The sequence below is a fragment of the Peromyscus maniculatus genome, chromosome X (genome assembly GCF_049852395.1).
Source record: "Peromyscus maniculatus bairdii isolate BWxNUB_F1_BW_parent chromosome X, HU_Pman_BW_mat_3.1, whole genome shotgun sequence".
NCBI lineage: Eukaryota > Metazoa > Chordata > Mammalia > Rodentia > Cricetidae > Peromyscus > Peromyscus maniculatus.
Window position 1 is genome coordinate 35,453,001 of NC_134875.1, and position 141,494 is coordinate 35,594,494.

The 141,494-nt window shown below is 40.6% G+C and overlaps 2 protein-coding genes across 4 annotated transcripts; one reads left to right on the forward strand and one right to left on the reverse strand.

The window, feature by feature from the left end:
• The first annotated feature begins 32,066 nt into the window (after positions 1-32,066).
• Positions 32,067-82,107, forward strand: Lamp2 (lysosomal associated membrane protein 2). 3 transcript variants are annotated; one of them, XM_006981565.4, is made up of 9 exons: positions 32,067-32,328; positions 47,631-47,746; positions 49,318-49,531; positions 55,394-55,555; positions 57,312-57,511; positions 58,326-58,448; positions 63,691-63,754; positions 64,722-64,886; positions 79,696-82,107. In XM_006981565.4, exons 1-9 carry the CDS (start codon positions 32,268-32,270, stop codon positions 79,836-79,838), a joined length of 1,248 nt encoding a protein of 415 aa, XP_006981627.1. In that variant the 5' UTR covers positions 32,067-32,267; the 3' UTR covers positions 79,839-82,107. The 3 variants fall into 3 exon arrangements, with proteins under 3 accessions (XP_006981627.1, XP_006981628.1, XP_076417813.1); XM_006981566.4 differs by lacking the exon at positions 79,696-82,107 and adding an exon at positions 76,574-77,079; XM_076561698.1 differs by lacking the exon at positions 79,696-82,107 and adding an exon at positions 67,176-69,579 and having other exon boundaries at positions 64,722-64,880.
• Positions 82,108-111,007: 28,900 nt separating this feature from the next.
• On the reverse strand, positions 111,008-112,720 carry LOC121825803 (testis-expressed protein 13C-1-like). Its single transcript, XM_042269427.2, has 2 exons — positions 111,957-112,720; positions 111,008-111,371 (listed from the first exon to the last, which is right to left on the reverse strand). The coding sequence occupies exons 1-2, from the start codon at positions 112,564-112,566 to the stop codon at positions 111,322-111,324; spliced, it is 660 nt and encodes a 219-aa protein (XP_042125361.1). The 5' UTR covers positions 112,567-112,720; the 3' UTR covers positions 111,008-111,321.
• Positions 112,721-141,494: the final 28,774 nt, after the last annotated feature.

Genomic DNA, 141,494 nt, shown 5'->3' on the forward strand with positions numbered 1-141,494 from the left:
CGTTCTGTATGCTGTGAATATGTGTTGCTCTGATTGGTTGATAAATAAAGCACTGGCCTATGGCAGGGCAGGATAAGGTTAGGTGCTACATTCAGACTGAAGATGAGAGGAAGTAAGGTGGAGTCAGAGGAGACCCCAGCTCACTGCCCAAGGAGCAACAAGATGCCAGCAGACTGGTAACGCCATGGCCACGGGGAAACAGATTAATAGAAATTGGTTATAAGAGCTAGCTAACAAGAAGCCTGGCCCATAGGCCATACAGTTTGTAAATAATATAAGCCTTTGTGTGTTTACTTGGGACCAAGAGGCTGAGGGACCCAGGTGGGAGAGATTCGTCCCTACTGCGGGCTGGGCAGGACCAGAGAAGTTTCTCCTTCTGGCTACAATATATAAATGTTATTTATAAACAAAGGGTTTCATTTTTGAAAATAGGTTTTATATAACAATATGGGAAAATCCAACTTGGGTCCAAAATAAATATATCAAAAATTAAGGGCTGGTGAGGGATAAATCAAGAGGTGCTTTTGTTGCCAAGTATGGTGACCTGAGTTTGACCAGTCCCCAGGTCCGGACTTCTGCAGATTGCCCTCTGACCTTCACATGTGCACTGTGGCATACACCCCCACCACACACATACACACACTATAATTTCACAATCACATAGCTATCATCAGAGTTTCCACAGTATCTGAGTTAGAACAAGATTTTTTCACAATCACCCTAGCTATGGGCTTTGGTGGCACTCTACTACTTTCTAGCTCTGTGACTTTAGGTTAGCTATTCAGTTGCTCTTACACTCAGCTCGAGGATAACGAAAGAAAGTCTCAATGGGTTTTTTCAAAATGCAATTAAAGGTTGTATGAGGTGCTTGCCTCATTATCACAAGCACTCACTCAGTGTATGTTACTATTGCTGCTGTGTTAAAAAATTATGTTGATGGCTGGGGTGGCAGTGGCACATGCCTTTAATCCCAGTTCAAGGCCAGCCTGATCTACAGAGCGAGATCCAGGACAGCCACCAAAACTACACAGAGAAACCCTGTCTCGAAAAAACAAACAAACAAAAATAACAAAGCAAAATGAAACAATCCACAAAAATACCATAGAGTTCCTTTTGTGTGGGTAATGGCGCCTGCCCTGAAGTATGGTTGATAAACCCGGTGAGACTTCAGTAGAGAAAACCTATTTTCCCTTTGCCAGCGGCTATTAATTGCAGATAGTTTCTTTATTAAGGGTGGCAGCCTGTGTCCACTTCCTCATCCCAGTGCTGGGACCCCATCTTTCTTGAACCTGTGCAGATCATGTGCATTGCCACAATCTCTGTGCATTCAAATGTGTATCAGTCATTTTGTGTCTGGAAGACACTGTTTTCCTTAGAGTCATCCATTCCCTTTGGCTTTTCCACTCTTTCTGCTTCCTCTTCGACATAGCTCCCTGAGCCCTGGGGAGTCTGATGAAGATGTCCCATTTAGGACTGAGTGTTCCAAAGTCTCCCACTCTCTGCACATTGTACAGTGGTCTCTGTGTTAATTTCTATCTACAAGAGGAACTTTTTCTGGTGTGGGTTTATCTCTATCAGATAGATGTACAATTGGTAAAGTTCTTTTTGAATTCTGTAGAGTGCTGTTTTGCTCTAAGGATGGTGTCCTTTGCCATACAGAAGCTTTTCATTTTCATACCATCCCATTTATTGACTGTTAGTGTCTATGTTGTTGGTGTGCGGTTCAGAAGGTCTTCTGTGCCAATGAGTTGAAGCCTATTCCCCACTTCAATCAGATTCGGGGTATCTGGTCTTATGTTGAAGTCTTTTATCATTTGGACTTGGGTTTTGTGCAGTTTGGTAGGTATGGATCTATTTGCATTCTTCTACATGCTGACATCCAGTTTGACCAGCACCATTTGTTGAAGATTCTGACTTTTCTCCAGTGTATACTTCTGGCTTCTTTATAAAAATAAAACAGGTGTCCAAGCTGAATGCCTTTAATCCCAGCACTTGGGAGCAGAAGCAGGCTGATTTCTATGAGTTTGAGTCCAACCTGGTCTACAGAGCAAGTTCCAGGACAACCAGGGCTACCCAGAGAGACCCTGTCCCAAAACAAAACACAATAACAAAAATCAGGTGTCCAAGTTAGATGGAGTGGTACATGCCTTTAATTCCAGCACTTGGAGACAGGGGCAGTCATATCTCTGTGAGTTCGAGGCCAGCATGGTCTACATAGTGAGTTCCAGAACAGCCAGGGCCACATAAAGAGACCCTGCCTCAAAAACACCAAAAATAGGGGCTGGAGAGATGGCTTGGCGGTTAACAGCACTGACTGTTCTTCCAAAGGACCTGGGTTCAATTCCCAGCACCCATATGGCAGCTCACAACTCTCTGTAACTCCAGGTCCAGGGAACCAGGAGACCCTCACACAGACATACACACAGACAAAGCACAAATTCACATAAAATAAAAATAAATAAATAATTTAAAAAACCCACCAAAATATATATCAGGTATCCATAAGCATGTGGATTTATGTCTGGGTCTTCAATTTCATTCCATTAATCAATGTGCCCATTTTATACCAGTACCATGCTGTTTTGTTACTATTCAGCTCTCTATTATTTTGAGAAGCATACCTAATTGCCCAGGGTGGCCTTGAACTCACTCCATAGTCTAGGTAGGTCTTGAACTTATGCTCTTCCTGTCTCAGTCTCCTGTGTATCTGAACCTAGCTTGTTAAATTTTTTTGAGGTTATTTGTTCTTACTGGAGTGAAATGCAGCTTCTTCTTCTTCTTCTTCTTCTTATTATTATTATTATTATTAGATCTCTCTATGTAGCCCTGCTTGTCTTGAAACTCTGTGTGTAGGCCAGGCTGGCCTCAAACTCACAGAGATCCATTTGCCTTTGCCTCCAGAGTACCGGGAATTAAGGCATGTACTACCATGCCCATCTGAACTAATAGCATTCAAATACCGTCAGATGTTTCACCTTTAGCAAAAGGAAAATTCAAACATGGTGGCACACACCTTTAATCCCTGCACTAGGGAGGCAGTCTGATATCTCAGTGACTTGAGGGTCAGTCTGGTTTACACATCGAGTTCCAGGCCAGCCAGTACTAGATAGTGAGGCCCTGTCTCACACAAAGAAACAAACAAAACCAAGAAAAAAATATCAGCCTAGAGTTATCTTTAAATTAATTTTTAATATGTATGATATGTAATACCATAGCATTGTTTAGATTTATGGCTCATTGTATCATATTGGTACATACTATTACATCTATATCAGGCTAAGCACATCTGTCTCCTTCAATGTTTATCAATTTCTTCGTGATGAATATTTTCAGAATGCCTTTGTCTAGCTTTCTGACATGGATGGTGCATACAGTTACCTTGTTGAGCAACAGCAAACCCGAACCTCTTGCTCCTTCCTATTACTCATTTATCTGCATTTCTCATTCCAACCCACATACCTTGCTCTCATCAGGCTTTGGAGACTCTCAACCTTCTCGAGGTCAGCATTTAAAAAAAAAAAAAGATTTATTTATTTATTATGTATACAGTGGTCTACATGCATGCTTGCAGGCCCGAAGAGGGCACCAAATCTCATCACAGATGGTTGTGAGCCACCATGTGGTTGCTGGGGATTGAACTCAGGACCTTTGGAAGAGCAAGCAGCGCTCTTAACCTCTGAGCCATCTCTCCAGCCCAAGGTCAGCACTTAATTTATTAATTTTTAAAAAGTGTTTTGAAATATATATATATATATATATATTACTATTTTGCCTGCATGTATGTCTGTGTGCCATATGTGAGCCTGGTGCCTGAGGAGGCCAGAAAAAGGCATCAGGTCCCTTGGAACTGGAGTTGCAGGTGGTTGTGACCCAACATGTGGATGCTGAGAATCAAACGTGGGTCCTCTGGAAGAACAGCTGAGCTATGCTATGTCTCCAGCTCCAGGCAAGCTTTGTAGAGTCTTCATATGAGGGACATCAGACAGTGTTTGTCTTCCTGCCTCTGGCTTAGTCCCTTACTTCCTTAGTTCCTCCAGTTTCATCCATGTGGTCATGAATAAAAAGGTTGCTAAAAATTGAAATTGAGAAGTAGATGAAATGATTGAACCGTTGTCAGTTTAGTTTAACCTGAAGACATTAATGTGAGGATTTTGTTACACTGTTTTGGAACTAGCATTTTAACAATTACTCTTCCAAAATAAGAGCCCAAGGCCAACCTGAGCTACATAATGAGACTCTGTCAAAAAAGAAAGGAAGGAAGGAAAGAAAGAAAGAAAAGAGCATGGTGAGCTTGGAGCAATCATTTGATATGAGAGAATTCATGCATCTAAACCTGCAACCTGGAGCACATTCTTGAAATAGCCACTGATTTGTGACCTAAATCTTGATTGTGCTTTTTAGCAGATTGATATGTTCTGGGTTTTCTGTGATCATTTTTATCACTGTGGCCCCCTTGAATGGAAGACATCAATAGACATCTTATAAGTTACATACACATCATCAAATTCAGCCCAGTAAAAATGTACTTTCTTTTTGGGGTGATTCAAGACACAGTTTCTGTGTGTAGCCCTGGTGTCCAGAAACTTGCTCTGTAGATCAGACTGACCTTGAACTCACAGAGATCCGCCTGCCACTGCCTCCTGAGTGCTGGGATTAAAGGTATGTGCCACCACTGCCAGGCAAGAATGTACTTTCATTTATTTGAGATCACTACTATTAAGATGATTTATTACAATTTTTGTTTTGCTTTGTTTTTGGTTTTTTGAGACAGGGTTTCCCTGTGTAACTTTGCGCCTTTCCTGGAACTCACTTGGTAGCTCAGGCTGGCCTCGAACTCACAGAGATCCACCTGGCTCTGCCTCCCGAGTGCTGGGATTAAAGGCATGCACCACCACCGTCCGGCTATATATTTTTTTTAATGATTTATGTATTATGTATACAGTATTCTGCCTGCATGTATGCCTGCATACCAGAAGAGGGCACCAGATCTCATTACAGATAGTTGTAAGCCACCATGTGGTTGCTGGGAATTGAACTCAGGACCTCTGGAAGAGCAGTCAGTGCTCTTAACCTCTGAGCTATCTCTCCAGCCCTATATATTTTTTTTTAAAAAAAAGCATCAACTAGTAAAATAAGTAAGCGTACATTTGCACCACAAGTAGATTACACAACCACTGACTGTTTCAAGAACGTTCCAACCACTTCCTGTACATTCTGAGGCTTCTCACACTTATGCCATGTACAGCTGACCTGCAAATTTTCAAGTCTTCCATTGGTCTTACTAACCTGACTGCTTCTGAAACTCACATTTAGAACTAGCCAGTGATTCTCAAACCTTCCCAATGCTGCAACCCTTTAATACAGTTCCTCATGTTGTGGTGACCCCCAGCCATAAAATTGCTACTTCATAACTGTAATTTTGCTACTGTTGTGAACCACAATGCAAATATCTAATATGCAGGAGATCTGATATGTTCCTCCTGTGGTTGAGAACGACTAGGATCTAAGCCAAGGAACAACTGACCAGTACACCAAGCAGTGCCTGCCTTTAATCCTAGCACTAGGGAGGCTGAGGCTGGTGGAGCTATGCGAATTCAAGCACTTGTGTCTACTATATTCATGATTTAAGGAAGTCATGAACTTTGGTTGAAGATTAGTTTAGATCAGTGATTCTCAACCTGTGGGTCCCGATACCTATGGGGGTCGAACAACCGTTTCACAGAGGTCACATATCAGAAATCCTGCATATCAGATATTTACATTACAATTCATAACAGTAGCAGAATTACAGTTATGAAGAAGCAATAAAAATAATTTTATGGTTGGGGGTCACCACAGCATGAGGAACTGTATTAAAGGGTCACAGCATTTGGAAGGGTGAGAACCACTGGTTTAGATGATTGTGCTCTGTTTTTCCTGTCCCACTGTGTGCATCCCCTGAATTCCGTGTGCATCCACTGAATTCTATCTCTGGACCCTGAGAGAGGCCACATTATTTCTGTTACGCAGGGTTCCACTCAGATTGCCCTTTCTTTATTGTGTCTCCTCAGCACTTAATGGATGACTCATTCTAAGTGATGGTGACTGTCTGGTATGTTCAAGAACTGACTCGTGCACATATCTTGATGGCATGTGCTATCGGTTCCCTTCTTACTGAGCTTGCCATTTCTGTCATCTGAGTCTTACATGGGAGAGTGCTGACTGGCGCATTCCCTCCTCCAGCTTGCAACAGTGAGGGTGCTCCATCTTGACCTGGGGAGGGTAATCTATGTCCTTTGCTAATCTACCCTCGGTTGGGTTCTCAAATGGACCTTGCAGAAGAAGCAGTGGCGATGCTCGGGAAGCTTACTCAAACTCCAGAGATTCTGCTGAGTACGTGGAAGGGCGTGGCGGCTAACAAGCATTTTTAAACAGGCACCGTTCAGGAACCGTGGGCAACAGTGTGTCAGCTCACAGGAGCCACTCCAAATGGCAACACTCAGCTACACTCTCCTGGAGGTTTGGTCCACGCCTTGCTGAGCTGGTGTTGAAGTTCAGCTTTTTCTTTTGCGTCATCTGCCTTCCCACCTCTTCCTTTCACAGTGACTAATCTCTAAATGCACACACTTCACACCTCCAGTTCCACCTCAGTGTCTGCTTTTGCAAAGCCCAACTTGTGACAAGCCACATCCTGACCTTTTAGGAATGTCTTAGTTACTTTTCTACGTGCTAAAACACCGTGGCCAAGGTAGCTTCTAAAAGAAAGCAATTAATTTCGGGCTCACAGTTCTAGAAGGTTTATCCATGACCATGATTGGCATGGAGCATGGCAGCAGGCAGGCAGACATGGCACTGGAGCAGTAGCTGAGAGTTCACATCTAATCCGACAGCACAGGGAGAGAGAGAACAAACTGGAAATGGCATGGGTTTTTGAATCCCCAGAGCCCACCCCCATGGACACACCTCCTTCAACAAGGCCACACCTACTAATCCTTCCCAAACAGCTCCACCAACTGGGGACCAAATATTCATATGTGGTTCATTCTCATTCAAACCACCACAAGGAACTAGACTTAAACATCTAGAGTCCAGAATACCACCTCTAGGCAAGCTTAATGCTTCCCTGTAATTCAGTGCCAGGAAGTCAGGTCTCCCACACCTTGATCTATACTTGGTAGAGATTCCAAAACAACAACAAGAAAGTCTACATTTGTTGAGCTGGAGAACATGGAGCAGGGAAAGCTTCATGAAGTGGGCTGGATGAGGAGGGAGCACTCAGAAGAGGGATGAGAACTAATTCCAGCTCAGCCTTATATCTCAGGCACTCCGCCAGGAACTTTACCTTCTTCCTTTCATTTATACTGTCTGCTCACAATGATATTATGAGATAGATGGTTCTGCCACCAATGATGATGACAAAATAAAATAAGTACCACTGATTTCATAGTACTATGCATCAGCTACTGTTCAGACCTATTATCATCACTATTATCTTATTTGACTTTGAAAGTCCTCAAAGCTGGGGAAACTAACTCTGATGACACTCACCAAGAAACCCCCCACCCCCATCCCCACCCCCACCTTATCTATCAATCGAATTCACCTAAGATCCACTTTGATGATCCTTATTCTCTTAGCAATTCTACACACAAATATATTATGAGGCAGCAACCCGTATTTGAGACCCAAACTAAGAGTGAAGGCACCAACCAAAGAATCCATCCTTCACTGCCTCCTCTGCTGACACTGGCTCACTCAAGAACTCCCTAAGGAAGCAGAGGCTTGGATAGAATAAATCACTAATCTCATCACCCTCGGGGTTGGCAACGGTTAAGTGGTGTAGTTTGGATTCAGATCTGTGGAAGCCTGGAGCCTTGGCCAGGGATTCTTACTTCTACATTGTGTTACTGCCTACCTGTTCGTAATAGGTTTTTGTTTGGTTGTTTTGAGACTGGTTCTTAGGTAGCCCTGTCTTGCCTTGAACTTGCTATGTAGCTGAGGGTGGCTTTGAATTTCTCTTCCTCCCTCTACCTTCTGAGTGCTGAGATGATAGGTATGAGCCACTGTGCCTACTACTGTATGCAGTGCTGGAGGTCAATCCTGGGCTTCATGAATGCTAGGCAAGCATTCTGCCAACTGAGCTAATCTCCAGACTAATGGTTTAGTCTTTTTCCCCCTTTCCTTCTTGTCATTCTGGTTATTTTCTTTGGGGGCAGAAGGTTGTTAATGGTGATCACTAATGGCATCTCTAACCTGAGTTGGCCTTAACTTGGGATCCTCTTGCTTCTGCCTCCTGAGTGCTGGTAGTAACAAGCATGTGACACCACCTCAGTGTCTTTCTTTCTACTGAGGCATGTTGACAATGTGTTTTCTTTGATATCACATCTATCAACATAAAAACACAGCTCTCAGCTCAAAGGAAACAAGAGGCAGTTTATGCTGGAGACAAATAGGAACCAGCACAGCCCCAGCACACAGACTCAGGTTGCTCCAAATATCATTTTAACACACAGTAAGTTTTGTGAAGTTTTTATATTGGCAAATAAAACCATAAATCAAGATACTTTTCGAAGACAATGGTGGAAATACCAGCTAGGCGGAATACTGGTTCTCTTTGACGACATTTTCATGTTGGGGTTGGTGGAAGCTAGTGATCTAAGTTAATACACCCTCAAAGGCGTCATATGATAGTCAAGGATGTTGACATAGCTGGGCAATGAATAGCTATTAAAGAAACTCAAGAGAGTTTGGTTCTGGGTTTGCAAAATTTCATCTCTCCATAATCACGATGTTATAATTCCTCAACCTTGTAGCTGTACACAGATGTACCCCACCACACACACACACACACACACTTCAGTTTTCATAACAGTAACAAATAAAACATTAACGTAATATCCTAATGAAAAACTATGCAGGCTAGAGAGATGGCTCAGCCATTAAGAGCACTGCTCTTTCAAAGGACCTGGGGTCAATTCCCAGCACCTACATGACAGCTCACAACTGTCTGTAACTCCAGTTCTAGGGGATCTGACACCCTTACACACATACATCAGTGCAAATAAACAAATTAAAAAAAAAACACCTTAAAAATATATAGAAAATCAAAAACTCTGCAAGTAAAACCATGTTCCTCTATTTATAGAAACTCAAGGTTTTAAAGTAAACAAATTACTCAATGAAAAGAAAAATAGACCTGATTTTAAAAGAGAAAGAGAGACATAGTATGGCATCTTGTTAGTTACTTAGAAGCTAGGGTGATATTTATTATAGAATCCTGGGAGTGTGGTTTTTGAAGCTAGCTTTGTTGGCATGTAAATTACACATATTTCGAGTATATAGTTTGGTAAGTTTTGAAAGAAACTAGGTGCAGAAAACGATGGTGATGTCTCTGTGGATCCACCCAAGTCATGTGCCAAGCCAGAAGTTAAACTGGGCTTCCGGGCATGCTCATGCTTGCATACCGGATGCTGGTTGAGTAGGTACGCCGAAGACTTCAAAAACATCTTCTGCCAGTAAAGCCAGGAGCACCAACTTTAGACCTAAGGACAGCCCTTTTTTCGAAAAGGCCATAATTAACTGGTAGGGCTTGAATGTCGCTCTTGGCGCCAATGCCAAGAATAAAGCAACATCCCACTGTAAAAACAAACTGCATTTAAAGCCTAGGCCTGCAGGGGGAGAAAACTCCTGGAAGAATGCCTAAGAAGGCAGCGGAGCACAGGGAGACATTCGCTCTAAGTACAATAGTCCCTTCTGCTGAACTAAGTTGTTTTGACTGTTGGCAGGACCCACAGGGGCGGGTAATGATCTGGAACGCAAGAGACACCAGAAGCCAACGCTTTCCTCTGCAGCTTCTGCGCCCCACCGCTTGCAAACGCATTCCACATTCCTTTAAGGCGCGCCACCCTCAGCCTGGGTTCCGCCCACGGGACAAAGCAAAAGACACTCTGAACCCTACATCCCCGCCATTAATAGTAGCTAGAGGGAGTGGAGGCGGCGGGAGGCTGTGTCCGCTTAAGTTTCGTTTTTTAACCAACTATTCACGTGATTGTCCGGTTCCTGACTCAGCGACTTCTCCGAACCTCCGCCTTTAATTCCTTGGTTTGTCATCACCGCCTTCCCCTTTTTCTTTCACGGTCCTGTCTTCCGCTTTTGAACATTTAAAAAGGAACTTTCTTATTCGACACAAACTACAAATAATTCGGAAGTTTTAAAAAAAATAAAAGTCAAGACTTGAAAGCCAGGAGTGGTCGCTGCGTCTGCAGGTTTAGGATCCTGAGTTGGAGGCGAGCCTAGGAAACAGTGAGACCCTGTCTGGAAAAACAGGAATCAAGACTATTTTAAAACCAAACTAGCTAATTCTTTTAGCCTAACTTATTTCAGGCCCACAAAAAAAAAATAAGATTTTAAAAATAACTATGTGGCTGATTTCCCAGGGAAGCAACGGCTACACATTTTCTTACTTTTCTATCTTAATTCTGGATTATTATAGATTGCTCTTGCTTTCTTCTCTTTTTGTTAATGAATAAAAATATCTACTTATTAATATATAAATTGATCATTTTGGTTTATAATGTATAATATAGTTTGATATGTGGTTTTTAAAATATTTATTTTTATTATTTTAATTATGTGTATAAGTGTCTACAGGCATATGTGTACAGGTGCCTGACCGGGCAGATCCCCCTGGAGTTGGAGTTACAGATGGTTGTGGCAAAGGACATGGGTGCTGGGAACCTAACATGGGTCCTCTGGAAAAGTAATAAGTGCTTTTAGGCACAAGCCATCTCTCCAGCCCCAGTGGCTACTTTTTTTTTTTGAAATGGCAAAATCAAGCTAATGAACATATGCATGATCTATCATTCATATTTTCTGTGATGAGAACACAAAATCTACTTTCAACAATTGGGGGTCATAGAATACAGTTATCAAATCTTGTCATTATGATGTACATTATCTACAGACCCATTCCTAACCCAATTGAAGAATTACATAAAGATTTGATAAGAAATAAAGCTGAGTGTAGTTGTGGACACCTGTAATGCCTGGGAGGCATGGGCATTAAGCACCTCGAATTAATTCAAGGCTGGTTTGTGTTATATAGTCAGATTGCAACTGCCCTCCCTGCAGACATTTTAAGGGATTTGATAAACAATTATCTTGAGACTTTTTTCTCCTTCTCCTTACAGTTCTTTATAAATAGATTTTTTATAAATCAAACTTTGGCTTTCGCTTTTAAAAGTTTATTAAGGTACGTATATATGTGCTTCTGTGTGTAGATATGGGCACATGAATGCAAGTGTCCATGGAAGCCAGAAGAGGGTGTCAGATCCCCTGGAGCTGGAGTCATGGGCAGTTTTGTTTGTTTTCAGACAGGGTCTTTCTTTATAGCCTTGGCTGTCCTGGAACTTACTATGTAGACCAGGCTGGTCTCAAACTCACAAAGACCCTTCTGCCTCCTGAGAGCTGGGATTAAAGGCGTGCACCTCTACGTCCATTTTACAGGTAGTTATGAGACATCTGATAAAGGTGCTGAGAAGAGAACCTGGGTCCTCTGCAAGAGCAGCAAGTGCTCTTAACTGCTGAGTCCTCCCTCCAGCTCCTAAAAGTTTGTTTTCATCTTTACATGCTCATTATTGAAAATATGGACAATTGGGCAACTCAAAAGACAGAATGGAGAACATTTTTAATCTCTGTACTAGGAAATAATCTGTTAATGATGTGATGTTTTCCATTTTTTGTTACAGGCTTTTAAGAAATAATTGTCAGGGCTAGAGAGATGACTCAGTAATTAAGAACACTGACTGCTCTTCCAGATGACCCAGGTTCAATTCCCAGCACCAACATGGCAGCTCACAACTGTTTGTAACTCCAGTTCCAGGGGATCTAATACCCTTATATATACATACTTGGCAGGCAAAACAACAGTGTACATAAAATTAAAAATAAGCCGGGTGGTGGTGGTGCACACCTTTAATCCTAGCACTCGGAAGGCAGAGGCAGGCGGATCTCTGTGAGTTCGAGGCCAGCCTGGGCTACAAATCGAGTGCCAGGACAGCCAGAGCTACAATACAGAGAAACCCTGTCTCGAAAAACCAAACCAAAATTAAATTAAATTAAATTAATTCTATATAAAAAGAAATTGTCACTAAACAATTTTGTTTCTAAAATATTTCTCCTCATCACAATGCCAGCATTTTCCAACTTGACTGAAAACTTATTTTATTTTAGTGGTACTGAGAGAACTGAACCCAAAGTTTCTCTCACATGGTAGGCAAGTGCTCCACAACTGAGATACAGCTTATCCCCCCCATGTAACTTAATAGCCAGTTCACGGTCCATTTTAGGAGTTGAATATGGATCACATAAGCTCACATAAACCCAGTTTCTCCATTTTGGGGTCTCTCTCTCTCTCTCTCTCTCTCTCTCTCTCTCTCTCTCTCTCTCTTTCATTTGAACAAGCTGAGAAAACTAGCCCTTAGTGGATTCTTTCTATGAGGTGAGGCATCCTTTGAAATGCTAATAGCCACTCCCTAACCAATCTATGTTTATAAGTTTGCATTCGCATTTATTAGAGTCAAGTTCGTTTGAACACCTAAGCCTTACTTTTGAACACTGAGACTTTTTTGAAGTTTTCCTTCAAATATAGGTTAAAAAAACAAAAACCAAAAAAACAAAACACAACCAACCTGGGTTACATAGTGAGTCTCAGTCCAGCCTGGGCTACATAGTGAGTCTCAGTCCAGCCTGGGTTACATACAGAGTCTCAGTCCAGCCTGGGCTACATAGTGAGTCCCAGCCCAGCCAGGGCTACATAGAGAGACCCTGTCTCAAAACCCAAACAAACAACCCACAAAATTATTTTTCTAAATAATTTCTTTCGTATTTGTCCACAGGGTTTCAACAATGTACATATACGTTTGCTTCCTTAAGTACCCAGATTGTGTGAAAGAATGACGTAACACCCTTTGCACTGAGTAGTGAAGATGAACTTGGAAAGAACAGGTGTCCATTAGAATAGCAATTAGGGTAGGGACACAGGGAGGAAGGGCTGGGCATCTCAGAAGTTGAGCAAAAATTAAAGATAGGCAGTATACTTGCCTCCAAGTGTTTATAGCTCAGGTTAGCCAAAATGTAATCAGATATGTATGTAATATTTGGACAGGCATATTTTAAACCACACATTGTCTTGTTTCTTCTATAGCCCTACCCTAGGATCTAGTCTAATATAGGCAGAGGAGAAAGATTGATTCATTCAATATTTTCTGAGGACTAATTATTTAGCATGCATTATTCTTGGTTCTTTACATTAATATTAGTAAAAACAAAAGACATAAATCCCTTCACTTTGGGCATTATTTTTTCCGAGACAGGGTTTCTCTGTGTAGCTTTGGAGCCTTTCCTGGAACTCGCTCTGTAGACCAGGCTGTCCTTGAACTCACAGAGATCCGCCTGGCTCTGCCTCCAGAGTGCTGGGATTAAAGGCATGCGCCACCACTGCCCGGCTGGGCATTAATGTTTTAATGAGGGAAGATATACTAGATTTGAAACAGTGTTATTTTATGTTAGAAGGAGGTAAGTGCTATAAAAAATAGGACAGGAATGGGAATTTGAAAGTGTGTGTGTTTGTGTGTTATGGGCTCATCATTAAATAGAGGAGTCATTAAGAAAGTGACAGTTCAACCCCCAGCACCCACATGGTAGCTCATAACCATCCATAACTCCAGTTCCAGGGGATCCGATGCCCCCCATCTAGCCTCCCTGGGCATGGAGCACACACATGCATGCAGAAAAACATGTATACACTGAAAATAAATAAAATAAATAGATTTCAAAAAAAAAATAAGTGATGATTAAGCTAGTAGCTAGCCATCTAAATATCTGAAGGGAGAATGCCCCAGACCGACAAAAGAGCTCGCACCAAGGTCTTGAAGAAGAGCTACTGACAGAGGGGAGCCAAGCTGCTTGAATCAACAAATGGTAGAAACCAGTTGTGGCGGCACAAGCTGTTAGCCCAGAGCTCAGGAGGCTGAGGCAGGAGATAGACAAGGAAAGTCTGTCTTTAAATAAATAAACAAATGGATAAGTAATGGTAACAAGATTTTAGCTCCACCTCCACTGCTGACTGAACTTCAGGATACTGGCTGGAGTAGCTGCTGAGCCCGACAGAAGTTACTAGAAGACGCATCTAAGTCGGCTTTCTAGAACTTGAGTCACAGAAGGTACCACTGTGCTATAAATGGAGCCAGGGCCCCCAAATGCCCACAGAGTCACTGTCCAGACTTGCAGGCTCCAGGAGGGAGAGAAGTGTAAGTCCTGAGACGACTGAGAAGACCAGCATGTGCCCACACCCCGTGACTGGGTTTTATTTTCCTCACCTCACCTCTTCCCTCCACTCCCTGATTCCTCTACCTTTTGATTCCATCTCTCCTCCATTCTAGCTACCACCCCTACCCAATTCCCCTCACTTCCTCTTCTCTCTTCCCCCCTGCCCATGTCCCCCTATAGCTCTACAACCTTTTCACTTCCTCTCCTCTCCCTCTCTCCCCTCCCAGCATTTCCATTTTACATTACCATCCCCTGCACCCCCAACACTTCCTCCACCTTCCACCTCCACCCCCTCCTCCCCTCCCCTCTCTGGCCTTTCATCACCTTCTCTCTACCAGCCCCTCTTTACCTCTTCTGCCCCTTTTCCTCAGCTGTCCTCCTCCCATCCTCTCCCCGCTTCCCCTCCTGTCTCACCTCCCTATCTCTATGGCCCCCACTCTCTTTCCCTACCCTACCCTTTCCATACACCACCCACACCCTTCCTGCGACTCCTCCCTTCCTCCCCGGTTCCACACCCATCCTCCACCTTCCTGCCATCACTCCACAGCTCTTCTCCTACCTTCTTCCCCCACTAACTTCCATTTCCTCACCTCTTGCCCATTCCCTCTCCCTTCCACTCGCCTCACCTCTGCTTCTCCCTTCCCCATTCACTCCTGTCCCCCACTCTTCCTCCTTTCCCTCTGCTCCTGCCCTCTCCTTTGCCCTTCTCCCCTCTCCCCCATCCCTGGCCCTCTCAATCCCTTCTCCCCACTCCTCTCCCTCCCTCTCTTCCCCATGTTGATAGTTCCTTCACCTCCCCACCCCCAACACACACCTCTTCTCCTCCACCATCCCTTCTGGATTTTTTGTTAAGTAAAAGAAAAGAAAGAAGAGAGAAGACAAAAATATAAATAACTCTCTTTCCAGTTAACATGTTCTAAATGTTAATTTCCAAGGTAAAATAATCAACGACCCACTGCTTTCCCCATAAAAGGCACACATTTCTTTTTCTTTTGCTGATTCACCAAGTTAGCACGTATGGGATGGTTTAAAACAATACAAACAGGCTGGAGAGATGGCTTGGTGGTTAAGAGCACTGGCTACTCTTACAGAAGACCCAGGTTCGATTCCCAGAACCCACGTGGTGGCTCAAACCATCTGTAACTCCATTTCCAGAGGATCTGACCTCTGAGGGCCCCAGACAGGCACCTGTTGCACATACATACATGCAGACAAAACATTTGTGCACATAAAATAAATAAACCTAAAAAAAAATCTTAAAAAAAAAACAAACAAAAAACAATACAAACGTATTGTGGTACCATTCTGGAAGTCCACTGACCTAAAAAGGTGTCAGCATGCTGGCATTTCTTCTGGAAGTTCTTGGGGAGACTGTGCCATCTCCCTTTCTAGCTCATGAAGGGCCCTTGGTTCACAGGCCCCTCTTCCATCTTCCAAGGGAACCACAGCTGGTGCGATCCTGTTATGGAGAAGTTATCCATTTCCTCTGCTGCCCACCCCAACAGCAGTCTTGTGTCCAGAAGTACTAGGGAGCCAAGCAGCAGGAGTCTGCATCCTAGCTTCTCTGCTGTCTTCTCCCTGGGCCGCTTCCCCTAGGGCAGTCACTTCTAGGAAAGAGGCACTTTCCTCAGAATGCCACTTAAACCACAATTCATTCTTAGATGTGTGAATGCAAGAATATGTTTGGGGCTTATATTCCCTAAAGTTGTCAAGTCCGTTGGAAAGAACAACACTCTGTGCATGCTCCCTCGGAATGGGAGTCTTGAAGTTGCTTTAGTCTGACCTAGTGAGCATGGCCCACCATCTCACTTTGCACTTAGATCCGTTTTGGTGCCCTACACTGGTGCATCTGGAATTGACCAGCATCCTTCGCACCTTGTTTTAGGGCCTTGAGCTGTCCTGCCCACTGTTCTTTTATTTTATATGTATGGATATTTTGCCTGCACGTATGTCTGTGTACATGCCTGGTGCCTGAAGAAACCAGAAGAAAGCTTTGGATCCTTTGAAAGCATAGCTACAGACTTGTGAGCTGCCATGTATGCGCTGGGAACTGAACTCGGGTCCTAGCACCTGGTTCTCTTAACTCCCGAGTCATCTCTCCAATGGGAACTAGTGTTCCTTTTGTTTGCTTATTTTCCTTCTCTGTACTAGAGGTTGAACCCAGGGCATTGCACAGGCTATGCTTTTCATTAGTTGTTTTGTTTAAAGTATGTATTATTTGAGGGTGCCAGAGAGGTGGCTTAGGGGATAAGAGGTTCTTAGCACCCACTTGGTGGCTCTCAATCATTTGTAATTCCAGTTCCCAGGGTTCTGATGTCCTCTTCTGGCCTCCACCGGCACTGCATGCACATGGTACACTTAGAAACACAGAGGCAATGAACTCATACACATAAACACACACACACACACACACACACACACACACACACACACACACACTTTAATAAGAGTATTTTCTGCTCTTGTAGAAGACCTGAGTTCAGTTCTGAGTACACACATGGAGGTCCACAGTGTGTTGTAAGTCCAGTTCCAGGGAATCCAATCCTTTCATCTGACCTCAGCAGGCACTATGTGCACATGGTACACATACATGCAGACAAACACCCATATGTGTAAAATAAACATGTATCTTTAAAAATAGGTATATATAGTTATACACACACACACACACACACACACACACACACACACACACACACACACACACACACATCCCCTTTGGAGCTGAGGATTGAACCCAGGGCCTTGTGCTTGCTAGGCAAGCACTCTACCACTGAGCTAAATCCCCAACCCCCATATATAGGATTGCACACAGAGCTTTGTGCATGTTAGGCAAGTTTGCTCTAACACTGAACTGTGACCCCTGGCCCACCTCTGCTGGTTTTGTAAATTGAAAAAAGAGACAGTGTTTCTCTGTGTAGTTTTGGTGCCTATCCTGGATCTCGCTCTGTAGACCAGGCTGGCCTCAAACTCACAGAGATCCGCCTGCCTCTGCCTCCTGAGTGCTGGGATTAAAGGCCTGCGCCACCACCGCCCTGTGCAAAGTCTTTTTGAAGCATTTGTCTCTAGATCCTGCATCAAACACCGAGGCCCAAGAAACTTTCGAAATCTGTGGCATCCAAGTTGCCAGAGTCCTTAGAAGTCACCTCACCTAACTTTTCTTCTGATGGTAAATCTCATCAGTCTTTTGGTTTCTTTGTAGGAACAGGTGACTGTGAGTAGTCTTTTTTTTTTTTAGACAGGGTTCCTCTGTATAGCCCTGGCTGTCCTGGAACTCACTGTGTAGACTAGGCTGGTCTTGAACTCAGAGATCTGCCTGTCTCTGCCTCCTGAGTGCTGGGATTAAGGACATGTGCCGCCATGCACTACTTTTCAAGGTCTCTTTCGACTATTATTTCTACTCTCCTGTCTGGAACTGTATGAAATAACTTTTTTCTCACTTCTAGCCTCTGTAACTATTTATGCACTACTTAAAAAGAGATGTATTTTATTCGTAATTGTATGTATGAGCAAATATGGGTGCTAGGAGAGGCCAGTGGTGTTGGATCTCTGAAGAGGGAGTGAGAGGCTCTTAAAAGATGCCTGATGTGGGTGCTAGGAACTGAACCCAGGTCCTATGCAAGAGTACTAACCCTGTCATCACTGAGCCAACTCTCAACCCCATCTGTAGGTATTTGGAGATGGCTACCTTACAGAGACATCTGTTCTCCAGCCTGAAACTGGCCCTATGGGAAGATTTCCCAGCCCTCTCATTCTGGTTTCCTTTCCCAAGGCTCGTTGGCTTTGTCGATGTCCTTGGGCAACTGTGGAACCCACTCGAAGCACACAGCTCTGTCAGAGTCCAGTGGGACATTCCCTTCCTTCACTTGAACTTTCCATCTAAGCAGCCTTGGCTTGTACTTTGCACTTTTAAAAAGAGACAGTGTTGACTCTCAGTATGTCAATAATAAAATCCTGTAGACCTATTACATGATTTTTATGGGGAGAGGATTTGTTTTGTTTTTAAAAAATTATAGTTCTCTGGCCGGGCATTGGTGGCGCACGCCTTTAATCCCAGCACTCGGGAGGCAGAGCCAGGCGGATCTCTGTGAATTCGAGGCCAGCCTGGGCTACCAAGTGAGCTCCAGGAAAGGCGCAAAGCTACACAGAGAAACCCTGTCTCGAAAAACCAAAAAAAAAAAAAAATTATAGTTCTTTTCTACTTTGTATTTGTAAGATAGATTTAAAAATACTTATTTATTTTGTTTTGTTTTATGTATGTGTACATATACCACAAACATGCAGGTATCTGTGTTGGTTAGGAGAAACATGGGATCCCCTAGAACTGGGGTTACAGGTGGTTGTTAGCTGTCATGTGGGTACTGGAAACTGGACCTCAGTCTTCTGCAAGAACAAGTGTTTTTAACCACTGAGCTCTCTCTGGCTCCTATAATAATGATTTTCTTTTTTGAGACAGAGCCTCACTTTGTAGCCCAGGCTGGCTTGGAACTCATTATGTAGATGAGGTCGGCCTCAAACTTGTAAGAGAGATCTGCCTGCTCCTGCCTGCTGAGTACTGGAGCTAAAGGTGTGCACCACTACTCCCATTCTTAAGAGATTTAAAAAAAAATCAACCTAAGACCAAACTTCACCACTGAGCACAGCGGCACACACCTTTAATCCTAGCACTAGTGAGCAGAAACAGGAAGATGTCTAAGAGTTCCAGGCCATCCAGGGCTATATAGTGAGACCCTCTCTCAAAAACAAAACAAGCCAGGCATGGTGGCACACACCTTTAATCCCAGTACTCAGGACGCAGAAGCAGGTGGATAGCTCTGTATTTGAAGCCAGCCTGGTCTACATAGTGAGTTCTAGGCCAGCCATGGCTACATTATGAGACTCTGTCTCAAAGAGCAAAAACACAAACAGCAATAGCAAAACCAAAATGATAACCAAGCTCCTCACCGAACTTCATATTTAGTTATATTCAGTGTAATGTCACTGGCGTGAATCCACTATTCAAGTTGGTTAATACTAAGTTTTGAAGCATTTGAATTTGAATGGTCACATTAGCTTGCTTTCTTGAATTTGGATCACTTACAGTTTATGACGACTCAGAAAAATGTTCCTGCCATTGATGTTAGTTCCTAGTCAAGCACACCTGAAACCTTAGCACTAGGGAGGCTGAAGCAAAGGGTTGTCAGTTTGAAGGCATCTGTAGTACATGGTAGTTAGAAGCTAGCCTGGGCTGAATAGTGCTGTGTTACAAACAACAATGTGATTCCCCTTTTCATACTTCTTCTCACTCATAGAACAACACTTACATATTATCCATCCATTTGAACAGTTTAGCTCTCCCCTCCCGCAAGATTCCTGCTTTCCATCCTTTTCTTAAGAGCATGAAGCTCGGATTTTTTTTTTTTTTTACCCTATCTGATTATATCAGCCACATACTGAATTTCTGTCAAAAGAGAAAAAGCATTTTAGAGAGATCTTTGAGAAAGGGTTTTGCTGTATATCCTAGACTGGCCATAAAATCCTAGCAGTTCTTCTGCCTCAGCCTCCTGATGGCTGGGATTATAGGCACGCATGAGCCACCCACCATCCCTGGCCCAAAAGTTAAAAATGGTATTTTAAATAACTAAAAAAAAAAGACTACAGAAACTTCTCGATATAAGTTTATTTAGAAAAGAGTCTACAAACACCACAAACATCTCTATTATCTGGCTATTTCATTAACATGTAGATTCCTGGGCTCCTCTAAGACCTTTAGATTCTGTGGTAATGGGATTCAGAAATTGTTGATGCCATTGTTTTAAGTAAGGTTTTGCTGTGTAGCCCTAGGTTGGTCTCAAAAACTTACAGTATCTCAAAAAGGGGAGAAAGAGAGGGAGAGAAAAGGAGAGAAACACACACACACACACACACACACACACACACACACACACACACACACACACAGAGAGAGACAGACAGACAGACAGACAGAGACAGAGAAAAACAGACAGAAGGCAGGTAATAACTATATAAAAATAGACTGACTGTCCTTTTTTTTTTTTTGCTAAGGAGAGCAAGTGGTTCTTAGGTATGAGCATCTTTTTCTTTTTTTGAGACAGGGTTTCTCTGTGTAGTTTTGGTGCCTGTCCTGGATCTTGCTCTGTAGACCAGGCTGGCCTCGAACTCATAGAGATCCACTGCCTCTGCCTTCGGAGTGGGACTAGAGGCATGCACCACCACCACCCAGCTGTGTGTGTGTATGTGTGTGTGATAATTTTTATTAGCACATTAGTATGCAGTACCATGTTTAAGAACTAGCAGAATTCCATTGGTGATATATGTGAATGGTATTTCGAGATACTTAAGGTAGATCTGTTACATGAAAATACCTGCAATGTCTATTGATAGCAAATCACAAGTACTGAAAATATTGTTTTGGGTTGTTGTAATACTACTACAACACTAATATTATAAGAATAAATATTGATAACACTGCTACCAGGAGTAGTTGTATCTATTAGTTATTAAATACAAACTGGACACATTTAAGGTGCACATCATGACATTTCGGTGGCTTCTTTTTTACTAATTTTGATTACATTAACAGTGAAGAGGTTGGTTAGAGGGACTGTCTTTTTTAACGCCTATTGCAAGTCAACAAATATTTCCATAAGCACGCACCAGGAAAGCAAAACAATATCCGAAGACTGAAGTTGCTAGGAAACTTCTGCATTTCAATTGGTGCGAGTGCTAAGGTCACCATCTAATAAATTCTCTAGCAGAAGTGCACAGGGCTTTCAGTGTTTCCTGTGCCTTTCTCGTTCACATAAAACTTTAATGAAGAGAGCCTTTTAGAGCACAGAGCTAGAGCCAAATGAGAACAGAACAGCAGGCAAGAAATTCAGAGGTAAGAGTTCCGTTCTCAGCTCCGCTGCCAACTTGAGTAAGTAACTTGACCTTGGTGAACAAAATGGCAGGGTTGACACAGATAAGGGCCCTTTCTGATTTCAAAATATCTGCTATTCCCTATCAAGAAATGTGCAGCATGTGGCTGCCATCTTATGCCAAAGAGCTTGTTGCAGCCATTTCAGTTCCACTTTTTGATGAGGTGGTGGCAATCATCAATAGTGTTATACAGGGGGAGGTAAGACTTCCTGAATCTGATTTTCTCCTCTAAACTGCCACTACGAAGGAAGAGAGCAACATGACATTATTTCCCACAGTGTGTCATTTCAAACTTTGGTAGATTATAATGTATTAGCATCTATCTCTTCCATAGTCTATTGAGTAGAAAGACAAATATTAATGCCAGACATGGTAGCTTTTACCTGTAATTCCAGCACTTCTATCTTGGCCTATAAAGTAAGACAAAACTATGAAGATCACAAAGAAAAGCATGGTAGTACACGCTTGTAATCCTAATACTGGGGAGGAGTGTTCAAGGCCAGTCTAGGCAGCATGAGACATTAACTCAAAGGAAAAGAAAAAAAATTAGAGTCTGGAGCTAAGACTCAGTGCTTAAGAATTGCAGCTGGGCGGTGGTGGCGCACGCCTTTAATCCCAGCACTCGGGAGGCAGAGGCAGGCAGATCTCTGTGAGTTTGAGGCCAGCCTGGTCTACAGAGTGAGATCCACGAAAGGCTCCAAAGCTACCCAGAGAAACCCTGTCTCAAAAAAAAATGCTTATTGGTTTTCCAGAGGACCTAAGTTCCGTTACCAGAACCTAGGTCAGGCAGCTTACAACCACCTGTAACTCCAGTTACAGGACATCTCCATATATGCATACATATTCGAGAACACACATCTTTCAAAAAAATCACAGAGAGGAGAGATGACAAAGGCTATCTGTGTGTGTGTGTGTGTGTGTGTGTGTGTGTGTGTGCAAGAGAGGGAAAGACACAGAAATAGACAGAGAAACAAAGATTCAGAAAGGCAGAAACAGTATGATAGTTCTATGTATGTCGGACAAGGTGCTGCATTCTTTTAGCCTAAGCACTCAAGAGGCTGAGGTAGCTAATAAACTCAAGGCCAGCCCGGTGTAGTGTTTCCTGCCTTTAATCCCAGCACTCAGAATGCTGAGACAGGTGGACCTCTATGAGTTTGAGGCCAGCCTAGTCTGTATAGCAAAGTTCCAGGCCAGCCAAGACTACGCAGTGAAACCCCATCTCAAAACAAAAGAAAATCAAAACACAGCACAATTAAAAATCCAAGGCCAGCCTAGGCTACATGCCAAGACCCTATCATATACATATACATACCCTAACATATACACACCAAGACCCTAACATATAACACATATACAAGGAGAAAGTGGTCAAAGTAGGAGTCAGAAGTTTGGTAGTTACAGCTGGTTAGTCAATTGGGGAAAAAAACAAACAAACCAAATCCTGCCACTTTCCCTGATATGACTCAGATAGACAAAAAACAGGAAGTAGGCTGAGATAATTCCTCTAGCTCAGTGCTGACGTTATATGCTCTCTAATATTCCTAGATCCTCTGTTTACTTATTAATTCAAGAAACATTTACTGAACACCGATTATGAGAACAGATTGTTGAAAGATACGGCCACATTCTTTGCCCTGGAGAAGCTTTAGACTGCTAGAGCATCAGGGCCAGTGAAGACACAAGTGTTGGAGGAACACAGGCTCAATCTCTTTGTTCCTTTGATGGCTTAGGAGGTCACCTGGAGGAGAAATCATCCTGGTGAGGCACAGGTGCGAGAAAGAATACGCTGAGCAGAAGCTGTGGACTATGGGTTATTTCAATTTTTGTTTCTGTGTTTAGCAGTGGTTTTATAATGTTCTCCATTTAACCCATACACAATTTGCACAAACTAATTATAAAATATACACATCAACTTGGATACAATAAACTTATATGTGAAGAGGATGAGATGCACAAAGGGGGAAAGTGACGTTCTCCATCCTGCACGAAATTACAAAAGTAAGTCATCTTCCCAAACTTAAGTAATTTATAATTTTCTCTTTTTAATAGCTGCTATTTGTTTTTGAGGCAAGTCTCACTATGTAGCCCTGGTTGGCTTGGAACTAGCACATAGACCAGGATGACCTGGAACTAACAGAGCTCCACCTGCCTCTGTCTTCAAAGCTGGGGTTAAAGGTGTGTGTCAGCACTTCCAGGCTCCTTCATTTCCTTTGTAGTGCTACTTTGAACACTTCAGCACTACAGTGGGTCTCAACACCCTTGGTAAACCTCTGTCTCCAATAATATTTACAGTACAATTCATAACAGTAGCAAAATTACAGTTATGAAGTAGCAGCAAAAATAATTTCATAGTTGGTGGATACCACAACATGAGGAGCTGCATTAAAGGTTTGCAGCATCAGAAAGATTGAGAGCTACTGATATACTACATTGCAGCCATGGCCTGGTGGTACAAGCATAAAATTCCAGTCATTTGGGATGCCGTGGCAGAAATTCTAAATTTCAGGCCTGCCAGAGCTACAGAGGGAATTCAAGTGCAACCTGAGCAGCCTAGTAAGACTCAGTTTCAAAGTAAAAATACAAAAGGGGCTGGGGTGTTGCACAGTAATAAGGTGCTTGCCCAGCATGCACAGTACCCCACGCCCAACCCCATCACACAATAAATGGTCTCATATATACACACACAAGTGTATCCTGACACTGTCCATTCTGCTCCATGGATCAGACTGTCTTTGGAACACTACTGTTCTGAAGATATTTTTAAATGAAAGAACATACTCTCTTTTGATGATCTTTTGATGTGTCAGTAAGGCTAATTAATCAGCCTAAACCTAGCCTAGGTGTTACTGGGACGGCATTGTTCAAATGCTATTAAAGCCCGTTAATCTGTTGACTGTAAGGAATGGGAGTTATGCCAGATAAACTGTGCTCACAGTGCAGCTAATTCAAAGGGATTTAGAGCAGAACTGCAGCTCCCTGAAGAAGAAGAAAGGCAGTGGGTGGGCCCGATCCAATTCATTGAAGGTTTTGAGAACAGAAGCTTATGTGTGTGATAAGCTGATGGCAGAACGGGTACGAGAAGTCTAGTTTAGCATTGCAACAGCCAGAACCTGCCTTGATCCCATCTTATCAATAGTGCTTACCTTTCGACACATTTCCAAAAGTCCGAAACAGTAAACCAAATCTAAGGTGTTGATTAAAATTCCCTGTGAGATAAAATGGTGATAGAGCTGTAAAATGAGGCAGATATGGTGGCATGTTCTTGCAGTAGCAGCTAGTCAGGGCTCTCAGGCAGGAAGACTGCTTGAACCTACCTAATTTTGCAAAACCAGTCTGGATAATGCAGTCAGACTAGGCTTCAAATTAATAAAAGGTAAAATAAAACTGTGGTGGTGTGTGATACGATTTTTGGGGGGTTTTTCGAGACAGGGTTTCTCTGTGTAGCCCAGGCTGTCCTGGAATTTTTTCTGTAGACCAGGCTGCCCTCAACTCACAGAGATCTGCCTCCCGAGTGGGCCCCCTGAGTGCTAAGGTTAAAGGTGTGTGCCACCACTGCCCAGCTGTGATACAATTTGAAAAACAAAACAAAACAAAATTATTTATTAAGCTTCTTTCCTTTTGCAGGGTCTTGCTGTATAGCCCAGGCTGGCCTTGAATTTCTGATCTTCCTGCTTTGGACTCCTTCATGCTGGGATTACAAGCAAGTGCCACCGTGCCTGGTAAAAATGCTTATTTGTTTTTATTTGTTTATTTTGTTTTGGTTTTTTGGAGACAGGGTTTCTGTGTAGCTTTGGAGCCTGTCCTGGAACTTGCTTTGTAGACCAGGCTGGTTATTTATTTATTTTTAAATAAACTATTGTAAAGCCATGCAAATAAAGTTTCCAGAGCCATTTATAAACGGGGGTTTTCGGAGGTAGAGGCAGGAAGAACAGCAGCTCAAGGTCATCCTTAAAAGAAAAGAATGAGCCTGGTGGTGGTGGCGAACGCCTTTAATCCCAGCACTCAGGAGGCAGAGACAAGCGGATCTTTGTGAGTTCGAGGCCAGCCTGGTCTCCAAAGCGAGATCCATGAAAGGCGCAAAGCTACACAGAGAAACACTGTCTCGAAAAACAAAACAAAACAAAAAAAGAAAAAAAAGAAAAAAGAATGAGGTAAAACTATGTTACTGTTTGTTTGTTTGTGAGACAGGGCTGTCATGGAACTTGCTGGACTCAAATTCAGAGATCTGCCTACCTCTGCCTCACAAGTACTAAGACTAAAGGCCTGCACTACCACCACCCCAAAACTTTTTTACAAAACTGGACATGGTGGTGTACGCCTGTAATACCAGCACTCAGGAGGCAGAGGCACGTAGTTCAAGGTCAGTCTGGTCTACATAGTGAGAGAAATGATAAATTGGTAGGTGTGGTGGCACCTACTTTAATCCTGGCAGAGGCAGGTGGACTTCTGGGTGTTGGGGAGGGCTGCCTGATCTACAAAAATTCACCACTACAAGCAACAAAAGGAAAAGCCAAAAAAAGGAAGGAAGGACAAATTTTTAATGCCTAATATCAAGGGAATGATTTTTTAATTATCATGTAATGTCAGGAAAGTCACTTTCTCCCTTTGTTTATCTTATCATCCTCTCCACATAGAAATTATGTCACCCAATCTGACTTTCATATTTTACAAATAAGCTTCTAGATTTCCATATGGTGAGTTTTGGTTCCCTACTCACCCCCTCTATGCTCAGTGCCCCCTCTCCTTGACCATCTTCTGTTTCTGTACTAGGCTTTTTTTTTTTTTTTTTGTCCACCAAGCAGCTCCAAAATTATGCTTGGCCTACTTTAGGCTCATTTCTGGCTAGCTCTTCTAACTTAACCTGTTTTTCCTTATCTACCTTTTGCCTCAGGGTTTATTGCCTTTTTTATTTCTGTTTATCTTACTTTTATTGCTTCTTAATGTCTGGTTGGCTAGCCGCTGCCAGGCTTCTTGCCCCAGGCATGTCCCTCTGTCTCTCCTCCTTCCTCTCTCTCGTTCTTCTTCCTTTTCTCAAGCCCAGATTTCTCCTCTTATTCTCTCTGTCTGCCAGCCCCACCTATCCTTTCTCCTGCCCGGCAATTGGCTGTTCAGCTCTTTATTAGACCAATCAAGTGCCTTAGGCAAGCAAGGTGAAACAGATGCAACACATCTTTACACAATTAAACAAATGCAGCACAAACAAATGTACCACATCTTTTCCTGATTAAACAACAATTTTCCATGTGTTCTAATGACCCATATCCCTCTCTTTAATGGCCTCTTTCTATCTTTTTCTTTTGGAGTATACCAACTCTCAGTGTTAAGCAATACATATAGGGAAGAATATGTGGTGTTTAGCTTTTTGGGCCCGAATTACCTCACTCAGTATAGTGTTTTTGGGCCTGGATAACTTCACTCAGTATAATGTTTTATGGGCCTGGATTACCTCACTTAGTATAATGTTCTCTAGAGCCATTCATTTATCTGCAAATTTCACATTTTCATTCTTCTTTACCACTAAATTATATATATATATATATATGTATATATACTATATATATGCACGATATATACATCACATATATTTACATGACACACACATATATATATTTCCATTATCTATTCATTCATGGATGGACATCTGGGCTGGTTCTATTTCTCTGATACTGTAGAAATGTAGGCATTTCTGTTTTAGGGTGTGGGGTCCAGATGTGGTATAGCTGGGCCATATATCAGTTCTGTTTTGAGCTTTTTGAGGACCTTCAATTGGAGTTACAAGTGGTTATGAGCTGCCTTTAGTGTGTGCTGGGAATTGAAGTGGGGTCTTCCGCAAGAGCAGTGTACTCTTACCTCCTGGGCCATCTTTCCAGACCAGTTCAATGTTGTATTTTTAAATACTTATTTACTATTAAATTTGGGGTTGGGGATGGAGTCTAGGGCTTCACACATGCAAGGCAAGAGTTCTACCAAAGAGCTGTACTCCAAGCCCAAGTATCTTTAATTATTTTCATTAATTGATTTAAAAACATTACTATAAACCAACCAATTTTTTTTCTACAAATATGTTGAAGTTAATAGAAGTCTTTTCTCACCTAGTATTTTTTTTTTGGTTCTTTTCAAGATGATGTTTCTCTGTGTAGCCCTTGCTATCCTGGAATTCACTGTGTAGATCAGGCTGGCCTCGAACTCACAGAAATCCACCTGCCTCTGCCTCCGAAGTGCTGGGATTAAAGGCATGCGCCACCACTCCCTGGCCTCTCCTACTTCTTAATTCATTTCCACAGAGGAAAGAGAAAAACTGCTGGTATTCTTTGGTATGCATAACCTAGATTGTACACGTGTACACACACACACACACACACACACACACACACACACACACACACACACACGCTATATTTAGGAAAAGGAAGAGGATAGGTGGGAGACAGGAAGAGAGACAGGAGAGGGCGACAAGAAGTTAAGTACAGATAAAATTTCTGATTTCATAATGAAACTCATCACTTTATAAAATGAGCATGCACTAATAAAAATAAACAAGGCTCTTGCAGTGGTGCACAGTTTTAATCCCAGCACTGAGGCAGAGGCCAGCAGATTGCTGTGAGTTCAAGGCCAGCCTGAGCTACATAGGGAGCTTTAGGCCAACGAAAGCTACCTACATAGTGAGACCCTGGATCAAAAAAAAGTTTGTATGGCCGGCTGGAGAGATTGCTCAGTGTTTAAGAGCATTTACTGCTATTCCAGAGGACCTAAGTACAGTTTTTAGCACCCACACATTAGCTATCTTCCAGTGCCTGCATTGGGCAGCTCATAACTGCCTGTAACTCCAGCTCTGGGGAATCCAAAGCCCTTTTATGGCTTCTTTGGGCACCTGGACACACGTGGCATACATACATTTACATGTATAAATAAATAAATAAATAAATAAATAAATAAATAAATAAATGTATAAATGAAGATGCTGGCCCCAAAGAGTTTGAGATATCATTACTCAGAGTGTGGTCTCCAGTATGGCACCATCAGGACAACTAGAGAAGTTGCTAGAAAGGCAGATTTTCTCTCACTCTACCTTAGACCTGTGCAAAGTCCAGTGGGGTCCAGTAGTCTGTGTTGTGATAAGCCCTTTAGTTGGCCTGAGAACCATTGTATTTTAGCAGATTGAGTCAGATCCTTTTGCAAGGGGACCTGAGGAAAATACTGTAGGGGAAAATTTATAACTCAAAAGGACTCCAGCTCAAGGTTTGTCAGCTGTCTGAGCCCACAGTGACTTCTGTATGGGTTTCAGTGATGGCCATTTTGTCATGGATTGGAGGCATTATCCAGGAGAGACCCAAATTTGAGCAATGTATGGGGAGAGTGCGCATCATGAATTAGGATTCCAGCACCCCATGTAAAAGCCAGGCATAGTGCATCTGTAACCTCAAAACTGGGGCGCTGAGACAGGTAGATTTCAGGGGCCCACTGGCTGGCCAATCTAGCCAAAATAACAAGCTCCAGTTTGAATGGAAGCCTCTGTCTCAAAAATAAGGTAGAAGAGCAATAGAGCAAAACACCCAAAATCTACCTCTGGCTTCCTCACACACATGTAACATGTGAAATATGCACACACATGTGCACACAAAGGCATACATTACACAGGAACCAGAAAACCACGAAAATGTAAATACAAAATAGAGAAGTGATCATAAAGAAAAATGGGGGGTGCTATTTTCAGGAAAACAGATAAAACTGGAGATCATTATGTTAAGTGAAATAAACCAGACTCAACAAACCAAAATACCATATGAAGACTCAATATCTAAAAAGAAGACAAATGAAAATTAGGGGGGACTGTCTGGGAAGATGAAGGGGACCAGCAGGAGAGGTGGTATCACTGTTGTGATAGAGAGGGTGCGTATGAGCAAAGCACTGTATGTATGTACAGGTATGAAAATTTCATAACAAAACCCATTATTTTGAACAATTAATACATGGTAATAAAAAGATCACATGGTAACAAGCTCAGGGGTACTTGTTGATTTAAAGGTTTTTTTTAATTCTTTTTTTATACGTAATTTATTTTATGGACATTGGTGTTTTGCCTGCATGTATGTCTGTATGAAGGTGTCAGATCTCTGAAAATGGAGCTACAGACAGTTATGAGCTGCCAACCCGGGTCCTCTGGAAGAGCAGCCAGTTCTCTTAACCACTGAGCCATCTCTCCAGGCCCTGTTTTTAAATTCTTAATCTTTGTATCCATGCATTCAGTTCCTTCCTCTAATGCCTGTATTCCATCCTTTACCAAATCTAGGAGGGGTTCTTTCTTTCTTTTTTTTTTTTTGACAAAGTGTTATTGTGTCACCCTGACTGCTCTAGAACTTAGTGCATAGCCCAGGCTGACCTCAAACTCACAGAGATCCTCTTGCCTCTGCCTCCCGAGTGCTGGGATTAAAGTTGTTCACTACCACACCTGGCCATTATATCTTTTTTAAATTATAAATAACATTTGTGACTTGTATACACTAGTGGGTTTTACATTTTCATATGTGCATATGACAAACTTGGATCATATTCATAGGGTCCTTATTAAATCATTCATTGCCCTGATACTGGGGAAAGGGCTTATCAGTGATCTTCCAGCCAGGCCGCTTGTGCATGCCTTTAATTCCAGCATTGGAGGCAGAGGCAGGAGGATCTCTGTGAGTTCTAGGACAGCCTGGTCTATACAAGTTCCAGGCCAGCCAGGGCCACATAGTGATATCCTGTCTCAAAAAATAAAACAACAACCAGAAAGGGAGTTGAAGAAATGGGCAGAGTTCATAAATAAGGATTGGTGGGGCAACTTCTGAGGGCTTGATTCAGTAATGTGTTCTCTGCAGACCAAGGACGCAGCTCTAGCCAACTCTTTTTTTTTTTTTTTTTTTTTTTTTTTTTTTTTTTTTTTAAAAGAGAAAAGCCGAGAGGTCAGAGCTCAGAGATAAAATCTTACCTCCTGCCGTGCTCCTAGCTTCCCCGAGAGAGGGAGGTACTTCCTGTGTCCCTGTTTAAATAATCTTTCTGTTCTGCCTTCTCATTGGTTGTAAACCCAACCACATGACTGCCTCATCACTGCCTGTAAGTACCGCCCTCCAGGTCTTAAAGGCGTATGTCTCCAATACTGGCTGTATCCCTGAACACACAGAAATCTACCTATCTAGCCAACTCTTACGGGAGGGAGAAGGGTCAAATGACTTTTTGCTAAAGCTAATGACTAATGCTGTAATGTATATTAGTCCCATGTTCAGCAAGTCACTTGCTCATGACTTAGTTTCACCCATGATAGAGAACATTCATCAGCAAGTGTTCTTACTTTCAGGGATTAATCACATTAAAGGAAATGATAGTGAATGCAGATCTGTGGCTATTAATATTTGTATTAGAGTTGGGAGGGAGTTAGGTGGGCAGGCCCCAGTCCCATTAGAGAATTAACTAAATGTATAAAGTTCTACAGAAAAATCCTCATCAGTGTCTCATGTAATTTCTGGGAATTCACTTAGCTACCCCCCAATTTTTGCTCAAGCTTACTTATAGACAAAACCCTCAGACTTAAGATCTCCTGGATCACATGATTTTGAAGCTATATTTCAGTGCTTTTCAAAGTGTGGTCCATGGTCCATAGCATCAGAATTGCTCCAGGTGTTTGTTTAAGTAAGTAATAAGACAGGACTGGAGGTGAAAGCCTGCAATCCCAGCTACTTGGCATGCTGAGGCAGGGGAATCATGTGTTCAAGTTCTGCCTGAGCTATAGCTATCCTGTGAGTTTAAGGTTGAAGTAGGCAACTTAGTGAGCCTGTCTCAAAAAAATTTTCAAAAAGGGCCCAGTGCTTACTGAGAATGTGTGGGAGACCCTGGGTTCAACCTCCAGTACCGTCAAAAGGAAAACAAACAAAAAACCAAGTAACTTTGGAGGACAGACACAGGCCATTTATTTCAGAATCTCTGAGGCATCATGATAAACAACCACCACCACAAAAACAAAAACAAAAAAAAACAAAAAAAACCTTCCAAACCACCCAGAGAATTTTGTGTTTGTGTGTGTGTGTGTGTGTGTGTTTGTGTGTGTGTGTGTGTGTGTGTGTGTGTGTGTGTGTGTAGTGTAGTGTAGTGTAGTGTAGTGTAGTGTATTCTGGAAGCTAAATATTTGAGGGTTAATGTTTTATTCCAACTCTAGAGTTTTATGTTCGAATGTTTTCCTATGTTGGTTTAAGTTGTGTCTGTTTACTGTTCACTTGGCAAGTGTACAGAATACTGTTTAGTATGCACTCATTAGACAACCTTTGTTGTATATGCATAGAAAATATCGGGAAGTTTATGATTTTTGTAAACAGCATCTCTGGGTAGTAATGACAATGTTTTTTATTTTATTCTTGTTTTATTTCTCTCACCTTTTTCTTACTCTATTTAAAAATACGCTTCCTCTTTCTGGCTTCAATTTCCCCATCTGGGAAAGAGAGTGTTGTAACTTGGTGAGCTTGAATAGCAGGGTCTCTGATCTGGTGGTTATGACTTCATACTACCCCTTAGCTTCCCTGTCCACCAATAGGTAGCCTCCGTGCTTGGAGAATAATCGTGTTTTATTTTTGCATATATTTATCTTCAGATACCCAGCAACCGTTTTGATGCCAGAAGAAGGATTCGGCTTGTTCTCAAGGTTCAGGAACAGAAATAACCCACTATCTACAAACCTCAAAAGTTCCTCTTCTTCTGTTAGTCTTAAAAAACGCCCTCCGCGCCTATCTCTTCCTAGTGTTGTAATGGTTGTGAACCAAAAAGCCAGGGCGTGGCCACCCCGCCCTCCCGCCCGGATATCACCGCCCCTCGCACTGCTTGGGAGCGTGGTGATTGGCTGAAAGGAAGAAAGAGCCCCGCCCCCGGTCTTATGACTGGAGCTGAAGCGGCGACTCCAGGCTTTCGCGGTGCTCTCTGTGGTCGGTGGTGACCTGTGCTCTCGCTTTCCCAGGGTCCGCAAGGGTGTTCTCTGGCGTTGCCGGTCAGGTCGTCGCCTGCCCTGCGGGATCAGGATGCGCTTCCGCCTCACTCGGGTTTCGGGCGCGGGGCTCGTCCTGTTTTGTCTGCTCCTGGGTGAGTTTTCGGGCCCTCTCCCTCCGTGTCTTCAGCTGGGCCCGAGGGATGGGAGGGGGTGTTCAGAGGCCACAACCTGAAAGACTGGTCTTGGGGAGGGGTTGAGAGACTGAGCAGCTGACACTGGGCGGCGGCGGTGGCGGCCCCAGGCGTGGCGCGGGGCGGACGGGGGGGGGGGTGGCTGGGGGGGGGGGGAGAACTTGAGCAGTGACCTAGAGAAGGCCTGGCTAAGGGATGGCGGGCTAGGAGGGCCCTTGAGAGTAACAACCGGGCAAGTAAGGGGATGTGGAGGACAGCACCCGCTTAGACAAGACGACTGAGCAGTTCGAGCGAGACACCTGGGGTAGAGGGAGCAACTTGGAAGAGTGTGGGGGAGCAGGGGAGCAGACCCTGGGGAGTCTTGGTTACTTGGGTCAGGGAAGAATTTTGAAGATGGTGGAAAAACTATATAGAGTGAGGGAGGAAATTGGGAACGGAAGACGCTGTACCCCTGTGAAATGGGTGGGGGCCAGAGGACGGGGGTTAGATCGGACGGTAGGGCCTAAGGGGCAGAGACGGCGTTGGGGGCTTTGTAGGTGGGATTTGAGTCTAGGAGAAAAGGTGATGAGGAATGGAGCGGGGTTTGAGTGTGTTCTTGGAGTTTCGAAAACAAAGCGATCTAAGGTAACTGGACTAAGTTACTGGAAAGACCCAGCCTCTGGAGACTAAAGGGATGAGTGAGAACTTAGAAGGGGACCGAATATCTGACGTGGAGATGTTCAGAATCTCACGTTTGTTTGTTTGTTTGTTTGCTTTTGTTCTTGTTTTTTTTTTTTTTGTTTGTTTCTTTTCCCTGTAACTTTTTGCTACTTCCTCCCAGCCAGCTTCCGACAGAAAAATCCCAACTAGATGCTAAAGTGAGGGAGCTTCCAAGATGGTATTTGTGTATCTGACTTTTGGAAACTACTTCTTTTTCATCACAGTCTTTTGTTTGTTTTTTTTTTTTCTCCTTTCCCAGCATAGTCGGCTTATTCGTGATTTAAAAGTGGGAGGTAATAGCCTAAGGATTGGCTTGTGCCTAGGTGGAGTAAATGGGTTGAGGTTGGTTGGTTGTGATCCACCCCGATAGACTGTCTGTAACAGGCTAAACTTGAACTTTGAACACAGTGAGTCCTGCTGACCTGATTTATTCTGCTTGTTGTTACCTAGTGGCCCTTGCTGTTTGTACTTTAATAAAGGGATAGAAGGAAAAGACCCAGATTAGAATGGGGTGGAGATAGGTAGATTGGGGGATATTGGGAAGGCAAAGAATTGCATTTATAATTCACAATTCAGTGGAGTAGAACAGTGTGTTTTCTCTCACCCAGTGGGCATTTGGTAATATCTTGTAGAGGCATTTAAAAATTTTTCCATAATAGCTTTTGAGGGTTTTTTTTGACATTATATTGAGAGTACATTTTTCTCTTCCTTTACCCCCTCTAAATCCTCCCATATGTCCCCCCCTGCTCTCCTTCATATTCATGACCTCTTTTTTCACCTATATAGTATTTGTATATACATCTATATCCTAGAGGCATTTTTGCTGTCCCACTGGGTGGCTTCTAGTGAATAGAGGCCAGGGATCCTACTAATCTGCCTGCAAGAACAGGACAGCCACTCTCAAAGAGTTGTCTCCAGCCGGGCGTGGTGGCACAGGCCTTTAATCCCAGCACTTGGGAGAGAGAGGCAGGCCGATCTCTGAACTCGAGGCCAGCCTGGTCTACAGAGTGAGTTCCAGGATCAGTAGGACTGTTACACAGAGAAAACTAAAAAAAAAAGTTAGCTCCTTCAACACTAGCAGTGCCAGGTGTGAGGAGCCCAAGCTTCTGAGCATCGAGTTTGATGAGTTTATCCAGTAACTCGAAAGAACCTTGCTAGAGAGCCTGTGCATTCAAAACTTTCCCTAATAGTACTAAGATTGTTCTCCTTTTCACTCTCAGCCTTTTGCTTATATACAGTAGAATTTTCCAGAAGCTACATAATATGTGGTGATATCATCACCCTGATGACTCCAGTGTTCTTACTACTTATTTATTTCTCAACTTTCATTTCTAATACAGAAGTGCCAGCAAATATAATTCACTTAAGCAAACCAAAACTCTGTGAGGTCTTCTGTAGACATTCTGACTCTAAAACATTTGCAGGTCCTTGATCTGATCTAGCTGACCACATTGTGTAAGCAACTCCTCCTATAACACTTCTGAAATTGGGCCATGAGCATTGGCATGAACACTTAATTCTAACCCTTACCTGGGGAGCATTTGCTGAGGGCTGGCTGACCCCATGAGAGGCTTGTTTACAGTGGAAAACACCTTATCAGTGACAAGAACACATCTGACAGAGGCACCTATTAACCAGTAATTCCCTGCCAATTGAATCTGCACAAACACAACGCTGTTATTGTTCAGAGAAACTGAGAAGAATAGTTGACCTACATGTTGGCTTTTGTGCCGTTAATTTTTTTTTTGGAATCTTTTGTTTTTCGTTTACAAAAGCAGTGCTTACTAACTGTAGAAAGTAAACAGGCGAAACTTAATACATAGAAGAAATGCTCAAACCTAGTGAATCTGGAGTTACTAGATTCATCCTTTTGGATGGTTTCAAAAGCTGACTCCTTCCATTCACAAATTCAGAAAGGGATCTACAGGAGCAACATTTAACAGTTGCTGTTATATTCAGGGTTAATTTTTTTTATGTATGTATTTTTATTTTATGTAATGTGTTTTGTTTGTCTGCATGTCTGTATATGACATGTGTACCTGGTACCTGTGGTGATTTGAAGAGGGCAGCACTTTTGTACCCTAGAACTGCAGTTTTCATAGACAGTTGTAACTTGTGGCGTGTGTACTGGGAACCAAATCTGGGTTCTCTGGAAGAGTGACCACTGAGCCACCTCTCCAGCCCGGAATCCAGTTTTTAAGTGTAGCTGAGGTCAGGCGGTGGTGGCACAAGCTTTTAATCCCAGCGCTCAGGAGGCAGAGGCAGATGGATCTCTGGGTGAGGCCAGCTTGGTCTACAGAGTGAGTTCCAGGACAGCCAGAGCTGTTACACAAAGAAACTCTGTCTTGAAGTCCCCCAAACCCCCCAAAAAAGTCTTCACAGCTGTTCTTTCAGACATCTCTTGATTTTGCTGTGAGGCTCAAGATTCTGTGTGCCTTATACTCCTAAGAATTTAGCAAGCCACGGTCGGGTGGTTGGTGGTGCACGCCTTTAATCCCAGCACTCGGGAGGCAGAGGCAGGCCGATCTCTGTGAATTCGAGGCCAGCATGGTCTACAGAGTGAGTTCCAGGACGGCTTGGACTGTAACACAGAGAAACCCTGTCTCAGAAAACTAGAAGAAAAAAAATCTACAAGTCTGGGCCTATACCTTGATGGTAGAGCACTTGCACAACATGTATGAGGCCCTAGGCCAGCATCGTGGAAAAGGAAGACCAAAATCCTTGCTTTAAAGTAAGTATAGAAAATATTCTTAGACTTTACATTAGTGTTTTTCACAGAAATTTATTCATTTATTTGATTTGTTTGAGTGCTGGGATTAAAGGCATGTGCCACCACTTCTCACAGAAAACTTTTTGCTGGCTTTCATTTGAATGAATTATAACCAATGAAAGACCATGTTGAAAAAAAGGTCTATGAGTTAGAAACATGAAAAGGGCAACAGATGAAATTCCTTTCCTAACATCATTGCTTAATTGTGTTTCCTTAGTGACAGAATTCTGTGGTCATCAATTTTTATAACTAGCTTAACTTCTATTTTTGGTTTTTCGAGACAGGAATTCTCTATGTAGCTTTGGCTGTTATGGAACTTGTTTTGTAGACCAGGCTGGCCTGGAACCCACAGAGATCCACCTGCCTCTGCCTCCTGAGTGCTGGGATTAAAGGCATGTGTTACCACACCCGGCTTAACTTCTGTTTTTTAAAGGGTTGAATGAGACTTTTAAAAAACCTTTGAGGCTCCTCTTAGAGGTAAAAAACCCTTTGATAACTCTCCTGAATGTAGTTCATGTTGGGGGCTACTCTCTCCCACAGATGTTTATTAACTGCCTATTATAGTCTAACCACTCAACCACACGCAAGGGAGACAGCAATGGACAAGACAGTGGAGGCTCTGCTGTCCTAGAACCTACATTTTAGAGGTGGAAGATAGCCCAACAGGTAAATAATAACATTTTCAGATAGTGAAAAGGACCATAGCAGAGAGGAAGCCGATAATGAGGAATGAATGAATAGGTGAGATAGTTGGCTGGCGGGATGACCTGTGTGTTTATATTATGTGGTCATAGGGCTTCCTAGGGTTGAGTGAGTGACATTTGGGTGGAGACCTTGGTGCTTTAAGGAGGTCTGCCCTACCTATAACTATTTGGGGTAATATGGGTGGGGAGGGTAAGGGAGGAGTTGGAAGGGGAAACCATGATCAGACTATATTATGAATTTTCAATAAAGATAAATACAAAAGAAATTACTTAAGCTAAAAAAAGAATAAAAGAATAAATCTTATCTCCCAAACTCTTAGATATACTTGCCTATTTTCTGTTCTTTACCTTACGGTATTTGTCTCTGAGAGGATGGGGTGACCTTAGCTGCTGGTCTTTCCCATGGTCTATGTAGTACCAGGCTTAGTGGTTAAAGGCCAGTAAATTTTTGCTGGGGCTATTCATTGGGATTGTAGGTAAAATGATGAACTAGACCAAACGTGGTCTCTGTTTTCTGTGGACAATAAAGGATGTTTTCAAAAAGCTCTTTTGTGTCTTTGGATCAAGAACTTCCAAATCAGTGTAAGAGTGCAGATAAGTATAGGATAATCTCATGGTAATTGTACTCTTTCCTACTTGTGCTTCTTTGGGGGGGGGAGGGTTAGGAGTGGACAGGGTCTTACTGTATAGCCCTGGAACTCTCTATGTAAACCAGACTGACCTCAAACTTAAGAGATCCACCTACCTCTACCTCCTTAGTGCAGGGATTTAAGGCATGCACCATTACATCTAGCACTGGAAATCTGCCTGCTTAGGCATGAGGATTAATGTGGAGAACTAGAAGGACTTGGTGAGAATTAGGTTTTCTCAGACCACCAGCATCTGTCTCTCCTTTTGGAGAGCATCTGAAAGACTTGTTGTTGTTTATTTTTTCTGCAGCCTTAGCACATTTTGTTTAACTGATAACTTTGAATTCATGATTCAATAAAAATTTATCTATATATAGTAGAGACATTTGAAAGGACAGGCTTGACATTAATCCATTAGTCATTGGTTATCATATCTGATAGGGTAATGATATTCAAATATATTCCTGTGTATCTAGCCTTCTTTCCCTGTAATGTGTGTTGGGACTTTTGTCTGTAACCCAGCATTATTTCACAGCATTGGAGGTAACTTCTGTGACCCTGGTTCAGAAAGGCTGTACTTCCTTATCATAGTTTTGTGCTAAAGTGGCCAGAGATCCTTCAATTCCAAGAGTGTTTTTTATAAGTACTTGTTGGTATCCCGCTGTGCATTGCACAAGAACTCTGGAGGCCTGCCAAATGCGGCTCAGCAATAGCATTTTTCCATTACTTCAGTAGAGTCATCTCATTTTCTTACCTACTCTCTGACCTTAAAAAAATCAAGGAAAGCATTACATGGTGTAGAATAGTATGTTTTATTAATTTTAAGTGTTACTTTTCATATGACCAACATTCATAGCTTAAGACCTTATTGTTTTCTGTTGTAGCAGATGTAACAAAAAGACAAATGTGAATGAGTCACAGGTAAACATGAGAACAGCTAATTGGATGTAAACTTACAGGAAGGCCATCATTAAACAGAGAAGAAAGAGTATTTGCCTTTATGCCCTACTTTTTTTTTTAGTGGTCTCATTCCTTAGCCCAGGCTTGCCTGAAACTTACTGTGTAGCCTGGGCTGGCGTAGAATTCATGGCAGTCCTCCTGCCTCAGTCTCCTGGTGCTGGGATTTCAGGTATGCCCTGTTTTGTAAAGAGAGAGGGGGGGAAGAGGGGAGAGGGGAGGAGAGGGGAGAGGGGGAGAGGGGAGGAGAGGGGAGAGGGGGAGGAGGAGAGAGGGAGAGAGGGAGAGAGGGAGAGTGTGTGTGTGTGTGTGTGTGTGTGTGTGTGTGTGTGTGTGTGTGTTGTGCATGTGGAAAGCAGAGGACAACTTTAAGGAGTCACTTCTATCCTGTGGGCCTCAGGAATTGAATTTAGGTTTTCAGGTTGGTAGCAAGTACCTTTGCCTGCTGCGCCATCTCCTTGGTCCTACGCCTTTAAAAAATATTTTATTTATTTTATATGTATGTTTTGCTTGCATGTATGTCTGTGTACTATATGCATGCCTGGTGGCCTTGGGGATCAAAAGAGGGAGTTGGATTCCCTGGAACTGGAGTTATGGATAGTTGTGAGCATCTATATGGGTGCTGAGAATTGAACCCAGGTCCTCTGCAAGAACAATGCTCTAACCATCGGGCCATCTCTCCAGCTCCATGTGCCTTCTCCCCTCTCCTCCATCCCCCCAAAAAACGTTTTGGCCAACCTCAAGGTAAATGGGTAAAGTTTAGGATAGGACTTAAGATGATGAAAGTAAAGATACACCTTAAATGGGAAAGGGAGGCTTGTAAACAGGGTCTCTAACTTGCTTGGAAAACATCTCTTAGCTCTGAGTGTTTATATTCTATCAAAAAACCCATTAGACAAATAGATACTGTAATTCCTGGCAAGGGTAACTGGCCCAGAGTCTCACAGCTAGTAAGCTTGGCTTCCTGAGTGTAATTTTAGCTTCTCAGCTCTGCAGGTAAGTTCTCTTCATCGCTTCATTATATTGATTCTGAGGTCACTGTGTTTTATGGATTTTTTATTTTTATTTTCAGTTTTTAAATTTTATCTCTGAGTGTTTTGCCTGCTTGTATATCTGTGTATCATATTTATGCCTGGTTCTTGGGGCCACAAGAGGGTGTTGGATCTCCCAGGACTAGAATTAGAGACTGTTGTGGGCTTTGGGAATTGAACCCGGGTCCTCTGGAAAAGCATCCTGTGCTTTTAACCAGAGCCATCTCTCCATCCCTTCTTGTATGAATTTTTTTCACTATCTTCCATCTATTTTTCTTTTGAGACAGGGTTTCTATGTAGCCATGACTGTCCTGGAACTCACTCTGGAGACCATTCTGGTCTAGAACTTGTAGAAATCTACCTGCCTCTGCCTCCTGAGTGCTGGAATTAAAGGCATGTATCACCATAGGCCATTGTTTTAATCTGTGTATTTTTCAGGTACATTTGGGCCAAATAGACTTGTAAAAAACCTAACCACTTTTTTTTTTTTTTTGGTTTTTCGAGACAGGGTTTCTCTGTGTAGTTTTGGTGCTTGTCCTGGATCTCACTCTGTAGCCAAGGCTGACCTCCAACTCAAAGAGATCCACCTGGCTTTGCCTCCTGAGTGCTGGGATTAAAGGCATGTGCCACCACCTCCTGGCTTACTTTTTTTTTCTTTTTTTCTTTTTTTTTCCAGAGCTGAGGACCGAACCCAGGGCCTTGCGCTTGCTAGGCAAGCACTCTACCACTGAGCTAAATCCCCAACCCCTAAGTTCCTTTCTTTCTTTCTTTTTTTTTTTTTGGTTTTGTCGAGACAGGGTTTTTTTCTGTGTAGCTTTGTACCTTTCCTGGAACTCACTCTGTAGCCCAGGGTGGCCTCGAACTCACAGAGATCTACCTGGCTCTGCGTCCTGAGGGGCTAGGATTAAAGGCATGCACCACCACCGCCTGGATTTTTTTTTTTTTTCCGAGACAAGGTTTCACTGTGTAGCTTTGTGCCTTTCCTGGAACTCACTTGGCCGCCCAGGCTGGCCTTGAACTCACAGAGATCTGCCTGGCTCTGCCTCCCGAGTGCTGGGATTAAAGGCGTGCCCCGCCCCCGGCCCCGCCCCCGCCCCCGCCCCCGCCCGACTGTCAAATTTATTAAATTAATTTTTGTTCTTTTTTTTTTTTCTTTAGAATTTTCGAGACAGGGTTTCTCTGTCTAGTTTGGTGGCTATCCTGGATCTCGCTCTGTAGACCAGGCTGGCCTTGAACTCACAGAGATCCACCTGCCTCTGTCTCCTGTGCTGGGAGTAAAGTTGTGCGCCACCACCACCCGGCTAAAGTAATCTTTTTTTTTTTTTGGTTTTTCAAGGCAGGGTTTCTTTGTGTAGCTTTGGAGCCTGTCCTAGAACTCACTCTGTAGACCAGGCTAGCCTTGAACTCACAGAGATCCGCCTGCCTCTGCCTCCCCCTCTTTTTTTAAATATAATGCTTTGTGTTTGGATAACTGAGTCTGAGTACTAAAAGAACCTATAAATGAACTATTTGGAACAGTGCCGAAAAGATAATTGCACGAGAATGTTGATATTGAGCTATGACCCTTTTCTTTCTTTTTTTTTTGTTTTTATATGTGTATGTATGTATATATATATATGTATATATATGTATGTGTATATATATATATATATTTTAAAATTTATTTTTATTTTATGTGCACTGGTGTTTTGCCTGCATGTATGTCTGTGTGAGGGCGCCAGATCCCCTGGAACTAGAGTTACAAACAGGTATGAGCTGCCATGTGGTTGCTGGGAATTGAACCTGGGTCCTCTGGAAGAGCAGCCAGTTCTCTTAACCACTGAGCCATCTCTCTAGCCCTTCTTTTCTTTTCTTTTGCGAATAAACTTTCAGTGCCATAATCACACATTCTAGGATACATTCAGCTATGGCTCTTAAAGGACTTACAGCCTTTAAAATAGTTTAGATATTCTAAAAATCAAGCATAGCAGTTAAGTGTGGAGATCACTTGCTAGAAACATTCTACTAAAGTGTAACATTTCAAAATTAATCTTTCACTTTTTGGGAAAAGCATTATTCCTAGCTTGAAATTCGAGTCACAGTTTATGGAAAACTGACATGAGGTTTGAGGCAATATCCAGAACATTGATAAATTAATGATTTGGAAGTTCAAAAGAATTGGCCTTCCTTGTAATTAGACTGAGCTGTATTTCAGGTCCATGTTGCAGGGTATTTTCACTTTGATGTAATCAGTCAGTTTTTATTGAAAACCTAATATGTATTCAGCACTACTAGGAATGATAGGAGATAGAGGAAAAGTAATAGACCTGTTCTCCTCCGATGTGACAGACAAGATAGATGACATTCATATAAAAGACACACTCTAGGGACTGCAGCTTAGATAAGATCTTACGGTTAAAGGTGCATATTGGAATTCAAATGAGTGATAGAAACACTAGCAAAAGAGACTCTTTCTCCACATATATCACTCACTCACAGACTTTGGTGTTTTATTAATAACAAATCACTTACTGTATTTCAGTTTCCACAGCATACTAGTTTGCTGTGAGGTGACAGTTTCAAAGTGCTATTTGGAGCTTTTGCCAGTAGGTGAGACAGGATTCAAGGATATAAAATAGCTGGATTTGCATTGCCCTGAGAGCTGATGATGTTGAATACTTTTTAATGTATTTATTGGCCATTTGTAGTTCTTCATTTGAAAATTATCTTTCATTTGTCCATATAATAAAAAACATTGAAAGATCATAAACTATGAGGGTAATTTAAGATAGTGTAAAGTCCATTGAGATGTGCAAATATGCATTATGGACTGCTTTGTAAGGGCTTTTATATTCAAGGGAAGTTTTTGGAGCAAGCATGGGTTCTGTGGTTTTTTTTTTTAGGCAGTGGTTGAGGGGGCTTACTATTCCTGGACTACAGCCTTAAATTCTTCCTGCCTTAGCTTCCCAAGTGCTAGGATTACAGGCATGCATCACCACACCCAGCTTCAGTCCAGGTTCTGAGTTACAAGCATGAGAAAGCAGAAAGGGAATTTATTAAAAACATAGTGGGGTGAAGTTTGATAACACTGACCTGTAATTCCAGGCAGGAGAATGGAGTTCTTAGCTAGCTTGGGAAACAGTGAGTTCACGGCCATTCTAGGATACGTACCAAGACTATTTGGCTAGGCGTGGTGGTTCACTCTTTTAAACCTGGCACTTCTGAGGCAGAAGCATGTGATCTGTTCAAGGCCAGCTTAGTCTACATGGTGAGTTCCAAGCTACATAGTGAGAGACTGCTTCAGAAAGGGAGAAAAAGGAAGAAAAGACTGTCTCAAGACAAACCAGCAAACAAACCACACAATCCAAACAACCTCCTCCCCAACAGCAACAACAAAACTCTCAAACTAAAATGGGACATTTGCATACTCTTTGAAACCACAAGTCCACTGTTAGATAAATATTCAACACACACAGGTTTACCAATACACAAAGAATGTTTACAGCAGCATTTGTGATGGGACAGACTTTGTAGCTGTCTGTCAACAGTACCACAGGTACATAGCAAAGATTCACTTCATAAATAGAAGCAGTATAATAGAAATAATGAATTAATTGCAGTTATACACATTACAGTGAATCTGAAGAAACCAGACAGAGAAGAGAGCACAGTAAATTATTCTGTTTATATCAAGCTACAAAACAGGCAGTAGTCATCTATAGTGTTACAAGTCAGGGTGGTATTTTACCTTGGAAGGCGAATAGTAGTAACTGAATGGGGAAGCTGTAGGGACTTTGGGGTTATAGTTAGCCGCCTTTGTTTTCCATAGGTTGCAAATCCACAAATTCAACCAACCAAAGTAGGAGAGAAAAGCATAGTATCTATACTGAATTATAGACTTCTTTTTGGTCACTGTTTCCTAAACAATATAGCGTAACTGTTTACATCACATTTACACTGTACTATGTAAGTGATCCAGGGAGGTTTTAAAGTATATAGGATGATGTGGATGGGTTAAGTGTAAATACTTCATACACCATTTTATGTAAAATTTGGCATCTGTGAACTTCAGTATCTGAGAGTTCTGGAGTCTGTTCCCATGGATACCCAGACTCTACTTGGAATGTTTTGCTTCTTGAAGGAGGGCTCATTTGCTCATGTAATAAAAAAATGCTCTGAGCTGTACTGAACACTGTGTACACCTTTTCCTTGCATGTTATGCTGTGTATGTTACATCTTAGTAAGATGTTTTGCTTTAAAAAAAAGTGAGCAAGGACTGGGTATGTAGTTGAGTGATAGCACACTTGTTCCCCATTTCAATCCCCAGTACCCAAACCACAAGAAAATAAATAATGTACAAAAATTTAAAAGGTGCATAGTAGATTAAAGTTACTTAGAAAGAGGAACACCTCTGGCTGTATATACCAAAACCTGATTCAATACTGGGTTGCACTGTTATGAGCAAGTGCAAAACTTCAGCTTCTACCACTGGCTAGTGTCACCTTTTTGCCTGGGCACTTGAACCTGCTGAGCCATTTCCTTAACCATAGGATGCTTTGTCTATAGCTGGTGCCATTCTCAATTCTTTTACTTTAAGTCTGGGGTGGAGTTCTTTGTTAGGGACAGCAAGTGTTCAACATTTTCAGTTTGTGTAGCAGCCAGTGATATGGACCAGCAATTAGAATCAAGTTGAAGGGTACAGTTATTTCACCTTCATAGCCCCAATGAATGGCAGTCCTTGAGGACTATTTAAGCCATCAAGAAGAAAGTGGATCTCAAGTGCTAGACACAATATAGAAGCCTTTGGGCCCATTGGAAACAAGTTCAACCAGATTAAAGGGTGTATTCTGGGAAAATGGTCTGAGTGATATTGAAGCCATAGGTGGGACAAGATTAAAGATTATTTTAAAAGTCAAATAGGAATTTAAATTTAGTTTGGGAACCAGCAAAAGCGTTTAAACAGGAGTGTTGGAGAAGGCAGTGGTATCTAGCAGTGCTTTTCAGGGACAGCCCAGAGGGATCTGTAGTGGGGAAGGATGGAGTGGTAGACTGGGAATAGAATACAGGTTGAGGAAAGAGCCCATCTGGAGGAGGAAGTGAAAGAATTAATCTGGATTTTGAAATTGTTGAGTTTGAGCTGTTAAGCCTTGGAGTAAAAGCAACAGCTATGCTGGTGGACTTGGAGAGGGGTGGGCAGGTGTGTCTGGGTCCTCAGGACATTCCTCTGTTTCTGTCTTCAGAAGGTAGATTAGCTCTTTTGAGTTTGATTGTAAGTGATAAATGTCAACTACAACCTGAACTCTTCTTAAAACCTTTACTTTCTCACCTTGGGCAAATTGATCCTATTACTATGTTATACAACTTTCTTCCTGTTACTTTAATATCTTTTGAGAAGAAAATAATTACCATAGGAGACACTATTTTTTTCTTAATTAAAATTTTTTTCAAGACATGGTTTCTCTGTGTAGTCCTGACTGTCCTGGAACTTGCTCTGTAGACCAGGTTGGCCTCCAACTCGTAGAGATCTGCTTGCCTCCAGATACCATGTTTTGAGACGATTTTGTAGCTTAGGTTAGCTTTGAATATGTAATTCACCTGCCTCAGCCTCTTTTTAAATTTTTAAAATTTAATTTAATCTTATGGGCATAGGTGGTTTGCCTGCGTACATGGCTGTGCACCACTTATGTTCCTGGTGCCAGCCTATGCCGGAAGAGGATATCAGGAGCTGGAGTTACAGGTTGTTGTGAGCCACCATGTGGTGCTGGAACTCAAACTTAGGTCCTCTGCAGCATCTAATGCTCTTAACCACTGAGCTCTCTCTCCAGCCCAGCCTTTTTTTTTTAGTATTTTATATTTATTTTTTATGTACGTTATGAATTATTGTGCAGAGGCGGGGACCCCTGTGGGTATCCCCACGTGTGCAAGGAAACAGGCTGGGCAGATGCAGTGGCAGGCAGATGCATGCCATGTAGATGCGGCGGCCAGTAATTCACACCCGAGTCGCCACATCCATGTGGAGAGTTTATTATAATAGAGAGATGAAGAGAAAGATAGGAAAGAGAGACAGAAAGAGAGAGGTCAAGGGTGCATACCTCATGGGAGGAAAAGTGGAAGAGAGAAAGGAAGGGGAGGAGATTTTTCTTAGAATGAGATTTTTACAGCAGGATGCAGGACAGCACCAAGGGGTGGAATTTCAAGGCGCGGATCAGAATATTAACAATGTATATTAGTGTTTTGCATGTATGTAATTACGTGCTCATAGAAGCCAGAAGAGGTCATGGGATCCCTGGAACTGGAGTTACAGACAGTTGTGAGCTGCCATGTAGGTACTGGGAATTTTGAACCCCCGTTCTCTGCAAGAATAACAGGTGCTCTTAACCACTTAGCCATCACTGCAGCCTCATGCCTCAGCTTCCTGAATGCTGGGTTTGTAAGTGTGCACCACCATGCCTGGTTCTCAATTATTTCATAATAGTTTTGAATGGTTTGAGTAGAAGAAGAGTACTCTTATTTTTAAATTGATTTTAACTAATACATAAAACATAAACTTGTACATAATAAAATGAAATATTTTTATGCATATGAGTATTGTGTAATTTTAAAAAATCAAGGTAAGCATTGATCCCTGGTGCTGCTCATTTCTTTATGGGGAAAACTTTGCAAGTCCTTTCTTTTTAAAACATGCAGTACATTGCTGTTGTCTCTAGTCACCCCACTGTGTAGTACATTGAAGCACATCAGGTTTCTCAGTCCTAACTGTCCTATCTGTAACTTAGTTTCCATTGATTGGATTTCTCCACTCCTTCTTCTTTCTACTCCACCCGGCTTCTTGTAACCACAATTCTAGATTCAACTTTTAAGGACTACAACAAAAGAGAGCTGTACACTGATACCTGTAATGAATATAGATGCAAAGCTCTTAATAAAATCATAGCAAATTGATTGCAACAACGTATTAAAAAGATCATTCATTTATCATGACCAAGTAGGCTTTATACCAGGGATACAAGCTGGGGACTTTATGCCAAGCTGGGGTGGGCGGGGGGGGGGGGGGGAGCGAGCACAAGAGCGAGAGAGAGCGCGGTGTACAGGCAAAGCAAACCTCCAGATTAGGGAAATTGTAAGTTGGAGTTCTCAGGGTAGACTTGGATCTGCTTTACAGCTCCATTCCATGTCTATGGAGAAAAGAATCATGGCAAAAACCTATGTTCCTCATGCAAGGTCTTTCTGAATCCTTGCCAGTACTTAGTGTCAGCAACCACAAGCTTTAGCATAGTGTTGGGGCTTGCTAAGAGAGCCAGGTCTCTGGAGCATGAAAGGTAGGCTTTTGTGTACAGCTTGAAAGCTGTTGCTGAGGCATGCCAGCTTGGTATTCCTCTCAGGAGGTTTCTCTTTAGTCTAATAACATGTCCCTGCCTGTAGATGACACTGGATTGCTCAGATAGCATTAAAGGGTGTGCAACTATCTTAACAGGAAACAACTTTCCCCTTGGGTAATGTATGAGACAGGCAAGACGATTCTCAGATGGTTGCCTGTTATTTATGTTGCAGGTGTATTTGCTGGCATATTTCCCCATTCTCCATTAGAATATTGGAGCTTTAGGCACTTGAGTTTAATAGGTAATGTTTTAGTAACCTTTAAGTATAGAAGATGAGAGTTAAGGTAGATGAAAAGTCCCAAAGCATTTCTGCCTGAAAAGTTTCTCCATTTACAGAAGGAGCAGGTTGAGAATTTAGGAAGTAATTGTGGGTCCATGTGAAAGGTTCATCAGCCTTTTTACTCAGTTCAATTTCAAAGTGAAATAAATAAAGTTATGGACTCTGCATTTGTAAAAATTGACTTTTCTTACAGATCTAGGCTCTAACAGCCCTTTGAAATGTTGCTTCTCTGGTCTTGTGATACATGTGTTTGGAAAAGCTAACCCTGATCACATCAGAATAAAAAATCATTTGGGAAGACTTCCATGTGTCCTAGTCATATAGTTGACAACAGAGTTTTGAGTAAGAGCATAAGACTTCTGATCTATCATTATTGCAGAGAAGGTTTCACTGAATGGGTTTGAGAGAAGCAGGGGTTTAATACACCTTCCAAACTTCCTCCTACCTTAGTTACCTCCAAAGAAGCATTGGATATAGCTCAGTAGAGCACTTGCCAATGTGTGAAGCCCTGGTTTGATCCCCAGCACTGCAAGAAACAAGAACAGCGAAAAGGCAACTGCAATGGTCTAAACCTGAACTAACAAGGCACAAGTTTATGTGGGAATCAAAGTCATTGGTTTCTGCCATCCTAAGCATCAAGCAAGGATCTAGTAACCATTTATTTTCAGAAGAGAAAAGGCTACCCTTTTTACCAGTGCTCTGTTAAAAACTGCAAAGAGAAGTAACCACCATGGCATCATATACTTGAACAGACGGATTTCATTTTAGAGTTGAACTTCAGCAGTGGCTAGAATTTATTTTTATCTTATATTGTACAATTTATTTTTTAATCTAGGAGCTGTTCAGTCCTATGCATTGCAACTTAATTTGACAGATTCGAAAGGTACTTGCCTTTTTGCAAAATGGGAGATGAATTTCACAATATCATATGAAACTACAAACAAAACTCATGTAAGTAAACATATTTGTCTTTTGAGATTTACTTACTTTATGTATATGTGCACCATGATTGTATTGGAGGTCAATAGAGGGCATTGGATCCTGTGGAACCAGAATTACAGATGAGAATGAGCTTCCATGTGGGTGCTGGGAATCCTCTGGAAGAATAGCCACTGCTGTTAACCATTGAGCAATCTTTCTAGTCCCTTACAGTAAACAGGTTTTTTTGGTTTGGTTTTGGTTTTGATGATAGTGGTGCTGGGGTTTAAACCCAGAGTCTTTTAGGTGCCAGGTAAGCACTCTGTCATTACTATTTCCCAGTCCCATATTTGTCTTGAGTAGGGGTTTATTTACACTTAGACTTTTGTTTTGTTTTGTTTTGTTTTGTTTTGTTTGAGACAAGGTTTCTCTGTGTAAAAGCCCTAGCTGGCCTGGAACTCTGGACCAGGCTGGTCTCGAACTCACAGAGATCTGCCTGCCTCTGCCTCTTGAGTGCTGAGATTAAAGGCATGTGCCACCACGCCTGGCTTTACATTTAGACTTTCTTTACCCTTTACCTATATATGTACAAATAAGATTTCATGATAATTGACCTAACTTGCAAATCCTATGTTTTTTTAACTAGTATACTTTAAAAAGTATTCTGTTTAAGATTGGAGTGGATACTTAAAATTCATTTTTTTTTGGGGGGGGCAGTTTTCCTTGGAGATGGTTATATGCAAATGAGGAAAGACTTCATGGTATTTCAGTTTTCATCACTTCTGAAATAATATACTAACATTAAATCTTCAATTTCTTTTTTCATCTTTAAAAATTTTTGATATTTAAAAAAATTATGTGTATGGTATGGGTTGTGGGCTTAATTTTTTTTCTCTGTGTGTTTGTGCACCACTTGTGCCTGGCGCCTGGGAAAAGGGCATTGCTTCCCCTGGAACTGGAGTTACAGACAGTTGTGAGCCCACAATGTGGGTTCTGGGAATCTAGCCTGGGCCCTCTGGATGCGCAGCCAGTGCTCTTAACCACTGAGCCATCTATCGAGCTCCCAACCTTTAAAAACTAGTCTGCTATTTCTGTCTACCTTTTTGTTTTTCTCTTCTTGGTCTTTTTGCCTTATTTTCATTTTGTTAAGGCCCTATCTATAGTATCACTTTAAAAAAAAAAACTGGGCAGTGGTGGCGCACGCCTTTAATCCCAGTATTGGGAGGCAGAGCCAGGCAGATCTCTGTGATTTGAGGCCAGCCTGGTCTACAGAGTGAGACTACACAGAGAAACCCTGTCTCAAAAACAAAAACAAAACAAAACAAAAGCCTGTCTATAAGCTGGAAAACTGCTCAGTGGTTGAGCACTTGCCCATTGTGCATGAGAGCCTGAATTCCATCTCTAGATCTGTAGAAATGAGCAAAGAGCTAGGCTAGATAAGAAGAGTTCAGGTAACTTTTCCTATTTTCTTTAGATATACATGAACTTGTCCAGACACCTGGTGTGTAAGAATCTGAGATTGCTTTTCATAGCACACTAGGCAAAGGGATGGGACTCACCGCTGTCTGTTTTCTCACCCACTCCTAAACTTTTTTATCTTTTAGAAAACTGTAACCATTTCAGAACCTTCCAATGTGACATACAACGGAAGCAGCTGTGGGAATGACCGGAACGGCACCAAAATAGTGGTACAATTTGGATCTGCAATCTCTTGGGAAGTGAATTTTACCAAGGAAGCTTCTTATTATTTTATTGACAGCATCTTGCTTTCCTACAACACTAGTGATAGCACAACATTTCCTGGTGCTGCAGATAAAGGTAACCTTAAGAATTGGATTTGTGTTACATTCTCTTCCTTTTGTTAGTAACAAAAAGTGTAAACAAAATAATCATCTATCTTCTTAAGAATGAAAAATCAATCTTGTTACTCATCTCAGTCCTGACCATGAATAGAACAGTATGGGGCACAAAGTGATATTGACTGTCATTGCTGGATGTTTTACTCTATACCATTGATTACCCTGATTGTCACATGCAGTGTTTTATTGAGCGTACCATTTATCGCAACCCTGGGAAGTAAGTAAAGGGAATGAGGCTTGGTGACTTTCCCAAAGGCTCCAAATTTAGTGCGTGGAAAGCTAGTGTTTGAAGCAAAATTTACTGAGCTATAGAGGCCATATACTTATTTATTAGCGGACACTCAGCAAATGTTGGGTGAATGAAAAAATTCTTTACTAAGTGAAAGTATGTAAGTTCAGTAATTTGAGATTAGAAGAAATCTCTTACCTACAGATCTTTTTAGTATTAGGATAAACTTTGACTTGAAAAGTAAATAGTGATTAAAGTTAAAAGAACTAAGCTCAACATTTGCTATTTTGAGACAACTTCAGGTCAAGAACAACTTAGATAATTAGGCCAGTCTCGTCATTGTTAAAACAAATATGCATTAAAATATTTTGAAAGTATGGATAGTGGAGATTTTAAGTTTTTTGTCTCTGAAGCAAGCTAGGCTGACCTGAAATGCACACTCCTCTTATCTCAGTACTCTTGAGTATTGAGATTATGGGTGTTTGCACACCACTATGTTCAGTTTATGATGCTGATTTCATTAGGCACAAAATTCTGTCCTTTCAACCCCCTCCAATGACATTAGATTAGTATGGTGTCTGGAGGAGTTAGCTCTTCTCACCCATAGTATGCTACTGTGACTGCAGAAACACTGACAGATCAGCATCAGGTGCCTAGATTTGGGGATTAATAATACTTCTGGACTTGTGGATGGAAAACTCATATTTTAAAGACTCAGAAGTGAGCCAAGTGGTACCAGCACACGCCTTTAATCCCAGCACTTGGGAGGCAGAGGCAGGTAGGTGAATCTCCGAGTTCAAAACCAGCCTGGTCTACAGAGTCAGTTCCAGGAAAGCCAGGATTATACAGAGAAACCCTGTCTCTAACCCTGTTCCCTCCCTCCAAAAAAGACTCAGAAGTGAATGAACTTCACATTAAACTTGAGAGCTAGCACAACTGAGACTTGAAAATCAAACCCAAGTTTTTTAAAATTATCTTTTTACATCCCAACCACAGTTTTTCTTCCCTCCTCTCCTCCCACTCTCCCCCTCCAATCCTCCTTCTCTGTTTCTCTTCAGAAAAGGGGGCCTCTTGTGGATATCAGCCAGCTGTGGAATATCAAGTTGCAGTGAGACTAGGCACCTCCTCTCCTATTAAGACTGGATGAGGTAATTCAGTAGGAGGAAAGGGTCCCCAAAGCAGGCAACAGCATTAGAGACAGCTACTGCTCCCACTGTTAGGAGTCCCACAAGAAGACCAAGCTGCACAACTGTCACGTATATGTAGAGGGCCTATGTTAGTCCCGTGCAGACTCCCTGGTTGTTGGTTCAGTCTCTCTGAGCTCCACAAGATTCTGTGGGTTTTCTTGTGCAAATCAAAGATTTAATTCTTCTAAATCCCTTAATTTGAGAGCATAACTGAGGCAAGAGCTTATTGGCTATTTTAGATATTTATCTCTGTGGCTGGGGCATGGTTGCATTATCTTTAATAACTAGGATAAGATTTGTCCTTTACTTTCAAGGGGTTTAGAAATCATTGAGGGAGACAAAGCTTTATTGTGTTCCCAAGTGATATGGAGAACATTGAGCTCAGTCTGATTTTTTTTGTTCTTGTTTGTAGTTTCTGTTTGAGTGGGTAGAGAGTTCATAAATCTTTTCTGAGCATTTGAGGAAAGTTCTAGACTCTCGTTCTCAACAAAAAAGCACACGGCAAATTTAGAACGTAGTATGCATTCTGCAGTTGCATCTATGTATCCCTGGGCTGAGTGTCTGCTTTCTGAGTGTTCTCACCAGTGGTCCTGATGAGGAACAGAGAAAAGAGATTGGAAACAGAGAGAGGTCAGTTTATGATGGAGGAGTAAAAGAGCTGGGTGGAGAAATGGGTCCTGAGTTGCAGCTGCTAATGGTGGAATGTAAGTGGAAGAATTTGAACAGGATGTTTCCACCAGGGGGCAGCAGAGGATGCACAGCAGCTCTTGCAGAATTGCCTGATTAAAATCCAGCCTGTCTGTATGTGTAACAGGAGGCAAAGATAGTTAGCTCAGTGCAGTGGGCCTCATTATAGGGGCCTGGGAAGCCAAGAAAGGGCCTTTAGCATGATGGGGGTAGGCACTAGGGAAACTGTGGTAGGTTTTTCTAAGTCAGAGAAAACGATAGAAGCAAAGCAGAAGGGCTAGTTTATAGAGAATTATACTGCTGGATTAATTTGGAAGTGAGGAGACTAAGCAGAGAAGCCAGCTTCAGAGGCTGTTATTATAATCAGGAGATGATGTAATGCATGCCCCAACCACGTGGGCAGCTATTAAAGGAAGATGGCTTTAGTCTGACACATTAGATAAAATCACTGACATGCTAACCCCCTTCTTTATCTTTATTTTAAACTAGTGGTTGATGAATTTTTCTATGACTGTCTTCTGTATAATAAATAAAGTATTTATCAAAACTATTTGGAATTTAAAATACTTTCCTAACGTGCACTTTAGAGAATTGCCTTTGAAATAATTTAGTATTTTGAAATACTAATATTTAGGCATTTAATAATTGAAGTAACTTGAAGCTGCTATTTAAAAATGTTTTCATGATTAAAATTCAAAAAAGCTCAAGAGAATAATATAGCAGACCTTCAGAGACCCATTCCCCAGAACTATTTTTTTTGTTGTTGTTTTAGATACAATCTCACTGTATATATAGTCCTGGCTGTCCTGGAACTCCCTGTGTACACCAGGTTGATCTCCAGTTCACAGAGATCTATCTGCCTCTGCCTCTGCCTCCTGGATACTGGGATTAAAGAAGTATGTCTTGCCTAATAAATGTAATTTTAAAATGACTGCTTATTTTAAAGAACTAAAACTTTACAGATACATTTAAGGTACTCCTTGCCTCCATTTTCCTCCCAGCCTGCTAGAAGCAACCAGCCTTATAAATTTAGGGTGTAGTATTCCTGTATGTATTATCTATGTTCATAAATAATAGTTGTAATTTTTATATAGTTTCATACTATAACCCTAATATGTGTAGAACTTATTTTTTTCCCATCATTTTTTGTTTGTTTGTTTGATTTGTTTTTGAAATATGGTCTCACCAAGTAGTTCTGGTTGGCCTGGAATTCAACTATGTAGAATAGGCTTGCCTCAAACATGCAGAGAGATCCATCTGCCTCTGGTTTCTGGAAGGTGTGCACCACCACGCCAGGTTTCCCCTTCATTGTTTTTTGAGGTTTGTCTTTATGTGCTAGTTCACATCTGTTCCTTTTTGATAACAAGGAGACAATTTTAGCAAAACAAATTCAAATTTAAAAAACACGCACCTCATCTGTCCATTAGGGGGTGCCAAGGTAGCATTAAGTGGCTACCTTATTCCATGATGGAGAGGCACAGGCCTCCATTAATGATCATTAATACCTTCTTTTCTGCTTCTCTAAGAGACTAAGCCATTTAGACCAGTATTTTGCAGTTTCACTATAGGCATTCCAATAAAAACTCTGTTTGCAGTGGTATAAATTTTTTTTACCTAAAGATTTCTTGAAATGGAATCATCTTTATTTTTCTTTCTTATTCATTCATTCATTCATTCATTCATTCATTCATTTTTGGATTTTTGAGGCAGGATTTCTCTGTATAACAACACTGGCTGTCCTGGAACTCACTCTGTAGACTAAGCTGGCTTCGAACTCACAGAGATCCACCTGCCTCTGCCTCCATAGTGCTGGGATTAAAGGTGTGCACCACCACTGCCTGGCTGGAATCATCTTTAAATTCCATCTAGGAAGAAATTCATAAATAAATTACCATTGATGTAACATACTTGTGTATGGTAGCACAAAAGTAGAGATTTATTACAAAAATCTATGTTCAATCCAACTCTATCTTTTCTTTGAAAAATAATTATCATCACTGGTGTGTGTGTGTGTGTGTGTGTGTGTGTGTGTGTGAATGTGTGTGCTGTAGTGTGTGTATGTGGAAGTCAGAGAACAACTTTGTGGAGTCAGTTCTTTTCTTTCATTTTCATGTAGATCCTGAGAATTAAACTCAGGTCACCAGGCCTTGTGCACCAAGTTGCTTTATTCTCTGAGCCGTCTTTAGAAGGCCAAGAAAGAAGAAGGATCTGTCATTTCTAATGTAGCCAGCTGAAGCCAAGCATGAACTTGAAGTCCTAGTCTTCCAGCTTCCAGCTCTGGAGCGGCAGGATTTCAGTACTGGCCTGTGTGGGGTGCTGGGTATTGAACCCGGGGCCTCTGGTGTACCTGTAGGCCAGCACTCTACCCACTGAGCTGCGTTCTCAGCACTCTTCCTTTTTTACAGTCACTAAGTTCTATCTAGTCTACCTAGAGAGGCATTTTTAATTTGACCTGTGCTTTTTCCTCCTGCCCATCAACTCTCTTAGTGTTGGCAGCCCCTCCCTTCCACTCTCACTTTTCACCTAAGCAGCCTATTCATTGGCCTTCTGTTTCCCCTGTTAATTAAAAGGTAGGGGTTTTCTCTGCCTATTGCTGCATATTTGTTACAGTCCTTAAATTAAATTAGATCTTATTTCCTCTTTTAAGCCACACTCCTAACCAAGAAACTATTTGAAATTGATACCTGCTGGTACAACAAAAACCATTTTTCTTCAGTGGAATAGTTAGCCAGCAAAAAAATGGTGTATGTCTGTCTGTCTGTCTGTCTGTCTGTCTGTCTGTCTCTCTCTCTCTCTCTCTCTGTGTGTGTGTGTGTGTGTGTGTGTGTGTGTGTGTGTTTCTTTGTGGACTTTTTGTTTGGACACTTTTGGTCTTACTGGTTTTTGTTTGTTTCAATTTTCCTTGCTGTACTCTTGCTTGTTTTGAGAGAGGAAGTAGGGAGAGGAACCTGAAGTTGGGTGAGTAGGGAGGTGGGGAGGATCAGGGAGGAGTTAGGAGAGGGAAAATATGATCAAAATATATTGTATGAAAAAAATCTTAAATTAAAAAAGGGAAAAAACTGATGTGGGGGCTGTCAAGATCACTTAGTGGAATACTCTCTTTTTAAAGAATGTTTCTTTATGATTTTGACTTTCTTTTGTGTATGAGTCTTTGGCCTGCACGTATGTCTGTGCACCACGTGTGTGTGAGTGAGTGAATGTGTGTGTGTGTGTGTGTCTGCTGCCCACAGAGGTGAGAAGAGGGTGTCAGATCTCATGTGGGTGCCAGGAACTGAACTCTGAACCTCTGGAAGAGCTGTTACTGTTGGTGCTCTTAACCACTGAGCCATCCCTCCAGTCTTACTGCTTTCTTTCTTTTTTTTTCTTTTTCTTTTTTTTTTGGTTTTTCGAGACAGAATTTCTCTGCGTAGCTTTGCGCCTTTCCTGGAACTCAGTTGGTAGCCCAGGCTGGCCTCGAACTCACAGAGATCCGCCTGGCTCTGCCTCCCGAGTGCTGGGATTAAAGGTGTGCGCCACCACCGCCCAGCACTGCTTTCTTTCTTAACCCTTATTACTCCCTACAGTTTCAGTCCCAGTGAACTTGTCATTCCTGCCAACATGCTCCACATTTTATCACTTGACATAGAGGAAAAGAAAACATGCATTTATATGTTAATATAAACATATTAACAGTTTCTCATGTCTTCCTGGCAATACCATTGTTAATCTTGTTTTATAGGAAGTGTTCCTGTTAACAACAGTCTTCAGACAGTCAAATTTCCATTGAATAACATCTACAGGTGCAATAGTTTATTAATTTTTAACACGGACTCTGTGGTTCAGCGCTATTGGCATATTCACCTACAAGCTTTTGTTGAAAATGGCACAGTGAGTAAAAAAGGTGAGTCCTTAAAGTATGGATTTATATTATATGACTCTTACTTTATTTTATTTTATTTTATTTTATTTTGGTTTTTCGAGACAGAGTTTCTCTGTGTAGTTTTGGTGCCTGGATCTTGCTCTGTAGACCAGACTGGCCTCGAACTCACAGAGATCCACCTGGCTCTGCCTCCTGAGTACTGGGATTTGCCTGGCGTGATAGTCATTCTTACTGGTAATTTCAGTTGCAAGTTTATAATATACAAGGAATGGTATGTGGGGTGTGTGTGTGTGTGTGTGTGTGTGTGTGTGTGTGTGTGTGTGTGAGAGAGAGAGACAGAGAGAGACAGAGAGACAGAGAGACAGAGAGACAGACAGAGAGAGAATGAATACGAGTGTGCACACTGGAGGCCAGGGGTCAACCTTGGGTATAATTTCTCAGTTCCCCTCTACATGGGTTTTTGACATAGAGTATCTCACTGGCCTGGAAAGTACTGAGTAGGCTAGGCTGCTATCCAATGAGTTGTGGGGATCTACCTGTGGCCATCCATTCCCTCAGCACTGGTATTGCAAGCATATGCCTCCATGTTTAGATTTTCTACAGGAGTTCTGGGGTTTTATCTCAGGTCTCAGAATTGCAGGACAAATACTTTACCAGCTGAGGTATGTCCTCAGCCTCAGTTTTTTTTTCTTTTTTTTTTTTTTTTTTGAGACAGGGCCTGGAACTCTATAGAGAACAGGCTGACCTCCAACTCCCAGAGATCTACTCTTTCTTAGACTGCTTGCATTAAAGACGTACACCACCATGCCTGGCTCTGGAATAGTTGTTTTTGGTGTTTTTGAATTTTTTTGTGTGTTTTGCCTGAATATATGTCTATGTACCATATGCATACCTGGTGTTGGGTCCCCAGGAACTGGAGTTAACGCACAGTTGTGAAACACCATGTGGGCACTGGAACTCAAACTCAGGTCCTCTGGAAGAACAGATAGTGCTCTTAACTGCTGATCCATTTATCTAGCCTTTGGAATAGTCTTTTAAAAATATTTTCTGTGATGTTTTCAGCTTATAAAACCTGACAATTGAACAAATCCTCAAATAGCTTGGCAGTGTGCTCTTAGCAGTTCTGTGCCCAAAGTTTAGAAATTAGATTTCTGTGTTCTAACCTTGACTTTTTAGAAGTTGATTTGAAAATAATTTTATGTGTTTTTTAATGGAAATGTAATAATTTCATATTCATTATTAGAAAACTACTAACACTTCCTAAAAAGGGATTTAAATGCCTGTGACCTTCTGTAGGGGTAGTGGAAATAAAAGATTCCTTTGTATTTAGATCCTTTAATGATTTTGAAACTCTTTTAGTAAGCATTATCCTTCATCACAGTGGTTGTATGTTGGAAGGAAAAAGACTCTTTAGCTGGGGTGGGGTGTTTTCAAACATGCTATGGATTTCCCATTAGAGGCAGGTGAAGCTCTTTGAAATAAAGGCCTTTGTGGGCCTGAAAAAGCAGAGTATGTGGCCACACTGCAGTAGCTACAACCTTTTGATGTGTTCTGAGTTTGTGTACTCTGCTCAAAACTCACAAGAGATTATCTGTATATGAAACAGTTTAAGAATCCCTGCTTCATCCACTTGAAAACTCTACCACCAAGGTCTTCATTTGCTCGAATTAACTCTTGTTGACTGTGGAAACCTAACTCTGGGAAGTAGTTTGCTCTCTCCTGGCCTAGTAAAGCAAGAAGACAAGACCAGCATAGCTTATTTTCTTCTTTGTTTTAGAACACGTGTGTGAGGAAGACATACCCGTCACCACTGTAGCACCCATTATTCACACTACTGTGCCATCTCCTACTACGACACCCACTCCAACTCCAACACCCACTCCAACTCCAAAGGTTGGAAACTATAATGTTACTAATGGCAATGCTACCTGTCTGCTGGCTACCATGGGGCTGCAGCTCAACATCACTGAGGAGAAGGTAAAGTCGTCTGTTTTATCAGTAAACTTTAAAAAAAATTTTCATCTCAAGTAATGTATAGCCTACCATGCACTTAAGAACTTACTAGAATGATTCAAGTTTAAATGCAGATTTAGTGTTGACTTGAGCTTTGGTTAGTTTGGAATGACTATAACCATGAAGAGTTAATGTCACCTTTAAGGCATCTTGGCCAGCAGCAAACCTGCCAATTTAAAAGACTTCTTTATGGTTTAGATTCTATCAGCCTTCAGTAGCTCAGCATACATAGTTAAGTTGGGAATGGCGATAGAGTTAAGTGGTAGAGCACTTGGATAATGCATAAGACCCTGGGTACCATTCCAACACCACCAAAAATTAAAAATCAAACTAAAGCTCTTTCACCCTTTTCTTTGAACCACACTGTAGGTTAGTGTGCAGGAACAAGGCCATTTGATGAGTCAGAGCCCAGAGATATGCACAAGTATTTGTTTGGTTGCAGTACCTCATTGGGGCACCAGGAGGAGTGCCAATGAACAAATCCCATTTTCAGGATCCTGTGATTGAAACAAGCCAGACAGATGGCTCTTGTGCTCTGTAAAAATGTGTTTTTATTTGGCTCATTACTGAGAAAGCTTCCCTCTTGTTATTGTTGTTGAAGTCGACTGAGTCATAGCTTGAGGGCTTGTGCCAAGTTCTCGTGAAAGTAAGACACCACGAATTCAAGTATTGAAACAAAGGCGTTTTTGTTCTACATCGATGTTGGTTTTATCAGAGTATAAGGCTTTGCTATGGACTTTTAGTTAATCCATACCTTCCTTTGTTCATTCCCCTGAAGGTGCCTTTCATTTTTAACATCAACCCTGCTACAACTGACTTCACTGGCAAATGTCTTCCTCAAACTGCTCAACTTAGGCTGAACAATAGCCAAATTAAGTATCTTGACTTTATCTTTGCTGTGGTGAGTACCAGCTGTTTTCTAAAGTTAAGTTCTTTCTCTGAGAAGTACTCTTGAAAGTCTAAACAGTGGTAGGTATATGTGTGTGCGGGTATTTGGCTTTGCTTTCATTTATAACACTAATTATAAAGTAAAGCTTGCTTATCCCTGTGCATCTCTGAGTTAGTTCAACTGTCTGTGGGCTAGACTCTTGTCATAGAAAGTTGCCATTCTGCCATTATGTATACTCTAATGTAGGAGCAAGAATGAACTCACATTAAAAAAAAAACCCTAACTGTATAATTACTCCATATTTAATTAGTTTTTATGATAATGTTTTTCAGTATTATTAAAAAATTCTCATGCTTACACATAACATTTTAAATCTTTCATAGTTTAAGATTCTTTTTTTGTTTGTTTTTGAGACAGGGTTTCTCTGTGTAGCCTTGACTGTTCTGGAACTCTTAAACCAGGCTGGCCTTGAACTCAGAGAAATCCACCTGCCTTTGCCTCCTGAGTACTAGGATTAAAGGCATGTGCCATCATTGCCCAGCTTAAGATTCTCTTTTAAAAAGATATATGTATTAGTATGTGCATTAGTGTTTTGCCTTCATGAATGTCTGTGTGAGGGCGCCAGATCCCCTGGAAGTAAAGCCACAAACTGCTGCAAGCAGCCACGTGGGTGCTGGGAATTGAACTGAGTCCTGAAAGAACAACCAGTGCTCCCAATTGCTGAGCCACCTCTCCAGTCCTCATTAAGATTCTTTATAATAGTGTCTGTATTAGTAATAGCTAGCATTAATGAGCATAGTCAGCTGTTTGTTTCTCTAGGTCCTGCATACACAGATTAAACCAACCTTGATTCAATATTAAGTAAAAAGGCCTGGAGTTCAAGTTTGGTGGCAGACACTGTTGCTTAGAATGTTCAAGACCTTGTGTTTGGTCCCAGAACCATAAAAAAATTGCATTTATAGTGAAAATGCACAGACTTTTGTTTTTGTTATTAAAATGTAAACAATATACTATTTCTTTTACATAGCATTTATATTTAGGGATTATAAGTAATTTGGGGATGATTGAAAGTGTACAGGAGACATGTGTAAGTTGTAAGTAAATAGCACCATTTTGAAAAGAGGACTTGAGCATCATCCTAGATTTTTGTATCTGTACTGGATCCTGGTACTAATCCTCTGAGAATTTGAGGGACAGTTCTCTTGTTATATGTAGGCTCTATGTAAGTACATACATTGACTCATTAAATCACAGTCCTTTATAGTGCCAGCATTCAGGCTTTTGTTGCTCATGCTTATGTGAAGAGCTGAACTGTGAGCAATTAGGCATACCTGTTCTACTTCTTGCTAGCATCCATTAATAACTAGGGATCTTAATTTCTACCATTTCAGAAGCAAATAATAGTGTTGATTTTGTGTGATTGGTGGATGTATGTGTGCAGTAGTAGCAAATGGGAATGAAGAATAGGAGATAGTTATAGGTGAGGGAACAGTTTGAGCAGAACTGTTGTATAATTGTTTAAAAATCACTTTTGCTTTCAATTCATATTACTATATGTAGGGATGGGATATAGTTTCAGTATCTGTTGTACAGGCAAGATGGTATACATCTACCTATAGCTAAGCAGGAGGATCAAGAGTCCAAGGCTAGCTTGGGCTATGTAGTAAAGGCATCATCTCAAAAAAAAAAAATAACACACAACAAAAAATGTCAGTATGTCATTTCACATTTGAACTTGTTATCTTGAGTATAACCTTTTTCTTATAGACTGTTTATTGAGTAAATCATGACTATATCAAACAGTTTTATTTTAGAAATGTTGACAAAAATCTTCTCCCCGATATTCAAGTAAATCCTTTGTTACAGTATACATGTGACCACCTAATTATTACTAAAAAATGTCCAAATACCTGGAGTTTCAGTGGTCAAGTGTTTGCCTAGCAAGTGTGAAGCTCTGGGGTTCCATTTCCAGGACTGCAAAAACTACAAAATAAACAAAAAAGAACCAGCCTCTTCAATACAGCAAGAAAAGGCCTTTCTAGACAGTCATTCTTATTTTATTCATATTTTCTTTTCCCTTGTTCTCCCTCTCATTCTCTTTCTGTCTTGATTGGGATTGAATTTAGGGCCTCACAAATGCTAGGCAAGTATACCTATGTACATGCTAGTGCCAGGCCAGATGTTAGCACAAAGTGCTGTGGGAGCAAAGAGGAGGGGAAGAGGTTAGTCCTGGCTGGAGAGGAGGTGAAGGTTTAATGGAAGGGGTGATATTTGAGGGCACTCAGGAATAGGTCAGATTTGTACATACAGAGATGAGGAGAAGTGGAAGAGTAGAGGTTGTCCCTGGGTAAAGGAACACGGTCAAGATCTTTTGGGAAGACGATGCATATGATGTGTTTAATGCCAGGCAGAGGCATTGCCTCAACAGAGGAAGGACGTGTAAGAGGACATCAAACCCTCCATTATGCTTGCTACTGAAATTTCTGTCTTCTTCATTTCATTCCCCTCTCTCTGCCTCAGGTCTGCTTCCAGCTGTGCTACCGCTTGCCTGGATTGTTCAAAAACCTCCTGCCTAATCTCACATCTTCCTTATCTCCCTTAGATTCATCTCCCTAAAGCACAACTCTTCCCCATAAATCTTCACTGATTCTATTTTGCCAACAAGGTAACATCTAAACTCTGCAGAAGGGCGGTTCAAGCCTTTCCCTCCATTCAGTGCATTCTGCTCTTGTAGCCTTTATTTCACTTCCTGGACCGCATGCTTCCTTCACTCTGACTTTCAGGCATAGCTTCTGAAGCCTGAGCACAGTAGTAACCAGTCCATATATTTGTAGCTGGACTTTGGGTTTTAATTTCCAGCTCACTGATTACTAATTGGCAGCGGTGAGGGAGGTCACTTAGCAACTCTCTGCTTGAATGACTCATCTTAAACCAGGCACAATAAGCATCAGTAGTACAGAGGTATTGGAGCCAGGGCTAGTGGCATAGGTATTATACTCCCAGCTACTTGGGAGGCTGAGATAAGAGGATTGCAAATTCAAGGCCAGCCTGCGCTACATGAGTTCAGTGCTAGTCTGGGCAACTTAGTAAGACCCTGTTTCAAATAGCAAATAAAATGCCTGGGAACATGTAGCTCAGTGTCAGGATGCTTGCCCAACGTGGGTAGAATGCTAGGTTCAATTTCCACTGTCTCACATACAAAAAGAACAATGGTTGGCACTTAATTCTCAAGTGTGTAGATTACCTTTGCTTATGCTATTGCCTTCTCAAACATGTTATTTGTCCACTTGTTTTGTAACCAAATCTGCCCACCCCAAATCCCCGACCCCTCCTTAGCTAGCATGACTTTTGCATCTTCCCTCATTGGAAATGATTTCTTTCCTGCCAGTTTTCTTAACTTGCTACTTTCTTTTTAACAGATTTAGCTTATTTGTGTATCTTTTCTTTCTAGTCTAAGGGCTGGTGGGGTTGGTGTGGGAACAGCATTCTAGGGCTCATAAATGCTAAGCAAGCCCTCCACCACTGAGCTATGTATTTAATTTCTTATGTATCTATCTTATGTTTCTTGGCAGATTACAAGCACTAGGAGGGCAAGGTACAAGTCTAGTTCAACTTGTTAGTTCCATGAAACACTTAGATATATCACTTTGTGTATACTAAGCACTTATTAGAATGGCTGGTTTATCAGTTGAATGCTTCAGAAAGATAATGGATAGAGAGGGGAGGCTAGGTTGAGGATAAGATACAGTAAGTGTTCCACAATGGGATAATTAATTCAGAGTACCCTATTTTATATTTTATGAAGATCTAGAAGAGAGGACATCAAAGCTTCTAACATTAATAGTTTGAAGGTGAGGGGAATGCCAAGTACCCTTATTTGATTAGTGTATACTGTATACATGTATCAGAATACCACACTGAGCCCCATTAATACATATAATTAAGTGCTAGGTGTGGTTGTGCACACCTTTAATCTTAGCACTTGGGAGGCAGAGGCAGGCAGTTTCTGTGAGTTCTAGGCTAGCCTGGTCTATATAGTGAGGTCCAGTACATTCCTGTGTATGTAGAGAAACCTTTTCTTAATACACACAATTAATGTATTTAGTGGGATGTGGTAGTAAAAGCCTTTGATCCAGCACTTGGGAGGCAGAGGTAGGGGGATTGTTGAGTTGAGGCCAGCTTGGTCTACATAATAAGTTCCAGCCTATCCAAAGCTACATAGCAAGACACTGTCTCAAAATAAAAGTAGAATGTATGTTAATAAAAAATGAAACTACCCAGCACTTGGGATGCAGAGGTAGGCAGATCTGTGAGTTTGAGGCTAGTCTGGCCTCCATAGTGAGTTCCAGGACAGCCAGAGGTTGTATAATAGACCTTGTCTTACAAAAACAAATAAGTAATAAAAATAAAAATGGGCAAGATGGGCCAAGTTTGATGATAGCTTGAGTTCCATCCCCAGAACAAACATGGTGGAGGGAGAGAGCCAAGTCCCATGAGTTGTCCTCTGACCTCCACACATGCCATGGCATGAATTCATGCATTTACATACACTAAATAAGTGTAGTAAAAATTTTAGTAGATGAACATTAGCCTCATGATGTCCTCAATTGAATAACACTTGCATGTTACTTGCAATAAGCCCTGGGTCCCAGCCGCAAACTATGAAGGTTAGAAAACAAAAATAAAATGCAAAGGTAATAGTACTGAAAAATCAATATGGTGAGCAAATAAAATAGATAATAGTAATGAAAATAAGAGAACAGAACTGGAGGATCTGAAAACAGGGCACCCATTTAAAAGGTCACATTGTGAGCCTGGCATGGTGGCACACGCCTTTAATCCCAGCATTCAGGAGGCAGAGGCAGGTGGATCTCTGAGTTCAAGACCAGCCTGGTCTACAGAGTGAGTTCCAGGACAGCCAGGACTACACAGAGAAACCCTGTCTCGAAAAACCAAAAAAGGTTACATTGTGATAGTGTGGACTCAGCAAGTGACAAGAAGAATAAAACAGAGATGAATTTATATCCAAGAATTCCTGAATACCGTACCATGGTCAAAGAGTTTAGAAATGAAATGTATTGGAAAATGGTTTTGTTACAATTAGTGACAAGACTTAGTTGTAGTTTATACTGCTGGCTGATGTCTTATGGTTTCCTCATCTGTATATTAGTACTAGATTGCTATCCTGCAGGTATTAACTGTTTTTTTTAGACAGCTGTGATATGTTATTGACTGGAAGCTCTTTTTCAAACAGAAAAGTGAAAACCGATTCTATCTGAAGGAAGTGAATGTCAGCATGTATTTGGCTAACGGCTCAGGTAAGCACAGCATTGGCCTAGGGGAGAAGAATGTAGGTTTTATGGAAGTAGTGGAAATGATAATTAGCTTATGACCAGACCATGTCTTTTTTTTTTTCCCCCGAGACACGGTTTCTCTGTGCAGGTTTGGAGCCTGTCCTGGAACTCACTTTGTAGCCCAGGCTGGCCTCGAACTCACAGAGATCCACTTGCCTCTGCTTCCTGAGTGCTGGGATTAAAGGCGTGCACCACCACTGCCCAGGCAGATCATGTCTTATGAAATAGAAGATGCTATGTAAAAAGTATTTCTTGATCACAACTTAAATCCAACGTAGGACTATAGCGTATAGTGTAGAATCATCTCCTTTGCAGACTCATCTTTTCAAAGTATGCAAATGTTAAGGAAATGACTGAATTTTAGACTATAGAAGCATTTATGGAAAGATTAGGGAGTGGATGTGGTGCATTCCTGGAATTGCAGCATTAAGAATCAGAGACAGGAGGATCATGAGTTTGAGGACAGCCTGGGATGCATAGTGAGCCCTAGGTCAGTTTGAGCTATATAATGAGATCCTGTCTCAGAAATCAAACAAAATAAAACAAAAAAGTTAAGTGAACTTAGTGATGGCAAGAGTTGTTTCTTTGGGGTCAGAGCCATATTTTGAAAATCCTCAAGAAAGTGCTAGGGAGATAGATAGCTCATTTGTTCAAGTGCTCACACGCACAAAGACCAGAGTGAAAGAAAGTGGGTGTGGTGTTCTGCACTGTGCTGGGGAGGCAGAGACAGGTGGATCCCTGTCTCCACTCAAGGATGTCATCTGGCTATCACTGCATGCATATACACATCCAGGTGCATTTACACACACACACACACACACACACACACACACACACACACACACACACACGAGACATAACCCTAACGACTGTCTCATTTTTCTTATGTTGGTAGACTAAGAAGTTAACTAACCTGCCTTTTTTTCTGCAGCTTTCAGTGTTTCAAATAACAACCTTAGCTTCTGGGATGCCCCTCTGGGAAGTTCTTATATGTGCAACAAAGAGCAGGTTGTTTCAGTGTCTAGAACGTTTCAGATAAATACCTTTAACCTAAAGGTGCAACCTTTTAATGTGACCGAAGGAAAGTATTCTACAGGTAAGAATCAAGCAAACTATTTACTGTGTTCTATCATCCTATAGGTGGACTTTCCTCTGAGTCATGGGGATTCATAGAAAAAATAAGAATTCTTCTCTTGATTCTGATAGAAAGTTCTCACAGCCTCAAACAAATTGTGTAACTTCATTTGGCTTATCATTTTGTTCAAAGTAGATGTAATTTTTGAAATTCTGAAAATCATTTGAAGTATTTAAAGATCCCTTTTAAGAAACAGATGCTCCTCTAGGGTTGAATTTGGGTGGGGTTGGCACTTGGAGCACCAGCTTTAAGTACCTTACATCTGCCTTCATTGGACCATCTTCTTGGGAAACATACCCAAATGAAAACAGTTTGGTTTGGTTAAGACACAAGATAAAGGGTGGTCGCAAAGCCTCACATCCCATGAATTCTAGTCTTGCTAGCCAAAGTGACTTAGAGAGTCTTAGTTCAAATAAAGCTTTTTGAAGACCTACTTTGGACTAATGATGGCTTTTATCAGGTTTTTAATGAAATCCTCATGTAGGGTTCATTATATTGTATTTGTGTGAATATGAAAGATGTATTTGGCATTGCGGATTAAAATATGTATGACATAAAAAATGTACAGCAAATTCCTTAAGTGACTTATGCTTTTAAACCAATTACTTAAAATTGGGGGTTTGTGGAGCAGAGCTTTGTTGAACAGAGCTATTCTAGTCATCCCTATCCTTTCAAACAATTAATCTAGAGGTTAATAAGTAAATGGAGAAGCTGTGATTAAAGTGAATATACTGTGAACTATTCAGCTGCCTTTGCAGTGGTACCAAATACCTAGTCGGCCTTGCATGGGTCCAAAAGAGACCAGGCCCTTTACCCTACCATTCTTGTGGGAAGAAAGGTTAATCACAACTTAAAAAATTTCAAGAGTCCATTTCCTTTGCCAGGAGTGGTAACATATGCTTCTAATCATAGTACTCAGGCAGTTAAGGCAGAGGTATCTGGAGTTTAAGGTCATCCTTGGATACATAGTCAGTTCCAGGCTAGCCTGGGATATATGAGATCCTGCTTCACAAAAACCAAAATAATCCAGTTTCTTCCTGTGTGTTTTTTTTTTGCTTATTACTTTAATCATTTTGATCCTCTAATAGATTTATTTTTTTAATCTTCATTTAGTTCCACTACATCATTTTGTGTTTAGAATTTAAAGTCATCTGCAGTATTATTTTCAGTTCAGGTCTATTTATCTAGTTGGCAGTGGCCCAAGATGAGCTATGCTCTTTGCCTAATTTGAAAGCTTGGGTGCCAGAGAGATATAGAACATTTAATACTGATATTGAATGCATGATCTATTTGTGGAACTAGGTTCTTGGTTGTGGGTAACTATAAATATAACACCCAGGTAATACTTAAGTGTATTCAGGGAGGAAATAGAATTGCAGTCAGGTTGAAGAGTGTTGATTGGATTTTATTAGATCAGACTACTTTCTATAAATAGAAAAAATAGTCCCTCTGGCCTGCTATTCTGAGCCAGATTGATAAAACATGTAGTAAACACACTCAAATTAGTAAGAGGTCCTAGTTCCTTAACTCTTCCACCCACTCAGATCACATATTTTAAGCTAGGGACATACAAGCTTTTTGAGAAAAAGTCTAACCTGAGCTTTAAGGTCATATGGTGTGTGTCACAACTCTTCAACTCTGCCATTGTAGTTTGGAAACCGCCCCAGGCAATTCATACAGATGAGTGTGGCTGCATTCCAGTAAAACTGGAATTTGAATTTCATGTAACTCTCATGTTTCACAAAAGACTGTCCTCTTTTCCAGTCATTTAAAATTATTCATGTTATTTTTAGCTCTTCAGCCAGGTTTGGCCCATGGGCTGTAGTTTGCTGACGCTCATTGTTAAAGAACTCCAGAGCCAGCAATTGTTCAGTTCAGTGATTACCCTGGTGTTCTTTATCTCCCCAGAGATGTCCGCTCTTCCACTCAGAGGTGAAACTGGTTCTGTAGACATGGGCTGATGAAGTAATTCTCTCATCTTAGAACTATAACACAGTGTGTGTATCACGTGATTTTCATTATTTACACGTAGGAATATTTTGTATGTACTCACAAATGAAAAGACAAATACACTTTAGGATTTTAGCTTTAACCAGTTATCACTTTCTATACTTTATCTTAAAAATATACCTGCCTTTGTTAGTTGAAATTTATTTTATAAGAGCATTTCTGACTTGAGTCAACATCTTTTACTTTTAGACATTCTTTTTTTTTGATTATACTCATTATCTGTTACACACTTTTTCTCACCTACAGCCCAGGAGTGTTCGCTGGATGATGACACCATTCTAATACCAATTATAGTTGGTGCTGGTCTTTCAGGCTTGATTATCGTTATAGTGATTGCTTACCTAATTGGCAGAAGAAAGAGTTATGCTGGATATCAGACTCTGTAACACTAATCCACATGTGATCTCTGTTACAAAATAATATAGCAAGTACAAGTTCCTGTATGTAATACTATTGAAGGTACATTTAGTTACAGTCTTGCTCTTAGATTGGGTGATATGGTAGATTTCAAACTTAAACAAAAGACTCCCAAATACTGTCAACTACAAATGAGTCGTGTGATTTTGATTTCCCTGACCAAGGAGTTTAAAACTTCTATAGCAAAAGGCATGTACAAAATTACCTGGACAAGTTCTGTTTCACTGGCTGGAATTTGTGTCGCAGTGTTTGACTTACAAATTTTGATGAGGAATTGTACTGTATAGGAAAAAGCAGGTTTTCTCTGCCTGCATGAGGTTGATTTTGGACAACATGATCTCAGGAATTTGTACTTGCTTCTTTTGCATTGTTTGTGACTTTTATTTGCAGGTTGACTTAGCTACTTTGGCATTGCTCCATATTGACCTATGAAAGAGAGAGATATCAGTAGATTTGAGCAGAGCCCAGCAGTATCACGCTCTTGCCAGTAAAATTCTTTTCTCACCCTTTTTGAATACATTTGTATTTAATGTGGCTGAAATGACAAAACACAAAAGCTTTTTAAATTTTAGAATAGATGTTAATCTTTTTATTTAATCTTTTTTTTTAAAAAAAAAACTGGATATTTCAATCTTTTAAATTGCAAGACACAAGGCAATTCCAACTGGGCATTTCAATCTGTTTTTAGGTGCTTTAGAGATAATTGCTAGGCAATGCCAAATGAGGGCATTAGTGCTTTGTACCCAGAAATTGGCCTCTACATGCAGCACTAAGATGAATGCAGATTTCTCTTGAACCTTCCAGTCTTCCTTAGTTGTGGTAATGTGCTTTGTTCTTTCCTGTTTTCTTCAAGAAGAAATGTTAGTATGTCTCAGAACCTAGATAACGAAGTGCACTTACACTCATAAAATAGCTTGTACCTAATCCAAAAGTCATGGCCTTGCCTTAGTCCATTAACACATTCTTCATTTCCAGTTTGCATTGACTGCTCCATCATTGACTATTTTGGCTTCATGTTTAAATGGTTCTGTGATAACCAAAACTTACATTGTTACTGTTCATTGTGGTACTTCTGTATTCAATTTTGTACTCAGATGGCACCAGTTATTCATTTTTGTGCATCACCTAATGCTTATATGAGAGCAAATTCTTTCAGCCTGATAGTTAACACATCATGTATTCCTTGAAGCTTCTAGGAGATCTTTCATACATATATGCATACATACATGCATGTACACATACAACACATACATATTGGTATGACCCAGCAAACATTTCTTAAAATATTGATCTGCAGCCATATGTAGAAGGTTCTTGTTATTTTTGGAGGGCAGATTATATGCCTTTCATTCATTGGAAAATGATGAACTGTCTGGGTTCCAAAATGCTAATGTTGAATACATGGTACATATGCATACATATATAGGCAATTGCATGTTAGCATGTGTATGTCTGTAACTGTCTTTTGAGTTATATAGGAGTGACAGAGATTGTGTCACTTTAACTTGCTTTCCACTTAGCCTGAAAACCTTTCTGGTTCAGAATCATATTCCTGACTAACCATCTCCTAGAACAACAGGGAACTGCACAGCCAGCTTAAAACACTTGTTAGAAATGAAACAAATCTGATTTTTAAAATATTTTTCCATTTAAACTGTGTTTTAGCATAAGCTTGTTAATCTTAAAAGAAAGGATTATGCTTTTAAGAGCACAGGTATTAGACATTTGTCATGAATCAACAAAACAGCTTTTTAAAAAGACTAATTGGAACAAGTGGGTAGCACTGGCTTAATGCTGTTAATGTTTCTAAAAGTTTTTACATTTAGATTGTATATTGGATTCATATTAAAATACCTCCAAAGCACTGTTTTATAGAAAGATCTGACTTCAATAAATATTTTTGTATTTTACATGGGCCAGTTTATGTACTGCTATATATACTATTATTTCCTGTAGACACACTGTCTTTGTATCTTTTGTATTTTTGTTTTGTTTTGTTTTAATGGTTTTGCGCCTTGATGGTAATACTCTATTTGATTTGGGATGTTTTTCCATGCTTTAGCATTTGTATAAGAAACTGGTCCATGTAAGTACTTTCCATGTTTTTTCTTCAAATGTTTAAATTGCTAGTTGATGTACCATATCTCTTCTCAGATATTTGCCTGTCTGTTTGCCCAGCATTGCTTCTAAATCAAATCAATAAAGATTCTTTTATTTCTTAAGGAAATTTGCTCACATTTTTTCCCATTGGTTAAAGTGAAGATTTGTATATTACATGATGGCAGTTTTAAAAAGAAAAAAAATGACCTTAGAAGAAGTGCTTAAGAGTAGAACTAGACTGTTTTCAATAAATTTTGTCTCTGTGTTGCTCTGTCTGGAAAGAAAAATCCCATATGTAAGGCTTGACTGACACAAGGATGGCTGCAGAATAAGAATTACCTAGGCTGCAGGTCTGGATGATTTTATTTGGCAAGTCTGTGAAAGGGAGTGTGTGTGTGTGTGTGTGTGTGTGTGTGTGTGTGTGTGTGTGTGTGTGTGTGTGTGTCCCACATGTGTTAATGTAAGCACCTTTGTTGAGTCATATTCTCAGGAAAATAGTAATCTCTAGGATATTAGTTTCATAGTAAAAGCTTCAGAAGCATCTTTTTTGTTAGTTTTTTTTTTTTTCCCCTTCGAGACAGGGTTTCTCTGTGTAGTTTTGGTGCCTGTCCTGGATCTCGCTATGTAGACCAGGCTGGCCTCGAATTTACAAGATATGCCGGGCTCTGCCTCCCCAGTGCTGGGATTAAAGGCATGCTCCACCAATGCCTGGCTTCAGAGCATCTTTTTGTACACTTTTCTCAATCCCTAAGTTGAGGCTAGCATTTCATATCTATAACACAATCTGTCTTTTAGATTATCTCGAAAACTTCCATGTAATTTCTTAGTCATATTAGTATGTCATACAAGACACCACAGCAACCCAGCTGGCATGTTTCTCCTGGGTTCCTGAGGTAAGCCTTGGGATTACAGTTAATTATCACAGTTCTCAACACGATTGTTAGCTACTGTGGGAGACTCGGGCCAAGTTGCTGAACTTCTTCAGGGGTGTTAGCCTTACAGTTTTCTTCATCTAGGGATTAGAGGCTTGACATTTCTGCTTACTCTTACTTCTTTGATTAGTACCTTCCATTTCAGAAAAGATACATACACCATTGAGTATTTTAGAAGGAACCTGATAAGAAGCCACCTGGTTTATTTCAAGTGCATACTTAAACTCAGCAAACAGTGCACCATCTTGTTATTTCCTGCGTGTTGTCAGGATGAATTCTTAGAAGATTAATCTGTTTTTAAGATTGTAGCACTTCATCTGTTTGTTAGGTAAAGTTAAATTGTCTTGGATTCATTTCTCTTCTATTCTCTTTTACCTGGGTAGCTAAATTCCTGTCTAATTATTATATCTTGTCTTTGAAATTGGTGTAGACATATATGTTATACTGAATAGCTTCAAATATTTTTGTGGTGTACATGTGTGTGTACTTGCATGTGTGTATATTTGTGTGTGTGTGTGTATGTGTATGTATGTGTATGTGTGGTTGTCTATGTACATGAAGGCCAGAAGTCTACATCAAGGTCAAGTTTCCTCCTGTGTGCTTTCCACTTTAGTTTTTCTGACAGTCTTCATTAACCTGAGGCTCGTTCTTTCTGCTACACCACTTGGCCAGAGTGCTCTTGGATCCACTAGTGCTGACCTGGGTTGCAGATGCACATAGTGGATGCTAGGTATCTGAACTTAGTTCCTCATGCTTACATAATAACATGTACTTTATCCACTGAGCCGTCTTTCCCATACCAGTCTCAAGTATCTGTTCAGCTTCATATGATAATACTTGAAATGTTTTGAATATAGATCTAAAAGACGCATAAATAAGATGTTACATTAGAAGGTGAGTCACAAAGTGACTCTTTCAAAAAAATCTTAATTAGTTTTTAAGAGGAGTTTCATTTTTTTTAAATAAATAGATAAGTGTTTTCTAATTCTTAGACCAAAAATTATCTTTGAAAGATCTCAGAGTAGAAAATTGAAGATTAGTAGGGTTTTATTTTTTTTCTCTACAGGTAACTTCAATGAAAATTTAATGGCCATGAAACTTTTTAATCTTTAAACTTTTTATTGCTCTCGTGGCTTGGAAACTTTTTCACAGGGTTGGGTGTATCTCTGTGATAGAGCACTTTCTTAGCATGTATCAGGCCCTGAGTTCAAGCCCAGTGCCGGGGGTGGGGGATCTCAACAATCAGACCCAATGTCACACACTCCTTTAACTGAAGCACTTGGGAGACAGACAGAGGCAGGCAGATCCCTGTGAATTCAAGCCCAGCCTGGTCTACATAGTGAGTTTAAGGTCAAACAAGATGACACGCTGAGACCCTGTCTCAAGAAAATCCCACAAAGACAGTTTATTTCCTTTCTCAGAAACATTTTCACTATAGTATTAAATGTACATTAAGCAAATAGCTGAGGTCAAATTGACCTACATAATGAGTATTTCTTTTCTTCATGACACAGTCCCATTAAAATGAACTGTTTTAGTGGTGGAGCACACTCATAATCTCAGCAGAAGACCAGGATTTCTAGGTCACCCTTGGCCAAATATTGAATTTGAGCCAATCTGGACTGCATGAGACCCTGTTTCAAAAACAAAGAACAAAGAGTAAAACAACTTTTTTAAAATCAGAATTTGTTTCAATTACCTACATACTTTTAAAGTTGAATTCATAAAATCAATAGTTATTGTAAATTAATATTTCACACACTAATTGAGCATTTTAAGTAAGTGACAGCATCTAGAAAGGTCTTTGTATTAGTGGAATTGCCTTTTTGATCTGCTCTGGGAATATTTGTCTTACATGAAAGCCTTATTGGCAGTATTTATGAAAGTCATCTCAGTACTAGGTCAAATACCCAATTTGGGAACGAGAGGACTGTTGAGACTTTTGCCAAAATAAGAAATTAATCTAATAATGAAATTTTAAGAGTCCAAGAGGTATTAAATCTAAGGCATAATACTTTATGGTATGTGCCACCTAATAGTTTATAGGCTGGGTGGTAATTTGGGAAATTGAAGGGGCGGAGCCAACTGGGAACTCTTTATTACCATCTGTTCACAAGTCAAATCCGGCATTGTCAACTCTCTGGGTTCTTAGTAGAACCCAGTTTAAAATGACCATCAAGTTGGCAGCCAGAGTCAGCGTCAGAATGTCTGTAGAATCCAGTTTTGCATCTTGTTTCCAGTTATTACCCTAAGGGCTGGCAGTCAGAAAAGAGCTTGGCACACTTTGTGATTGTAATCATGGTCAGAACCGCATTTCAGCCTATTCATTCTTTTTTTGTTTTATGTATATGAGTGTTTTGCCTACAAGTATGTCTGTGTACCACATGTGTGCCCTTTCAGTATGGAATGAAGAACAAGGCATCCCCTAGAGTGGGAATTACAAATGGTTGTGAGCTGCCATGTGGATGCTGGGAGTCAAACCCGGGTCCTCTGGAAGAGCAGCCAATGCTCTTAACCCCAACCCTTTTCATTCTTGTTTTGACACAATCCTAGTAAATGTATTTACATGATTTATCAGCCTCTGTTAGAGTACAGTGCCTGGAGGAAAACTCCAGGCAACACGAGGCAAGGAGTGGGGAATACACATGAGTAGTGTTTTAGCATCCTGATCCTCTTTGTGAATCTTTGAAAGTGTCTTTTCTGTCTCTCCAGCCTTCCCTGCACACATAGTAAGTAGATTTTTCCTGTTATGGTAAGTACTTCTGGAATCTCATTCCTCCTACGTCCTAGGAAGCCTTCCATTGAACATCTTCAACATGTCATTAGCCTTGGCCTTTTAAAAATTTTACTTACTTGATTTTTCATTAAATATAACTATTTCTGCAAACTGAAGATAGTAATTAAAGACACTGAGATCTAAAAACTCAGATGTTTTCATAAAGGGGAACTGTTACTCCATATCTGCTCTTTAATCTGCCAAGATATCACACGGAACACACATTCTAGCAATGGACATTTTCCTTTCCTCATTTTAGGAACATTTATCTCATCTTACAAACATATTTATCTATTCCACATGCCACCTTTTCTTTATGTTCCTATTCTAAGTACCTCCATGCTGTCTTTTTCTGAATCTTAATCGTATAGAAATGACTTTCTTCTCCCTAGTCCTTTATGTCATGACTGATCACTAGCTATTCACTTGCCATTTACTTGTCTCTGCAGCACTTTGACTCATACCTTATCCACCACTTTGCTAGATCCAATATTCATTGTTTCAGAATTTTGTAATATATTAAACTCTTCTCCCATACTAATTGGAGCTCTCCCTCTCCTAATCTGTGATACCATCTTCTATCTGCATTTCCTACTTTTTTTTATACCCTTGTCCTTCAGATATTAGTATTCCTAGGGGTTTTCTTTATGGACACTTTTCATTTTACTTGTCCCAATTTATAGACATTCTGGTTGGGACCCAGACATCTTTTGTTTTGTTAGTGTTTTAAAAAACTACACAGGGTAAGGGTTTTCATAACAACATTTTCCTACACACTCATTCTTGTTGATTCTCTTTCCCCTTCCCTCCCTCTGCTTTCATGTCACATATATTGGATCACACCCTTCTTCCCTTAAAAATAGCTTTCCCCTCCCACGGTCGAGTTTCATGGTTGTATATGCAAATTAAAACACAGTATCTGAGTATGAGAGTAATCGTGGGATTTGTCTTTGAGTCTGGCTTATTTTGCTTAACATGCTAATTTTAGTTCTATCAAATTTTCTTCAGGTGGAATGATTTCCATTGTGTATTTGTGCCACATTTTCTTTAGTCACTTTTTTTGTAGACATGTAGGCTAGTTCCTACTATGTATTTGTTTACTACTATATATAGTGCAGCAATAGATACAGATGTGCAGGTCTTTATGGTAGAATACACCCCTTTAGGTATGTACTCAGGAATGATATACCTGGGACTTAGACATCTTAAATTCAATCCAAAACTGAGTATCACCCCCTTCTACATATCCCTTTTCATTCTCTATCCCACTCATCCTCAGTAACTACAAATGCAACAGGACTAAAATTCATATTTCTTTCTTTTGAATTACTATCACAATGGACGGCACCACCATCTACGTAACCACTCAAGTGTAGAATTGGAAACCATCCTATTATTGCAGCCTGTTACACTCTTTACATCCATTTTTGTCAATTTTGCCTTCTAAATGGATCTGTGGTCTCTCCCTTTTGCATCTACACTTCATTAACCCAGGTCAGGAGAATTACATTGGTCACTTGGATGCTATCAATAGAGGTGGCTCCTAGCTTACTACCTGCAATTTTCCACCTACAATTCTGAAACAAGTACTGTGCTTGAATTCCTGTTGCTATTTGTTTCCATTGGCATAAAGCAGAAGCACTTAAGAGTGAGCTGGTCTTAAGTACCCTCTTTCTGGCTTCCATCCAGCCCATCCATTGTTCTGTGTTACCCCCCTTGCATTGCTCCTGGACTTTCATGTTTTCTTACCCTCTGTGTTTTTGTCTGCACTGTTTCTTACACCTACATTGCTTCCTACTGCCTGCATGGTTAATTCCTTGTCTTAAAACTCTGCTCAAATGTCACCTTTCCATGGTATATTATGTAACAAAGCTGAGTTGACAGGGTCCCTGAAACACTTCCATGATACTTTGTGTTTTGCTTGCTCAACTATAGAATGTCTTGCATTTCTAACCACTGATTTCTTTATTTGATTATCACACTGGACTACACATACTATTTTTTATGTTAGCATATAGTGTTTTATTATAGCATTTTATATATTCCATCATAGTCTCATTTTCTCCTTCCCTGGTGTCCTCCCTGTCCTTCCTGCTGCCCTCTTGCTTAACCCTTCTTGACAAATGGCCTCCCCTTCTGCTTTCATGTCGTATATATAACATTGAGTATATACCACACATCTATATCATCTGCCTCTTCAGAAGCTCTTATGCCCTTCATGGTCTCCTTTGTACTTACACACACATTTAGAATCTGCATATAAAAAAGGGGGACTTGGCTGAGTCTGGCTTATTTTGCTTAGCATGCTAATTTTAGTTCCACAATTTTCCTTCAAATGGAAGGATTTCATTTTTATTTATGGCTACATAAAACTCCATTTTGTATATATAACACACTTTCCTCATCTATTCACTTGTTGGACCTTTAAGTTAGGTCTTGACTATATCTTGTGACTAGTGCTGCAATAAACATGGATGTGCAGGTATCTCTGTGACTTGCTGATTTTTTATCTTTTGGATATATACTGAGGAGTGGTATAGCTGGATCATACAGTAATTCTATTTTTAGGATGTTTTGTTTTGATATACTGAATTACTTTCCTGTAGCTATATAACCAATACTAGAAGTCCTGGATCATTGTATATGTGGTATTTCTCCTTTTAATTTTTCAGATTAATTTTGTTTTTTTGACAATTTGAATTATCTATATATTGTGTTCTGATTACTCTCTCATGCAACCTTTGTCTCCTCCCATCCCTATCAACGTGCCCCCTTCCTGATCAGTCCCCTTTCAGATTCATGTTTTCTTCCTTCCAGTGGAAATTTGATGCTGATTTCCATGGTGGCTAAACCAGTTTTACATTCCTACCAGTAGTGACTAAGTATTCCTCTTTCCCTAGACTACATACACATCACGAAGCCAACAGTTATGCCAGTAGGGGTTAATTATCTTTCCTCATTACCAAGTGAGCTCACATACTATGCATTGAGCTCTTGTCAGCTTGAAATAGCTGTTCAGTTGGTGAGTTAGTACCTTGTAACATTCAGGATTCAATATGATAGTTGCCGTCTAAAGCTCTAGGCTGATCAAGGGAAATCAAATTATATTTATTTGTTGTTATTTTCTGTAAGGAGCCTGGCAGTATGTGATGGCTATACATATTTCTCCTCCAATGACTGCTTTTTATGGAGGGATGACTGCGTATAAGTTCTGGTTTGGGTTTTTTGTCTGTTTGTATTTTGTTTTTTAAGGGATCACTTTTGGGGAACATCTCATTTACTGATAATGAATGCCAGTGACGTTATTTTGATGTAAAAATCTGTCTGTTGGGAAGTGCTGTCATTTTAACTTAAAATGGAGACTTTTGAAATATCATTGTTTCTGTTCTCAATTGTCCTTTCTCCACATCTAGCTCAAGACTGCAGTGCAGATGAAGACAACTTCCTTGTGCCCATAGCAGTGGGAGCAGCCCTGGCAGGAGTACTTACTCTAGTGTTGCTGGCTTATTTTATTGGTCTCAAGCGCCATCATACTGGATATGAGCAGTTTTAGATCCTACAATCTGATTGATTATATTACAAAATTCGTTCATGATTGTATTATAAAATGCGTTCAAATAGTAAGGTTTTCTTGCCTCTCAGTGTATGAAGCACTTTGTTCCTTGGAACTTTCATTCCTAAATCGGCCCCATCATTTTGAGATGTCTTTTTTTTTTTTTAAAACTGTTCTCTGATCCACTTAAAATGCAGACTGGCTTAAAAAAAAAAGACACATATGTGCAATATTTTAAGATCTGTCTTAAGAAGCTTTGGCCAAATTGGGATCCTAACCTGAGATGCCTTAAACTTATTAATATGACCATTATAAAAAGACATACAGAGTTGTATCTTACTGAAATTAATAAATACTGCTTCACCACGGGTGTTTTGTTTCGATGTGTAACAGCTGTCCTGATTTAAACTCATTACAGCTATGCCTTTGTATATAGTTCAAGGCTTAAAATACATCAGATATGCTAAGACTTGGTTTTCAGGGGTGTTAAGTAGAGATAGTCCTAGGGCCATCCACATTTTTATAAGACCTAAAGAGAAACCAGAATATTACATCTTTTTAAGGTTATGACTTTCACTGTTACCTTTGACTTCAAATTAAATATGAAATTAGATTCTCAAACTTGTGATTTTTCCCTAGATTAAAAACAGGCTGAGGAGGCTATAAGAGAACTCAAACTGGCTTCTTAATTAGAAGGATTTTTTTTGAGGGGAGGTTGTTTTATGAGTGAAGAGTTTCTGTAGCCTTGGCTGATCTGGTACTTGCTATGTAGTCCAGGCTGGCATCAAACTCACAGAGATCCGCTTGCGTTGGCTTGCCAGATTCAAAGATCACAGGCATGTGTTACCATGCCCAACCTGGGCTTTTAAGGAAATGTTTATTTTTCAGCAATATAGGCTGCAAAGAGTCAAACATTAACCACTTGCCTTGTTTTCCTCCTCTTTGGATGCCTGATTAACACTAAAAGATAGAAGATTCTATGAACTAATTAGGACAGATTGTGTTGTGTTTCTCTACCTCATCTTGTTGATCTCTGGAGCATTCAAATCTATTTAGTGTTGTCATCAGACTGGTACTTATGAAATGTAAGCTAACAGCAATCTCAGAAGGGAGGCAATGAAGCACAGCATCTTTGCTCTTGCTTCTCCAAGATAGCCGCTGTGGGGCACCGTGTTGAGAGGCATTAAAATTAGCTAGACAGCTAGTCCAGATTGAAACATTTTCATGGTAAAAGTGAGGTGCTGATGGAATATATAAATAAATCCAAAGATTTAACAGATGAGACCATGTTCATACTGAAATGATCATTAATTCATTCTAATGTGTATATTGGCTTGTTCAGAGTTTCTGTCACGTACTAATTAACAGTACAAATGTGTTTAGGTACCCAGCTGTCAGTGTCTGTTAGGGAGCTTTCAGTAAAACAGTACCTCCAAAAAAAAAAAAAAAGCTAATTGTAGTTACTGAAATTCACATTATGTTTTCAGAAGCGTGACCGTGTTTGTGAATGACAAAAGTGTAAGAAGAGGAAATCTCAGAGGATATATGCAGGCTGTTGATGGATCACAGATCACACAAAACATTATAATTTATTCATTGCTTTAGCCTTGTACTGAAAAGACCTTAGAGATTATTTACTTTTAAGTCTAGAACTGTATGGAAAGGGATATGACTTCACAGATGTTTGATGTGTGGTAGCAATGAACCCACTAGTATTTGGATTAAAATCTGAATAAAATTCAGTCACTCAATAGTAAAATGATGACAGATTTAAGCTTGAACTTTTGAGAACAAAGGTAGGCACTTTGAGTTGTCCTTTGTTTTGCTTTTTTGAAATAATGAATATAGGCCTTCTTAGTCATCTATTAAGACACACTTGTTAGGATTTCTGTGCTGTCAAAAGTCAAGCCTCTGCATCATAAATATAGGAGGAAAAGGGAAGGGAGTGAGTAATTGTGGATCACTTGTTATGGGTCAGATACTTTAAAAATATACTTAATCCTGAAGGACCTTATGATGTAGGTGTCAGTATCCCCTTTTAATAGTTGAAGGAAGTGAGGACCAGCTTAAATAACTTGACAAAGGCCTTAATTTAGGTAGTCCTGCAAAGAGTCTGATTTCCAATTCAATTATGTCTTAAGTCAGAGTTTAGTGCCCACATTGCTCATGCTGTAGTCTGGTAAATCCATGGGATGGACTTGTATGCCTTAGATTCTGCTCTTTTTTTTAAGCAAGGCCATCAGTTAGCTAAAAAGAATTACATGTAACCTGTGAGCTGCCTAATGCTTAAAATAATGATACTGGAGTATTCGTTGGTCTTGCAGAGGATCTGGGTTTGGTTCCCAGCACCCACATGCCAGCTATCACCCACCTGTAACTTAATTTCTGGCCTCCAGGGCACGGAACACATGTATACAGACATACATGCAAGACATCCACATACATAAAATACAAATAAATTAATCTTTAAAAGAACTATAGCACATTATCTTGATCCTGTCTATTACTTGTACAGAATTATTTTTTTCCAAATGTGCTTGCTATGGAATCCAGGAGCCTTAGGCATGCTAGGCGAGCACTCTAGCACTGAGCTAGATCCCCATTCCCACTTAAATACCTTAAGGCTAGATGTGGCAAGGGAGAAGGAAATGGGGAGATTTGGAGTCAGTTTCCCTAATGCTGTTGGGCAACTCTAAAATTCTATACACTAATAATACAACTATATTGTATAAGCTTAATTCTGAATTTGAACCCTTTCCCATTTTCCCTTTTTGTACGAGAAATTTGGTAATTTTACATGAAATGTTAAGAAACAATGGCCTGTAGCTATGGAATGTTTGGGTGGTTACTGAGAAAATAAGGGAAATGCTCTAAAAAGATTAGCATGTGTCTACACTCTCAAAATGCTTCCTGTTTGCTTCTATCTCATTGCATTCTTTACTAATTTCCTTTCTTTGCTGTCTGTCTGTTCTTTTCTAACAGCTGAAGAATGTGCTGCTGACTCTGACCTCAACTTTCTTATTCCTGTTGCAGTGGGTGTGGCCTTGGGCTTCCTTATAATTGCTGTGTTTATATCTTACATGATTGGAAGAAGGAAAAGTCGTACTGGTTATCAGTCTGTATAATCAAATCAGTCTAGTGCTTCCATTGGCTAAAAGCCAAGAATTGCTGTGCGATTGAGATTCACAGACTGACTTCAGTGAGTTGCAAGCTGGCTTGGGCATGAGTAATACTTCAAAAATGTATTAGGACCAGTTTTTCACCCCTTCATTTTCTTCTCCATTTGTTAAGATGTAATTGAAAGAAAACTTACACTTTAGACTATGCCTCTTTAAAGTAAATAATTTTAAGCATCTGGATCCAATTTTGAAAGCATTTTTACTGAAGTATAATTTTATATGTTTCAGTTAGTTGTATTTTGCTACTTTGATGTTATTTGCAAAATCAAAGATGGTAGAGAATTTAACTTGCTTCCTGAAATAAAGTTTAAAACTTAATTCATCTTCTTTGATGATAAACCTAAAATTTGGCTCAAAATAAGAATGAGTTTCTTCACCTTCTAAAGAGAATTATTTAAATCTGTGTAATTCTTTTACTTAAAAACGGGGTATGGGGTATATCCCAAGTGGTACTGCATGTATATGTGAAGTTCTGAATTCTACCCTTATAACTGCAAAAACGTTTGTAAACAAAAATGCACTCAACAGAAAACTCTGCCTGTTTTTCCATTACTGTGAGAGCTACTATATTCTAACAAGGATTTTTCTTTTTTTCTATTTTTTTGGGGGGCGGGGCAGGGGCTTCTGCAGTTTGGAACATATTGATTATATTTACACTACAAGATAAAGCAACACTGTCAGCGTTTTGTAAGTGGTTGATTTAGGATGGGCTATGTGTTTTCTAAGGCTGTGATTTAGAACTGTTTTGCAGCTTTTAACTTGTTTAGAAAGTTAATTCATCCTGTATAACAAAAGAAAACCCCTCCTGTATACTTTTTGTGCCTCAGTGAGCTCAAATTGATATTTTAATGCATTGACTTCTTCCTCTCACAGTTAGCACGTGCTAACTGTGGAATCTAGTGGGCCCTGACGTGCCATCCATCAGGTGGCCGCCTAACCAAAGCTCGGCTGGGATGATTTTAGAAATTTATTTGATAAATGTATATCCCTGTAGGGGCCACTAATGCCTCTGGCTTCTGAAGTAGGGTAATAGAGACTACTCATCCTTATGTTTGCTGGATTCTTCAGCTGCTGAGTTTCTTGAAGTTTAATACTGTGCATGTTTAGGTCCCAAATGTCAGCTTTGCACACCTGATATTATCATGAGGCAGATGTTGATTTCCTTGAGCTATTTTCTCTACTAAAAACAGAAGAATCCAAAGATCTGCTTCAGAAATTTTGGTTAAGCCTAAAATATTGATCTTAAGTCTCAGTGATGTTAGTTTCTCAGTGATGTTAGTTTGGTAGCAGATCCCAGGATCAAGTCCCAATCTACCTCTAAGCACAGTGCGGCTCCTCACCACTATGCTGCTGTCAAGAATTGATGCCAGGATATTTTGCCATTAACTGCGGTTATGGAATTTTGTTAAAAAGAAAGCAAGTTTGTCAATTTGCTTCCCTATTGTCTGTATGTCCACCTCAAAAGCAGAGACTCCCAACTGGGTAGAATACTGGGTTATTCAATCCCATCTCCTTTAGCAGAGTCAAGTGCTCCATTTGCTCCAATATATATAGAATGGCTTTTAAGAAGATGTCCTCCAATGGCTTCCGCTTATTTGTTATTTAGTCACTTGATACAATAAAGAATAGTGGCTTTATTTCAATACATATTTTGGATGCTTCTCTAGAAGCCTGATTAATTAAATGGACTTTTTGGCTTGCTAAGTATATGACTTGAATATTCAGATAGCTTCCAAAAGTATGGGTTTATTTAAAACCTTTCTACTTTTGAGCAGGAAACTAATGTTACTAATTCTTTATTAGGTGTCATGGCTTTATCGTAGATAATTAACAGCAGACATATCTTTTATTCTTTGAGCAGTAAAATACAAAATAATAATAGGTTAAAAACACTGCTTCAACTCCAATCAAATATAGGAAGTTCAAAGTCTATGAACTGAGTTGAGTGTTCAATTAGCTTTTCTCTGTGCATTCATTTTATACCAGTACAACCAGTGGATCAGACTAAGACTTTGAACTCATGAATGGTGAATCATTTTCCACCTAAGCCTCTTTGGAAGAACTGATGCTTGCTGCTCTTTCAAGTTTTGCATTTGTTCATTTAAGGAACTAATGAATCGGGGACAAATAAAGTATGTTATTCATTTGATCTCCTAATGTGTGATTTTGGATTGATACATTAAATCTAATAAAGGTGATACATTCCATGTCACAATGGTTAACTTCATTTTTATTCTGTGTGCGCAGCCTAAAGAGCTCAGATTGATTTGTATCTTTAGATCCTGTTCTTTTGACGTGTCAGCAGGAATCATGATCTCAAAGGTCTGCAACTTGACCAATTCCCACTGTAAGGAAGAGACCAGAACCTTTTTAATAGACAACTCAAATATGAGGGCCTACATAATCATGAAGATGCCAAGAAAATACCCAAACCAAAATGTATACATCAACAACTCTAACTTCTTTTTTTAAAAAAAAATTATATATAAATTGGAACTTTAGTAAATCCATTAAAAGCAGGGCAGTGACTGGGTCCTGATATTACGGGCTTTGGGCTTTCAAGGCAGCCCCATGACCACACCCAGTCTTCCCCACCAGTAAGGTAGAGAAGACTAAGATGCAGTCAAGCAGCCATCCTTGTAGCGATAACTTCTACTTGAGGTTCAAAAAGGAGCTGAGGACAGATGTCCACAACATGGCTCTGCATTCTAGTTATGAACTAGAGAGAAATAGCTCAGTATTTTTTCCCTTGGAAAGGGGACAGTTGTGAGCTGCCATGTGGGTGCTGGGAATTGAACCCGGGTCTAACCAGAAGAGCAGCTACTGCTCCTAACCACTGAGCAATCTTTCCAGCCCTAACTTCTGTATAAATGTATTTAAATGTTTGTGAGCACCAATGACCTATACTCATCACTGACGTTCATTCTGATCAATAGATGCTTTCCAACAGGGGCAGGAGAGGAGCTGAAAGGTTCCCTGAATTCCTTGCAATCCATCTGCCTACTCATTTGTTAGATGGCTAGGTTAAGTAATAACTACTCCTTTATTTGCATAACTTCAGATATTTTGGTGGGAGAAGGAATTTAGCACTGACTCTCAATTGTTCTTAAATGTTCGCATTTCATTTTGTGACTGACTGCTACATGTTTTATGCAACCTCCCCCGCCCTGCTTTTTTTTTTCTTCCTTTGTTCTAGTCAGGGTTTCTCTGTGTAATACCCCTAACTGTCCTGGAACTTGTTTTGTAGACCAGGCTAGCCTCGAACTCATATCACCTTGCCTCTGTCTCCCCCTTTCTCCCCTCTGAGATATGATCTCACATAGCGGGGCTTTGAACTCCTGAGCCTCCTCTACCTCCTGGGTATTGATGTTATAAACAGCACTGTCATGCACAGCATTAACAGCTTTAATTGGGAAAATGGCTCTACACAGTATTTGGTGGGATAGGTCAGGGAAGAAGGGAATTTCTACAGAATATTTTTTGTTTCAGCTCCTTTACTGAACATATTTCACAATTCAGTACCTTACTTTAAGATTACAGCTAGCAGCCAGGCAGTGGTGGCACACACCTTTAATCCCAGCACTCAGGAGGCAGAACTAGGTGGATCTCTGTGAGTTCGAGGTCAGCCTGATCTACAGAGCGAGATCCAGGACAGGTACCAAAACTACACAGAGAAACCTTGTCTTGAAAAAAAAAAAAACCAAAAAACAAACAAACAAACAAAAAAACACTCACACACACAAAAACAAACAAACAAAAAAACAAAATTACAGCTAGCAAGAGGAGTATGTGTGTTGCTGGTAAGGGTTTCTATGGCTCTGAGTCAACTTGAAGGATCACCCTTTAAGTTCATTATGTCTAATCCTTGAAAGCTAATACTGTCTTTAGAACCCTGGGGAAGCATTTCCTCTTTTCCATTACTTTTACTGTTTCTGTCTTTTGGAGGCACTGTAAATCTGGATTGCTTTGTTTCAAGAGGTATGTACAGTGAACAACAATGCATTTTTAATAGTAAAGCAGCTCTGGTTTTCTTCTCCTTCCCTCCTTCCCTCCCTTTCTCTCTCTCTTTCCCTTGAGACAAGGTCTCACTATGTAGCCTTACCAGCTTTGAACTTCACAGAGATCTTCCTGCCTCTCAGGTGCTGATGCTAAATTGTTGCACCACGCCTGGAGGCAACTCTAGTTTAACTGAGCAACTCCAATGCTAAGCTCTCGGAGACACACATTGTTTCATTTGGGACAGTAATTCTGAGGTTGTATATTATCATTCCCCATTTAGAGAGGTGAGATCACTGAGCATTGAAGTTAGTGGGCCACGCTGACATCTAAGCTCTGCTTTGTCTGTCCACATAGACGATGGTATTTAGCATTATACATCCAGCCCTTCTAAGAACTTATAAAGCATTTGCCTTATATTAGTTACATAAACCCGACTTTTGTGCTCTACCAGCTTGCCTATAAATCAATCCATAAATGTTCACTAGTCGAGTTTTGAATGGTGAATGAATGTTGTGGCAGCATGCCTTTTGAAAGTTCAGTGCCTGTTTACTGTGTACCGTTTTACTGATGTTAAGCTCTGGATGTCATTTTTCCCCCAAGCTAGCCTCATTCAGTTATTCTGATCACGTATCATTATCATTCTGCCCTTAAATTCTTCTGCATCATGAATCATTTTGACTGTGCATTAGTGTTTAAGAAACTAAATGGCACTCTCTCTGTCCCCGCTTTCCTTAAATTGATGTCACTCCTGTCCCCGAGTCATCCCTTGGCTTTAAGTGCACTGTAGCTATGACACTTGGCAGTTTGAGCCCTGATAACACAGCTCCTACTCCCAAATCTAGAGCAGTTTTGAAAGAGTTTCTAGAGAGTCTTCCCTTCATATTTAAATTTCTAGCCATTATCTGTAGCCTGCTTTGTCTAGTACATTCCTGTACTCCACTTTAGCCATGTTGACCCTCCCAAGGGTGTGCTCATCTCAAGGCCCTTGCACTTTCTGTGCCTTCTACCTGGAAAGCTTGTTCCTAGCTCTCCTCATAGCTCACCCTGTCACCCCAGTCAAGTCTTCTGAAACTGTCATCTTGTCAGTGAAGCATTACCTGCCCAGCCTGTTGAAAATGGCACTCCAGGGCTGAAGAGATGGCTCAGTGGGTAAGAGTACTTGCTCTGCAAGCTTAAGGACCTGAATTTGAAGCCCTAGCTGGGTATGGCCATGAATACTCATAACCCCAGCACCAGGAGCAGAGACAGGCAGATGGTGGAAGAGCTTGCTGGCCAGCCAGATGAGTTGAAATGGTAAACTTCAGGCCGGTAAGAAACTCCATGGTTTTTGTTGTTGTTGTTGTTGTTGCTATTGGTTACTGTTGTTATTTTGTGTGTGTGTGTGTGTAGGGGTGGTTATTGTTTCATTTTCATTTTGTTTTGAATTTTTTTTTACTGTTTTTTTTTTTTTGTTTTGATTGAGGTAGGGAGAGGAACAGAGAAAACATGAAGTTGAGTGGGTAGGGAGATGGAGGAGTTGGGGGAGGGGAATATGCTAAAAATATTTTGTAGAAATCCTGTTTCAAAGAAATAAGGCATAGACCAGGGCCTTTGCATGTGCACATAGACATACATACACACACACACACACACACACACACACACACACACACACACACACACGATAACAGCATTCCTATGACTTTCCATTCTCCTTACCTTGTGTCACTTATCTGCATCAGATATGCTGTGTCCCTTACTTGTTAATGTATATTTCAAGTCTGTTTCCCTCTAGAAGATGAATTTAGTGAGAACAGGAGTTGGTGGTGAATCTTTTATTCTATCTCAATACCTAAAACACTGCCTGGCATATGATTTGTGCAGGAAAAAAAAAACCTTATTGAATGAATGAACAATCATGTCATATAACAGCTAAACATTTATTAAGCACCAAATGCCTTAGTCCATCATGTCTAAGATCTATCAATTGTAAGATCAATATTTCCAATTATAATATAAGAGGCCTGCTGATTTCAAAGATGTTAAAAATTGGAATAAAAAGGATTTTGGAATTTTCCAGGCACCATGGAGAGTGCTGTACATAGATTATATCATTTGCCATTAATCATTAACTAGTAATGAATAGCATGGAAGCAGATAAAGCCAGGGCTCTTATACACTCTCTCATTTCAGCCTTCTATAGGACAACATACCAGTTCTCTCTTTTTTGAAACTTTTAATTACATTTCTAGTTGGTGTCCATGCAAGCACGTATGTGCAGAGGTCAGAGGACCACTTGTGGGAGTTGGTTCTCCCTCCATGATGTGAATCTCAAGGATCAAATCCAGGTTACCAGGCTTGGTGCCAGTTGTGCTCACCCACTGAGTCATCTCATTGACATGTGGGGGCTGGAGAGATGGCTCAGCAGATAAGAGCACTTGCTGCTCTTGCAGAGGACTTGGGTTCAATTGCCAGTACCCATATGGCAGCTCAAAACCATCTGTAACTCTTGTCTCAGGGGATTGGCTCTTATGGTCCCCTTTCTAGTTTCATGATCAATAACCATACCCACAAAACCACAAACGTATAAAGTTAAAAAAAAGTGTATTTTTACTAGGATCCACATGACAATGTGTGTGATAATTGTCTGGTATGTCACTTAACGTCATTTCTAGTTCCACTTATTTTCCGGTAAATGTTATGATTCTTTTTTTTAAAAAGTTTTATTTTTATTTGTATGTTGTAGATGAATTTCTAAATGGTCTTATTAAATAAAAAATACGGAGCCAAATATAGGGGTGAAAGCCTTAGATCAGGTAAATAAGGAAAGCCACCAGCCAACCTTACCTCACCAACTCTGCAGCTTCCAAATGTGAGCTACTTCCTGTCTTACCTACGCCTTTATTGCCTTGTTCTGCCCTCTCATTGGCTATCTTAGCCCAGCTACCTCACTTCCTCTTCCTACGCAGTTCTGTCACTTTCTATCTGTCTGTACAGACCTCCAGGTCTCTATGGTTGGTACTGGGATTAAAGGCGTGTGTCACCACACTTGGCTCTGTTCCCGAGTATGGCTTTGCCCACACAGGGACCCTGCCAGGTAAGTGATCAGATTAAGGTCATGTGCTGCCTGACTTTGTTTACTTAAAATGGCTGGCCTTTTCCCCTTGTTCTCCAGGCAAGCTTTATTTATCATAGAACAAATAAAATATCACCACAGTATGTATACGCGTGCACTTGTGTGTTGTGTGTATGCACATGAGTGCAGGTGTCTACAGAGGCCAGAAGATGGTATTAGATTCCCGGGAGCTGAAGTTCCAGGTGGTTTTGAGCTCAGGTCCTCTAGAAGAACAGCAGGTACTCTTAATGCTCCATTTTCTCTCCAGCCCCACGATTTTATTGTTTTAAGGCAGCATAAAAATCCATTGCATGTAACTGACCATGTTTTTCTTATTCATTGATCTGATTCTATTTCTTAGCTATTATGAAGAGTACAGCAATATGCATGGATGTGTAAGTGCCTCTGTGGTAGGGGCTTACAGTCCTTTGAACATATTTGGGAGTGTTATGGCTGAATCATATGGTAGTTGCATTTTTAGTTTTTTGAGGGCCCTTCACACTGACTTGTGTAGTGGCTACACCAGTTTACACCCCTGCCAGCAATGTATAAGGGTTTTTCTTTCCTCCCACCATCTCCAGCGTTTATCAGTTTTCTTGCTGGTAGCCATTCTGTCTGGGGTGAGATGGCATCTCAGTGTAGTTTTAATTTCCATTTCCCAGATGGCGTCTGTATCTGTGGCTGCTGGAATTTTCAATGTTAAGGCCCATAGCTTGTCCAGTGTCCTCTTTTCTTTTAAGTGTTGTATCTTCTAGCGTGGCGTATATGTCAGAACAGATTTTTGAACCTTAGCTTTTAGATCACAAAGTAACTATGTAGCCCTAAACAATTTATTTAACCTCTCTAAGTTAGGCTTGGCTTACCCATCTCTAAAATAACATTACATTCTATGGTGTAGCGTTAAAAAGATTGAAGAGTATGCCATCAAGTATATAGTAGGCAATAAATATAAATATTTGCCTAATGATATCAAGCTGAACTTAAAGATGATAAATTTCTGATGCTGTGATCACAGGAGGAGGGAGTAGAGAGGGAATAGGACTGAGATAAAACTTGGAGGAACAGAAGATGTATAGTCAAACTGAGTTAGAAAAAGAAGACCAAATTGTGAAGTTACATAGTCTCAGAATCCACTAGAAAGATGTATACACGAGGCTCAATGGAATAAATACCATTGATTTTAAAGCTTTAGCTGAGAGAATACATAGGTGATGAATACCAAGAACACAGCAAGATTCACCACTAAAACAGCAAAAACTAACAAATAATGACAAAGGTTTGAAATCTGTTGCTGTGAACATATATTTGTGGAAAATAATATGAATATTATGAGAACACAACTAGAAATAGAACTATCACATGATATAGAAGTCCCACTACTGGGTTTAAATCCAGAGGAAATGAAATCAGTATGATTCAATACTGTAGGTTAGTTGCAGTGCTATTCACCAGAGCCAGATGTGGAAGCATCCTGTGTGTCCATTGGCAGATGAAGGTATAAAGAAAGTGTTGTACAATACACAGTAGAACATTATTTAATCTCAAAAGAGTGCAGTTGGGACTGAAGAGATGGCTTAGCAGTTAAGAGTACTGGCTGCTCTCTACAGAGAATCTAGGTTCAATTCCCACTGCCCACATGGCAGCTCACAAGCATCTGTAACTCCAATTCCACAGGATTAAACACCCTCTTCTGACCTCCACAGGCCACAGGTATATGCATAGTGCACAGACATGCTTGCAAGCAAAACACCCATACACATTTTTTTCTTTTAACATAGAGGAAAAAATGCAGTTCAGTCATATGCAGCAATGTGGATAGAATTGGAGGATATTTGTTATATGGAATGTATCTGACATAGAAAGACAATGCCATATGCCATTGATATGAAAAGCTGTTTCCATAGAAAGTAGGGAATGGCATGGCTACTAGAGTCTAGAAAGGGTATAGGGAAAAGAGGATAAACAAAATGCTTTCAGAGTACAGAGATAAGATGGGTAGGAGGAATAACCTCTAATGTTCTATAGCAGAGTAGGATAACTATAGTTGGAAAATACCATTTTAAACATTAAAAAATGTAGGGAGAATTGTGAATGTTCACACTACAAAGAAATACATATCAGTTACCCTGAACTAATCACTACATATGTATAGTGAAATGTATTGAAATGTCACAGTGTATCCCATTATTATGTATAATTATGTGTCAGTTTTTTAGGAATCTGAGCTAGGGAGACTACTCAGAGGGTAAGAGGCTTGCTGTGCAAGGATGAGCACCTGGATTTGAGTCCTTATGACCCACATAAAATCGGGCCACCATCATATATGCCTTTTACTCCAGCACTGTGTGGAAGAGAGATGGACCCAGGAAGCTTGCCAGCCAGCCAGCTGAGCTGCCCATATGGTGGGCTTCAGGATAGGTGAGAGACCCTGTCTCAGAGAATATAGCAGATACAGAGGAAGACACTTGAGGTCCTCCTCTGGTCTCTGCTGGTACTCATATCCATACACTCATACATATGTACAACACACACTCATCATATATCAAAATAATAATTAAAAAGGTCATATTTGGTGAGTAATACCACAATACATTTATTGGAATGTGTTATAAAGCTAGAATCAAAGATCCATCTATATTTGATTCTGGATCTTTCGTAGTTTAAAATTTTAACCTCTTTAAGCATACTTGCATTTATTTTAATGTTGTGAAGTTAGGTGTCTAAACCTATTTCCCCCAAATAAGTAACCTATTGTTTTAATAGCTAAAAATCATTTTCAATGTTCCATTCTTTCCCTACTGATCTGAAAGAACAACTCTATAAATTACCACACACACACACACACACACACACACACACACACACACACACTGCACAGCTTGCTTGTGTGTACTGTGGTTTATCTATTGAACTGTTGGTTTATTAAAATTTGGCTGTGTATATTACCTCAAAGAACACAGTACTGGGGATACTGTTCTGGTAGAACACTTGCTAAGCATGCACAGGGTGTGGAATAATCCCCAGCATCAACACACACACACACACACACACACATACACACACACACAATGAAAACTGAAAAATTAAAAGGAAGACATTTCAATACATAAAAATTTATTTTTTCTGAGCATTAAAGTAACATCAGACAAAAAGTTAAACATGAAAGCAAAAACAAGAGAAAATGTTTGTTTTCTGAAGTGTACGGATTAGGATAATATCCGTACTGCCAGATAGTGACAAAACAAGAGAAGACAGCCATTCCCGTGAGTGAACTGGAGCAAAGACTCAACTAGGTGAATCACAGCAGAAAAGCTGTAAATAGACAACTTGAGAAGATGCTCCATCTTCATAGTCACTGAAGAAATGGAAACGAAACAAGGTAACTATCAGACTAAATGTTTATTTAAGTTAAAATATTCCTGTGTGTGTATGATGTGTGAGTAGGCGTGTACTCTTACTATGGCACATGGATGCAAGTCAGAGCACAACTCATGGGAGTGATTCTCACCTTCCACTCTTGTGTAGGTTCTGAGGGGTTGCACACAGATCACCAAGGTTGTACAGTGAGTGCTTTACCCACTAAGCCATCTTGCCAGCCCCCAGATTGACTGAATTTTTTAATGATAATATTCACTTTTGCCTGTAAATCAGAAAACTGCACACTAGCGTAATACTGAGTGAAACATTCATTCATATGCTAGAATATCATATACTCATTTAAAATCACATTCTCAAATAAGAACGACAACGTGTTTATGTCTGTTAAGTAAAAATAATGGGCTGAGGATGTGGATCTGCAGGTAAGGTGCTTGCCTAACAGGCGTGAAACCCTGGGTTTAATCCCCAGCACTGCATGCCTATAGTCTCAGTGACTGGGCAGTGGAGGCAGGAAGAGCAGAAGTCTTCTTTGGCTACATAACAAACTCAGTGCCATCTGGGGATACATAAGATTGGCTCTCAAAACTATGTCCCATTTGTTTTTGGTTCCCTTCCTTCCTCTGTTTCTCCACTCCTCTAGCCCTCTGAACATTCTTCCTGTGCCTGGATTATCCCTCATGCTGGCTCCACAGTCCACAACTGAAGGATACACTTGGGGCCACTGCTTCTACAACTGTGAAACCTATAAAAAAGTCCTACAGTCTGTATACATGTATATAAAAAGGTATTTGTATGTATAGAGAAAATATATTAGGAACTATAAATAACTTCCTCCTGGCTTTTGAGTTATGAATGGTTTTCACTACCTTTTGTAGTTCAGTTTAGGTGAATCCAGTTTTCTTTGATAATGAGAAAGGCCCCAGGAAAATAATTTCCTCAGAGTGGGCTTTCTCTTGTCTTCTGCACATAAGTGAGAGCCTACCTTGTGAAAGGACAAAGCCTTCACTTCTGCCATATCTCACATCACTCTTTGACATATACATTTATCAAGAAGGGTTCCTCTTTTGTGTTCTTCATTAGTCTAGTCACATAGCCCTGGGCTTGTGAGCTCTCATCCCAGAAGAGAGCAAGAGGTTACTTTCTGTCATCACATCTTTCCATACAATGTAGGTGAGGCCCTTACAGGGAGGGGGCAGCTGGGAGCCAGCACTTGTAGTTGAGACAAATGGGAGTTGGGTATGCTTAGGGGAAGGGGCTCTGTCAATGTCCCCAATGGTGTCAATGGGCCATGTGCTCAGTCACCTCCCTTTCTAGTGCCAACATGAGGGAAGATGCCGGCTCTATCACCGTCTCCACCCTCTTCCCTGTCTACCAGATTATAACTCAAACTCCCTACACTATTGTCATTTCTGTGGATCAAGGCATCATCAGACCCTGTTGCTTACTATTAATTGTCAAGAATTAAAGGTTACTAATGTATTGCATTACAGTAGAAACTATGGATTTGATGTCTGACAAGTTGGGATTTGAATCCAGGTCACATTAATTTCCAGTAAATGAGTGTGGGTAAGTGATTGATTTGCACTAAATTGAGTAAATATGTAAATAGGTTCTCTGAACAATTCTTAGTAAGGGTATCTATGATAGATAGCTATACCATACACAGTGGTGATAAGTACTATGTCAATCCATTTATTTATTTATTTATTTTTGCTACTACAATGAAATACTTAGGTGGACATTTTACAAAGAAAAGACATTTAGAGGCCTCCCCTGGGTCCCACATCCTGTATTCCTGCATAGTCTGGCCATCCTGCCTGCACTACTACCAACCTCTAGGCTTCTGCCAGGACCTACCCTACCTACCTACCACCACCAGGGCCCTTCTGTGCTCATCCACCCCCTGCACCCACTGAAAATTCCCATCTCCCTCCTTAGGATCTAGCCTGGTGAGTCTGTGTGACCTCCCCATCTACACTTTCTCCTCAACCTACCAGATCTAGCCCATTGCCCAGCTTAGTCTAGTTCCCTTGCGTACACCACAAATGATCTCTAGGCTTTGGCTAGGATCCTCCCTAACTATTCTCCAACTCACAGGCCCCTCCCATGCCATATCCAACCTTTCCATCGAGCTAGATCTGCCCTTAAACTTCAGGACTGGACCAAGAAGCACTCCTGTAGGACACTCCAGTCCCCACTGTCTACTTGACTTCATTTCTCCCAACCTGCCTGCACTTCATCTCTTCCACCCCAACCTGCTCTGTAATTATCAGAATCAGAACTAAGAAAAGAAGTCCATAGCTGCCGGTGGTGGCACATTCCTTCAATCCCAGCACTCAAGAGGCAGAGGCAGGCAGATCTCTGTGAGTTCAAGCTCAGCCTGGTCTACAGAGTGAGATCCAGGACACCCAGGGCTACACAGAGAAACCCTGTCTTGAAAAACGAACAAAACAAAACAAGCCCACATGCCCAGATATCATCACAAAAACACAAACAATATGAAAGATCAAGCCAGTATCTTCCCTCCAAAATATACCAGTCCTGTAGAAATGTTTGCCAATGAGAATTTCCTAGATGAACTCGGCACAGAATCTAAGAGAACAATTGTAAACTTCATCAAAGATTTCAAGGAGTTTAAAGAAGACAGACATAGCTCAAATGAAATTAAGGTGAAAGAGTTTAAGTAGTGGTTCTCAACCTGTGAGTCATGACCCCATTGGGGGATCGAATATCAGATCTCCTACATATCAGATATTTATATTACAATTCATAACAGTAGCAGAATTACAGTTACAAAATATCAACAAAATAATTTTATCGTTGGGGGGGGGTTACCACAACATGAGGAACTGTATTAAGAGTCACAGCATCAGGAAGGGTAAGAACCACTGGGACTTAAGGAGAATAAATGCCTGAGTGATGCCCAAGAAAACACAAACATAAGGCCGATGGAAATGACGAGGACAGTCCAGGACTTGAAAACAGAATTCAATCAGGAGATAGAAACATTGAAGGACTCAAGCTGAAATGAAGAGGACATTGAAAACCCCAAGAAATCAACTAGGGAACTTGAAGGAAAGTAGGAAATAGAATTAGAATATAGGATATCAGAACTAAAAGATCTAGACCAAATAAGCATGGAGTATGAACAATTTAAAACAATTTAAAAGAAAGGAACACACAGAAAATGTAGGCTATCATGAAAACTTAAACCCTTGAACTATACTCATAGATAGAGAAGAATCCAAGTTAATGGCATGCACCAGCTCTTCAATAAGATCATAGAAGAAAACGTTCCCAAACTAAGGAAAGACACACCTGTACAGATACAAGGAGCACACCGAACACCAAATAGGCATAACAAGAAAAGAAAATTCCCACATCCCCATGGCATATCATAGTTAAAACAAAAACTCTATATAATAAAGAAAATGTATTGAAAGCTGCAAGAGAAAATAAGCGTAAGTCACAAATAAAGGAAAACTCAGCAGAATAAGCTGACTTCTAAATGGAAATTGTGAAAGCTTAAAGAGCCTAGAGCAATGCATTCCCAGTCCTTAAAGACTGATGTCCAACCTAGACTAATATACCCAGCAAAACTATCTGCCAATAGTGAAAGAGACAAAGACTCTCTTTGACATAAACAATCTTAACATTTTTTATACCTGCCCCTACTTTACCAGAGGCCACACCAGCATCCAGAACCTCAGGTAATGCACCCCACCTCACCTGCAAATCTCCAGCACTCCCTCTGCCTGCCCAGCCCACCCTCTATCACCCCTCTCCTTGTCACCACATCTGGGTTCACAACCCTAGTGGAAGCCTCCCCTGCTCCACCAGAAGCCAAGCTGTCAACCAGGACCCCAGTTAAGATCCCAACCCCTGCAGATGGCCAGCACTTCCTAGGTGCCTACACAGTCTACCCCCAACTGCTCCTTCTCCCCTTGTCACCATATCTTGGCCCACAACTTTGGTGGAAGGCCCCTACCCAACCAGAGGCCATTCTGGCTGGCCATCAGAACCCCAGGTAGGCTGGTTGCCCATGGACCACTCCCACTTTCTCAGTGCTTTCCCGACCCATCCCCTAATCAGCCCTCCCCTCTTCATCACCATATCTGGCCCCCAACTCCAGTAGAGGCACCCTGCTGAAGCATAGGACATATGAGCCACCATAACTGCAGGTAGCCCACCGGCCCCAGCACTGTCCTCACTTGTGCCACCCAGCCTACCTTCAGTTACCCCACCACCCCTCCTCACCACGATATCTCAACTCCTCCACGATAACCTCAACTCCTGCAGAAGGACCCCCAGCTAGAGCAGAGGCCATGCCAGCTGCCAGAACTCCAGCCCCCAACTCAGAACACTACTGAACCACAGGCCACTCTGGCCAGAAGACCAGAGAGGAAACAGAAATGAAGAAAAATAGCAACCATCTAACAAAGACAAATTAGAAATCGACACCTAGACCTATAATTACCACCAAATTCAGATGCCTAGACACCAGTGTAAGAACACAATCAACAATAGCCAGGGAACTATCTCACCACCACAGCCCAACAAATCCTGAATATTCTAACACAGCTGAAATATAAGATGACTGAGGTCCTTATAGAGGAAAAGAACAAATACCTTAAATAAATGGAGAAAAACACAAATAATTGGAGGAAATGAAGAAATTCCTTAAAGCCAAGAAAAACAAAATAGTTCAAGGAAACAAATAAAAATGTTCAAGACCTGAAAATGGAAATAGAATCAATAAAGAAAGCACAAACTGAGGTAATCCTGGAAATGGAAAATATAAGTAAGCAAACCAGAACTACAGACACAAGCATTGCTAACAGAATATAAGAGATGGAAGAGAGAATCTGAGGCATTAAAGATATGATAGAAATAAATACATCAGTCAAAGAAAATGTTAAATCTAAAAACTTCCAGATACAAAACATCTCAGGAAATCTGGGACACCATGAAAAGACCAACCCTAAGAATACTAGGAATAGAAGAAGAAGAACCCTTGCTCAAAAGCCCAGAAAATATTTTGAACAAAACCATAGGAGAAAAATTTCTAACCTAAAAGAACAACATGCCTATAAATGAACAAGAAGCTTACAGAACACCAAATACATTGGATCAGAAAAGAAAGTTCCCTCACCACATAATAATCAAAACACTAAACATATAGAACAAAGAAAGAATATTAAAAGCTGCAAGGAAAAAGAACAAGTAATATACAAAGGCAGACCTATTAGAATTATACCTGATTTCTCAATACAGACTTAAAAGCCAGAAGGACCTGGACTGATATATTGCAGACTCTAAGAGACCATGGATGCCAGCCCAGACTACTATACCAAGCAAAACTTGCAAAAACCATAGTTAGAGAAAACAAGATATTCTATGATAAAGTCAAATGTAAACAATATCTGTCCACAAATCCAGCCCTACAGAAGGTACTAGGAGGAAAAATTCAACCCAAGGAGGTTAACTACTCATCAAAACACAGGAAATGAGTAATTCTCACTAGCAAAACCAAAAAAAGGACACACACACACCACACACACACACCACCACCACCACCAGCACCAACACCAACACCAACACCAACACCAACACCACCACCAACAAATAACAGGAATTAGCAATCATTGGTCATTGGTATCTCTCTATTCCCCAATAAATACTTGATTCCCCAATAAGAAGACACAGACTAAGAGAATGGATGCAAAAAACAGGATCCATCCTTCTGCTGCATACAAGATATACACCTCAAGCTCAAAGATAAGCATTATCCCAGAGTAAAGGGTTGGAAAAAGATTTTCCAAGCAAAAGGACCTAAGATGCAAGCTGGTGTAGCCATTCTAATATGTAATAAAATAGGCTTCAAACCAAAATTAATCAAAAGAGATATGGAAGGACACTTCACACTCACCCACCAAAATGATCTTCTAGTTTTTAACATCTATGCCCCAAATGCAAGGGAGCCTATGTTTGTAAAGGAAACACTACTAAAGCTTAAATCACAGACACACATTGATAGAAGGAGACTCCAATACCTCACTCTCACCAATGGACAGGTCATCCAGCAAAAACTAAACAGAGAAATACTGGAGATAACAGATGTTATGAACCAAATGGACCTAACAGATATCTACAGAACATTTCAACCAAACAAAAAAGAGTACACCTTCTCAGCACCTCATGGAACATTCTCCAAAACTGACCACATACTCGGTTACAAAGCAAGTCTCAACAGAGACAAGAAAATTGAAATAACTCCTTGCATCCTATCAGACTACCCTGATTTAAAACTGGGTTTCAACAACAACAACAACAACAACAGAAACAACAGAAAGCATACAAACTCATGGAAACAGAACAACTCTACTGAGTTACTATTGGGTCAAGGAAGAAATAAATAAGTAGAAGACTTCCTACAATTCAAAGAAAATGAGTGCACAACAAACCCAAACTTATGGTACACAATGAAAGCAGTGCTAAGAGGAAAGTTCATAGCACTAAGTGTCTACATAAAGAAATTGGAGAAATCCCATACTAGTCACTTAAGAGCACATCTGAAAGCTCTAGAAAAAGAAGAAGCAAACACACCCAAGAGGAGTATATGGCAGGAAATAAACAGTACTGAAAATCAATAAAATCAAAGCAAAGAGAACAATACAAAGAATCAATGAAACAGTTGATTATTTGAGAAAATTGACAAGATAGACAAACCCTTATACAAACTAACCAAAAGGCAGAGAGAGAATATCCAAATTAACAAAATCAGAAATGAAATGAAAAAGGGGATATAATAACAGACACTAAAGAAATACAAAGAATTAGGTCATACTTCAAAAATCTGTACTGCACCGGGCAGCAGTGGCGAACGCCTTTAATCCCAGCACTTGGTAGGCAGAGCCAGGCGGATCTCTGTGAGTTCGAGGCCAGCCTGGGCTACCAAGTGAGTTCCAGGAGAGGCACAAAGCTACACAGAGAAACCCTGTCTCGAAAAAAAAATCTGTACTGCACAAAATTGCAAAATCTAAAAGAAATGGATAATTTCTCGATAGATACCACTCACCAAAGTTAAATCAAGATCAAATAATTTAAATAGATCTATAACCAACCCTAAGGAAACTGCAGTCATTAAAAGTCTCCCAACAACAACAACAGCAACAACAACCAAAAAAGCCCAGGGCCGGGTGATTTTAGCCCAGAATTCTGCCAGACCTTCAATGAAGAGCTAATGCCAATACTCCTCAAATTATTACACAAAATAGATGGGACATTGACAAATTCATTTTGAAGCCACAGTTACCCTGATACCCATACCACATAAAGACTCAACAAAGAAAGAGAATTACAGACCAATTTGCCTCATGAACATAGGTACAAAAATACTCAATAAAATACTCACAAACCAAGTTCAAGAACACATCAAGAAGAGCATCCACCATAATCAAGTAGGCTTCATCCCAGAGATGCAGAAATGTTTCAACATACAAAAATCAATCAATGTAATCTATCATATAAACAAACTGAAAGAAAAAATCCCACACGGTCATCTCATTAGATGCTCAAAAAGCCTTGACAAAATCCAACACCCCTTTATGATAAAAGTCTTGGAGAGATTAGGGATACAAGAGACATATGTAAACACAAAGAAATCAATATACAGCAAACTTATAGCAAACATCAAGTTAAGTGGAAAGAAACTCAAAGCAATTCCACTAAAATGAGTAACAAGACAAGGCTGTCCACTCTATATCTATTCAAAATAGTAACAGAAGTTCTAGCTGGACCAATAAGACAACTGAAAGAGATCAAGAAGATACAAATGGGAAAGGAAGAAGTCTAAGTATTGCTATTTGCAGATGACATGATAGCATACACAAGCAATCCCCAAAAGTTCTATCAGGGAGCTCCTACAACTGATAAACACCTTTACGTAAGTGGCTAGATACAACCTTAACTAAAAAAAATAGTATCCCCCCTAAACACATGGGCTGAGAAAGAATTCAGGGAAGCAACATTCTATACAATAGCCACAAATAATATAAAGTATCTTGAGGTAACTCTAACTAAGCAAGTGAAAGACTGGTAAGACAAAAACTTTAAGTCTTTGAAGAAATAAATTGAAGAAATTATCAGAAGATGGAAAGATCTTCCATGTGGTGGTATTGTGTTTCCCAAAATATTGTGCACCCTAATAAAATTATCTGGGGTCAGAGAACAGAACAGCCACTAGATACAGAGGCTAGAAAATGGTGGCACTTACACCTTTAATCCTAGCATTCCAGAGGCAGAGATCTACCTGGATCTCTGTGTGTTCAAGGATACAGCCAAGCATGGTTACTCATGCCTTTAATCTCAGAAAGTGAGCCTTTAATCCCAGGAAGTGATGGCAGAAAGCAAAATGGTATATAAGGCATGAGGACCAGGAACTAGCAGGTTAAGCTTTTAGGCTTTGGAGCAGCACAGTTTAGCTGAGAGGCATCCAGTCTGAGGAAACAGGATCATCTGAGGAATTGGCAAGGTGAGGAACTGTGGCTTGTTCTGCTTTTCTAATATTCCAGCATTCACCCCAATACTTGGCTTCAGGTTTGATTTTATTAACAAGATCTTTTAGCAATTTGTGCTACACTCCCATGCTAGTGAGTCAGTAGGATTAACATTAAAATGACCACCCTACCCAAAGCAATCTACAGATTCAATGCAATCCTCATAAAAATTCCAACACAATTCTTTACAGACTTTGAAATGACAACACAATTTCATATGGAAAAACAAAAAAAGCCAGGATAGCTAAAACAATCCTGTACAATAAAAGAACATCCAGAGGTATCACCATCCCTGATTTCAAGCTGTACTTTAGAACTATAATAATCTGCATGTTATTGGCATACAAACATACAGGGATCAATGGAATTGAATCAAAGACTCAGATGTAAATCCACACACCTATGAACACCTGATTTTTGATAAAGAAGGCAGAAACATACAATGAAAAGAAGAAAGCATCTTCAACAAATGGTGCTGGTCTAACTGGATGTGAGCATGTAGAAGATTGCAAATTGATTAATATCTATCACCCTGCACAAAACTCAAGTCCAAGTATCAAAGATCTCAACATAAAACCAGTCACTCTGAACCTGATAGAAGAGAAAACCTTGAAAGCATTGACACTGGAGACAAGTTCCTGAACAGAACCAATGGAACAGGCATTAAGATTAACAATTAATAAATGGACCTCTTGAAACTGAGAAGCTTCTGTAAGGCAAGGGGCACCGTCAAAAGTACAAAATGGCAGACTACAGAATGGGAAAAGATCTTCACCAACCCCACATCTGACAGAACTAGAACTCAAGAAACTAGACATAAAAAACCCAAATAATCCAATTAAAAAGTAGAGTACAGATCTAAACAGAATTCTCAACAGAAGAATCTCAAATGGCCAAGAAACACTTAAAGGAATTGCTCAACATCCTTAGCTATCAAGGAAATGCAAATCAAAATGACTCTGAGATTCTATCTTACACCTGTCAGAATGGCTAAGATCAAAAACACAAGTGACAGCTCATGCTGAAGAGGATGTGGAGGGGAACACTCCTTCACTGTTGATGGGAGTACAAACTTGTACAGACACTATGGAAATCAGTATGGTGGTACTTCAGAAAACTGGGAATTGATCTACCTCAAGACCCAGCTATACTACTCTTGGGCATATACCCAAAGGATGGTCACTCATACCACAAGGGCACTTGCTCAATTATGTTCATAGCAGTTTTATTCTTTTTTTTTTTTTTTTGTTTTTTTGAGACAGGGTTTCTCTGTGTAGCTTTGCACCTTTCCTGGAACTCACTTGTTAGTCCAGGCTGGCCTCGAACTCACAGAGATCTGGCTGGCTCTCTCTCCCAAGTGCTGGGATTAAAGGTAGAATGAGTTCCAGGAAAGGTGCAAAGCTACACAGAGAAACCCTGTCTCAAAAGATTGAAACGATTCCTAATGATGATTATTTTGCTATACTCATAGATCAGTACCATCCCAATTGTCATCAGAGGGGCATCTTGAGCTAGGTCCTCTGCATATACCTTATGATTGTGTAGCTTGGTGTTCTTCTGGAACTCCCAACAGCATGTGTGAGTGTGTGTGTGTGTGTGTGTGTGTGTGTGTGTGTGTGTGTGTGTGTGTGTGTGTGTGTGTTACTCTTTTGCATGCTTTTGGGATCCTTCTTCTCCTACTGGGTTGCCTCATCCAGCCTTGATATGAAGTTTTGTGCCTAGTCTTATTGTAACTTGTTAGGCCATGATTGGTTGATATCCATGGGAGGCCTGCTCTTTTTTTTTTTTTTTTGAAGGGAAGCAGAGGAGGAGTGGATAGTGGATATGGGGGAGAAGGGAGGTAGGGGAGGGTCTGGGAGGAGTGTATGTAATGTATGAGAGAAATAATAATAATAATAATAATAATAATAATAATAATAATAATAAAGAATTAGCTTTGGAGTGGGGGTGGAGAGAGGGCTCAGCAGCAAAGAGAACTTTTGCTCTTCAAGAGGACCTGGGCTTGATTCCCAGCACCCACATAGTGGTTCACAACCTCTGCAACTCCAGGGGATTCAATACCCTCTTCTGACTTCTGTGGGCATCAAGCATATATACATGCATGCAGGTAAAACACTTACACATAAAATAAAATGAATAAATCTACTTTAAAAGTTAAATTATATCCAACAAACCAAACCTAAAGAAAATGCAGGAAGTGTTTTTTCTGACTGAAGAGAGAAATGAGCAGAGTAGAAAGACTGTAAAGAAATATGAAGCCAGTGGCTGGAGAGATGGCTCAGCAGTTAAGAACACTGGCTGCTCTTCCAGAGGGCCCAGGTTCAATTCTCAACACCTATATGGCAGCTCACAACTGTCCACAACTCAAGTTCCAGTGGATCCGACTCCCTCACTAAGACATGCAGGTCAAACACCAGTGCATATAAAAATTTAAAAAATTTAAAAAAGACACACGAAGCTATAATTATTAAAGCAAAGTACCACTGACAACACAGTACCAAAAATCAACAACAGGATGAACATAATTAACACATATATTTCTATAATAACTTTAAATATCAATGGTCTCAATTCTACAATCAAAAGACACAAGCTGGGTGAATGTATCAACAAAATCCATCTCTCTGTTCTCTATAAGAAGCACAGCTTTGCCAAGTAGTGGTGGTGTGCTATGGGATGTTCTGTATGCTGTGAATGTGTTACTCTGATTGGTTGATAAATAAAAAGCTGATTGACCAGTAGCCAGGCAGGAAGTATAGGTGGAATAAACAGACAAGGAGAATTCTGTGAAGAGGAAGGCTGAGTCAGCAGACACCAGCCCACCATCCAGGGAGCAGCATATATAATGGCACACAGGTACAGCCACGGAACATGTGGCAACATATAGATTAACAGAAATGGGCTGAGTTTAAATGTAAGAGCTAGTCAGTGGTAGGCCTAAGCTAATGGCCAAGCAGTTTTAATTAATACAAGCTTCTGAGTGATTATTTTATAAGTGGCTGCAGGGTCCGTGGGGCTAGGCAGGACTGGAGAAAACTTCAGCTACAGTTGTGCACATCTTTAATCCCAGCACTCCAGAGCCAGACGCAGGTGGATCTCCATGAGTTTGAGGCCAGCCTGGTTCTAGGCTGTTCCAGGACAGCCAGAGGTGTTACACAGAGGAAACCCTGTCTCAAAATGCTCCCTCCCCAGGACAGGGGATTCTGTGGCTATTATGTTGAACTGAATGGTGTTGTAAAATAATAATAATAATAATAAAAAAAAGAGTCATAAAAAAAATTTAAAAAAAATGCTCCCTCCCCAAAGAAACACAGTTTTAAAAATAGATACTACCTTAGAGTAAAAGGATGGACAAAAGCACTCTAAACAAATGGGTCCAAAAAGCAAGCAGGCAACATTATCCCACTATCTGACAAAATAGACATCAAACTAAAACTAATCTGAAGAGATAAAGAGGGATACTTTATTCTAATCAAGTGAACAAGTTAACCAAGAAGACGTTGCTATCCTAAACATATATGCACCACACTCCATGGTTATGTATTCCTGGATTTAATACAGAGATTAGTAACAATCCATTAATAGTAGGTGATTTCAATACCCCACTTTCCCCAATAGACAGGTCATTTGGACAGAAAATAAGCAGAGAAACATTATAATTAGCTGATATTATATATCATATGGACTTAACAGATATCTGAGTTGAATGATGACTGAGCCAAATAAGAAATCATGAAGAAATTTTAAAAACTTTCTGTAACTAAATGAAAATGAAACACAACACAAAAAAGCTTTTGTGGCTATGATGAAATTTATCGTCCTAAGTGCCTATATAAAAAAATCAGAAAGAGCACAAATAATGATGTAACTGGAAAGTTTTGACAAACAAGAACAAACCAAATCCATACCTAGTTCAAGACAAAAGTAATGAATATTAGAGTAGAAGTCAATGAAATAGAAACAAAGGAAACAGTACAAATAGTCAACCAATCTAAGAGCTGGTTCTTTGAGAAGATAAACAAGCTTGATAAGACCCGTGTCCCAAGGAACCAAAAGAAAGAAAGAAAGAAAGAAAGAAAGAAAGAAAGAAAGAAAGAAAGAAAGAAAGAAAGAAAGAAAGAAAGAAAGAAAGAAAGAAAGAAAGAGAGGACCCACATTAATGGAATCAGAATTGAATAGGGAAACATTATAATAGATACCGAAGAAATCCCCAATATTTTAAAGGAACATTTTGAAATGTACTACCTGTATGCCATTAAGCCAGAAAACCTAAAAGTGGCTAAATTTCTAGATTCAGCCAAATAACCAAAATTAAACCAAGAAAAACTCAACAACATAAGCAGACCCATAACAAATGAGGAGACTGAAATAATAAAAAAAGCCTTCCAGGTTAAAAAATGTTCAGGGTTAGATGAATTCACAGCAGAATCTTACCAGACTTTCAAAGAAGATCTACAGCCAATTCTTCTTAAAGTATACAAATAAGGAGGAGGAAGAGGAGAAGATGAGGAGAAGGAATGAAAAAAGAAAGAAAGGAGAGAGAGAGAGAGAGTAGAGAGAAAGAAAGAGAGAGAGAGAGAGAGAGAGAGAGAGAGAGAGAGAGAGAGAGAGAGAGAGAGAGAGAGAGAGAGAGATCTCTCAAACCCCTACAAAGCCATTATCACTAATACTGAATACAGGTAAACACAAAACAACAAAAAAGAAAACTACAGGCCAATATCCCTGAAGAACATAACCTCAAAAATGCTCAGTAAAATGCTGGCAAACAGAATACAGAATATATCAAAAAGATTATCCAACATGACCAATTTGGCTTTCCTTGAAATGCAGGGATAGTTCAACATATGCAAGTCAATAAATGTAATAAACTACATAAATGAACTTAAAGACAAAAATCACATGATCATTTCAATAGATACAGAAAAAGACAAAGTCCAACAAGCCTTCACAATTAAAGTCCAAGAGAATGTAGAGAACATACCTCAAGACAATAAAAGTTATATATGAGAAACCCACAGCCAACATCATCCTAAATGTAATCCCACTGGATTTAGGATTGAAACAGGGCTGCCCACTATCTTGCTTCTTTGTCAATATTGTGCTGGAAGTGCTAGCTGGAGCAATAAGGCAAGAGAAGGAAATTAAAGGGTGCAATGGGGAAAGAAGTCAAACTATATTCGCACATGACATGGTTCTATAGAGACCCCAAAAATTCTACTAGAAAACTTCTATAAATGATGAACAAGTTTAGCAGTGTGGCAGGATATAGAATCATCTTGCACAAATCAACAGCTTTTCTATACACCACTAACAAATATGTAGATAAGCAGATCATGGACACATGCCCATTCACTAATAGCCTCAGAGAAAATAAAATATTTTGGAATAAACCTAACCAAGGAAATGAAGGACTCTGCTTGTCCCGCCTATACTTCCTGCCTGTAGACCAATAGGATGAAATGGAAGACCCAAACATGAGAGTACATATAATTTATCTATTTAATATTTGACAAAGATGCTAAAAGCACAAGCTGATCCACCTGTCTGTTTTTATGCCAATACCGTGTGGTTTTAACTTCTATTGCTCTGTAGTACAGCTTGAAATCAGGGATGGTGATTGCTGTGGATATCTGTATAAATAAAATGCTAATTGGCCAGTAGCCAGGCAGGAAGTATAGGTGGGACAAGCAGAGAAGAGTATTCGGGGAAGAGGAAGGCTGAGTCAGGAGATGCTGCCAGCCGCTGCCATAAGTACCAACATGTAAGATACTAGTAAGCCATGAGCCACATGGCAACTTATAGAAATGGGTTAATTTAAGATATAAGAAGAGATAGCAAGAAGCTTGCCACAGCCATACAGTTTATAAGTAATATAAGTTTCTGTGTGTTTACTTGGTTGGGTCTGAGCAGCTGCAGGACTGGAGGGTGAGAGAGATTTGTCCTGACTGTGGGCCAGGCAGGACTAGGAAAACTCCAGCTACAGGTGATACCTCCAGAAGTTCTTTTATTGTACAGGATTGTTTTAGCTATCCTGGGCTTTTTGTTTTTACATATGAAGTTGAGTATTGTTTCAATGTCTATAAAGAATTGTATTGGAATTTTGATGAGGATTGCATTGAATCTGTAGATTGCTTTTGTAAGGCTGTCATGAAAATTTAGGCAAATGGGTGGAACTAGAAAAGATCATCCTAACTAAGGTAACCCAGACCCAGAAAGATAGAAACAGATGCAGAGACTCACAGCCAAACATTAAGTGGGGCTCAGAGAATCCTTCAGAAAATGGGGAGGAAGGATTGTAGGAGTCAGAGGGGTCAAGGACATCACAAGAAAACCCATAGAATCAACTCACCAGGGCTCATCGGGGCTCACAGAGACTGAACCGACAACCAGGGAACCTGCATGGGACTGACCTAGGTCCTCTACTTATATGTGACAGCTGTGTAGCTTGGTCTTCTTGTGGGATTCCTAACAGTGGGAGCAGGTTCTGTCTTTGACTCTGATGCCTGCTTTTGGGACCCATTCCTCCAACTGGATTACCTCATCCAGCCTTAATAGAAGAGGAGGTGCCTAGTCACACTGCAACTTGATATGCCATGGTTGACTGATATCCATGGGAGGCTTGATCTTTTCTAAGGAGAAACAAAGGAGGAGGAGTGAATGGGGAAGGGAAGAAGGGAGATGGGGGGGGAGGGATTGGGAGGGGAAACTTTGGTTGGGATGTAAAAACAAACAAACAAACATAAAACAAATAAACCAAATTTAAAAAATCATCCATAGGATCCAGCTATACCCTCCTTGGCATATGCCCAAAGGACATCCTACACCACTGATACTTGCTCAACCATATTCACTGCTGCTCTGTTCACAATAGCTAGGAAATGGGAACAACCTAAATGCCCTTTAATTGGTGAATAGGTAATGAAAATGTGATACATATAAACCATGGAATACTATTCAGCTGTAAAGAAAGGTGAAATCACAAACTTTGCAGGTAAACGAAGGAAGCTAGAAAAGATCATATTGAATGAAGTAACCCAGAAACAGAAAGAAAAATGTTGCATGCTCTCTCCCAAATCATCAGATGTGAGTTCATAACCTGGAGTAACTGCAGAAACCTGGAAAGTAAAAAGGAGCCATTTTGGGGGTAGAGGGTTGGGAGTAATAGATTTTGTAATAGCAGTGTACAGGTGATCTGATGGGGGAAATGAGAAAGGGGGGATCTTTAGGGAGGGGAAGGAAATACAGAATAATAAGAGAGTCCTCTCTGAGGACTAGCTTTCATTGTACTAGAAGGCACCATGCAAGCTTCCAAAGAAAGGAAGCAACCAACACACCTACTTAACTATGATGTCTATGAGCCACAATAACAACCAGCCTTGCAACCAACATACCCACTTAACTATGATGGTAACCAAAAACTGCTTAATTGGACTTAAGACTTTATCAGCAAGAGTGAAACCGTGCCTATATCAGCAAGAGTGAAACCGTGCCTAGTACTGAAAACCTAGCCAACCACTAAGGGTTAGTGAAGTCATGGATCATGGACGAGAACCTATAACCACCATTTTACTAAATCTACACAATCCCTAATTATAACCACAGATAAATGTAGTCCTCACCACTTCTCAATAAAACTCCTCTTTGCAACAGACAGAGACAATCACAGAAAACCACAACCAACCAAAACGCAGAGTTGTGGAGCCCAATCCCAATGGATACATCCACAAAACACTCCCATACATAAGGCTCAGAGAACATTGCAGAAGAGGAGGTGGAAAGATAACAGCCAGAGGATCAGGGAGTTTGCTGTAGGATTGTGTCCCCTAGGAATGTAGGAAGCTACACCCATAAAGTCTCACCAACATGACTGCCTAAACATGAACTGAATAAGGACAACGACAATAGATATGCCAAAGTAGATGCGGGTAAAGACCAAGAGGCCTCAACCCTACACAAAATACTATAGGAAACTAAAAACTACTGATAGGGGTAGGAATATTCTTCCCCAGGGAAGAGCATGCTAATACCAAATGATCAGCCCTAAAACCATATATTGGAGTAACATTATACAGATAGACTAGGTTATATTTAGAAATATATATGTATATCCATATGCATATATTGTGTAACAACAATTAATAAAAAAAGAGGACATGGATTTGGAAGAGAGAGCAGAGGGGTATATGAGAGGGTTCTCTGGGAGGAAAGGGAAGGCAGAAATGATATAATCTCAAAAATAAATGAAAAATTTGCAGAAGAATAAAAGGGGTTTATTTATCCCTCGTTTCCAGAGATTCAAAAGTATGTCAATAGTGTCTGCTCTGCTCTATTAAAGACTGATTGACTACATCACCTGGCAGGGCATGTGAATGAGGCCTAAATTATATCTTAAAATAGAAAACAACAACAACAACAAAATCAGAACTCATACTCATGCTTTTACAACGTGTTCTCAGAATTCACTCCAGGAGAAGAATGATCCCTTCTGGTAATATGCTACCAGTAGCTTAAGGACCTCTCACTAGGACTTACCAACTGAAAGGTCCCACCATTTCTCATCCTAGGGAACCAAGCCTCCAACATATGCCTTTCAGGGAAGGATAGACAACATCCACACCTTAGCAGCCACCAACAGTATAATAGCCATAAGGTCTCAAATACTAAGCACTCAATGATATGTGTGGGTCCTTAGTTGCTATTCCTCTAAACCATTATCACATCATTACAGAGAACAACCCAGATGGTAGATGGAGGAGCCAACACTTGAGGGGGCTTGGAATATTCAGTAACATATTTGAGGTTGCAGAGCAGAGCAGCGTTTTGAGCACAATTGTTTGGCTTCATAGTCCAGCCCCCTCCAGCAAAACATTTTACTACCTTTCCCTTCATGTGTCCAGACTGAGATGAAGAGGGAATTGGGAGCCATTGTAAATGAATCTAGTCAAAGATTTCTGCAACTTGATGTGAAAAAATTCCTGTAACATTAGGTAATTACATTAGTCTATACAAAAGCCATACCTACAGATATTTTGGTGGACCTCAGAGTATAAATGGAAAGGTATGTTTAGATGAACCAGCTGTAATGAGATCTAGGACAATTTGTTCACATTATGCTGTGAATTAAGACAAACCTCAGCTGGGCGGTGGTGGCACACACCTCTAATCCCAGCACTCGGGAGGCAGAACCAGGTGGACCTCTGTGAGTTTGAGTCCAGCCTGGTCTACAAAGTGAGATCCAGGACAGGCTCCAAAGTTCACACAGAGAAACCCTGTCTTGAAAAAACAAAGCAAAACAAAACAAAGAAATAGAAGACAAATCTCAAATTTAGGCATGCATCTCTCATGCCTGCTAGGCATCACTTTCAGAATGTCTGGAGTCAGTGTGTATGAAGTAGTACTTGAGAATTTACAATTAACAAATGCCCCAGTAATTTTGATGCTATTAGTCAACACTAAAATGGGCCACAATACTCCCAAGTCTCATTTGTGTCCTGTCTTTCCTATATTCCAAGGAGCTATAATAGCACCCAAGAATGTCATAAAACGTGTCCCAACCCAGACAGTCTAGCTTTGGGGCTAATATCCCTTGTGGACTCCTTCCTCTCTAGTACTCTACAAATCATCCCAAGTCTGAGGGATGAGAACGCTGCGGAGGCAGGGTCACTTTTGTTATTTGCCTCTTTTTCTATCCCAATACCAAGCAGGTAGTCAGTCTATACCCTTGCTAAGCCTCGTGGAATATTTATCTTGTGATTAGTCTATGACTTGGCTACTTTCCAGAATTATAAGCACCCTGGTAAGATTATGTGTAGGAGAGGGGCTGAGGATGTTGTTCAATCAGAACACAGCATGTGCAAGGCTCTGGGTGGCATTCCTTGGCTTCACATAAACCCAGGCCACATGCATAGTCCCAGCACTCACGAGGTAGAGGCAACAGGGTGTGCAGGATAATCAGTTAGGTAGTTCAAGACCAATCTGGGCTCCACAAGACAGACAAATGGACAGATGGATGGGAGAAGAGAAAGAGAGTGAGTGGTGGAAGGAGGCGAGGAAGAGGAGGAAGAAAAGATGGAAGAAAGAAAAGAAAGGAAGAAAAATTGTGTATGAGTATGGGCACAAAGCCATGGAGGGCAGAAAAGCAAGAGATTTCTGCTTATATTAGAGAACCGTGGGGAGCCTCAGGAAAATGACTCCTTGTTCCACAAAGGGATGTTGGTATCAGGGAGAAATACCCACCTCACTCTCCTAGCTCAGCAACTGCAGATATGCCCACTCTCAAGGGTCCATGCAGACTCAGACAATGAGGGGAGCCAGGAAAATGACAATGGATTGAAGGCCCCACAGAGGCACCTCCAGTTCTTGTCAATCATCAGAAGAGGAGCAGCATTCCAATAAGGAATGAGGTTTAATTTCACTTTCCCTCGTTGGGATGGAAGGAAAGTGGACAAATCTCTGAAATATAAACTATGTAGAACACACACTGGGCAAGTACACTCTCCATTACCAATTAACATCAGAAAAACTCTGACAAAGTGGATCCTGGCTAGCTGGGCAGGGTCCTTCAGGGATCTCAGGGACACTTGTAGTTCAGACTGAATGTGACTCTAACCTAACAGGCCCAATTCCTCCTTGGCTTCTCCATGCCTTGCTGCCACTGACCCAGGGGCATAGAAAGTCTGCAAATCCTACACCTTGTACATGAATTTCTAAATAGTCTTATTAAATAAGAAACACAGAGCCAAATACAGGGGTGCAAGCCGTAGAGATGGGAGCAATAGCCACCAACTAGCCTTAGCCCACCATGTCGCCGTAGCTTCCCAAGAGAGCCTCTTCCTGTCTAGCCTGTGCCTTTATTGCCTTGCTGTTCTGCCTTTTCATTGGCTTTTAACCCAGCTACCTAACTTTCTCGTCACTGCCTGTCTATACAGGCCTCCAGGTCTCTATGGTTGGTACTGGGATTAAAGCGTGTGTCACCATGCTTGGCTGTGTCCTTGAACACACAGAGACTCAGCCTGCCATGTGATCAGGTTAAGGGTGTGTGCTACCACTGCCTGACTTCTGTTTATGGCTATGACCTCTGATTTCCAGGCAAACTTTATTTATTAACATACAAATAAAATATTACATTTCAGCACAAATAAAATATCACCACCACACCTACTGGCAGAGGAGTCTGGGAAGAGTGCCTTCCCACACATCAGTTCTATTTAAAACCCAATTAATCCCCCAAAGCACCATCCATACAGAGTGCTGTGGTAGCCCTGATGTTTTTCATTGCTTCTGATAGGAGAAAGACTTGGGATGGAGGCAGTTCAAGGTTGAGGGCTGGAGAGTGTAGTGAATACTCTCCTAAATACTCCAAGACAACCTAGTGATCTTCCAGGTAGGCTATTGAGAAGCTAGGAAGACACCTATGACCCTCAAGAGAGGAAATGGCCAGAGGATCAGAAAAACCCTGCCTGTATTTTCATGAGGCCACCTTCCTGGTCTTTGCCACTGCTCATTTGTATAACTTGAAAATAAGTTTAGTCACTCAAATCCATCCATGAAGATCTCTTTCATGTCGTCTCCAAACTGACTGAAAAAATGGATCCAGCTATTCTACTGGTTTTACCTAGGACCACATTATATGCAAGACAGATAAAACAGTTCTGATCTAATTTGTATCTCAAATTATGCTCTTTCTTTGCTAAACAAACCAAGAAGGGTTATGATGTGTAGCAATTAATATACAATATAGTTCCAACTCCTAGCAAATCCCAAGTAATCAATAACTTTGTTTTATGAATTACACAAAATTTATCAAATTTGCTATTAACACTATAGCTCTTTAAATTCCTTTATTATCAAATTAATCCCCTGGCAAAGGGAGAAACTAAATTTTAACAAGACTATTTTGTTCTTCAGTGTTCCCCAAATAAAAGTCTCTTAATGTTGCCCCCCCCCCATTTACAGAAATGGATCCTGATATGTTTTCAATAGAGTTTCTGCAAAGGTTCTATTTCATGCAGGACAAAGGACACCATGATCCACACCATGTCTGAAATTATGTTCTCTACTATCACCTAATCAACCTTACCCAGAGGGATTATAATGTGCATACTTGGTAATGTAATTGTAGTTTCTAGCATACACCAATTTATCAGTAACCATTCAATGGACAAATGAATGAAATTCAACAAACTTGTGACATCCTCTGAAATTTTACATTGGCCTTTGCATCCCTTTGAACTCCTCAATGACAGTGGATTAAGTTCTAACAGAATCTGTATGCTTTTTGTTTTTCTAGAATATATACCCAGACAGTTTCTTCTCCTCAGTTCCTCATGTTCTCTGTATCAGCAGCTAGCTGAGGTCTTAGTGAGGTGGAGGCTGCTGCTGAACGGCATTTCATGAAGATTCACATACTGGAAGCTGAGAATTCTTCAGCTTCATGCAAAGTTTCTAGAACTTAAGAGACACAAAGAATAGTACCCATGAATTATAGTTATAAAAACAAATTAAAGAAATAGCAATAGCATTCTCAAAGAAAAAGCAATGTACCCAGAGCACCCTGCACTTTGTGTTTCAAAAACATAGCTATGCCCTGCAGAAGGTCTGCTGTTAAGCAAAAAGGATGTCAAGGAGAGTACAGAAAGAAAAAAGAGAATGTTTCATAACATCAGCTTCTTCAGACTGGTAACTAAATGGATAGCAGTCAACTGCTATCCTCCTGGGGACATACCTGCTACTGGAAATGTTTTCCTTTCAACGATAAACTGACATATTCAGTAGAATTTTATCCTTCTCAAAAACAATACAAATTATATACACACATACATGTGTATAATTGAATCTGGAGAAAGAGCCATATATGCAATTAGGTTTACCGTGCTAAAGAGTCTGATTGCAGATTAAGGGTATAGCTCAGTGGTAGAGTACTGTATTCTCTGAGAGTACTCTAGATTGGGGAGGGGGTGTCACTGGCAATAATGCAGAGAACACGTAGAGGCGGCTGTGGGGCCTAGGCTCAAGGACCTGGGGAACTTGGCGTACCTGTTACGGATGCCATCTGGTCTTTCTTCGGGGTCACTGCATATTGCCCACTCTGCAAGTCTGTGTCAAGAGCCTCTATATGTTCTTTGATAATTAGAGGCCACGGCAGAGTACCCGGATACTCAGTATCTTGCGACTCAGCCAGAAGTTGCTGTGACAGGTCGAACTCAATCAGCCTCTTGTGCAGCATATCACACTCATGTAGCACTTGCTTCAGGTTGTCTCTTGCACTGCGAAGTTCAGAGACCACTTCGTCACGCTCCTCACGCAGCCGTTCCAGGTCTGTGGCCAAAGTCCAGGTGGCTGCCTCATGTTCTTCTACCTCATTGTGCAGCTGTTGGACACGTCGTGATTGCTTTTCTCGTTGCCTCGTAGCCACCCTCACTCCCAGGGCGAGAGCACTCCAGGCGCAGGCCCTCTTGATGGTGCGTGGTACACGGGTATCAGCCACGACAGACTTCAGACCATCTTCTATATCCTTCCAGGGCCGTGAACGGAAGGTCAGGTAGAAGCTTGGGCCACCACCATTCCTCAGCACCTCTTCATTGATAAACACAACCACATCGCAGTGGCGGAAACCACTCTTGGGGTCCCCAACGTCCACAGCCATGGCTGAACCTGCTCTGAATAGTGGACTGCAATAGGCTCACCCTTCACCTTGATGCCTTGTCCAGTGCTGGCTCCTAGCTCCTACCTCCCTTCCTCTCCCTTCTCACCTAGACTGAAGCCCTGAAGTTACTCACAACAACTCTTCCACGCAAAGGATAAACATGTCAGGGACGTCATAGACATGGGCTGTGAGACCCGCGCCATGGCCTGCTGGGACCAAAATGCACTGGTACAGATAACTCTGGCTCATCTGGTAAGTTCCCTGTCTTCCACTGTTTTTTTTTCCACTTTCTTTTTTATTATGCATGCAGTGTACGCTTGCACGTACAGAAGAGGGCATGTACGCTTGCACGCCAGAAGAGGGCGCCAGATCTCATTACGGATGGTTGTGAGCCACCATGCGGTTGCTGGGAATTGAACTCATGACCTCTGGAAGAACAGCCAGCGCTCTTAACTTTTGAGCCATCTCTCCAGCCCCCCTCTTTCTTTTTTTAAGGCCCGATCTACCTGTAGAGTCCATGTTGGCACTGAACTTTCAACTCACCTGCTTTCATCTGAATGCTGAGATCTAGAGTGTGCCACACAGACAGGATTTGACAAGAATTTCCAATCTGGAATTGGAGAAAGTGGGTGCTTTGGGGAGTTTTTTTTTTTAATGGCTCAACTCCTTGTCTCATAAGTCTGTTTCTGTATCAAAACTTCTATGTAGTCCCAAGTTCCTTAATTCAAACACATGAGAGACAAAAGTCCCTCAGGTTTTCTTTTAAGTCCCTGATCTTGTTCTAGATGCCAGTAATTTCTATTCTATTTTGACTGGGCCTTTATGTTTGCTATCTGTCTGTCTGTCTAAACTATTTGTCAAGACAGGTTCTTGCTATGTAGCTTAGATTGGCCTTGAACTCACTCCTGATCCTCCTCAGTACCAGGATTATTGGTCTGCAACTAACTCCCTTGGCTTTATTCAATGATTTTAGGATATCTTATTAGCCATTTTCCCTGCATATCTCCCATCTTTTGTGCTGCTAGATAACTTATTTCAATACTGTAAAGCTGTTCAAGTTCTTTCTTCCGTGCTTACACTCATTTCTTGTGTGCCTATGTGGGGGTGCATGTGTTTGTAAGTGCAGTTGCCCACAGAGACCAACTGGAAGTTGTGAGAATGAAGGCTCATGGGTGCTGCAAGAGCTGTATATGCTCTTAACTGCTAAGGCATCTATTCAGCCTTGCTTTTGGCACTAAAAATCATTTTATTCATTTAGCTTGCATGTGTGTTTGTGCACATGTGTGTGCTATGTCATGCATGTAGAGGTCAGAGCACAATTTTCCAACATCAATTCTGTCCTTCTACTATGTGGGGCCATGGAATTGAACTTGGTCCATCAGACTTGGCAGCAGGCATCTTTACCTGCTAACGCATTTCACTGGTTTATCTTTTGGTACTTTTATTAGCATATATCAATTTATAAAATAATGAATTATAGGGCCAGCTGTAGTGGTGCAAAGCCCTAAGTGCAGCATTTGGGAGGCAGAGGTAGGCAGATCTTAGTGAGTTCAAGGCCAGCTTGGTCTTCATAGTGAGTTCTAGACCAGCTAGGGCTATTTAGTAAGCCCTGTCTAAAAAAAAAAAAACCCAACAACAACAAACCAAATTAATGGGTCTCATTGTGACATTTTTTATACATGCATGTAAGTGTTTTGGTTATAGTCACTTCTCTTATACTCAAACATTACCTTCTTTTCTTCTTCTTCTTCTTCTTCTTCTTCTTCTTCTTCTTCTTCTTCTTCTTCTTCTTCTTCTTCTTCTTCTTTCTTCTTCTTCACAAATAGTCACTATGATTTGTTCCTATAAATCTCCCTTCCCAACTGCCTTCCCAGTGCTTCCTCCTTCTCTCTGGCTGCTTTTTCTCCTCCTTTCAAATGGTTCATATTTCTACTTTCATGTGACGTGTATTCCATTACTCTCTCCTCCCTTAAGATCACCTGTAGTTTTCTACACACACACACACACACACACACACACACACACACACACACACACACTAAACCCATATATATATATATATATATATATATATATATATATATATATATATATGAGGAGACACATGGTATTTGTCTTTCTAACTTGCTTATTTTATTGCAGTGGTTTCCAATACAGTCCATTGTCTTATAAAAGTCACAATTTCACTTTCCTTTCTGGCTGAGTAAAATTCCAATGTGTCTATGTGCCACACTTTATCTATTTATTTGTTTTTTATTTGTATTGAATTCGTCTGTTGATGGAAATGCAGACTAGTTGCATTTCTTAGCTGTTGTGAATAGAGCAGCAAGAATAGAGTCCTTAAGGCATATTCCCGAGAGTGGCATAGCTAGGTCACGTGGGAGTTCTATTTCAGTCTTTGGAGGAGCTTGCATATTAATTTCCATAGTAGCTTCTCAAGTTTGCATCCCCACCAACAGTGCATAAAGGTCCCTCTTGTCCCACATCCCTGCCAGCAATTGTTGTCATTAGTTTTCCTGATGAGAGACATTCTGACTGGGTGAGAATGAATCTCAAAGCAGTTTTAAATTACATTTTCATGATGACTAATGATGTGAGATTTTTTCCCCAGTATTTATTGGCCATTTGCATTTTTTCTTTTGAGAGCTATCTATTCAGTTCATCAGCACTTATATTGATTGGATGATTTGTTTTTGCTGCTTAATATTGTGGCTCTTTATATACTCTAGCTATTAATCATCTGTCTGGTATACAGTTGGTTGAGTTTTTTCTCCTATTCATTAGGCTATCTGTTCTCTTCAGTGATTATTCTCCATGATGTGGAGATCAGAGGACAGATTATGCTCTTTTACTTGGGTTCCAGGGATCCAAACTCAGGTTGGTAGTCTTGCAATTCAAGTGCTTTTACCCACTGATCCATCATCTCCCTGGCCTCCTTTTGTAATAGAATTTGTGATCAGGTATGGTGGTCCCACCAGCATCACTCATTGTACTTAGGATTGCTTTGACTGTGGAGGGTCTTTCTTTGCTCCCATGTGAATTGTTTTCACCCATTCTTTAAAGAATGTCACTGATATTTTGACAGCGATTACACTGAATCTGGAGATTGCTTTCAGTAATGTAGCCATTTATAAAACATAAATTCTGTCAGTCCATGAATATTGGAGGTCTTCTCTTCTAATGTCTTCTTAAGTTTATTTTTTCATTATGTTAAAAGTTTTCATTATAGAGGTCTTTTACCTCTTTGGCTAAGTTTATTACTAGGTATTTTTTAAGCTATTGTGAATGGCATTTCCCCCCATTATTTCTTTCTTGGCAAGTCTATTATTGCCTGATGCACGTTGATTTGTATCTTGTTATTTTGATGAAAGGTTTATCAGTTCTAAGAGTTTTCTGGTGGGGGGGTTTAAGGTCTTTTACATCTACAATCATGCCATCTGAAAAAAAAGAATAATCTGACTTCTTCCATTCCTGTTTGTACATCTTTTATTTCTTTCTCTTGTTGTATTGCTCTAGCTAAGACATCAAGCCCTATATTGAATAAGAAAGGAGATAGTGCATACTTTTGTCCTCTTCCAGATTTTAGAGAAGATAATCACAGTTTTGTCACCATTCAGTATAATGTTAGCCATAGGTTTGCCACATCCCTTTGCCCTTGTCATACTGCAGTATATTCCATCTATTTCTAGTTTCTTTGGGGTCTTTATCATGAAAAAAGGGATGTTGAATTTTCCTGATATTCCAGATGAGATGATAACATAGTTTCTGTCCTTAATTCTATTTGTGTACCACATTACACTTCTTTTCTGCTTATGTTGAATTAAATTTGTATCCCTGGAATTAAAACAGTTCAGCCATGGTGTATAATCTTCTTAATGTGTCTGGAATACAGATTGTAAGACATTAATTGACAATCTTTGTACCTAAATTTATCACAGAAGTTACTCGATACTTTTCTCTTTTTATTGTGTTCTTATTCAGTTTACTATCAGGGTAATTTTTTTTTTTTCAAAATGAGTTTTGTGGTATCCATTGACTTTATATTTTATGGAACAGTTTGAGAAACATTGGTGTTGGCTTTTTAAAAGTCTGAAATTGGCAGTGAATCTGTCTAGTAGATCCTTACTTTGGAGAATTTTTATTAGTACATTAATCCTGTTTTTGTTTTGGGCCTGTTTAAGTTGTTTAAATCATCTTTATTTAATTTTGATACATCAGAGCTGTTTAGGAATTTGTCCATTTTGTCTACTCTGTATTTTGGAATAGAAAATTTTCAAGTATTTCTTAATGAGTCTCTGGATTTTATTGGAGTCTAACAACTCCCTTTTCTTCTGCATTTTTATTAATTCATGTCTTTTTGGGGGGGTTAATTTGGTAAGGGGTTTCTCAATCTTTTTTTTCTCGTAAGATCCAGTATATATTTTATTAATCTCTATGTTGAGCTTTATTACTTTTGCTGTCTACTGTTTTGGGGTTTGGATCATACTCATTGTTCTTAGACTCTAGGGTACATCAATAGTATATTTATTTGAGAGATCTCTAATTTTTTTCACTTTGAAATCAATTTATTTCCCAAGCTCATAGACAAAATAGCCTAGGAAAACAGATGTGACTACTAGATACAATCTTGAACCTGAACCTACTGCTTTTTTAACATAATATACTCCTACTAAATGACTTAATATAAGTATTTATTAGTCATAATTCTTTTTTTTTTTTGGTTTTTCGAGACAGGGTTTCTCTGTGTAGCTTTGTGCCTTTCCTGGAACTCACTTGGTAGCCCAGGCTGGCCTCGAACTCACAGAGATCCGCCTGGCTCTGCCTCCCGAGTGCTGGGATTAAAGGCGTGCGCCACCACCACCCGGCTCATAATTCTTTATATATATGCATATATAGAGTCCAAGTAGTGTTACCCCCAAGCACATGAGTATAGAAGGGCTGTCCATGGTAGTATGGACAAGCTAACAGGGGCCCCACCCTTTAAGAAAACTGACCTTTCTCTTCCCTAACAGCCATGGACTTCCTATAGCATCTCAACTAGGAGTGAGATTTTTAACTTCCCTTTCCATCATGTTGAAATATCGACTAGATTGTTCTTGTGCAGATCTTGTGTAGACAACCACAGCTGTTCATGAATGCCTGTCATGTCCGGTTTCAAAGCTACCCTCCACAAGCTCTAGATCTTACAGTCTTTCTGCCCCCTCTGTGGTGGTCCCTGAGCCTTATGGGAAGGGGCTATGAAATAGATGGCCCCTTTGGGGATGAGTACTCTATAGTCACCTATTCCCCGCACTTGGATAATTTGGGTTCTCCATATTAATTTCTCCCACTGCAAAAAGAAGCTTCTCTGTTAAAGTGTGTGATCTGTCTGGGCTAATCTATGGGGTATGAGGATAAGTATTTAGAAGGCAGTGAAATACTATGACAATTTAGCAAAATGATAGCATTGGATTCTCCCCTAGGGCCCATCACCTCTCTAGCCATGGATTTCTTTCTTTTTGCCAGATTTACCATATCAGGCATGAGTTTCTTTTTCTGTTGAGCAGACCTTAAATTCAGCCCAGTCAGCTATTGGCTGCCCTGCTCAAGATATTCATGCCACGCTTGTACCAGTGGGCATATCTTTCCTGGTGACTTGTTATTATACTTCACAGGGATCACAGCTGGGTAAGGCTGTGACTTGCCTTTCCTAGATGCCCGCCTAGCACCTCGTGGCACTATGGAAGCTAGCCAGCAGGAGGGAGGCTTCCAGTTTATCGTCAGCTTGATTTCCCCAAGTCCTGTGACCAAAGTGAAGTGTGCTGTCTTCACCAATAGGCCCTTCCTGCCAAGTTCTGGTGGGATGGCATCAGTCTGCATTCTCTCTCTCTCTCTCTCTCTCTCTCTCTCTCTCTCTCTCTCTCTCTCTCTCGTTTTTTAATATAAGCACTCATAGCTATAAAACTTTCCTCTTAGAGCTGCCATAGCTGTGTACCAAAGGTTCTGGTAAATTGTATTTCATTTTCTTCTGTTTTATAAGTCAGAAAGCATTGAAATGGCATTTCTTTAGTTTGAGTGTGCGTGTTTGTGCACACATGTGTACATGTGTGGAGGTCAGAGGAAAACTTGTGCTAGTTGCCATGTGGGCTCCGGGAATCAAAATCAGGTTGTTATGTTTGGCAGCAAATACCTTTACCCCTTGAGCCTTCCCAGTGGCCTTCATTTTTAAAGGTTGTGTATATCTGTGTGTGTGCATGTACTCAGATGCACATGTGCATACATACACTTGCATGTACACACATGTGCAAGTGCAACACACATGTGTTGAGGTCAAGGGAAAATTTATGGAAGTTGTTCTTCCACCATGTGGGTTCCAGGAATCGAACTCAGGCGGTCAGGCTTGGCATAAAATGCCTTTACCTGCTGACCATCTTGCTGGCCCTTTTATAACCCATTTATGGATTACTCCCTGTGATGGCTACTCTTGGTTGTCAACTTGACTACACCTGTAATTAGTGAAAACCCAAGCAGCTAGGCATGTCTGTGAGGAATTCTCTTGATTGGATCATTTTAGGTTGAAAGATGCACCCTAAATCTAGATAACTGGAGGTGGGACAACCCACCCCAGGTCTAGGCCATATCTTCTGGTGGAAGCTCACATAAAAGGACATGGAAGAAAGAAGCTTTTTCTCTTTGCCTCCTTGCCCTCGCTCTCACCGATAAGGCCATCTTTCTGTTGCTGAGGCATTCTTCGTTGGTATCAGAAGCTTCTTATTTGGGAGTCCAATGTAGAATGAAGACTAGCAGCTGTCTAGGACCTCCTTGGAACTCTAGCACCAGATTGGGACAGCTGAGACGTCCAGTCTCATGGACTGCAACTACCAGATCTTTGGTCTTTCCATCAGAAAACTGCCATTGTGGGACTACCCAGCTGACAGCCTGTAAGCCATTCTAACAAATATCACACACACACACACACACACACACACACACACAGAGAGAGAGAGAGAGAGAGAGAGAGAGAGAGAGAGAGAGAGAGAGAGAGAGAGAGTTCTATTCCACTAGAGAGCCCTGACTAATAAGCCTCCTTTATTAATATGTAATCGCCTTTTATCCCTTCTGGCTAATTTTGGATTGAAGTCTGTTTTGTCACATACTAGAACAAACACGCCCGATTAGTTTTGGATTCTATTTTCTTGAAATATCATTTTCCATCTTTTCACTTTCAGTTTGTATGTGTTTTAGTGAAGTGAGGTTCTTTAGGGCAGAACAAATTTTTATATTGATTCATTAAGCCAATTTGTGACTTTTAATTGTTAAGACAATTCACTTTTAGAGTTATTGTTGAATGGTGTGTATCAATTTTTTCTTCATCTTAGGTGTTTGCTTATTTACTGTGTTGATAATGTTTGATTATTTCAAATTCTTTTTTTGAGACATGGTCCTGGTTGAGTTGGAACTCTCTATTTAGACCAGGCTGGCCTTGGACTCACAGAGATCTGCATGCCTCTGTCTCCCCATGCTGAGAGGAAAGGGATGTGCCACCATTCCAGGCCAATATCCTGTTTCTTATTTTGAATCCATACTTCTAGTGAGATGTGTTCTCTCTTGAGCTTTTGTGATTTATTTTTTCCGTGAGCTTTCTTCCTCTTTGTGTACTAGTCCTTTAAAAAACATATGCAATGCTGACTTAGTGGGACACAAATTGCTTTAGTTTAGATTGACCATGGAAGCTCTCTCTTTCCCCTTTCACTTTAGAGGATAACTTTGCAAGATATAGTAGCCTTGCTTTGCAGTTATTTATTCTCAGCACTCGAAATACATCAATTCACGTTCTCCTGGCTTTTCGGGTTTCTGTGGAGAAGTCTGCTATTATTCTGGTAGGTTTGCTTTTGTAAGTAACTTGACACTTCTCTCTTGCAGCTTTCACTATGTCTTTGTTCTGTGCACTTAATATTTTAGCTATGATATGACAGGGAAAGGAGTTTTCTGGTTGTGTCTGAATGGAATGCTAAATACCGTTCACACTTGGATATATATTTCCTTTCTCAGATTTGAATTTTTTGGTATAATTCCATTGATTAGTTTTTTTTCTGTCCTTTAAATCTGTCTTGGTTCCTTCTTTTACTGCACAGTTTTGTAGGTTTTGTCCTTGCAATCGTGTCCCAGAGGGTTGGAATATTGTGGTTAAGAGGCTTTTTTTTGGTAACAACACTGTTGTCTGGGTGTATTAATTTTTCAACTTTTTGTTTGATATTGATATTCTTTCACCTGGTATAGTCTGTTGGTGGTGCTTTCCACTGAGAGATTTTTATTTTATTTATTACATTTTTCATTTCCAACATTCTCCTTTTTATTAGTAGGACTCTCCCTCCCTCTTCCCATCCTCTCCTTCTCCATCCCAATTGCCGAGTTTCTTATACAAATCAGGAATTGAATTATTTGTTCATTCATATTTATTATTATTTGAATCCTTTTTAATTCATTTATCCTTTTTAATGTTTTTCTCATTGTAAGTGTGAGGTAGTTTGGAGGAGAATAGCCCACACAGGCTCATATATTCGAATGCTTGGTCTCCACTTGGTGGAGCTTTTTGGAAAGGGTTAGGAGGTGTGGCCTTGTTGGGGTGGGCTTTCAGGTCATTTTCAGTGTGCTATCCCTGCCTCCTGCTTGTAGATCAAGATGTGAGCTCTCAGCTGTTCCTGCCATCACGCCTTTGCTCTGCCATCATGGACTTTAGCTCTCTGACACCTAATTAAATATTTTTCAAGTCTTTTTAAGACAAGATCTCACTATGTATCTCTGGTTATCCTGGAAATCACTATGTAGACCAGGCTGGCCTTGAACTCACAGAGAGCCTCTGCCTCCTGAGTACTGGGACTAAAGATATGCACCACCACACCCAGCTTAAACACTTTCTTTTATAAGTTGCCTTGGTCATGGTATATTGTCACAGCAATATAAAAGTAACTAACATAGTCTGTGTGTGTGTGTGTGTGTGTGTGTGTGTGTGTGTGTGTGTGTGTGTAAGAGTAGGAGGCAGAGAGAGCTAACTGGGCCTGGCACTGGCTTTTGAAACCTCAAAGTCTGCCTCCAGTGACATACCTTCTCCAATAAGGTCACACCTCTAGTATTTCCCAAACAGTTCCACGAATTGGGGACCAAGTATTGAAATATATGAGTCTATGTGGGACATTCTCATTCAAACCACTACAACAAGTAAATGTACCTGTTGCAAAGACTGACCATCTGAGTTTGGTCCTAGGCAGCCATGAGCAGAAGGGTAGAACCACATCCCACAGTCTGATCAGCACATGTACACTGCAGCATGCATGATCCCCATACATAATTTTTAAAGTAAAAGCAGATTTAAAAAGGTGAGGTAGAGGAAGAGATTTTAAAACTCTGATTGTGAAATGAAGACAATATATATAAATGCAATTAGACAAGTGTAAGCAGAGGGCAGGCAATGGTAGTGCATTAATCCCAGCGCTGGAGACAGAGGCAGGTGGATCTCTGTGATTTCAAGGCCACACTAGTCTACATAGCAAGTTCCAGGCCAGCCAAGGCCACATAGTGAAGGATTGTCTCAAAAAATGAAAAATCAAAAGTTAAACTGCTAAACGTTTTGTTTTAAGTAAAATAAAACAATGCTAAAATAATGGTTAAAAAGAAAAGAAGTTTAAGAATAAAAAGAAATGAGAAACTGGAGACGTTTCTTTTCTGGCTCTTCAAATACTGGAATTGACCACTTGTGGGAGGCTGAGAGGCAGGTTGCAGGAGAGTCATATCCGCGGTCTATTTTTGTTCCTCTTTGTTCCCACTGTAGATCTTGATGCTGAGGACTGTTGTGGTCACGAGTGTGTAGTCAATGACAGGGCTGCATTTGCTTAATAACTTCCTTCTTTGTGTACTGTGAAGCACCAGACCCCAAAGAGCTTTTGCTGCCCATGGGCCAGACAGGTTCCAACTCATTCTGGCTCTACTCTTTCACTTTGTGTACCCTAGTGTTGAAAGCTCCAAACCAATGGATGTCGCCTAGTACACTGGGGAGTAGATGAAGCAAACAGAGCACCAAACCACTGGAAGAAACAAACCAAAATGAACTCCAAGTAGACACTCCATCTTATTGTCTAGCAGTAAACCATCTTGCAGAAGGAAGGAGGCTGTGGAATTCCATCTTGCTACTGGACCCAGGCTCAGGATTCTTAGCTTGGCAGAAACTTCATGTGGTAGGTTGGTGTCTTAGGGTTTCATTGCTGTAAATAGATGTCATAACCATGGAATCTCTTATAAAGGAAATGATTCAATTGGGTCTGGCTTACAGTTCAGAGGTCTAGTCCATTATCATCATGGTGGGAAACATGGCAGCATGCAGACATGGTGCTGGAGAAGGAGCTGAGAGTTCTACATCTGGATCTTTAGGCAGCAGGAAGAGAGAGTAAGCCACTGGGCCCGGCTTGAGCTTCTGAAACCTCAAAGTCCAATCCTGTGACACACTTCTTCCAACAAGGTCACAGCTACTCCAACAAGGCTGAACCTCCAATAATGCTACTCCCTATGTGTCTATGGAGGCTATTTTCATTCAAACCACCACATTCCACTCCCTGCCCCCTATAGGCTTGTAGCCATATCATAATGCCAAATGCATTTAGTCCAACTTCAGATGTCTCCATATTCTATCACAGTTTCAACAGTGTTTAAAAGTCCATGGTTCAAAGGTTGAGGAGTCCCCAACTGGATCAGGCCCTCTGAATAGGTGAGGCAGTTGATTGGCTTGGTCTGTTTGGGAGGCATCTAGGCAGTGGTACCGGGTCCTGTGCTCATTGCATGAGTTGGCTGTTTGAAACCTGGGGCTTATGCAGGGACACTTGGCTCAGCCTGGGAGGAGGGGACTGGACCTGCCTGGATTGAGTCTATCAGGTCGATCTCAGTCCTTAGGGGAGGCCTTGCTCTGGAGGAGGTGGGAATGGGGGGGCTTGGGGGAAGGGGAGGGGGCCAGGAGGGGAGAGAACAAGGGAATCCGTGGCTGATATGTAGAACTGAATGTTAATGTAAAATAAAATAAAAGGAAAAAAATAAAAGTCCATGGTTCAAAGTTTCTTCTGCGAGTCATGTAATCTCTAATCTATACCCCCTGTAAAATCAAAATGAAAAGCAGATCACATACATCCAACATACAATGGTACAAGATATACATTACCATTATAAAATGGACGAAAGGGGCCATAGTGAGGAAATACTGGACCAAAGCAAGACCAAATATCAGCATGACAAACTCCAAATTCTGTACCTCCATGTCTAATGTTAAAGCACTCTTCAGATATCCAACTCCTTTCCACTTTGTTGACTGCAGTTTACATCTTTCTCTTGGGTTGGTTCCATTCCCTGTTAACACCTCCCCTTGGCAGGTATCCCACAGTTCTGGCATCTTCAGCATCTTGGGGTCTCCAAGGCAATCGAGGCTTCACCTCCACAGCTTCACACAATGGCCCCTCTAGGTCTCCATGCAGAGAGACACCCCTGACATATTCCTGGATTCAGCTGCTTTCCTTAGTTGTGGATGGAGATTTTACAACTCCTTTCTTGTATCCTTGACTCTAAAGCCAGAACCATGTGACTGAAAGCTGCTAAGTTTCTGGTGCATGGTGGGGTTGGAACATGGCCTCCTTGTTCAAATACACTTTTGCCAGCTTTCTGTTTTTGTTCAGTGCCTAATGTTGGCTGTACTGGAACTTGCTCTGTAGACCAGGATTGCCTTGAATTCAGAGATCTGCCTGTCTCTGCCTTCCGAGTGTTGGGATTAAAGGTGTGCACAGCCATGCCTGACCCCAAGCTTTTCTTTAATTCTGTTTCACTTTTCTTCAATTCCTTTTTATAAGTTGGAAGCTTAGCTGGGTGGGGTCTTGCTCTGAGGTCACCAGTCCCATTATTCCACTTAGCATCAGGCTTTTCTTTAATCTGTTTACACTTCCTGGTGCTCCTTTTTTCCTCCAACTGTACATTTTGTGTTTATTCCTTTTCATTACAGGTCTGTATAAGCGTGGTCACTAACAACTGCAGGACATAGTCAATTTTATGCTGTTTAGAAATCTCCTCTGTCAAAGCTGTTAATCCATAATTCTTTAGTTTAGCCCCAGGTGAATTTTTTTGGACAATGGCAGAAAGCAGACACATTCTTTGCCCAAACATCACAAGAACAGTCTCTAGGCCACATACTAAAATTCTTCTCCTCTGAAACCTCCACAGTCAAATCACCCTCAACACCATTGTCTTTCATGCTCCTACTAGGATGTCCCATTAAGCTCTACTTAGAGCATTCAACTGTTAGAGTACAGTCAGCCATTAAAGCACAAAACCAATTCTGTGTTAATTCCTATTTAACCTTTAAAATCACACAGTTGTACCGGACAGATGGCTCACTGAGTAAAGCATTTGCTTTAAGGATTTGAGTTCATATCCCTACAGCCCAAGTAAAGCCAGGTGTGGTAGCGCATGTCTGAAGTTCCAGTGCTCCTATGATGAGACAGATGGTGGAGACAGAAATCTCAAACTAGCCTGGCCTAGGCAGCAGGTGAACAACAAAAGAGAAACCTTGTATCGAACAAAGCAGAAAGTGAAGACTGAAACCTTAGATTGGTCTCTGACTTCACATGCATATCATGGCATGTGCACACATGCATAATGATAAAGAAACCCACATAGTTCTGGAAATATGCTAGTTAAACTATGGAAAAATATGGAAAGCTTCCCACATCAGCTTTTGTTACCATTATAATATCTAGTGAGAAAGTCCATTTTCCCAAGAATTGTACTGACCTATTGCCTTTACAAACAGCTGTTTTAGGTTAATATCCAATAACATTTTTTGATATAAGATTTTTACATTATATATGAAGTAATGTAACTTTTGACCATATAAGTAAAAAATCCATATTGTGAGCTAAAACCCATGTTCTACTCCATAGAAAAAGATGGATGGCTTCCTAGTCCTTTTCTGTGATGCTAACATGTTAACAGCTGATCAGGAAAAAAGTGTACAAAAGAATGCGGTATATCACGTGCTAGTACATGTGCTCTAAATCTACACACATCTGCAAGAGCCTGTGCTCACATTCTTTAGGCAAATACTGCTGGTTAGTAACGAAGAGAGACATCCACTCTCTTCTTTGGTAACATAACCTCTACCTTATAGTGATGTGAAAGTCGTGGGTAATGTCTTGTGATTTCATTTCAGTCAATCTTGTCCCCTGTGGTTGGTGGTTGACTGAGGAGTGTGCTAGAATCTCAGGTTAGTTCATAAGATGCATCAGGAAACCTGCAGTGGGTTTCAGAGGAAGATTTTCCTTTGTTAGGTAGAGGAACAGTAAAGTAAAACCCTTTATACCCTGAGCCCCCACCTTTTGGGATAATGGTATAAAACATGTGTTGTTTGGAGACACAGTACGTCCTGGGATACCATAGTAGAGACATAGAAGATGTATATTGTTATTGATGTGTAGAAACAGGATGAACCTCTACCTCAAATTTAATTTGGAATGGAGTGTGTACTGCCTAGTTTTTTTTTTTAATTCTGTTTTATGAGACAGGGTTTCTCTGTGTAACAGTCCTGGCTGTCCTGGAACTCACTTTGTAAACCAGGCTAGCCTTGAACTCACAGAGACTCACCTGCCTCTACCTCCCAAGTGCTGGGATTAAAGGTGTGTGCCACCACCACCCAGCTAGTGCTGGCTAGTTTTATGTCAACTTGACACAAGCTAAAATCATCTGAAAGGAGGAATCCTCACTTAAGAAAATGCAGAGGAAGCCACCTCCAGATGGTCACTATGTCGGGAACGCTCTTAAGTTCTAGTGGTATTAAGGTGGCTACAGTAAGGATCCAATTACGGTGTAGATTCCAGGAGTAAACTTCAAAAATCAAAACCACTCTGCCATCAATGACAAATGTCAATTAAATACAAAAAAGAAAAGAAAATTGCCCCCATAACATCCAGCTGCAGGCAACCCTGTAGAGCATTTTCTTAATTAGTGATTGATGAGGGAGGGCCCAGCCCATGGTGGGTGGTGTCATCCCTGGGCTGGTGGTCCTGGGTTCTATAAGAAAGCAGGATAAGCAAGCCAGTAAGCAGCATTCCTTCATGGCCTCTGCATTAGCTTCTGTCTCCAGGTTACTGCCCTGTTTGAGTTCCTGTCGTGACTTTCCTCAGTGATGGACAGTTACCCAGAAGTATAAGCCAAATAAACCCTTTCCTCTCCAAGTTGCTTTGGTCATGGTGTTTTGTCACAACAATAGAAAGCCTTACTAGGACAGAATTCATGACTGATGACCTCATAGACACACTAATAAAATATGAAAATGATAATTATTTCCATAGTAGTATTTTTTGAAGAGGCCAGCAGGGCCTCCCAAGTTGGCCTAAAAACTTACCTTGAGAGAGTAAGGAAAGGAGACGAGCTTGGAATTTTAATTGTGAGTGTGTGTGTGAGTGTGTGTGAGTGTGTGTGTGTGTGTGTGTGTGTGTGTGTGTGTTTTGGTATGCTCCTTATGTGGGTAGGGGCTTGTATGATTTGAAACCTGCAGGTACCAAAAGAGGAAGCACTAAACCTTTCCTATCACTTTGCCAAATGTAGGGCACAGTGAGAGTGCAGGGGTGAGTCTTAAAAGCCATTATAAATCAAACAAAAACTGGAGTCATGGGGCTGGGGGTACAGTTCAGTAATACAGTACGTGCTTAGCATGTGCAAAGGCTTGGCATTAATACCGATGCACACACACCTCCTACAGAAAAAGGCTTTTTATAATAATTCACCCCTGATTTCTGACTGATGATAAAAATGGATCATGCTTCATTTAATTGAATTTAAATTTGTTTGAATGAGACATTCTGACACTCTTTGAGGCCTGAAGCCTGTAGCTTATAAATAAGGTAAAAATGCCATTGAATGCTTTGTCCAAGAGCCCAGTATCATGTTTTCTGAGAAGTGAATAAGTGCCTTGGTCACTGTCAGTACGGGGCTAAGAAATGTCTTGGTGAGGACTTGCACTGTGATTTAAATATATGCTAGGCACAAGGTATGTGTAACCTTGACTGACACTCTATCCAAAATATGTGTTTATGAGGCAATAGATTGTCAGAGTTCCTTAAATCAAAGCGAGGAACCTTGGGAAAGGAATTATTGTTGTCACTGGACAGACTAGAGAGGCAGATCACTGGCAGTAGCTCAAGAGTCTGGAAAATGGGGCAGCTGATTTTGCTATTTAGCCAGGAGAAACAATGCTAAGATGTCTGTATGAAGTTGGAACAACTGTATTACCCTTGGGTCCTTTTCTTTATCAGAGATGTCCTGGTATTTTTATGTTGTTCTAATTGCTATTGTATTACCATGTAATCCAGGCTGACTTTAAACTTGCAATCTTCCTGCCTTAGCCTCCCGAGTGTTAAAATTACTTGTGTGTGCCACTATGCTTGGCTTTCAATGATTCCTTAATACATATAAGTAAACAGTATTAGGTAAAGCCTTTCCCCCCATCCTACCACCAGTCACAGTTCACACAGCAAGGAGGACAAATGATTCATTTTCAGATACACAGATAAGTCTAGGCCAAAACACACAACCTAAGTTTATTTTAAGGAAGGCTCCAATCCCGTACTAGTATCCTGATTAATTATTAATTACTAAAACCTCTGATTTCTGTCAGTTAAATCTATAACATAGTTTCTGTAGGACCCAGCAAACATAACACAGTGAAGCCCAACTCAAAGTACAAGCTAGGCTATAGAGGTCATCATATTAGCATGCTTCTCACAGTACTAATTTTAGACATGAGAAAAGATCCCCACGAAAAATTGGTTTTGATGCTAAGACTGATGATACTACACATATATCAAGAGGATGGAGAAGATTTATGACTGATTTACCCAAAGAGGCTTCCTAGGACCACAAGGACATGCATCCCAAGATAAGTGAGTTCAGGAAGGGAGACGCTAATGGGTTTTTACGGTGGTTAGGAGGTATGCTACATGAAAGAATTTGTGAGTAGAAGAGGACTACGTGTTTTGAAGCCATGTCAGGTTCCAAAGGGAAGAGAAGGAGAATCAGGACTTTCTGACAAGCTTGCTGTGGTGCAAAGCATAGAGGGGAAGAGCTATCAGAAGTCAGACACTGAACAATGCAATCAGCTTCTCTATTGCTGCATACTGGTAATGACAGTGTGGAAAATAAAAGAGCTAGAATCCTTGATGATGCTATTCAGCCCCTAAAACGACCATTTCTCCTGGTGCTAAATAACTCAAATGTCTTTATGGTTGAGGATGTTTTGTGATAAGCTTTCTCGTCCTTGCATCCAAAAGAATTCCGAGCTGATAATGTCTAAGGTATTATCATTGCGTTAAATATATTCAGGGAATACAAGAGTGGTTGGGTATAAGTAACCATATTGTGGTTCAGTATAAATAGACCTATCAGTGTAATTCATAAGAAAATGAATTAAAGGATGATATATTAGGGTAGTACGAACAACGTATTTTAAAAGTTTTCATAAAATCCACCAAGTACTCCAAATAAAAACACTGAGTAGAAGTACAAAGTACCTACATACCTAAGATGATGGAATGCTATTACCCTGATTTTTTCAATGTGCAACATGTACATGCACCAAAATACTATGTTTCAGTCAAAAAAGTAAAATTAATTTTAAAAGCTATAAAGAAAAAATATTCTAGAGAGAAACACTAAAATGTTTTCAAGATGATCAGGTAAGCTGTTCTAGTTATTATTCCACATATTCTTTCATATTCTAGTAACTGCAATTAAGGAAGAAAATGATATAACAAAGTAAATACTGAAAGAAGAGTTTTGACTTTTTTGATGTAAATGTGCTCTCAGAAAATTCAAGAGACATTAATAAATACCAGCTGAATTAATGAAAATGTCAAGAGTGAAAGATACATGATAAACACATGAGATTTTCTTTGTAGTAGGGATAAATTGGGATAGATAGGAATAGGTAAAATATTTCACTCACTAAACTGACTTAAATTATAAAGTACTTTATGTGACAGGTTCGTAGTACATATCCTGGTGGTGGTGTTGATGTATTTTTGTCAACTTGACACAAGCTAGGAAGAGGAAACCTCAATAGAGAAAACGCCTCTATCAGATTGCCTGTAGGCAAGTCAGTGGAACATTTTCTTGATTAATTATTGATGGGGGAGGGCCCAGCCCACGGTGGGTGGTGCTATCCCTGGGCTGATGGTCCTGGGTTCCATAAGAAAGCAAGCCGAGCAAGCCATGATGAGCAAGCCAGTAAGCAGCACCCCTCCAGGGTCTCTGCATCAGCTCCTGCCTCCAGGTTCCTGACCTGTTTGAGTTCCTGTCATGATTTCCTTCAGTGATGAACATGATATGGAAGTGTGAGCCAGATAAACCCTTTCCTCCCCAACTTGCTTTTGGTTATGGTTATTGGTCTAGCATAGAAATCTAAGACTGTGGGTAAATGTAGTTGAAACTTAACTGAACTTCCTTTTTCCTTCCTGTTTGCAGTTAGGGTGGGCCACGAGGAAACTCCTGTGAGAGAAGTGGAAGACAGAAGTGAAGCAGAAGTCACTTTAGAGCTTGAGCACACTGTCTGTCTGCTGAAAGATAGCAGCAGGATTTTCTTTTTTTTTTCCCCATGAGACAGGGTTTCTTGCATAGGTTTGAAGCCTGTCCTGAAACTCATTCTGTAGACCAGGCTGGCCTCGAACTCACAGAGATCCTCCTGCCTCTGCCTCCTGAGAGTGCTGGGATTAAAGTCGTGTGCCACCACTGCCTGGCACCAGCAGGGTTTTCAACTACTCTCTATTTTTTTATGGTTTACATAAATGTCCCCCACAGACTCATGTGTTTGAACACTTGGTCCCAGTGGTGGCACTGTTTGGAAAGGTGGTAGACCTCTGATAGGTAGGGCCTAGCTAGAGGAAGTAGATCTCTGCTGGATGGGTCATGAGGCTTGTCTCGAGGACCAGTTTCCTATTCTCTTTGCCCCTTGATATGCCACAAAGTAAGGAAACAGCTGCCCAAAGATATGCCTTCTCTGCCATGATAGGTTATACCCTTTCAAACTATAAGCCCTTTAAGATGCTTCTAATCAGGTGCTTATTTAAAGTAGTGAGCAAAGTAACTAATACATCCTTCTTTTGTATTGTCAACAACAAAATTAAATTAAAAATTAGATTAAAGAAAACAAAACAAAACATAGCAAAACTTTCACCTCAGTGGGGATGAGCGTTTATTCTAGAGCCAAATTGGAGTGACCATGGCTCAGGAACACAAATTAGGTTAGTCTAAATTCCACACTCCAAAGTGGTAATGATTTGATGGAGTTTTTATAGTAACAGAACAAAGAAAGTCATAAATCATGGAACTTTTCAAGTACATTGGTTACAGCAAAGCAGGGAAAACTCTGCTGCAGGCCTCAGATGCTCTCTTCCAGCATGCTTAGCCCTTTGGTTGTCTGGAAACCAAAGGTATATTTGTACATGCCTAATGGTCACAAAGATGTCAGGTCGCATGCAGAATTAAATATTAAATTATATTAAGTATTAAATAGCTATTAAGGGGGATTTAGATGCACCAGGATAATTTGTCTCTGGACTTGAAATATTCCAACTTCTTCACATCATTGAAGTTGTAGTTAGGCAATCACCCTTGGAGAAGATTCCGTGGAAGGTTTTGTCCTTTTCAGGAGCTTTTGCTCACAGAATCCTCACCCCTGAGCCAGGGGTGTGGGTTTATCTGGCAAAGAATGCCTTGATGTGTTCAAGATACGCATGCCATCAATATCAGAGGAAAAGATTGGTTTTAGAGTTCAATCCACCTTTGGGGGTACCAGCATAGGCTTGTGGGTTTCATGTCTTTCTTCATCTTATCTTCCTATCTGCATGCTGGACTCTGAAATTCCAGCATCAGACATGAAAGACAGCCTTTGAGAGGCAGTTTATCTAGCTCACACAATTGTATAAGGTCAAAATGTCTGTTCCAGATGTGGGCCTGGTGCTAGATGACTGTGATCCCCAAACTCAGGAGGCTGAGGCAGGAAGATCGTGAATTCAAAAGGAGTCTTAGCTACTCTGTGCACACACACACACACACACACACACACACACACACACACACACACACACGGGGGGGGAGAGAGAGAGAGAGAGAGAGAGAGAGAGAGAGAGAGAGAGAGAGAGAGAGAGAGAGAGGAGACACAGAGAAAGGCCAAGATAAAGGGGGACAGAGGCAGAGAAAGAGTAGTTCTGCTACTCAGACTGAGGCTTGACTTACACAGAAACAGTTTTTTTTTTCCTTTTTAGAAGTTGAAGTGAAGAAAGAGGATGATAGTGAGGAATGAGGATGAATGAACAAAGTAAAAGGACATGTATGTACAAAGATTCCATAATGGGACATATTTCCTTGTGTGACAGTTTGAATAGGAATGGCCCCTATAGGCTCATCCATTGGAATGATTGGTCATCAGAGAGTGGCACTGCTTGAGAGGGATTAAGAGGTGTAGTCTTTTGGAGAAAATGTGTCACTGGGGGTGGGTTTTGGGGTTTCAAAAGCTCAAACCAGGCCCAGTGTCTCTCTCTTCCTGCTGCCTGTAAATCTGGATGTAGAACTCTTAGCCACCATGCTCCTACCATGATTATAATGAACTAGACCTCTGAAACTGTAAGCAAGCTCCAGTTAAATGCTTTCTTTTCTAAGTGTTGCCTTGGTCATGATGTCTCTTTACAGCAATAGAACACTAACTAACACACCTTGAATATACTAACTTAGAAAATAAATAAAATGAGTCAGACTTCCAGTATTGATCAAGTTGTTTTACTATTTACTGAATTTTGTCTCCAACAAGGGAAAACATTTTTATATGGACAAAAGATACAAGATGCTGAGTTTCTAGTCATGGATTACATAAAGTAATAAAGAATTATGATCCCTGAGAAGTGGGAAACATGAGTTGAGCCTCATGTTTGCAATACATATTGTCTAGACCATGATGTGGAAAGTAGGAACCCAAGTAAAAGCTGGGAAGCTCCATGAATTGAGGAGGAGAATAGAGAGAACAGCCAGGCATGGTGACACACGCCTTTAATCCCAAGAAGTGAGTCTTTAATCCCAGGGAGTGATGGCAGAAGCCTTTGAGCAGCACAGTTCAGCTGAGATTCATTCAGAGGCTTCCAGTCTGAGGAAACAGATCAGCTGAGAAGTTGGCCAGGTGAGGTTAGCTGTGACTCTGTCTCAAAAACAAAACAAAGCAAGACACCCAGAAGAAAAAACGAGAAAGATATTGGAATTAGTAGAAAAAGGACAGTAATAGCTATAAATATAGTTCATATGATCTGAAAGCTAAGAAAAGCACTGAATAGTAGAAGGAAGAAGTAGACTTTCTAGATAGGAGAACTACATAATTTAAGATATACTGGATGAACACACTTATAATATGCCTGAAAATTAGGCATCAGAGCACAAAATAGATATGAAGATTTTGTCATAGGAACTCTCCAAAAAATACAAAAATCATCCAAAGAAACAAAGTACCAATGACCTGTAATAAAACAGGATTTTTATGCATTTGGAATTCTCATGAGAGCTAACAGAGGAAATTTTCCTTAAATTTCATGAAACAATAAATCCACAGATTTAAGAAACTCAATGAACCTCAAGTATTAAAAATTGTCATGATTAAATTTCTCAAATGAGTACCAGTGATAATCATAAAGTAATATGCTGTATAAGAATGACAGCAAATTAATATCCCAAGTAGTATAAGATGACAGAAATTAGTGGAAATGTACCCTGTTTTCGTGTTTTGGGAGACACTGCTGCCAATTTTCCAAAACAATGTACAGATTCAGTGTGATCCTCATTAAAACTTCAATCTCAATGCCAGTAGTTTTCAGAAATAAAAAATTCAGTATAGGGCTGGGAGTGATGGTGCACACCTTTAATCTCAGCACTCAAGAGACAGAAGTGTGCAGAGCTCTGTGAGTACAAGGCCAACCTGCTTTACATATCGAGTTCTGGACCACTTGGGATTAAGAGATGAGACCTTGTCTCAAGAAAAATGAAAGAAAGAAAAGAAAACAGAAAAAAAGAAATCTGAAAGTAGAAAAGGACTTATATCACATGAAATTCTCAAAGAATTGATTAAAAACATTTAAAAAACTTAGCACACAAACATAAAATTGTTATGGAATCTTAAGGAATTCTGAATATCACAAATAAATTTTTAAAAAGAAAAAAGTTGTTAAGAGTCATTTGCTTCTCTTGTACCCACACGGTAGTTCATAACCACCTATAGTGACTCCAGTTCCAGGGGCTTCTGGCCTCCTTCGGTACCCACACACACATGGTGTATACACAGACAAGCAGGTACACTTCCACACACACAATAAAAATAAATAAAAATAGAAAAGAGCAAAGTTCTCCCTCCTCCCAAGATTTAGAACCATCTTGGAAGAGAGATTGGAGCACAAAGATTATAAAAGCCAGAGGTTGGAGGGGACAGACCTGAAATAGTATCTTCTGGATAAAACAGGACCACTGCACTCATGAATTCCCCAGAGCTACTGTATTCATGCAATCATATGAGGGATTGTTACCTTCATAACACCTTCACAAGATCAAGCCAGTCAACATTCTAGCATTAAATGGAAAAGGGTGTCCTGGTCTCTCATGTATGAAAATAATGGCACAAAGATGAAAATATATGTTTGATAGTTCCTGTGTTATTCTGTTTTTTTTTTTTAGACAGGGTTTCTCTGTGAAGTTTTGGTTCCTGTCCTGGATCTTGCTCTGTAAATGAGGCTGGCCTTGAACTCACAGAGATCCGCCTGGCTCTGCTTCCCAAGTGCTGGGATTAAAGGCATGTGCCACCACCGCCTGGCCTGTGTTATTCTGGATATTCTGTTTTGTGTTTCTATAGCAAATATCCAAGGTTGGTTACTTTATGAACAAAAGAGATTCATTATTTTACAGTTCTGGAGATTCAAGAGCAAAGTGCCAGCACTTGTTTAGCACTGGTGAAGGCCTTCAGGAAGATAATATCACAATAGTGAGAATGCATGTGAGAGATCACATGGTGAGACAGGAAGCAAAATACAGCTAAACTTGCTTTATACCATCCTATACTAGGAGCTGTTCCTTCTTCTTCTTCTTCTTCTTCTTCTTCTTCTTCTTCTTCTTCTTCTTCTTCTTCTTCTTCTTCTTCTTCTTCTTCTTCTCCTTCTCCTCCTCCTCCTCCTCCTCCTCCTCCTCCTCCTCCTCCTCCTCATCCTCATCCTCCTCCTCCTCCTCCTTCAGGATTCCAATGTAGACCTAAGCCCATCACCTCTCTAGGAACTCCCCAGTTCTCTGACACCAGATTGGGAATATTGAGGCATCTATATTCATGGAATGGACAGCTACTGATTCTTAGCCTTTCCATGGGGAGACAGTAATTGTTGTACCACCTAGAACACAGCCTATAAGCCATTCTAATAAATCCTCATATATATATATATATATATATATATATATATATATCACAGAAATATATATGTATGCATGTATGTGGTGATATATTGTATACCCTAATAAAGCTTACCCGGGGATCAGAGGACAGAGCCAGCCACTAAATTAGACATAGAGGTCAGGAAGTGACTTGGGAGGCAGAGATCTGTCTGGGTATTTGTGAGTTCAAGGCCACACTGGGCTACATGAGAGAAACAGAACCAGGAAGTAGTGACATATGCCTTTAATCCCAGGAAGTAATATGGCAGGACACAGAAGGGTATATAAGGTGTGAGGAAACAGGAACTCATGCTCATGAGGCTGAGGATTTCGTAGAGGTAAGCTAGTGGCTGGCTGTTCTGCTTCTCTGATCTTTCACTTTCACCCCTATATCTGGCTCTGTGTTTTTATTTTAAGACCTGTTAAGATTCATGTTAGACACAAATGAAAACACATGAACTATGAACCAAAGGCTGAGGGGCCCCCATCTGGATCAGGCCCTCTGAATAGGTGAGACAGTCGATTGGCTTGATCAGTTTGGGAGGCATCTAGGCAGTGGTACCAGGTCCTGTGCTCATTGCATGAGTTGGCTGTTTGAAACCTGGGGCTTATGCAGGGACGCTTGGCTCAATCTGGGAGGAAGGGACTGGACCTGCCTGGACTGAGTCTACCAGGTTGATCTCAGTCCTCCCTCGGGGAGGCTTTGCCCAGGAGGAGGTGGGAATGGGGGGTGGGCTGGGGGGAAGGGGAGGGGGTGGGAGGGGGGAGAGCAAGGGAATCCGTGGCTGTTATGTAGAACTGAATAGTATTGTAAAATAAAATAAAATTAAAAAAAGATTCATGTTAAACAAATATATATACATATATATATATACATACATATATATGTATATATATATATATATATATATATATATATCATTCTATCAGCTCTGTTCCTTTAGAGAACCCTGACTAATACATTTTTCTTTTCTCTTCCCTAAAACTCATTATAAACCCTTCTTACTCTCAGTTACCCCATTGACTGATTCAGTGGCCCATCTATTTACTGGTTTGATCTCAGGCTTTTTCCTTACGATGTCTGATTCTCTATTATCATGTCCTTCTTAATCAAAGATCACTGTACCTATCCATTTAAAGTCAGGATTGACAAGGTGACATGGCTACAGAGTTCAAGGTCAGCCTGGGATATGAAGAGAAAGCCTGTAACAAACAAACACCAAGAGAACTAGGTGTGATTGCACAAAATTGTAATGTCAACACCTGGGAGACACAGGTAGGAAGAGGGAAAATCTGAGGCTGGTCTGGGCTACATTGCAAGATTCTGTCTAAAAAAATAACTGGATTGCTATCATAAGCTATTTCTCATCAGCTTCTCTTTATTGTAGGAGGGTGCCATGAATCAGATTCTTATCTATATTCCTCACTCCAGGGTAGTGGGTAGCCATTCCAGCTTTGATCTGGAAGTTCCAACCCCCATTGAGGCTTCGGTAACTGTCATGCCTACAAGGCGGGGCCCAGAGAGGACCCTGAAGACTTGGTTCCTGGACCCTGGACGCTGGAGGTAGGCCGAGCAGAGTTCTCCAGAGAACACCGCCGGACTGTGCCACACATTTTCCAGATCCTGTAGCCTATCCCTTCACTTGTAAGTTACCACCCAAAATAAACCTCCCTTTTAACTACGTGGAGTGGCCTTAATAATTTCACCAATATTCCAGTGAGACATGGGACTACTTATCTTAGCCTTCTTAGCACATAGCCACAGGTATAACACCACTTACTTGCAGCCTAGAATCAGCTCCTCCATAGTAGAATAGCCTATGAGTTTTTTCATCTGCCACTTGATCCCTATGTTCTAGTATTACCCTAGGGGATGAAGGATGTGCGGAGCTAACATTCTGTGCTTGCTTATGCCATCTACGTAAGTAATAAACTGTGTTTGTCCACTTCGGTTTGTTGTTGCCTTACTGGCCAAATCTCTGACAGAGTAGCCAGCCAGTCTTTCAGATGCTTCTACTCAGGGACTGCTTAATCTCCTGAAAATTCCTCCCTGTCCCATTGTGTGACAGCAGCACTCTTACCACCTCTGGCAAACATGAAACAAGTTATTATGGAGACATTTCTTGCCTCAGCTCCCTGGATGCAAAGATATCAGAATGTACAGGTGGTAGGCACATCTGTATAAATAGTCTTTGCTCTATCAGTTATAATGGTGCTGTCAGGTCATTGCTCCCCAGGGAACATTTGGCAGTATCTTGGAGACATTTTTGGGGCAATACTGGGATTTGAATATAGGGACTCATGCATGATAGGTAAGTGTTCTATCACTGATCCACAGCCCTTATATCTGGAGACATTTTTGTGCGTCACAATTAGGAGGGTTGTATAGTGGAGCCTAGTAGATACAAGCCCAGGATGCTGTTAAATGTCCTATAGTGCACAGAGCAGCTGCCACAACCATGAATTTTCCAGCCCAAGTATCAATAGCTGTAAGATAGAGAAAACCTTAGGCTAGAGGAAGCTTACTTCAGGGCCAGAACATAACTCTAGAATGTCTGCCAAACACAAAGTTTCTTGATGTGTCACCAGTAGTGACGGTAAGTGCAGCTCTTCATATTTATGCTCCTTTGTTTTTGAACTCATGGATTCTTGCTGAGGGCATGCATCATATACAGTTTTGCCTCAATGAATGTACTGTATTCTGGAGAATGAGATCCTGTCCTCCTTACAGAGTGTAGACTTTGGTTGGTGCTTTAGCTGTCATTTAAAAGATAATTTGGCTACACTGTGCGCATACACACACACACACACACACACACACACACACACACACACACACACACACACACACACACCCCACACACATACACGTACTAATGCACACACACATAACACAAACTTTTGCAGTGGTAGTATGGATTCTGTGCAGCTCATCATCATAGGCTAATTCTTGTACCTTTCTTTGTTATATGAGAAATCCTTTGGTTGAATTCAATTTTAAGTGATATTACATATCAATTGATCATAGACTCTGTTAAGAATTCAGATAGTATTGTATTGACTTGTACTTAAGAAAGGCAAAAGTATACCATAGATAAATGCTTTTTTGCTGTAAAAACAAACTTCTGGTACATCCAGAATATAACTGGCACATTGTAGACAGTTTGTCATCAAATGGTCAGGTGAATACCTAAGGTAACAGTGCCATCGAAGGGAGACATATTGGCTTTACTTGCTGGCAGTTTGGAAATTCAGAGGTATTTGTAACGGAGACTAGCCTGGGCAAATATGAGTCTATTCTGTTGGTCTCATATTTACTCCCCAAAGCAATATCGTCTGAACTCCTGATTTTAAACTGTATTGCAAAATTATAGCATTCAAAACAGTATCACATTGGTGTAAGAGAAAATACATAGACCAGTGGAACAGAATGAAGGGTTTAAAAACAAACCCATGTAGTTATAGAGAACTAATATTGACATTGTTTCTAGGAACATACACTAGTGAAAGAACAGACTTTTCAACAAATAGTATTGGGGAAACTGGATATCCACTTGTAAGAAAAAAATGAAATTTGACTCTTCTTATACATTATACACAAAATCAGCTCAAAATGTATAACATATATCAACATAGATCTTGTCATTGTTTTGATTGTCAGTTTTCTAATGAGTAATGATATTTAACATTTTATGTGCTTATTATTCATTTATATATCTTCTTTAGAGAAACATCTCTTTAGATCCTTCACACATCTTTAGTTGAGTTGTCTTTACATATAGTAGAGATAGTCCACTTTAATTGAACATATGATATGCAAGTGTTTTATTCCAATCTATGAGTTATATTTTTACTTTCTTGACAGCACAGAGATTTTCCTTAGCCACTTATACTTTTGGTACTATATTTTAAAAACTTTATCTTTTGATTATTTTGAGACAGTCTTAATAGATAGTCCAGGGTGGCCATGAACTCATGGCCATTGTGCCTCAGCCTCTTAAGAGCTAGAATTATAGGATTAAGTCACCACACTCAGCCCTAAAGAAATCATTTTGTGGAAGTGAGGGCAATCTGGCTGCGATATCTGTCACCCCATTGATCTCCAGGGTTGATTCAGCTGATCTGGCTGGCTAGGCGGGTGTCCCCTTCCTCCCTCACCGCTCCATGTGCATCCCTTCCGAAGCTGCACGCTTGGTCGAAGAGGACGACCTTCCCTGAATAGAGGAGGACGGTCAAGGGTATACAAGTAGCTGCGCTCCCCTGCTAGAACCTCCAAACAAGCTCTCAAGAAATCATTTTGTAAAAACCCAAGGTCTTCAAGATCTACAAACTTTTTTTTGAGACAGAGTTTCTTTGCATAGTCTTGGCTCTCCAGAACTAGTTCTGTATACCAGGCTGGCCTTGAATTCACTGAGATCCACCTGCCTCTTCCTCCAGAGTGCTGGGATTAAAGGTGTGCACCACCACCACCCAGGTGTTTTACAAACTCTTCTACTTCAATCTTTGATCCATTTCTCTATATGGCGTAAGGGGTATGGAGTTTCTTCTTTTGCATGGAGTTGTTCCAGCGCCATTTGTTCAAGGCCTTTTCTGCATGGATTTAGATGATTGTGTGGGTTCTGTCCTTAAGTCTCCTTATGTGTTGAATTGTACTTAATGATTAACATACTGTAAAACAATTTTGCTTCCTTGGAATGAAGCAAACTTGGTCATTGGATGTGATCTTAATATGTTCTTGGATTCAATTTACAAGAATTTCATTGAGAATTTCATCATCTGTGTGGAAAATAAGTATAGTTCTCTTTTCCAGTATCAGGGTGATGTTGGCTCTTAGAATGAATATGTTAGTGTTCATTCCCTTTCTGTTCTATTGAAAGTTCGAGGGAACTCAATTTTTTCTTTTTCACTTGAACTTTCAGGAGAGGTCTTTTCACTTTTCAAGGTACCATTCTTTGGGTATAGTCTAGTAATTCTGGAAGCTTTCTGCCAGAATTGAGGCTGTCTTGATTGTGGAGCCTGATTAAGATGCTAGTATGATGGAGAGCAGAAGGGAGATCTGGAGAAAGAAAGACTAGTCCCTAATGACATATTTGAGTTTCTGGACATGACTTATACCAGAGGCCAAATTATATTCAGACTTTGCTGTCCTTAAGCAAAATTGGATTTTGTTGCTGTTGTTCATTGGTTTGTTTTGTCATGAGCAAGCAAAACAATTCAAAATGATGTACCAAAGGATACTGGATTGGAGAAGTCGGAACATTTACGAAGAGAATGGATACTAAGGAACAGAGGAAAGCCTTGCACAATGTTAAAGTCAATGCTTTTGACTGTACAGGCACAGAAAAGAGGCAATATAAAGGTAAAATTGACCCTATGACTGGAGTTGGTTCAGTGATTGCTTATATTCTGCAAGCTTCAAAGAATCTCCGCACAGAACTTCCACCTGACAACTGTGCTAGGTGCCTGCTCTTTAATCTCCCAGATACACGCTTTACCATTCTGCATGCTGTATTCTTCCCGGGGAGGCTGACCTGCATGAATCACATCAATAGCTGCTATTTTTGTTCTCGTGGTCTGACTGAGGAGAATTACTAGCAGGAGATAGAGGGAAGAAGATTATGTGTTCTCCCTTTTCCTCTCCCTATATGATCACCTATCACTTAGGCTTTCTTAACCCTTCAGTGAAGCCACTTCTCTCCTCCAGACAGACAACTCTACATACCCCACACCTGCCCCGAACCATGAGGTCTAGGAAGTGGCAAGCATTCAGCTCCTACTAGGCTGGGTTACTGTGCTATTTGCATTTCCCTACATTTATGCTTTCCGTAAATGATACCTTTGTAACTAAACCTTCTTCCAATTACTGTCAAGTTACCCATTACTATCTATCTCTTATTGGGACTCTGATTAGTGCTGTGTTCATCCAGAAGCCTGCAATGCAGTACATTCTGGAGAGTAAGCTGCCAGGGGGAGACTATCATGTCCTTCTTAAACCTTTTGGATGTCCCTATCAAATGTTTTTACCCTCTGCTTTACTGAAGAACTATGTGAAGTAGTCTTTAAACTTCTTTTTCTTCCTGTTTCACATTCATCAATCTTGTCTACCCTTCATTGCCCGTAACACACATTCTCCCTCTCCCAAACTTTTCTGCCTGGAGAAATGCACAGTGTAAATCACATTTCTGTATGATCTGAATTACTTTAGTATATAGGGATATTGTAAGGGAAACTCAATCAAAGAACAGACTCTAATGAAGAGACAAGAACAGGAAAATGTCTTTTCCCTTTCCTTGATACACAACAAATCAAACCATATCAACCCAATAGATCCTCGGTCAGGGAATAATGTATCCCTGCTGTAGCCCAGTCTTTAAGTTGAATAAAATGCTGGGGATATTTGTCTTTAATTGCTATGTCCATGAAAG

Coding starts and splice junctions, on each gene's coding strand:
- Lamp2 (XM_006981565.4), top strand. CDS start 32,268: ATGCGCTTCCGCCTCACTCGGGTTTCGGGCGCGGGGCTCGTCCTGTTT. Junction 49,532..55,393: donor TCCTGGTGCTGCAGATAAAG/GTAACCTTAAGA, acceptor CTTGTTTTATAG/GAAGTGTTCCTGTTAACAAC. Junction 58,449..63,690: donor TTGACTTTATCTTTGCTGTG/GTGAGTACCAGC, acceptor TTTTTCAAACAG/AAAAGTGAAAACCGATTCTA.
- LOC121825803 (XM_042269427.2), bottom strand. CDS start 112,566: ATGGCTGTGGACGTTGGGGACCCCAAGAGTGGTTTCCGCCACTGCGAT. Junction 111,372..111,956: donor CCAGATGGCATCCGTAACAG/GTACGCCAAGTT, acceptor GTGTCTCTTAAG/TTCTAGAAACTTTGCATGAA.